The 129243-nt window shown below is 58.5% G+C and overlaps 1 protein-coding gene across 5 annotated transcripts; it reads right to left on the bottom strand.

Moving 5' to 3' along the window:
* Positions 1-1578: 1578 nt before the first annotated feature.
* Positions 1579-107354, bottom strand: DLG5 (discs large MAGUK scaffold protein 5). 5 transcript variants are annotated; one of them, XM_051823772.2, is made up of 32 exons: positions 106785-107354; positions 61934-62002; positions 52487-52649; positions 50600-50743; positions 49804-49987; positions 38720-38979; positions 37180-37492; positions 33939-34123; positions 32460-32585; positions 29000-29132; positions 28533-28660; positions 27825-28000; positions 27458-27561; positions 25119-25211; positions 22198-23217; positions 21883-22006; positions 21346-21490; positions 19159-19271; positions 18618-18707; positions 18286-18436; positions 15533-15695; positions 15311-15444; positions 14603-14749; positions 13867-14050; positions 13382-13530; positions 12571-12741; positions 11781-11977; positions 5874-6017; positions 5642-5769; positions 4630-4739; positions 3905-4014; positions 1579-2832 (listed from the first exon to the last, which is right to left on the bottom strand). In XM_051823772.2, the coding sequence occupies exons 1-32, from the start codon at positions 107086-107088 to the stop codon at positions 2729-2731; spliced, it is 5766 nt and encodes a 1921-aa protein (XP_051679732.2). In that variant the 5' UTR covers positions 107089-107354; the 3' UTR covers positions 1579-2728. The 5 variants fall into 5 exon arrangements, with proteins under 5 accessions (XP_051679732.2, XP_051679733.2, XP_069913999.1 ...); XM_051823773.2 differs by having other exon boundaries at positions 50600-50731; positions 106785-107194; XM_070057898.1 differs by having other exon boundaries at positions 28533-28642; positions 106785-107194.
* Between the last annotated feature and the right edge of the window lie 21889 nt (positions 107355-129243).

A 129243-nucleotide genomic window follows, 5' to 3' on the forward strand; every position in this document is an offset into this window, starting at 1 on the left:
GGGTGTCCGGGCAGCTCAGTCTCAGAATTGGCACCACTCGGAAAACAAGAGGGTTGAGCAGCTGTGGGCCGCCATGATGGTGCAGGGTGCGAGGAGGCCCGGCCTCCCTCCTATGTGGGGCTTGGAGTCGCTGCTGGGCTCCAGGAGGGAGGGAGGGAGGGGTCCTCTGGGGACTCTTAGGGAAAGGCTCAGGAGTCCGCCCCCCCACCCCCACCCAGCCAAACTCAGAACCCACCCTCCCTATCCCCTTCGTTCTGGACTTTCCGATGTTCCACGCCCGAACTTAGGCAGATGCCAAAGGGTACAGCCATGCACGTGCCGGACAGACACCAGGACAGACAGACAATGAGGATTACAGGGTGCAAGGAAGAAAAAGTGTACCACCCTTGGAGAAGACGCTGTGCCCACGGAACAAGGGAGGCGAGCAGCAGAGCTGCCCCTAGAAAATCCGGGAAACACAGAGAAACCACAGGCCAGGAGCGCTTAGGGTCACGGCCAAAGCTTCGGAACTCAGCTCTGGAAGAGCAGCCGCACCCCTCCCCCACCAGGCGCGGGGCTTCAAGGCTACGGCATGGGGTCTGGGCGGTCAAGGAGGGGCAGGGAGATGGAGTGGACTCCAGATTCCACGCCCCTCAGCTGCCAGAACCCCCCCCCCACACACACACAGGGGAGGCCAAGCCTGCTGGGCCAGGGGGAACCTGACCCAGCAGGAAGAGACAAGCAGGCACCGCCATCAAGTCTGCGCCCGTCGGTCCTGCCCCCACAGTGGCCGGAGGCTGTGGCACAACCATCCAGCCTCGAGCCCCTCCTCTGAGAAGGAGCAGAGCAGGGGGCTCTGCTGTGCCCCAGGCCCGGTCCAGCTCCTGGCAGGCACAAGCTGAGCCACTCGGCTCTCCCACCTCCAGGTTGCTCTGGGGGTCCCCGCGATGCTGTGTGACGTCACGATGTGAAGCCAGCCAGGGCTGTAACCACCCTGGGCCTCAGCCAGAGCCCCCTCAACAGCACCACGCTCACGTCCCACAGCTTTCCACGGCCCAGCCCCTACCTGCAGGCCTGTGTGGGAGGCCTTGAGGGCAGGCTGTATGTGTCAGATTGGCTGCTGTGCTGGACGGACGGATGGACAGATGGATGGATGGATGGATGGACGGACGGATGGACAGTCGGACAGGTGGAGCGGGAAAGGCCCTGGCAGCAGGCAGCAAGGCCTCCGATTACCAGGACGACGAGAAGGAAGCTCGGCAAAGCTGGGGGCGCAGGAGGCCGGCAGAACCCACCGAGGCTCAGTTGTTTTCAAACACAGGCATTTACAGAAATTGACCTTTATTTGTTGTACTAAAGTCTTTTTAACTTTTGATACAAAGTAACATTTTAGTACAGACACGCCCAGTCTGTCGGATCAGTACCTGTCCGGGCAGGTGCACAGTACCATCGTGGCCCACGTGGGCCCGCCCCACGGCGGGGAGGGGCCTCGGGTTTTTCTCAGTTGCCTGTACCTGTGAAACAAGCGACAGCGTCGAGGGCTGAAACTTGTCTCTTTTTTTGAACAATGGTGCAAGAAAATAGATCCCTTTTTTAAAAAAAAAAAAAAAGTCAGTAATGGCTAAACTACAATCTAGCATCTAGAATTACAAAGAATAAAATGAAATTGAGGATCTCCTGCTAGTAAAATGAAATGCTGGGAACAGTATTAAAATACAGGTCCTACCCCACCGACACACGGAGCCCAGTACAGTACCTATGTTTAATGGGATGCACAGTGCCAGCAGGAACCCCCGCCCACCTGCAGCTCAGAGTGCAAAGGAACGAAGATAGAAACAAAGAAACAAACCCTCAGCCAGCCTGGCAGAGTCCGGTAACCAAAACTACCAAAAAAAAAAAAACAAAAAAAAAACAAAAAACCACCAGACCCTGGTTTGTCTTTGTGGGTTTCAGATGCGGTGACGCTGCTGTGCAGCCCAATCCTGAAACGCGAGTGCTTCCACATCAGCGGGAGGGGCTGTGCCCGCCACGCACCAACAGGCTCCCGACCGCTCTGCAGTGCTGCACCGGGAAGGCTGCCACAGCCCACGGAGCCGGAACCGAGGACGGACTCGGCACCCACCAGGAACCGCGGGGCTCTGGCGGGCCGGGCGGATGCAGCGAGGAAACGGGAGGCCGTGGCAGGCAGCAGACACAGGCCTAGAGCAGCCCCCGGCCCCGGGCGGGCGGGGACTGAGGCCCACGAAGGCACTGGCCCTGCCCCCAGCAGCGGCCTGAGCACCTGCAGTCGTGACGTCCTTCCAGAAGAGGTGCCGCTGGGGGCAGGGGGTCCATCAGAGCTCTGGTCCTGGGGACAAGAGCCACCCACGAGGTTCCAGGGTCATTCTGCCGTAGACAGGCACAGAACCTACACCAAAGCACGGGGGCTGACGGGGGCAAGGGCTGGGCCCCGGCATCAGGGAGCCGTTCAAGTAAACATGAGCAACCCAACACTTGGAAAAGGCTTGTAAACTGGGGGTCCCAGGGCACCCATGTGCAGCACCGCGGACCAGCTGTGGCTCGAGGAAGGCGGCGGCGAGAGCCCTCCACCAAAGTCATTTGTTGTCTGCTAGCTCGTGTCTTCAAGCACGCACGTGGGCGGCTCATAGCCTGCTGGCCTGGGCCGGGTCCCGGGCGGCCACCGCCCTCTGTCCACAAAGGAGGAGCTTCTGGAGCCCTGGCGCTGGGCAGGCCAGCTGCCATCTCGGCCCTAGAGCGGGCAGGCGGGGATCCACAGGACCTTGTTCTGCTCCTCACTGACCGTGGCCAAGATCTGAGTGCAGACGCTTGACAAGGCTCCTCCCTGGACGACCCCTGCAAGAGAGCCCCCAGGAGACACACGACCCTCAGCCCAGGGGAGCCCCCAGTCCAAGGCAAGACCCACAGTGGGCTACCTGGCACTCCCGCCCCATCGTTACCCAGCTCCTCCATCAGCGGGACACTGGAGAAGAAAATGAGAAGCATTCGGCCCCCTGGGCGCTGGCCTCCCTCATACGAACTGCCCATGCCCTGGTAGAAGCACCCTGGGCTGGACTGGCCTAGGGCTGCCTGTGTGTGTGTGTGTGTGTGTGTGTCACGTGTGCGTGTGAGTGTTAGAGACAGGATGGTGTCACTTCATGTGTGCGTGTGCGTGTGTGTCTGATGAGCACTTGATAAAGCAGTGTGGGGGCCACTGGGACAGTCCTGCACAGAAACAGGCGCAGGAGAGGGGGATGCCGGCCCCGGGGTGTGCAGACTCACACACACTGCCCCTGCTGCGGCGGCAAGGTGCACCTGAAGGCACAGCGAGCTGCAAAGAACCACTCTGGAGACAGGACGGCCTCACTTCCTGTGTGTGTGTGTGTGTGTGCGTGCGCGCGCGCGCCTGCTCTAACTTTAAAATGCTGCTGTAATTTTCAAATGTCACCTATCTAGAAACTGCTGATGCATTTGGCTATCAGTCTGTGGGGGTGTGCAATACACCAACTTCCAGGGGCACAGAAGTGCTAGCCCAGACGAGGACGGTCTCCACAGGGTGAGAAAACCCATCCCCTGGGCTCTGGGCCCACAGCACTGACCCCCTACAGACAATGGACGATGGGCTGAGGACGGCCCTGGCTGCCACCACCCATGCTGCCAAGCACCAGAGGCCTCCCCGCCCGCGGCCTGCCCGGGGACACTGCAGCTTCCCCACGTGGTGCGGCCACTGCACACGGGTATCCTGGCCCAGAAGTGAGCGGGCCTAACACTGCACCCTGTGTGAATCCTGACAGGGACCTGTGGCCACAACCCGTGCACGCCGCCTGCCAGGAAGGTACACTGCACCCCGGCACCCAGGAGCTGTCTCAGGAAGGCCCGTGCATCTCACCCCGTAGTCCCCCTGCCCCCAGTGTCCCCACACACCTACCTGTGAAGTACCTGCCGTACTCCTGCTCTATCTTCTGAGCCGTCTCAAACTGCTCTTTGGAGTGCCTCTGAGTCACCTTGTCCCTCAGGTAGATGGGGTCCCTCTGCTCCCTGTGGGGACAGCCAAGGAAGCAGCTGGGCCTCGTGCCTCTCAGGCCCTCCGCCCGGCTTCCTGTGTCCGGGGCAGCAGGGGCGGGTCGTGCTGGGAAATTCTAAGTGCTCCCCTGCACACCCCTCATGCACAGCACAGCACACGCCTCGAGGCTCCCGGGAGCTCCTGGCAGAGGTGGGGAGGGAGGGCACCCCCGCCTGTGCACAACCAGCGCAGGCACCAGGGGCCTGGCAGCCCAGACAGCGAGACAGACAAGGCCTGGCCCAGCGGTCACCCAACTGGCGCGGCAAGAACAGCTCAGAGAAAGCGGAGGCCGTCCACATTGCAAGCCAGAGGGCAGCTGAGCAGGACCGGGCCCAGGCCACCCCGTTCCAGCGGGCTCGTAGCACGGGAACGGAGGGCGGAGGGCAGGAGGTGAGCATACAGACGCCACGCTCAGGGAACCCTGGCAGCACCCATACAAGGCAAAGGGCCCCGCAGGGGAAGGAGGGGCTGTGCTCAGGTCACGCCGCCTCGGTCTAAACTGGGACTGGGGCTCTAGGTAAAGGGTCATCTCCACACACGGCCCCCACCCCACCCCACCCCCCCGGGCCCCAGGAGAGCCAGGCACCCACTTGATGTGCTTGGCGCTCTTGTAGTGGATGAAGATGACAATGGGGTAGATGTGCATGTGGTGCAGCCGCTCGATGGCGTGGGGGGCGATGTCCAGGAGGCAGTGCCGGTTCTGGGGGGGGGGGAGGCACACACTGAGCCCTGGGGGGACCCTCGGAGGACTCGGCAAGGCTGCTTCCCTGCCCCAAGGGGGCCCACCTGCACCGCACCCAGCTCCAGCCAGCTCCATCTTCCTCCATGGACCATGGATGAATGGCCCTGCCCATATTAAAGGCAGCGCAGCCATTCTCAAAGGCCACACGTGAACCATGGGGAACCTGACCCAGCGGGCTCCCCTGCCCGCACACCCACGCACACACACGTGCATGCACCGACGGAGATGAGGCTCCCTCTGCACAGGGCTGGTTGCACACACAGCACTCGGGGGCCTACGCATGGGTGGGGGAGCAGTGGTGTGGCCTCTGCGTGGCTGGGACTGAAATTCATCCCGGGGTCCCCTGAGCCTCTAGCAGAGAGCGAGCCAAAGGTCCTGTGGTTTGTCTGAATCCCCAGGACCTCCACAGATGGGCCTCCTGCCAGGCTCACCCAACTCACCTGGGCAGAGCCATGGCAGCCACGGGGGGCAGCTACGCCTGTCTCATGGGAAGAGATGCCAGCCCAGCAAAGTACAGGAGCAGCCACGCCCCACGCCCTGTGGGCCACAAACCCATGGCCACCCCATGCTAGTGCTGCCCAGCAAATGGACCCTGGACACTCCAAGGCATCCAGATTCAGGGGAACAGGCACGGTGCTCGCTGGCATAGGCCCATGGAACTGTGCACCTAGGTTTGGCTCCTGCAGTCAGGGGCCCCCACTGGGGAGGTCCTGGGGAAGACCCTTCCCCAGGGTTCAGCGCTCTCATCAGAACCCCTCCGAGGGCAGCCAGCAGCCACGAGGGCGAGCCCAGGGCAGCTCTGAGGGAAGAGCACCAGGGGGCCCCCACAGGTGCCTGCCCCTGGGTTGAGTGACAGGTACCTTTTCTGTGATCTCCTTTATCGAGGCCACCGTGGTCACGTCGAAGTGGCCGCTCCTCCGCTTGTAGTCGACAAACAGGCAGTCCTTGACGCCGCGCTCGATGGCCTGCTGCGAGGCCTTCATCACCTCTGCGGGGCACACACACAGTCGGGACGCCTGGGCACGGCTGGCGAGGGGCTGGGGGCAGGGACACGGGACACACAGTCCAGCGGGCACGGAAGGGGCCCCTTACCGAGGGGGCATCTGCAGAACTTGCCGGGAGCCTCGTTCACCAGCATCTCCTTCACCACGTCCAGTAAAGGCCCCAGGATCAGGACAGGCCTCAGGGAGGTGCAGTCCACCTTCTGCACCCGCTGATAGGCCAGGCTCGTTGAGTCTGTGGGCGGGAGAGACGCTGTGTCACAGGCACAGCCTGCTCAACTCTGTCCCCCCGCCTCCCTCAGCCCAGGCACCTCCACTGCCTTCAGCCCACAAACCCAGAGCGGCACGAGGGCCTGGGGCTCCCCCAGGTTTAGCGTGTCCAGTGTGCACTGGGGCAGTCACAGAGCCCACTCTGGAAGCGGAAGCCAGACAACCTTGGCCAGCCGTCGGGGCCCCTCTCTCTGCTTCAAGTCTTCCTTGCCCATCTTCCACTGCTGCAGCTGCCCCCACCTCTGCTCAACAGGGACACAGCTACCCACACAGGTAGGCAAAGGCATGGGACCCAGCCCAGGGGATAAGAGGCAAGCCCCCACCCCCAGGGCCAGTGCTGTGGCGTAGTAGGTTAAGCCTCCGCCTGCAGCACTGGCATGCCATATGGGCACTGGTTGGAGTCCCAGCTGTTCCATTTCCGATCCAGCTCCCTGCTGATGGCCTGGGAAAGCAGTGGAAGATGGCCCAAGTGCTTGGGCCCCTGCACCCATGTAGGAGACCCGGCAGAAGCTCCCAGCTCCTGGCTTCGGATCGGCCTGGTTCCACCATTGCGGCCACTTGGGGAGTGAACCAGCAGATGGAAGACCTCTCTCTGTATCTCACCCTCTCTTTGTAACTCTGCTTCTCAGAATAAATAAATCTTCAAAAAAAAAAAAAAAAAAAGGTAAGACTCCCACTTCCTCAACCCCTGCTGTGGGCAAAGAGTGGGTGCCGACAGCTGGCACAGATGGGGACAGCCCCCAAGCCTCGATGGCAGAGGGAGCTGGCTTCTCGGGCGACCCTCGGAACAGAGCTGCCCAGCCCGAACCACCCCCGCTCAGACCTGTCCACGGCAGAAGCAGCAGCAGGTGTCAGGCCAGGCCCCTGTTAAGTCGTCTCAGTCAAAGCAGCCCATCCAGCAGCCTTCTAGACGTGCACCGGAGACCTCCCCGGCCACCCAGTGAATAAAGCCCCCGGAGGGAGTCGGCTGAAAACCAGCCAACACCTTCTCAGCCTCTCCCCGGTGTAGGTCACCGCGCAGCAGCAGCTCAGAAACAGGGAAAGCAGGACTTCAACCTTACAGAGCTCATACTCAACATGACGGCTCCAGGCAGGGGTGGGGCAAGTCCCGGGGCGGGGCGGGGAGGAGGATCCACCCCCCCCCCCCCACAGCTGTGGGCTGGGAGACACCAAGGCAGGCCTGAGCATGGCTGCAACAGAAGGACCTGAACATGCCGGTGGAGCAAGCTGTGGCTGGGAGACAGGAAAGGAGCAGCCAGGAGGCACAAGGCTGGCGAGAAAACCTCGTACCAGGTCTAGCTCCATGAAGAGCACCCAGTAGGCAGGGCCTGGCCTCTCCCCAGCACGGGTCCTACCTCGGGTGCTAACTTGAAGACCGATGATCCACGTGCTAGGTCAATGTGGGCCCCCTGCACAGCATTCCCCAGAGGCTGCTTCCCCCGCTGGAGACCCGCAGGCAGGGGCGGGGCTCGGGGGGCACCATCACGGCCTTGGCAGCCCTGTGTGTCTCCTGTTCTAAACATGAGAACCCTAGCGACAGAGCCAACACCTTCCTTGAAGGCGTGGCCCCACCAGTCTCCTTGGAGACAACCACTCTTAGAACTGGAAGTACCAGGGCCGGCGCTGTGGTGTAGCAGGAAAAGCTGTTGCCTGCAGTGCTGGCATCCCATATGGGCGCTGGTTCGAGACTTGGCTGCTCCACTTCCCATCCAGCTCTCTGCTGTGGCCTGGGAAAGCAGCAGAAGATGGCCCGGGTGCTTGGGCCTCTGCACTCGTGTGGGAGACCCAGAAGAAGCTCCCAGCTCTTGGCTTCAGATCGGCCCAGCCTGGCTGTTACAGCCATTTGGGGAGTGAACCAGTAGGTAGAAGACCTCTCTCTCTTTCTGTCTCTACCTCTCTGTAACTTTGTCTTTCAAATAAATAAAAGTAGATAAAAATAAATTTTGATCCAACAAAATTTGTTTAAAAAATCAGAAACACCAGAATATGGCCGAAAAAAGAATTGAGAGAGACGTTTCTTTTGGTGCAAAAGAACGTTTTGAAATCCATGCTTAAGTTTTTCATAATATACATTTTCCAGGAACTTTTTGAAGATCCCTTCATATATATACAATGTCAAGCTTTTTTAAAAAAAAAGTTTTATTTCTTTATTTGAAAGGCTGAGCAACAGGGAGAGAGCGCGAGATCTTCCATCCCCTGGTTCACTCCCCGAATGGCCACAAGGGCCAGGGCTGGGCCAGGCTGAAGCCAGGAGCCAGGAGCTCCATCTGGGTCTCCCACGTGGGTGACAGGGACCCAAGCACTTGGGCCCTCCTCCGCTCCCTTCCCAGGCACATCAGTGGGGAGCTGGATGAGAAGCTGGATAACAGGGACACTGGAACCTGCTCTGATAGGTGGCGCCCGCATCGCAAGCAGCTTAACCTCCTGCACAGTGCCAGCCCCCAGACTTTTTTTTTCCTTTTTTCTTTTTGCACCTCAGTAAGCTTATCCTTTAATTCCATTTCCACAAACCTTTTCAGGTTCGGGGGTGGTGGGGAACGTCTGGCCCTGCTGGGACAACTGCAGGTGGGACTTGAAATTCAGTTAGTCTATAGCAGGCTGGCTTCTAAGTTGATAACTTTTTGTGGCCCGCGAATGATGTGATAAATATCCCATGGCCCCTGGCAGATAAGAGGCTCCCCACCCCTGTTTTAAAGTGTCCTTTCATGTCCCTTCACACTTCTGCTACTCTTGTAAACTGATGTCAAGTGTTCCAAAAATACTAGAAAACGCGTATGTGTACGTGTGAGCGTTGGGGAGACTTGATGTGGGCCCGTGAGGGCCTGGGAACAGCCCACGCACGCACAGCCACCACACCGGAAGGTACTGAACGTCTTGCACTTAACGACTATTCACATCCTACACCGCAGAGTGCCAACTTAGGAGACGTCTGCTCATCACTGCACAGCCTGCTGTGTCCAGGCACTGACCCAACTCAGAGAAGAATCCTGCCCTGTTTCCTGGGTCACAACCGATCAGGGCGCGGCCAAGGTGAGGCCTTAGGGGTTGCCATCATAGACCTCACTGCAAGAACTTTCGTGGGGGCTTCATGGGGTCCCTCCAGATTCCTATGCTGATGCTGTAACTCCCAACATGCCTATACCTGCAGATGGGGTCTCTGGGAGGCAATGGTGGTTACAGGGCAGGGCGCTGAGCCCATAGGACTGTGGCCTTCTAAGGGGAGGAGACAGCAGAGAGCTCTCTCGCACGTGAGAAGGTGGCCGTCCACAACAAGGCAGGGAGTCCTCGCCCTAGCCCAGCCATGCTGACGCCCCGACATGGGACTTCCAACCTCTGAGGCTGCAACCATCAGATGGAAGACCTTTCTCTCTGCCTCTCCTTCTCTCCATGTAACTCTGACTTTCAAATAAATAAATAAATCTTTGGAAAAAAAAAAAAAAAAAAACAGAATAAGCAAGAGCAGAGACGAGGGAGTGGAAAACAAGAAAGACAGTAAGACGGTGCCGCACGTCAGGTGCCCTGCAGCGGATGAGACCAGTGAGCGAGACCGTCACAGGTGCACCCAGGCTGTGGACGCGCACTCCGCTGTCCTGTCGTGCTTGGGTAAAAATGTTAGAAAGAGGGATCGTCACAGATTTGCTTTCAAAGCCTGCGTGGTGCTCAGAAGAGACGTTTAACGCGCAAGGAGGGAAGATGAGCCGTGCCCACGCTACGTGGGAACTGGCACGGCAGGGGACACCTCGTGACGCAGACTCTCAGGGAGGCGACAGCAGGCTCAACGCACCTGCAGGAGGCAACAATTCAGCCACCGACCAACCCCGACTCTAAAACACGCAGAAGCAGAAGGTAGAACAAATGGCTTACTTTCCCAAAGACACAAACGCATCCGACGAGCATGACAAACACAGGAGCCATCGCTCGAGGGGAAAGGGGCGGGAGGAGTCAGAGCCAGGGGCAGGAGAACAGAGGAGAAACGCCAAGGGCACGGCGGAGGACCGCCTCGCCCTGCCAGACAGGTCAAAGGCGGGAAGCGCTGGCTTCAGAGCCTGGTAGTGGCCACGCGCCACCGTCCCAGAAGGCCACTGGCCGTGCTGCCCTCGCTCCTGCGTCCACCGATGACTCTGGGGAGACCCGGCGTGAGCACCTGGTCCCAAGCGAGCACCTGGGACCACCACAAGGCTGACGGTGTTTTTTTAACCTTATGTTTAAAAATGTAAAAACCTGGGGCTGGTCTTGTGACAAAGAGGGTGAGCCATCACCTGTGATGCCAGCATCCCATGCGGGCAGCTGTTTCAGTCCCAGCTGTTCCACTTCTGATACAGCTCCCCGCTAATGCACCTAGGACAGCAGTAGAGGATGGCCCAAGTGCTTGGGCCCCTGTTGCCCACATGGAAGACCTGGAAGAAGCTCCTGGCTCCCGGCCTCAGCCTGGCCCAGCCCTGGCTGTTGTAGCCACTGGGGAAGTGAACCGGCACATGGAAGATCTGTCTCCCTGTCTTCCCTGTTTCTCTCTCTCTCTCTTTCTGCAACTCTGTGTTTCAAATAAATAAAATCTTAAAAAAAAAAAAAAAAAAAAAAAGTAAAAACTCATGCTGAGGGCTGGCGCTGTGGTGTGGCGGGTAAAGCCTCCGCCTATAGTGCCGGCATCCCATATGGACACCGGTTCGAGTTCCGGCTGCTCCACTTCCCATCCAGCTCTCTGCTGTGGCCTGGGAAAGCAGTGGAAGATGGCCCAAGTGCTTGGGGCTCCGCACCCCCACGGGAGACCCAGAAGAAGCTCCTGGCTCCTGGCTCCTGATCGGCGCAGCTCCAGCAGTTGTGGCCAACTGGGGAGTGAACCATTAGATGGAAGCCCTCCCTCTCTCTCTCTCTCTCTCTCTCTGCCTCTCGTTCTCTCTGTGTGTAACTCTTTCAAATAAATAAATAATCTTTAAGAAAAAAAAAAACCCATGCGGAGCCCGTGGGCCACACAAGAACTGGCAGCAGCCCAGATACAGCCCACGTGCTGTCTCTTCTGCCCGCATCATGCGATAGAGTGAGCCACACGCTGCCAGGCCTCAGGGCAACATTAGAAGACAAGGAACAAAGGACAGGAGGAAGAAGGGAGGGGCGGCGGCCAGCTGTCCACTCCCTGCCATTCTTGGCCCTTCACAGCCTGCCCCCGGGGACCCGGCACACACTGGGGTCCTGGAAGCCACACTCAGAAGGGCCTCCTGCCAGGGGTGCCTGACACCTCCCATCCTCAACTCCAGCCCCGGCTTGGCGCCCTGTCCTCGGGGGCTCTTGTAAGCCAGTAGGAGTGAGGGCAGACGGCCAGCGGCCTGCAGAGTCGGGTGGTGCGTGGCCACCCTCAAGCTCCAAAACCCAAGCAGGAGGCAGTGCACTGAGCGGGGCTGCTCTCGCCTGCCAAGGCCAGCTCCTCACTCTGCCTTCCCAGCAGGAACTGCGTCTCTGGGGCCAGCGGCGTGGCCAGTGGCGCACCCAGCGGCAGCAGGCAGGGGCTTGCAGAGAGCCGATGAAAGAGGCACGCTCAGCTGGCACATATGTCTGCTTTGCCCCTTCCTCCCGCGTCCTGCCCGGAGCATGGATGTGATGGCTGGAGCTGCAGTGGCGGGTGGCGCTCGTGAGGACACCTGGGGGATGGAAGCCAGGTCCTGGGGCTGGGAGACCGGGAACGCAGCAGCCCTGAGCGAGGCCCTGCGGAGATGCTCCCAGGCAGCGCACTCGCCTTCAAACAGTGCAATGGAGTCGCCGGAGAAGCTGTCCAAGGCGAGGAGGTCCTTGCCGTCCCTGGAGCCGCTGCGCTTGTGCTTGTGCTTCCGGCGGAAGAAGGAGCGGCGGGCGGCTGCCGACAGCGTCCTGGCGGCGCCGCCGTCGTCTCGGACCTCCGACACGCTGAGTCTCCTGGAGAACTCCTGGTCCATCCTGCAGCCGCAGAGACCCAGGCTGTGAGCCGGCCCCCACTCGCCTCTGCGGGCCCTCCCACGCCAAGGACCCCTCGGCACCGTGCCGGCGGGCGCTGGGGCTGGCGCAAGCTCGGGGCCTAGAGGAGCCGCTGGCACAGCCGGCGCCCGGGGACACAACACGCGCTGCTTCTGCCGTGGCAGGGAGGGAAGCACTGAGAGGAGCCGGGCCCCACGGGCCACGGGGGCCCCTCCCACGCAGAGTCCAGGACGGGGAAGCAGGTGAGTGGCCGCTCAGGGCTGGGGCCGGGGCAGCTGGGGTGGCCGCAGGGCAGGGGGTGACAGCGTCATGGGTCCGGGATGGGGAAAAGGCTCCAAAACTGACTGATGGTGGCTGCACAGCCGCGGGCGCCTGAAAAGCCATGGAACCGCACACCCCGGGTGGGCTGCGGGGTGTGGGAGCTGCGCCGCCGTAAATCCGGCTCATTAAAAAGGAAAGGCCCAGCCGCCTGACTCGCCGCCGTGCTGCCGGCTCACACGCGCGCCTGCTCTCCGGACAAGCGGTCCTGACCAGAGGGACGGCCCTGAACCAGTCCGAAGGCGGGGACCACCTACACGTATCTGCTGGGAATCTGCCCACGCTGGATCTTCTGGGCGTTCTCGTCCAGCTGCCAAGCCATCCAGGACCCAAAGGCGCCCTGGGGCAGGGTGTCATCCACGTACAGGATGTCGTCTTTCTTGAAGCTCAGCTCGTGCTCCACCTCCGCCTGCCGGTCATACAGGGCCCTGCGCCCAGGGACAGAGGCAGGTGCTGAGGAGGCCGCCAGCTACCCGGCCCCCAAGGCCACCGCCCGCTCTGGGAGCGGCTTCCCAAGGAGGGCGCCCGGTGCCACTCAGTGAGAGCCAGACACCTCGCCCCTCCTCCCAAGACAGGCGGGAGAAAGCAATGGGCCTTTCCCAGTCGCCCCCCTGCCCAAAGTCGGGGCCCCGGCTTCCTACAGACGGGCCCGGGTGCGACAGGGAGCTGGCCCACCTCAGCGTCACCGCTCTCTCCGTGGGTCTCAGCTCTCAGGGAGCGTGAGGACAGCTCTGAGCCCTTCCCGGGAGATGCACCTGCCAGCCCCGTACAGGACTGGGGGCACAGGAACGCCTGGGGGGCCACCCGTACTGCGGGGTGCTCTGTGGGAGGGGTGCCCTAACCCTAGCCCAGGATAAGGGGGACCCACGGGCCCAAAACTCCCCAGAGCAAGTGCCCACCTGGCCCTTCACGCCCTTGCGGCTCATCCAGAGCGGTGTGGGCCTCGGAGGGTCCCCTCCCACCATCGCGGCCACAGCCTCGGGGACACGGAACAGTCGCACGAGGATCAGGGTCTCCAGGGGAAGCCCGGCCCTGGCCCCGAGTCCCCAGGACCCCGGCTGCCAGTACCTGATGTAGAAGCTGTCTCCCGGCAGGCCCCTGACCTTGGCGAAGTCCTCGGGGCGGAACTGCACCTTGAGGCGGACTCCATCCTTGGGCTTCAGCATCTCCACGTAGACCTCCTCCACCGTCTTGGTCCGCACGTCCATGCCGCCGTACTGCCCGGGGATGGGAGCACCATGGCCAAGAGTCAGCACCCCCCAAACCGCAACTCCGTGGCCTCCCCTCTGTGGGGCAGCTGAGTCCTCATGGTCTCCCACGCTGCCAGGGCCCCAGCCAAGGGGCTGTTCTGCCCTGGACTTGTCCCAGGCTGGACCCCAGCAACGAAGGGCTTTTCAAAATCTGGCCCTTCCTTTGGCCCCCCCTATAGAACAGGAGGGCCACTGGGAGGGCTCCGAGTGCAGCCGCTGACGAGGGCACCCAGGACTCTGGCCAGGAAGGCCCAGCTTCCCGGGGACCGCTCAGGGGAGCACTCTGGGTGGCCGTGAGCTCACCTCGAGGACCAGGTCCCCTGGCACGAGCCCGTCGGGACCCTGGGCGGGGCTGTCATCCTCCACCTCGGCCACAAACACGCCGTGCAGGTTCCCGCCACACAGGTGCACGCCAAGCTCCAGCTGTGACGTTTTGATGAAGACCACACGAGGCTCCGGGGGCTTCTTGGGGGCGTCCCCCGCAATCCTTTCGGGAAGGAAAGCACAGGCCTGAGTCGAGCTTGGGGAAGGAGGAGGTTGAGGAGTGGCCTTGTGTCTCGAGGCTTAGAACCATGGGGAGAAGAGGGGTTCTACCGACGTAGAGTACCAGGCAGGGTGCCAGGGGGCAGAGGTGAATGCACGACTCCGGGACCCAAGCCCGTTAGGGGCAGAGCCACAACCAGCGCCCCTGCTTCTGGGCCCAGCAGTCCATCTCATGCCTCAGGAGGCCACTCCCCTGCCTGGACTGCACAAGGAACGCCAGTGCCGGCCCCCTGTCCAGGGCACAGCAGCTCCCAGGCACTCTGCCGTGCCCAAACAGGCAGCGCCTTGCCGTCAAGCACCGATAACCGAGCAAGGGAAGCTGGACAGAGGAGACAAACCGAGTGAAGAGAGCGGGACAGCGACGCAGACGGAGGAAGGGGGGCTCAGGAAGAAGCCAGCCCGGGAGAAAAAAGGAAGGGAGGGCGAGGAGCGTGCGGTGCCGACAGCCCCGGTACGCAGCCCACGCCCCTCTGGCCCGCGGCGCACATGTGCTAACCTGCAGCCAGTGGTACTCTGCCGGGCTGGGGGTGTGCCAGGGCCCTCGTCCTGCTCCATCAGCGGATCGATGGCAGAGGGATGCTCTGGGGTGGTGGCCCCGCTGCCCTGGAGACTGGAGTGGGTGCCGGCAGGGTCCAGGTGGGAGCTGAGGACGGAGAACTGGAGTGAGAGGCAGCTCACGGCCACTCCCTCTCCACTGGCTGAGAACGGGAACCGGGCCACACAGCTCTTTGTAGACATCAAGTAGTTATCAGAAGCTTAGGCATGTAGTACCCGGCCCACAGGACGTGCCTACCTTCTCCGGGCCTGCATTCACACTCAGGGACCCTCTCCCAAGGTGTCCAGGCTAGGGCACATGTGAATCCATGGTCCACTGTCCCCTGGGCACCCTGTCCCCCTCCCTGAGCCTTGCAGAACCACAGTCTCCCCCTGCCCTTGTCTACCACATGAGCCACAGCACAGGGGCAGACGGAGGCAGGCGTCCAGCACCTGCTCCAGGAGTGGAGTCAACCCCTCTGGGGAGAGGCCTGTCCTCAGCTACACACACCAGCAGGGGGCCCCAGCCATCTGCCTGCACCCCCACTCCTGGAGGACGCATCCTCTCTTTACGTGCTTTTTGACACCCAGGGCTGGTCAGCTCCCCCCGACCAGCAGCAGAGCCCCCGGCTGCACCTGCCGCAGCCACGTTTCCACCTGCCGCGCGCACCTGGACCGGGAGTGGCTGCTGAGCTGGTGCATGTGTGGGTTGTACTGGGCCAGGATGGTGATGGTGTCGCACTGCTGCCCGATGATGAGCCGCGCCTGCTGCTCCGTGGCGCTCCGGAGGTTTATGCCGTTGAACTGGGGAGACACACGGGGCGCGCTCGGCGACGCGACCTCAGGCGCGCCGCTCCTCCAAAGCAGGCCCAGAAAGGCAGCGCCCCCTTACCTCAAGTAACTGGTCCCCGTACTCCAGGCCGGCCTGGTGAGCGATGCTCCCCGCGGTCACCTTGGAGACGTAGATGCCGCCCTTCTCGCCGCTCACGATGGAGATGCCCAGCGGCTCGGAGCCCTTCTGCACCCTCACGTGGCGCGGCTCCTCCACATAAGGCCTTGGGAAGGGGGCAAAGGTTTGTGGGGCTCAGACCCACAACAGAGGCTCGGGGAGACCCAGGGATGAGGCATGCAGGCAGGCTAGGCAGCCATGGCCCCCGAGCCTGGAGGCTCCTGTGGTGACTCAGCCGGACGGCGACACAAGGGACCTGTCCCTAGGAAGCAACGGACACACACTCCTGCAACCTCATGCAGTCCCACGGACACGGGAAACACTGGGAGGAACCCCGAGGTCAGCGCGGGAGGGGCGGCCTCATGAGACACCACTTAGACGCTGAGGCCTCTCTCCCAGGACAAGAGACGGCTCTGGGGTGACGTTCGCCCCAGGGGAGGAGATGAACGTGGGTTTTTATATTCCCCAGCTACGAGGGGCGATGCACGGTGATGATGGAACTAAGCTGCTGCAAACCCCAAGCCATGAGAGAGGCAGTGAACAAGGCAGTGACCATGCACTCGGGCCCCCACTCCCACGGGCAGGAGGGGCGGGGGGCCGGGAGCGAGCCTCATGTCAGGCCAACCTCAGACTCCTCAGTGAGGAGGACCTGGGCCTGGTGGCCACTGGCAGCCTCAGCAGAGATCTGTGGTGGAGGGCACGTCTGGACGGTGCGAGAGGTCAGGAAGAAGAGAAGGCACGCTCAGAGAAGACACCACAGAAGCACACAACCGACAGGGAGGACAGGACAGGAGGGACTGGCGCTTCCGGCTCCCGGGGCCTTCTTCCTCCAGGGTGTGAACCCTGGAGCTCTTCCTCTCTGGGCAAAGCCACGGCCAAAGGCTGCCGGAGGGGCCAGCCTGACCTCCACCTCTCTCGGTCCCTGCAGAGCACGTGGTGAGGGAGCGGCAGGGCAGAGGCTCCGGAGGCACCCCCAGGCCCCCCACCCCTGCCGCCAGGAGGTACGAGGTCAGCAGGCTGCAGCCTGGTCTCCGCAACCCAGGGCCCAGCCCTCTCGGAATGAGATTAAAATTCTCAAGTTCTCCTTGCTGTCTCTCACCTCCAAACCCACCCCTCCACAGTCTGTCCCCTGACCCTCTGCCCCGGCCTGCACCCACTGCCACCTCTGTGACTGACCACATGCCAGGGCGCCAGGAGGTGGTGAGTGGCAAGACCCTTCAAGCAGTCATCCCAGCACCCGCCTCCTGTCCAGCCCAGGTTGACAGAACAGAGGCACCCTCCCCAGGCCACCCCACATCTGGGGACAGAGCTGGTTTCCAGCGTGGGGACCCTCAAGCCCCATTGAACACCCTTTCCCCTGTCCCACGGCCACACAGCCCACTTGTCTCCAGAGAGCAGCCAGTAACTAGGCCACGTGAGAGGAGCCACGAGGCAGCTATGGCAACGATGTCAATCAGGATTACCCACATGGCGCACAGGGCCAGACGGAAGGCGCAGCTCCGGGCACGGTCATCTGCACACACGTGCGTACGTGTGCACAGACTCCTGCAGCCCAAACCATACGCAAACAACCTGTCTCCAGCAAGGGGGGCCAAGGCCATTGTGACTTTGTCATCTTTCAGTGACAGGCACACAGGTTTTCTCGCAAAAATAAAGCTGCTTTGTATAAGAGACTCGTAAAGTCTGCTTTTAATGTTGTAAATGGTTAACACATACTAAGAGAGATGTGATTATATATGATATAGATAAAACCCTCATATATGTACATTTGAGATTGTATGTATGATTTCACGGGATCGCATGTATGCACTTACACACATGATCTCAGATGAACAGAGCTGACTGACTGCTGGTGACCTTCTCCCCCTCCGACTTTCTACCACTCCTGGTTCCCTCTAACAAGTGCATGACGGTAAGCCTTAGCATCGAGAGGGAGGGGCTGTCTCACTGGGAGCCGCTGCGGGAGCAGGTGTCTAGCCCGGTGGGACGTGCGGCGGGGACAGGCCTGGCACCCTCCCCGGGCACAGGAGCTCCCTGTAGGGAGGCCTGACCAAGTGTGCCAAGGCCTTTCCCCCACTCTGGGCACCACTCCACGCAGGACAAGTCCCTGCTCTCCCAGCGACCAAAGCCGGGGCTGGGTAAAGCGGTAGAGCCGCCCGTCTGTGTCCCTGTGTGCGCTTCATGCCAAGAACTCACGAGCTTTTCCCTGTCAGTTGCACCGGGCTCCCCAGCAGGGCCGGGCCCTGGGGCTCAGGTGCCCTGCTGCTCCCCGTAGGGAGGTCCAGGCCCATCACCGTTGCACGTCTGCTGTCTGACGGTTCCCAGCCTGAGGCTAGACAGGAGCCCACCCCGCACACGGCCCGTCGGGGCTACACGCACAGCAGCCTGGGCTCCTGGGATTCAGGTGCGCAAGAGGAGCAGGTTTGAGCCTAGTCACACCTTGTGAGGACCCAGGAAGCAGAGAGAACCCTTTAATACAGGCAGGGCCTGCTAAGTTCCATCCAGAGGGGCAACAGCAGGGGGCTGGGCCAGTCCCTAACCATGTGACCACAGCGGACCACTCCCACTCTCTGAAGACAGCTGACACACTGCTTGGGACCCCACAAGGCTTCCATGGCCCAGCACACAAAGAGGCTGAGCCGAAGGCCCAGGAAGGAGGGACCAGCGCCCTGTCTGGAGACGCCCCGCGTGCTCACCTGTCCTTCCTGCGGTCGCCAAGGGATGCCGGGTTGACGGCGATTCTGGGCAACGTGGAGGCTGAGGCCTGGGACTGGCTGCAGGAGGACAGGGCGTCCACGCTCAGCGGGGACTGCGGAGGAGTGCTGCACTCAGAATGCGACAGCGAGCCTGCGGGGGGAGGGGCGGGGTCACGGCCCAGGTCTGACCCCCGAGCCCTGCAGCAGCCAGGACCTGGCTCCGTGCTGCCTTCTGCCCCCACATCCCCAGGCCCAGGGCAGGGCTGCACAAACAGTGGCCGGGCAGGAGACCTTCTGGGGTGGGGGGTGGGCAGCGCGGGGGCGGTGCTCACCTCTGTCGGAGCCCACGACAGAGCGCGGGTATCTTGGGGTGCATGGGATTTTGATGCGCTCTGTCTTGAACTGCAGGTTGCTGGAAGACCCTGTTGTTGCATGAGGAGACGAAACCTTAGGCCTTGTCATTTCCACCACCCTCCCACCCTCACTCCCACACGGCCACTGCATCCCCAAGGGTCCTGGGTGGGGCACAGCTTGGAGCAGCAGACCCTCGGCCCCGGTCTCTGAACGAGCCATGCTGGCACAGGCTGCACTCCCATCTCCTACCCAGGCACAGTGGCTGCTGGCCTCCTCTCCCCAGCACTGAGAGAGAGTCTTCCCTAAGTGGACACCCTGGAAAGGCCACCCCAGCTCCGGGACAGGGAGTGAGACACCCATTCACAGGAAGAGCTGCAGGCGGTGAGAGGGAGGGCCCTGGGTGTGGCACATAGGCGGCGGCCCAAGGAGGTGCCGGTGCTTGCCCAGGGCAGAGAGGAGTAGTGCATGCAGGCAGCAGGAGCCCTCCCCCGCCCCCCCCCAGCACAGGGTCTGAGTTACCAAGGCGGGCACTGGAGGGCAGCGAGTTGGACCCATGGGAGGCTCGCATCTCTGAGTAGTCGCTGCAGGCCCTGTGGCTCAGGTCCAGGCTCAGCCGCCCCTGGTGCTGGACACTGAAAACCAGAGAGAGGAAGGGCTGGGACCCCACTGAGTGGACAGGAGGGAGGCCCAGGAGCCACCTGTCTCATCAGCAGACTCCGCCCCGGCTGCTGTGCAGAGGGACAAGCAATGGGGAGGCACCCAGCATTTCAGCCATGGGGCCAGGATGGGGCTCACGGGCAGGAAGGGGTGGCTGCAGGGAAACCTGGGAGGGCTGGGGATGGGGGACTCTGGTCCTAGGAGGTGGGCAGGGAAGGGCTGCATGGGCACAGAGCCCAGTCTCACCCACATCAGGCTGGCCCCTGATCAGACCCCAACAGGCTCTTTTCCCGGCTGGGATGAGATGATGGCTCTTCCCCCCAGGGTAAGGGGTTTTGGGGGAGGGAGGGGCATTTGGCAGAGCAGTTAAAGCCACCACTTAGACACCTGCATTGTGTTTCAGAATCCCTGGGTTCGAGTCCTAGCTCTACTCCTGATCCCAGCTTCCTGCTCCTGTGCACCCTGGAAAGCAGCCAGCGATGGCTCAAGTGTCTGTAACCGACTTAGGAGATCCGGATTAAGTTCCGGACTCTCGGCTTCAGCCTGGCTCAGCCCCAGCCGTTGCAGGCTTTTGAGGGGGGAATCAAGAGATATGAGATCTCTGTCGGTCTCTTTGCCTCTGGACTCAAAATAAAACCTGAACTCCTTCCTACAGCTGCAGGTCCTACAAGGTGTCTGCCTCCTCCTGACTCACGGTCCTTGGCCAAGCTGCCCCCACACTGTCCCCAGGTGCCTGGACCTCAGCCCGGAGTCCTTACTCCTGGAGGCTCTCCTCCGGTCTTTTCACCTTCCTGGTCACGGCCACCACCCTCCCTAAGCCCTCAAGCTAACTCGCACTGTCCTCTGGTCTCAGCCTGCCTGGCCACCTCTGCACTAGGTCCAAGGCCCCTCAGCACCAGCAGCTGCTACCCTCTTGGTTCATGTTTTCCCCACCTACTCCCACACTTGAACACAGAGCCCCATGTGAACAGGAAGCTTTCTCTTTAGTTTGTGGCCCGTGGCACACGGTATAGAAGATGATCAAAACACAAAAACAAGGAATGAACTGAGTGACCCTGACCAGTGCATTCACTGCTGAACTGGAGATCACAATAGTGCACCTCTCAATGTGGATGAGAGATGAGATGACCTTGACACAGGTGTGAGCACAGAGCCTGGGACCCACACACTCAGCCGTCAGCAGCAAGCACTACCAGCTTTCTTTAAATACTACTTTGGGAGGCTGGCGCTGTGGCGTAGCGGGTAAAGCTGCTGCCTGCAGTGCCGGCATCCCATACGGGTGCCGGTTCGAGTCTCAGCTGCTCTACTTCCAGTCCAGCTCTCTGCTGTGGCCTGGGAAAGCAGTGGAAGATAGTCCAAGCGCTTGGGCCCCTGCACCCACATGGGAGATCCAGAGGAAGCTCCCATCTCCTGGCTCCTGGCTTCGGATTGGCCCAGCTCCAGCTGTTGTGGCCATTTTGGGGAGTGAACGAGTGGATGGAAGACCTCTCTCTGTCTCTCCCTCTCTCTCTCTATAACTCTGCCTTTCATTAAATAAAGTCTTTAAAAATAAATAAACAAACAAATAAATAAATACTACTTTGGTTTGGATATCCGTTTGGCCCTTGGCTCCTGAAGTCTTACGTTCACGGTACTAAGAAGGCAGAAACCTCAATTTCGGAGACTGAAGGTGGGCCTTTGAGAAAGGGTGGGTTGGATCAGGCTGCTATGTAGAGCATGTGACGGAACCACAGTGGCTTTTTAGGACAGTCACGGATGCACCAATCCCTCTGGCCACAATCAAGAGCCCAACTAAACCCCCTGGTTCCTAAGTAGCCGTGTTGGGCATCGCACTGAGTAATGCGAAACTGACCACCACAACCTCCTCTGAAACTCCACACTGGTGAATTCAGAACACCCTGCAAGTCCTCTCCCTGCTCCACCCAGCCCCTTCCCAGAGAGGCGAGGAAGCGCCTCTGCCCGGGGACCAGCCCCTCTGTGCTCTGCTGGGTCTCTGTCCAGGCGGACGTGGGCACCGGGGGTGCAGAGGGGTAGGGGGCCCTCGCATACCTGGGATGCAAGCCCTGGGGGCCGACGTCTCGGGGCACAGGCGGGGAGCTGCAGGGGCCGACCCTGTGGCTGCGCACGGTGTAGATGGGGTTCCGCAGGATGGAACTCACCGTGGTGCTGGGGGTCATGCTGCGGGGAACGGTGCCTGGAGATGGGCGGGGTGAGGACAGTCACTCGGGGTAAGCCTCCCCTGTAACCCAGGGACACAGGATTTTGGGAAAAGGACCCCGGAGACCAGAGTCTGAACCACCAGTCTGCCATGGCGCTTTGGCTACTGGCCTTTCATCACCTGTAGAAAAGGAGTAATTCTCTTTCTCATGCTTTCTACTTCCCAGGCTGCAATGGGGAGAAAGCACTCCGACAAGCTAAGGAAAGTCAGGGATGCAAGACTGTCCAACCGGACAGGGCAGCTGGTTCTGTGGGCCTCAGAGGCTCAGCCACGTGGCAGTTCCCGGAATGCCTGCCTCCTCTCTCCCCAGGGACTGGCAGCCCCAAGTCCGCACCAAGCCTCCTGCCCACCCCTGGTCCCCAGCTCACCCACAGACGGCCTGTTGGGGTACAGCGGGGGGTTGCTGTGCCTACTGGAATGTCCTGGAGAGTAAGGGGCCCAGTCCTGGAGCTCTGGGGAGAGTTCCCCACCGGCCGGCACGCACTTCTGCTCCTGCAGACCCACAGAAGGGTTTCCTCCTTGGCATCCGACTCCCACTACCAGGCACTTCCTCTCCCCTCCCCGCTGGCACCCCCCTGCCACCTGGCCTCCTCCCAAGCAAAGGAGCCCGGCCAAGCGCGAGACAGGGGACGCCGGCAGGACTGGCCCCCGCCAGCCACCGCCGGCCTGGGGCTGAACGTCACCTCCAGGAACTGGGCGGGAATCGCCACGGGAGCGAGCTTGGGCCGACAGCTGGGCGCAGACTTCGGCCGGCGGCGCTTCTGCCCCAGCTCGTCCACCTTCTGGGCGGTGAGGTCCTCGTCGCAGGACTTCTTGGCTGGCAGGCAGGAGGAGTCCCCGTCCCCTTCGGGGTAGTAGCTGGAAGCGATGCGGACCCTGGCCTTGCGTGGGGGCGAGGCATGCATGGGTTCCCCGGGACCCCCGTCGGGGGCCGGGGCGCTCGGGGGGCTGGTGGACGGGGAGCTGCCCACCAGGGTGGCCTCTGACTCGGAACTGGTTTCCAGCCTGTGCTGGAACTTGATGGAGTCGCTCCTCCTGGGCGGCTTGGGGGGCGTGAGGGGCCCCGCCCTCTTGGAGGGCTGGGGGGAGTGAGCAGGTCCGGGGCCTGGGAGCAGGTAGTCTATTTTGGGGGGTGTCTGGGGACGTTTGAAAGTGTTGGGGTCAAAGATGGACTTTCGTTGCTTTGGCTTCTTGTACACGGAGAGCTTCTCGGGCCCTGCCGTGGAGCTGAGCACAGCCTTGGGCCAGGTCCCGCCACTGTTCGAGCCCTCGGGGTCCGACTGCTCCAGGGGGGCATCTGCCGCCCCGCAGGGGCCCAGCTCGCTCTCGAAGGGCAGCAGCGGCCGCCGGCCGCGCCCGTCTGCCGGCCCGTAGCCCCGCTCCCCAGACGCATCAGAGCGGAAGGAGCTCAGGCTACGCTCCGAGGCACTGGGACAGGCCTGGGGGGAGACGGGAAAGGGTCCCCCGGGGAACGGCTTGTGCGGATAGGGGCTGCTGCCCCCGGCGGGGCCGGGCTCCTTCCTGTCTTCCAGGCGGTCGGCGCAGAACACATCCGTCTGCGTGCAGTTATTGTGCTGCATCAAGTGCCGTTTGCTAGTGGCCTGGAACTCGGGGCCGTGGGCTCGAAAGCTCAGCGTCTTATCGGAGTCCTTGATGTTCTCGAAGATGTTCTGGCCGCTCCACGAGGCGCTCTGCGGGAACACCTGGGCAGGGGGCGCAGAGCAGCGAGAGCGACAAGGTGAGATGGCACGCCGGCCTGGGACGACCATGAAGACGGCCCCAACAAGCCACACCCCCGAAACAGGCAGACACACAGAGCATGCATGCAAGGACACACATGCAGGCACCAGGGCTCCCTAAAAACATAGAATTTAAAACATGCTTCTTCTGGTACCAAAAAATCATTCTGAAATCCACGCATATAACAGGTCTACAAAAAGTTCATGAAAATACATACTATGGAAAAATGGCAGAGATTCCACAAAAATTCTGCATCAAAATAAGCATCTTTGAATTCCATTTTTCCACGAACTTTTTGAAGCCCTCTTGGGCATCTGTCCCTGACCCACGTGGGAGACCTGGAGGAAGCTCCTGGTTCCTGGCTTTGGACTGGCCCAGCTCAGGCCATTGCGGCCATTTGGAGAGTGAAGCAGCAGATAGAAGATCGATCTCTCTCTCCCTCTCTCTCTGTCCCTCATTCTCTCTGGTAACTCTGCCACTCAAATAAATAAATCAATCTTTAGGGGGAAAAAAAAAAAGACACAGAGGAACCCTCTATGCCTATCCCCGAGAGAAGCCAGGCTGGAGAGGCTCTGTACTTCACTACGTACATCCTGGAAAAGACAGGACGTGGACACTGGGAAATTATCAGTGGTTGCTGGGGCTGTTGGAGCAGGGAGGGCAGATGAGAGCTGTGCACAGAGCATTCCAAGGCCAGCAACGTCCTCCATAGGACACGGTGACAGGGGGCACGAGTCCTCCCACACCTATCCCAGGGAATGCACCAATCAGCTGTGTACCCCAGTTAACACCAGACAACACTCATACACCAATATTGCCTCCTCCCTGGTAACCAGTGTACCACACAGACACAGGGCATCACTAACAGGGGAAACTGGGGGCGCGGGGTGCCGGGGTGGGACGGGGTGGGCCAAGGAGAGCCTGAGAACTCTGCAGCAGCCCAGCTTCTCTGCACACCTAAAACCGCTCTCTCAAAATCCTATTAAATCAAAGATAACTGACTTGGAAAACAGCTATCCATTAAAGAGATGGGTCTCTTTGTCTTTTTGTCCTACTTTCTATTACTGATGTTTTCAACTACACAGAGAAGTTGGTAAGAAAATCTGAAAAGGGGGCCGCCACTGTGGCGTAGAAGGCTAAGCCGCTGCCTGCCATGCTAGCATTACATATGGGCTATATGGGCACTGGTTCAAGTCCTGGCTACTCCTCTTCCAACCCAGCTCACTGCAAATGCCCCTGGGAAAACAGCAGAAGACGGCCCAAGTGCTTGGACCCCTGCACCCACGTGGGAGACCCAGAAGAAGCTCCTGGCTTCAGCCTGGTCCAGCCCTAGCCATTGTGGCCATTTGGGGAATGAACCAGCGAATGAAAGATCTTCTCTCTCTGTATCTCTGTCTTTGAAAAAAAAAAAAAATCTTAAAGAAAAGAATGAAAGAAAAGAAAAAGAACATCTAACGAATGCCCACAAACCCCCATCTGGATCCAGTAGTGTTTTACCAAGGTCTTATGGTCCATATCTCTGTCAACAGCACCCAACACTGGAAAGTTACAACTGACGCATTTCACAGGGCCCTGGCTTTAGCAAGTACTTCCCCCAAACAAGGCCACACGCCTCCAGCACCTTCAAGCCACCCACTACAGGACCTAGGAAATACTCTGCTCAGCCTCACATGGACCCAACCATCCCAGCGTGGCCTGGATAACTGTCTAAGCCAGGACCCAGGCTTGTGCACACCCTGCACTCTGCAAACCAGGGCTCTCTCTTCCAGGATCCTGACGACACAGGAAGCAGCTGGGGTACGTGGGGCGTCTGCCTTTGTCCGGGCTCCCCACGGAGGAAGTGGAGAGAGCGCGGGGCCCGTACCTTCAGCAGGGAGAGGGTCAAGGAGTCCTGGCAGCTACGCAGCAGAGATTCACATTCGTTCAGAGACTTGTTGTCCAGTGCAATGCCATTGATCTAGGGCCAAACAGAGAGCTGGTCAGGCCCGCCGGCGGGTGGCAGAGCAGGGGTGTGGCCCAGCACAGGCCCACGTCAGACAGCTTGGCTCTCTAAGGCGCCCAACTCAGGAGCGAGGCTGAGCAGTCCAGGTAAGGAGAGTCCAAGGCAACTGGAACACAAACCCTCAACATCATGAGACGCAAAGGAGCCTGCCCAGGGGTCCGTGGAGCCCCTCGGCCTCGCCACTTCCCGCCCCGTGACACTAGGCCAGGGCTCAGAGCCTCCTGGCCTGCCTTGGCAGGTGAGATGGGAGAGAACCGCACAGAGTGGCCAGGAGACCAAGACCGGGACTGTGGCTGTGAGAGGCCCTCGGAGAGGCCGAGTGCCGAGTGCACTGTCACTGCTCGCCGGGGACTCCACGCCCCTCACACACGGGGCCAGGGATTCTTGCCCAGTGCAGACTCCCCTCACAGACCTGGCGGCCTGGTCCCAATCTGCCGCTGCTCCAGCCCCTTCTAGAAAATGCGCAGCATTTGCATGTAAGCCACAGATGTTCCCCTTCCACCTTCAATCACCTCGCAGCGACAGTGTAAGAGCTGGGAGGTGTACACACCACACAAGAGGAGAACAAACAAACGTCCGTACGTATTCAGTACAGACGCAGGGGGCTGGAACCTGGGACGTGGAACTTGTGGGTGCAGAGCGCCGGCTGTGCCGCTGGGGAGAGGTTACCGGAGGTACGTCCACCCTGCAGACCACTACTCAGCGCTGAATGGAACACACTGCTGGCAGCCCCCTGCGCAGGTACACAGGCACGATGCCGAGCGGAAAGCTCCACTCGTGAAAGGTCGCAGACGACAGGATTTCCTTTACACAACGTTCTTACGACAAGATCGAGGAGATGCTGGAAGCCTTGGTTGCCAGGGCTGATGAACGGTGGGGGCTGGGAGGTGCTGCTGTCAAAGGTGGCAGCAGAGAGAGCTTTGTGGTGATGGCAAGTGCGACTCTGGCTGTGGTTACACGGGACAGCAGGGGGTACAATCTCCAGGAACCACGCACACACGCTGTACCGATGCCAGCCGTGGCTCGCGCATTCTAGTTACACATGATGCAACCAACAGGGGAAGCCAGATGAAGCAGACACGGAATTCCCCGGAACGAATTGTTTCCAAGAATTAAAAAAAAGCATCCAGAGTGATTCTCTTAAGAGTGATGGATTCTGTTTTCCTTACAATTTTTCCACATTTAAAAACTTCTCAGGGCCAGCACTGTGGCAAAGTAGGTTAATCCTCTGTCTCTGGCGCTGGCATCCCATATTGGTGCCGGTTCTAGTCCAGGTTGCTCCACTTCTGATCCAGCTACCTTCTAAGGCGTCTGGGAAAGCAGTAGAAGACGGTCCAGGTCCTTGGGCCCCTGCACCAGCCTAGGAGACCTGGAAGAAGCTCCTGGCTTCTGGCTTTGGATCGGCCCAGCTCCAGTCATTGCAGCCATTTGGGGAGTGAACCTCTCTCTCTCTCTCCTTCTTCTCACTGTCTATAACTCTACCTCTCAAATTAGAAAATGAAACGAAACAAAACACACAAAAACACTTCTCACAAGGGTGGATGTTAGGCCTAGTGGGTCAGATGCCACTTAGGACGCCTGCAGAATGCCTAACCTCCATTCCCTACCCCTGCTAATGCAGACCAGGGACAGATCAACAGTTAGGCTGCTGCCACTGGGACTGTGTGCCCAGCTCATGGCACAGGCCTGCCTTAACCCTGGCTGCTGTGAGCATTCGGGGAGTGAACCAGTGATGGGCGCTCTCTCTCTTTTTCCCCTCTGTATGTCTCTCTGTCTCTTAAACAAATTTAAAAAAAAAAATCACAGATAATGTCAATTTATACAAGATTTTGAAAAATTCATGGGAAAAAATGGAAATCAATAGAAAAGTATATTTTGGTGCTCAAAAATTTGAAATCCAAGCAGTTGCTTTACAACACACGCTTTCCACGAATTTTCTGCAGACTCTCATACACTGAAGCACAGAGAAACACACAAAAACCACTCGCAGAGGGTGTGAGTCTTAGCTCCTTCCTAGGCTTGTTCTACATTCCCTGATTTCCCACAGTAAATAGAACTATACTGGTAATAAAAAGAAATCAGTGTTAGATGTTTGCATGATGCCATGTTCAACCACCAGGTGAGCAGAAAAACACGCACGGCTTCCGTCCAGCGCACCCGCCCAGCACACCCTGAGGACCCCAGCTCCACGCAGGACTCACCGCAACGATCCTGTCGCCCACGGCGAGGGATCCCTCTCTGGCAGCTGGGCTGCCGGGCAGCACGGCAGCCGCGTACACGCCACTCTCCAGGCTGATGCCGCTGTCTGCAACCACAGGAGGTCACCACACAGCCCCCGGCCTGGCCGCCCACCCCCTCCTTGGAGGTCAGCAGCCCCTTCTCCCCGCAGGACACTTCCAACCCGGTGAGTCAGAGGCAACCAAGACCCAGGACCCAGATATGCCCTCCTTCCAGGAAAGTGCATGGGGCTGTATTTAAGCAGCACCAGCACCGCATCTCTGGGGACCAGGTGCACTAAAATCACCCGGGGCGGGGCCCCAGTCACCTCCGGTGCCGAGCAGCCCCTACCTTTCTGCCCCCCGAGGCTGATGTGCAGCGGCGTGACCACCTTCCCACCCAGCGACTTCCTGCGCCGCACCACCATGTTGATAGCGCCCTCCCCGTTGAGGAGAGCCTTCATGGCCTGCTTCTTGTCCTTGTTGATGAGATCCACGTCGTTGATTCTCAGCAGCCAGTCGTTGACCCTGAGGAGGAGCACGGCCAGGTCAGCACCCCACACGGGCCTCGGGGTGAGGTTGGGGGGGCCAGAGTGCTCCCCACGCTGGCCACTCCCGTTCCAGAGCCTCGTGCCCATGCACAAGTGGTTAAAGCTTGCAGACGCTGGGGCTGGACAGCCTGGGCTCACACCCCGGCTCCACCACTCACTGGCCGTGTGCCCCAGCCCCGCTGAACCTCAGCACCCCCACCTGTCAAACGCGGGCGACAGCCACAGGCCTGCGAAAACAGGTTTATGCAAAGTGCGCCTCTCACGTCAGTACCGAGCAGCGACGTTGAGGGAGCCCGAGTCACTGCGCTACCCTCACTGCTTCAGGGCACGCGTGGGCAAGGCACAAGTATCGCCTGGGCCCCTTCCCACCAGAGGAGACAAGGAGAGCGCCTGCCCTCCAGGGAGAAATGAGTGGTGGACAACTGAGCCCCCCAGTGCTGGAAGACGCTCGCTTCCTTGCTGCCACGGGCTGCAGAGCCCCAGCCCGGGCCTCCTCGACGCTTGCTCACCTTAGGCGGCCGTCGGCAATGCTTCCTTTGTCCACTTTAGTGACAAATATGCCGCAGTCCCCGGGGAAGCAAGGCTCGTTCACGCCTTCTGCCATGTCAAACCCCAGCGCCTTCAAGTCGACATCCTCCTGTCAACACACGTCATAAAGCAGGGACGAGAAACCCCCGGCTCGTAGCTCCTCGCACCGCTCCCATGGTGGAAACCCGTAAGCAGCTACCACCTGGCCCCCGACCCCTTCAGCATCTGCCCCCGGCACTCTGCTCCTCCCCCAGCCTTCCAGGCGCTGCACCAGCCTCTTCCTGGGACAGGATGCAGGTGCACCCCCGGAAGGACTCAAACCTCCAGACTGGCAGCCGAGACCTGGGGGCGCCTTGTGAGACAATCATCCTCTCCCCTCTCCCATCCTAAGCCTTCAAAGCTGGGGGGGTGGGGGGGGCAGGGAGAAAAGCCACCAAAGACGGCTCACCGTCTCCCTCTCAAACTCCACAACTTCCGTCTCCCACTCCATGGAGTCGGTGTCAATGGCAGAGTCGTGGGAGCTGTGGGCCATCAGCTGCCGGAACCGGGCCTCCTTTTCCAGCTGGGATTCCATCTGCTCCCTGTGAACAGAGGCCCCTGGGCAGGCGGTGCCTCCCACCAGGTCACAGCTCTGAACCAAGGTGGGCCCTGCACTAAAGCCCAACGTGCCTCCTTCCCCATCGTCCTCCACGCCGGGCATCCAGCAAGCCTGGACGAGCGGTCACAGCTTCTTGGGTTCCAGGGGGTTTCATATGGTTTTTTAAAAAGAGACAGAAATCCTGCCCCAATTCATCTAGAGGTTTAATGCAGTCAAACCAGAATACCAGGAGGAATTTTTGCAGACACAGACAGGACTATCTCAAAACCTACACAGAAAGGAGTCGGAATAGCTCAAACCATTTACAATGAAGAATATAGTGGGAGGGGCCAGCGCTGGGGCACAGCAGGTTAAGCTACCTACCACCTGTGCTGCTGGCTTCCCGTGTGGAGCTCTGGTTCAAGTGACAGCTCCCTGCTGTCGCACATGGGAAAGCAATGGAAGACGGCCCAAGTACCTAGGGCCCTACCCTCCATGTGGGAGACCCAGGTAAAGTTCCTAGCTCCTGGCTTTGGCCTGGCCCAGCCCTGATCATTGAGGCCAATTGGAGAGTGAACCAGCAGGTGGAAGATCTCTTTCTTTCTCTCTCTCTCCCTCTCTCTCTCTACAACACTCTATCTTCCAAGTAAATAAATAAATTTTAGAAAACAAGAAGAAGAAAGGAGGAGGAATCTATTTGATTTTAAGGCTTATTATATTAACTGTAGTAACGTCTGAGGTGTATTCCAAAAGGTTGTAGAAAACGATTATTGTGAAAAACCTGTGCAAGGATTTCCATCTTTTGCACCAAAATAAACTTATCTGTTAATTCCACTTTTCCACACAAGGTCACCTCAGACGATCAGGGAGCTAGACCTTTATAAAGACCAACATAGCAGGATAAAGAACCTCGAAACCGCACACACAGCACAGATGAGGAGACTCCCTCGGCAGCAGGACGGGCTGCAACCCACGAGGCAGCCCCAGTCCACACCCAGGGCCCAAGGTCAGTCTCACCCTGACCCCTCACAGCGTGTAAACGCCTTACCCAAACCACACCCTGGATTACACATGGCATGTAAAACACTCCGAACCCTTTAGAAGGAGGAGAGAATCCTTGAGCTCCAGGGCTAGGCAAGGGGCTCTAAGACATGCTCATCCATTAAAACGACTGAAAAAGAGCAAAGCAGACTTCAACAGAACTCCCAAGTTTGAGCTCTGAGAAAGATTCAAGGAGGAGGGTGGGGAAAAGACGAGACACCTGGTGAAACCCCGGTGACTGGCACGTGACTTTTCCCCTAACCCAGCTCTCCGCTCATCCCTGCTGCCCACGGGGCCCCTGGCACGCACGGCCTGCTTTCTTCCTGATCCACTGGACAGGCGCCCAGGCTCACAGCCCCGGCCGGGTGGGCTCTCGCTGGCTCCAGGATGCTTCGCAGCCCCCTTCCTGGGAGTCCATTCCCAGCCTGCACAGCCTGAAGCGCTAAGCTGAGCGCTCACTGCACTGTGGCTTCTATAGGCTCCGAGCCACCTGGGCAGCGGCGGGGACTCCCTCGCCATCAGCCCACCACCTGGCAGAGAGGCGGTGCCAATGCAAACAGGCGCGCGGACACTTCTCAGGAGTCAGGAGTCAGGCGTCAGACCTCCTCCCAGGTTCGTCCCGGAAAGGGACCCATCCCTTCCTTGATTCCAGCACCTGCTGGGGCCCAGGTAGGGGCCTGTGCAGTCTGTCACTTTGCCTGTTAAGGCCTGAAACAGCCCAGAGCATGCCAGAGGGTCTGGGCTTGTACTTAATCAATGCAGCCGTGCATCTTGTTAGGCGACACGGGGCGGGCAGGAGGTGAAGCTGCCAGGCCCTCCTGAAAGACATCACTGCAGCACGCAGGGCGCACACATACACACACACACACACACACACACCCCACACACACACACAGGGCCTGCCTACCGCCCCCCCAGCCACAACCCCCCCACCCCCCCCACACCCACACACACCCCCCCACACACACCCACACCACACACACACACACACACCTACCCACACACACCCACACCACACACACACACACACACACACAGGGCCTGCCCACCACTCCCCCCCAGACATACACACACACACACACACACACAGGGCCTGCCCACAACCCCCCCCAGACACACACACACACACACACACAGGGCCTGCCCACCGCCCCCCCCCCACAGACAGACACACACACACAGGGCCTGCCCACCACTCCCCCCCAGACATACACACACACACACACACACATACAGGGCCTGCCCACAACCCCCCCCAGACACACACACACACATACACACACAGGGCCTGCCCACCACTCCCCCCAGCCACACACACACACAGAGACACACACACACAGGGCCTGCCCAGCGCTCCCCCCAGCCACACACACACACACACAGGGCCTGCCCAGCACTCCCCCCAGCCACACACACACACACACACACACACACATACACACACACACACGGCCTGCCCAGCACTCCCCCTAGCCACACACACACACACACACACACAGGGCCTGCCCAGCGCTCCCCCCAGACAGACACACACACACACACACACACAGGGCCTGCCCAGCGCTCCCCCTAGCCACACACACACACACACACACACACAGGGCCTGCCCAGCGCTCCCCCCAGACAGACACACACACACACAAACACACAGGGCCTGCCCAGCGCTCCCCCCAGACACACACACACACACAGGGCCTGCCCAGTGCTCCCCCAAGACAGACACACACACACACAAACACACACACACACACACAGGGCCTGCCCAGCACTCCCCCTAGCCACACACACACACACACACACACACACAGGGCCTGCCCAGCGCTCCCCCCAGACACACACACACACACACACAAACACAAACACACACACACACACACACACAGGGCCTGCCCAGCACTCCCCCTAGCCACACACACACACACACACACACAGGGCCTGCCCAGTGCTCCCCCAAGACAGACACACACACACACAAACACACACACACACAGGGCCTGCCCACTACTCCCCCCAGCCACACACACACACACACACACACAGCCAGCTCAGGAAGCGTCATGCGGATGGGGCCACTGCTTTCCCCCCGCCAAGTCCAGCTCAGCACCACGGTGGTGGATACCAGGCTCAGCCACTTCTTAGTGTGAGACCCCAGTCTCTGGGGGCCACGGGAGTTTAAATGAGAGGAGGCTGCCTGACACTCCGAGCAGCAGGGGAAGGGACAGACGGGCAGGTGTGCACACCCAGGAGTCCCGGGCTCACGCCCCTCACCCACCTCCCCAGCCCACCTACTTGAGCTCCTGGAGCTCCCGGCTGACGTCATTCTTCTGCTTGCGGGTGTCATCCAGGCTGCGCAGGGCCTCGGCCAGCTCGCTTACCGCCCGGTCCCGCTCCCGCCTCAGGTTGTCACACAGCGTCCTGGTGGGGGGCAGGCGGCAGGGTCACCTCGAGGGCTGCAGGTCAGCCGTGGATGACCTGGCAGCCCCCTCTCCCGAACACCTGCAAGCACCTGCCTCCTCTCCAGAGGCACAGGAGTGCATGGGGGCCAGGGGATGAGACCACCCAGGCCGGCCCCCATCATGGGACAGAGGACCAGGGGTGCCAGACACACGCCCACAGACACCAGGCAACACACGTCAGATCGCAAGGTCCAGTGCCTGTCCAGGTCCATCCCCAGCGTGCCTGGGGCTAAGGACCACCCTCTACAAAGACTCACCACTGCAGTGGAGCCCCCGGCCTTCCGAGCAGGCCCTCGAGCCCCAGCCCACTCCACAGCTCTGCCATCTCCTACACGCAGGGCCCCTGGGGCAGGACTCCGTCCTCACGCACCTCTGCAGCCCTGGGCTCCAGGCAGGTGCTAAGTGCAAGTTTGGCAGGGCTCTGCGCAACTGGGACCTCAGATCGCCTCAGCTGCCAGAGAGGAGGTAGAGACGAATGACCTGACAGCAGGAGCCTGTGCCCTATGCCCCCTCCAGAACTGGCTGTGCCCAGAGGGCTGGACCCCACCGCTGCCAGCCCCAGTCCTGTTCCCACCTCAATCAGAGCCCAGGTTGGGACTGTACCATGGAGAAACCTACACAACAGGTAGGAGCAGGGACAGAGGGAGCTCCAGGGGCCTGGGCACCGAGCTGCTCAGCCTTGGCAGGGCCTCCGCCACCCCCAGGGACACCGAACGGCCACAGGGTCTTTCAGAAACCCCTCCATGACCAGCTGCTTGCCACCAGCACCAGGGGTCCCGCCGGTTCTGCCCGGGCCCAGGATCACGTCCACACTCCTTGGCTTAGCTTTGGAGGCCCTCAGCACCTGTCCTCAGGAACTGTGTCAGTTCCCCTCCCCAAGCACATGACCGGCCCAGCCAGGCCCACACCCCAGCCCTGAGCACACGCTTGTGTATGTCTGTCCACACTGCCTGAAGGCCCCTACAGGCCTCACACGCTCCCAAGCCTCTCCCCAGCTCTCCTGTCCGAGGGATCTGGCATCTGGCTCACAGCAGGTGCCTAGCGAACATGCTGAAAGAATACATTCCTGATGCGCTGCTCAAAGAGAAAAGAACGGCCTGCACCAGCTCGCCGGGGTCTTGGTGCGCTCAGGATGTACAGGGTGACACAGCGCGAGGCAAACCCTAAGGCTAAGAGGCGAGGCGAGGACACCGTCTGGAGGAGAGAGGAACCCGCTGCCTCCCACCCGCCTGGACACGGAGCACACCATTCTGACCCTCCCAGCAGACCCCAGTGAGTCCCAGGGAGACGCCGGCCCACGATGGCCCTGTACCGGATGCTGTCCCGCTCGGCCACAATCTTGTCGCGCTCCTGGAAGGCCCAGTCCCGCCGGCACTTGGCCACATCCGCCTCCTGGAGGGCTTCCTTCAGCTCCTGGCACAGAGCCTTGCACTGTTTTCGAAGGATCTCGACCTCCTTGTTGGCTCTCCCAGCGTCCATTGTCACCGTGTCTTTGATCTGATGGGGCAAGGGGGAGGCAAGAGCGGCAGGTTACTGAGCCTTCTGGGCCAGAAGCACCTGCCAGTCAGGGCAGGGGTGGGGCTCCTGCACCATGCACGGTCACAGCCATGGCCACAGCCCCACGCAGTGCCTGACCCCTCCTGAGCCAGGGCCACAGCCCTGGGCAGAACGTACGGACCGCTGTGTCCGGCTCCACCCGCCTCCCACCTGGTTTACCTGGTACAGAGCCCACTGCACTGTCCAAAGTGGCCCCATGACAACACGCAGGGATGTCAGGAAGGGCCAGACATGCTCAGAATGACTCCCACCCTCCGCGTCCACAACGCCACACCTTATGACGGGCATCCCAAGTTCCAGGAGCGCGTGCACCTTGCTGCCGGGAAGCACCGCGGCTCTCTCGCGCCTGCGTCTCGATGCTTCCCTCAGAAGCACTGGCACAGGAAGCCCTCTCTCCGCCTCTGCCCCACTCCCTTAGAAACCACGGGAAAGCAATGGCCACAGGGCTGCTCCCACGAGAGGACCCCACTCCAGCGCCTGGGCTTTGCGAGTGAGCGAGCCAGGATCACTGGACGCCCCCACCCCAGAGCAGCTCAGGCCGTGCACTCCTGGCCCCAGAGGAGTCCAGGCGGCTCCACCTCCACCTCCCCTTCCCCCGTCACTGCTGGTCTCCAAAATGCATTCACGCCTGAGCCTGCTCCTTGTGAAGGACATAGAAGCAGTCGGAGCTGGTGAGAGGGCAGAGCAGGGACCCACGAGGACGCAGACGGGGACGGGGGTATGGGGCGTGCGCCCCCTGGTGCTGCACCTCCACACCACGCAACCCCCCCCCCCCCGCCTTGTCAGACCTTCCTTATTCTGCAGAAGCAACCCCAGCCTTTCCTTCTGCCTGCCCAGGGTTGGGACCTGGTACTTGGGAAGAGATGAGCCGGCTTTCAGGAGACACCTGCCCTGCCCTGCCCAGGCTGAGACCCTGTCCCTACACCCACAGGTTCCAGGGGGGGGGGAGGGTGGGCAGAGCGTGTTGCCTGTGCTCCCTGAGGAGGGGGCACCTGTCAGGCCACAGCCCCTGCCCACAAAGTGCCTGCGGTGCCCCCTGCCTCCCTGCCGTGGGCTCTCCCCAGGGCCATGCAGCCCAGCTACTCCACCGCGCGTGGGGGCAGCGGGAAGGCAGGGGCATGGAGGCTGCTGCCCGCCAGGGCCCAGAGCTGGCCCTTTGCTGGCACAGGGCTCAGCGAGCAGGGCCTGTGTGGGAAGCGAGTTAGGACCTGGGAGTTGGGCCTCTTCTGGCCCATGGGAGGGGTCTTGTGCATGGAGGGGAGCGACTGGAGAAGGAGCTGGGGTTTGCGGCTCTGGCCACTGCCAGGATGGGGCGGGGGCTTCCCTCTCCTGCCTGCTGACTGGGAACAGCGCCCGCAAGAGAGTCCTGCCTCAGCTGACGGGACACAGCCAGCACCCCTGTGGAGGCCGGGCACTGGCTCTGGCTGAAGGACACAGCAGGTGCCGGGAGCAAGGAGCGGGCCACCGGGACGCCCGGCCTCGGCAGGGACCCTGCTGCGCTGCTCGTGAGGCCTAGGGGCTTACACTCCTCTGTGCGCACCACACTGCCACCAAGAGCCTTCGCGGTGACTTCCAAACTCCACAGAGCCTGCGGAGTAGGCCGCTGTCCTGCCTCGGGCTCGCCTGTCAGGTGGCCGACGCTCCGTGCCTGGACATGGCCTGGCTGGCGTCTCCTTCGTTCCTCCCCTTGTCTGAGCTGACACAGAGACATCCTCCCCCCACAAGATGTAGGCTCAGACACCAGGACACGGAACTGAGCAACGGGTCTTCTGGGCCAACGACAGGGCCAGGAGCTCCTGGTATCGGGTCTTCTCCGAGGTGGCAGCACAGCGCCTGTGCCTCTGCACACAGCTCGGAGCCTTCGTGGGAACCCGCACCACGCAGCCCATTTCACCCAGCCCTGGCGGGCCAGCTGGACGCAGATGGGCGCCACCGTGAGCTCAGCAACACAGACTCGAGCTCCCCCTCATCCGCCGCGCTGGCCTCGTGGGCACCGCAGGCAGACAGCGTTCCTGCCGATAACTACCCTGAGAGTCATGCTGTTCTCAGCTCCGTTGTGTGGAAGAGGAAGCTGAGACGCAGACGGGGAGAGGCGAGTGGTCACACGACCCAGGTGGGCTCTGTATCACGCACAGGCCTGCGTCCCTCGCATGCCCGACGGCCCCCAGCACTGGCTGGCTGGCAGCAGGACGGCCTTGGTCGCCCCAGGCCTCATCGCCGGCATCCAGTGCACACCCTTCCTGCAACATGCCTGACCTCCAACAACAAGTTCTCCGCTTCCCAGAGACCACGTTTAAAACCCGCCTTCTAAGGAGACCAGAACAGAAAACTATTGAGAGGGAAATGACCCGGCCTAAAACGCTAACGCTATTCACGATTAAGGCTAGAAGCACTCATCAGAGCCACAACACCCAGCCCCCCACAAGGAACGGACTCTTCGCGGCAGTCCCAGCCCCGGCAGGCACCCCTGCACCCGGGGAGGACAAGCATCCATGAAGATGTGGAAGTGGTCTCACAGGGGGGACGCGCGGATCCCAGAAGGTGGCTGGCGAGGTGAGCTGGACGGCTCAACGTGGACCCTGCCCCACACCGTAACCCCTAGCCCGGAGGCACGGAGCTTTATGACGAGGGCCCTGTTTAAAGAGCTGACGGTCAGATGCACGTGGCCAGCAGGAAAAGTCCCTGAGAAACAGGTCTCTGGTTTGGGGAACTTGGCCTTGGGCTCACGTGCCGACTTCCAGCACAAGCCTGACCCGCCCACCATCACATAACCATGGCCTTGGGCACGAGAGTGTCTGTATGCACCACCAACACTGGCTGCAAGCCCCAGACGTCCAGGACTGGGGCCGCACCTGCACCTACCTCTGGGCGTCCTGCAGCCCACGCCAAAGCTGGACTCTAACAAGAGCCCAGGCGTCCCCTGGGCGCGGCCGATCACCCGGCCGGCATGGAGCTTCAGGGCTAACCCGAGCAGCTCTTCTCTCGAACCCGCTTACCTGCCGCAGCGCCTCCACCTCCTCACTGGCCGCCTTCTTCTCGGACGTGCTGCTCTTGAGCTTGGACTCGGCCAGCTCCACCTCGGTCTGCAGCTTGTCCAGCTCGGAGATGACCTGGTCGCGCTCGCTCATGATGAGCTTGTACTCGCTGTACACGGCGTCGCGCTCCTCCTTGTACTTCTCCGACTCCTTGGCCGTCTTCACCTGTGTGGTCCGCAGCTCCGTCAGCTCCGACTGCAGCAGCTCCATCTCCCACTGCAGGTCCTTGTTCTGGGCCGTGGCCTTGTTCAGCTCGTGGTGGATGGCCTCGAACCTGCAGAGGAAGGCAGCCGGGACGTGGCCGGGGCAGAGACCTGCCTGCTGCGCTGGCCACCGGGCCACTCCACGACCTCCCGCCAGCTCCACTCTGCTGGACGGCAGCCAGGCGTGGCGCCTCGGGTGAGGTCGCTCACTGCAGCCCAGTGAGGGAACAGCCCGGGGTCCTAGTGCCCTGGGCCTGGGCTTTCTCTCAGCCTATTATGAACACCAGAAGCGGAACTGAGGACGGCACGCCCTCTGCTTTACTGGAAATATCAGCACGTTTAATAATACTCAGAACGAAACAATGCCAAAACCATGGCCAGCAGAGACCAGCACGGGCTTAAGGGTCACTCAGTCTGACCAGACACGGACGGTGCAGCCTTGGGACGCAGGCAATTGGCCCAAGGTCATGAGGTTGGCTCAAGAGCACAGCTCCACCCTGCCAGGCCAGGAGGCACCTTGCACACAGGCGAGCGGCAAAGGCAAGCCTGGGTCCCACAGCAGAGGAACGCCAAACCAGCAGGGGGCACCGCTTGAGAAACAAAACGGGTCCCCGACGACCCACGCTTAGGAAGCTGTGCATCCTGGCCTCCTGCCGCAGGGCGGCACACAGGGCCTCGGGGACAGCTCTGGGAAGGCCCGCAGCAGGGCACCTGTCTGGATTCAGCCCAGCAGTCCCTGGACCTGCTGACACCAGGGGGCATCTCTCCTGGCGAACCTGCAAACTCCCGGGAACAGGTGCTGACGCAACACTGCGGGCGGTGGGAGTCCCGGCTCTCAGAGGACACTCCTTAACAGCAAACGGAACTTGAGGGGCGGTGTTCGGCACAGCACTCAATCCCCCGCTCGCCATGTCCCCGTGCCATATCAAAACGTCTTGGGTCTAAGTCCTGGCTCCACTCCTGATTCCAGCTCCCTGCTGACACACACCCCGGCAAGCAGCTGGCTGCAAATGCGTGGGTCCCTGCCCTCCATGGGAGACCCAGACTGCACTCCTCGTTCCTGGCTTCTCCCCGGCCCCGCCCTGGCTGTCACAGGCACTTGGGAAGTGAAACAGCAGATGGGTGCTTGCTCTCTTCCATTCAGATAAATTAAATAAATAAAATGATTAAAAAAAAAAAAAAACAAATAAAAGTCCAGCAGGGCGGCCAGGGCTGACTTCCCTCCTGGCAGGGCAGGCACTCTCACGGGTGACCTCAAGCCCCCAGTGCCCGCCACCCTGTCCCCGCCCGGCTCCTACCTCCTCAGGGAGAGGGCGCACTGGTGCTGCAGCTGGATGGCTGTGTCCCTCTGCTGGGTCAGCATCTCCGTCTGCTTGAGCAGGCGCTGGTTCTCCTCGCCGAGCTGCTCCAGGCGGCTCAGGTCCGAGTTGTGCATGGCGACCTTCTCGCTGTACCTCTTCCGCAGGGCGTCGTAGTCCTTCTTGACCACCTCCAGCTTGTCCATGGCCGTGTCGTACAGCTTGTTGAGAATCTCTGAGGACCCGTTGTGCTTCAACACCTGGGGGCCAAAGAGTCAAGCTGGCCAAGGGCAGGCTAGGGGGCGGGCTTGTGGGCCGCAGAGGACAGCTGCGAGGGAGGCCACAGCCCGGGGAGGCCTCACCAAGGTGACTCCCGAGTCGGGACGCGTGAAGGGTGGTGGTAAGAGCACACCTGGCTGTGGGGAGAGCAAGTGCAAAGGCCCTGAGGCAGGGACCACCAGGCATGTTCTGGAGGCAGAGAGAAGGACGGGGCAGGATAGCTGGAGCCCAGGGCACAGCTCCAACGCACATGGTGAAGACTGTGTCCGAGTGAGACGGGACACCGCGAGAGATGGTTCTACCCTGAATTACAGGCACTGAAGTTCACTCGAGGTGCAGCTCTGGAGCAAAGAAACAGCAGCGAGCCGAGCCTGCTGACTCCTGCCAAGCCCCGCAGGCGACCCGAGCCCTGGCGTGAGTCACTCCGTCTCTGCGGGCTTCAGTCTCCCTATTCCCCAAATGACAGCACAGAACCAGAAAGGCCTGCTTAGCCCCGCCGCAGCCACCCCGGGCCCTGGGCTATCAGGTCACGGCAGCACAGGGAGCCAGAACTCGAGATGATGGAATACTCCCTGTGGCGGCAGGGCCGGCCCTCGGTGACACAATCAGGACAAACAGCAGACGACGACTTAGTTCCAAATCAGACCTCCAGGGACCAGGATGCCAACTCGCTGCCCGAGACCTACGCTTCGGCTCCCAGGCTGAGACAGGAAGACCCCTCGGCCATCAGCCCACCCCAGCCCAGCCTCGATCTCGCCCCCTTTTTCTTTCTTCTTTGTTTTAATTCAGAACTCTGTTTTGCAAAGGAGATGTTACAAGGAAACCAAAATACAAGACTCATCTGAAGACCCAGTGAGCAGGCCTAACATCGCCACTGCTTCATTGCTTCATTAAAACGCTTCCCTGTTGCAGGACAGACGTGCACGCCAACATAGTCACAGAGCCACTGACCCGAGCCCCATGCTGGCATCGCACATCTTTCTTCACAACAAGGAAACATCCGGGAAAGCACCGTGAACACGGTAACAACAGTTTACACACCCACTGCTCAGCTGCAGTCTCGCTACTGCACCTCCCCAAGTGTCGTCAAGGAAACCAAACACGACAGGTGTTGCTCAAGCTTCCCCTGCAGGTTAACCAGGCCCCGAGCCTGCTGCGGCCGTCGCCGTCTCCACACACAGCCGTGCACCACCATGCGTGCACACACACGACTGATAGCCAGCCTGCACACCTGGGGTGCCTCTTCTTACTCCACGCTGCCTCTCAAACTTCTCGTTGCTGTATTTATTTACTGGAGAGGCAAGGAGGTAGAGAGATGGAGAGCTCCCATCCACAGCTCACTCCTCAAATGCCCGCAACAGCCATGGCTGGGGAGAGGCGGAAGCCAGGAGCCGTGAACGCAACCCAGGTCTCCCAGGTGGGTAACACCTGAGCCAACAGCGCTGCCTCCCGGTGCCTCCATTCGCAGGAAGCGGGACTGGAAGCAGAGCTGCGGCTTGAACCAGGAACTCTGACGGGGGGTGGGGGGGGTCAAGTAACCAGAGTGACTGTCCCTCCACATTGCTTTTCAGACACATTACGGAGGCAGGCAGTGTCTTGCAATCCGATGGCACCACACTTGCTCCTGTTTCTGATCCAGGACACTCACACGCCTCTGTGTTGGCCACCACAAGTAACACGGCCACGACCTGGCTGCACCTGTCTCCTCTCCCTGTGTGCCCAGGGCACACAGGCTTATCACTCTTGCTGTGTGATACCAGACTGCGGTCCCAAGTGGCCACAGCCCCGCCAGCTCACACACCATCAGCAGGACGCTCAGCACAGCCGCCACCTCTCACCAAGGTGTCCCGCAGGCAGCTGCTGCTTCTCTTTGCGGTAAAATACAGGAACACAATCCTTCCCGCCCGTGTTAAATAAGCGCATTCACCTGAGCGAAACGCACGTCCAGAAACCTTGCAAAAGCAACGCGCCACAGCCGCCAAGCTGCTGCCGCCCCTGACAGCCACCTGCCTGCTCTGTGTCCTGTGACTCTGACCCGCAGACGCCTCACGCAGGAAGAATCCACTCAGCGTAACGTCATCTACGTGCACCACGCTGCAGCACGGGTCCGCATCGCCTTCGTTCTTCAAAAAAGATTTATGTATCTATTTATCTGAAAGGCAGATCTTTCACCCGCCGGCTCACTCCCTAAACGGCCGTAACACCAGGCCTGGGCCAGGCTGGAACCGGGAGCCAGGAGCCGCACTCGGGTCTTCCAGAGAGAGGCAGGGGCACGAGAACGGGGGCCGGCTGCCGCTGCCTCCCGGCACAGGGCACTCCAATATGGGATGCCAGCGTTGCAAGCAGGGCTTCACCCACTGTGCCACGCCGCCAGCACCCAGAATTCCCCTCCTTTTACAACTGAGTAATAATGTTCTCTCGTACCTATGTATCACATGTTGGTCATCAATCATTTGCGATGGACACGTGGGACTGGCAATCTCAGGGACAAAAAAAAAATTGCATCACTGTTTTCTCGTCACTTATACTTCCGATCACTAAGAAGACGACGCAACCACCCGTGTGTCTACAGATGACACAGGCTTCCCTCCACTCAGCGCCCGCTCCTAGGCCTTCACTTTCTCCACTCCCCCCAGCCTCCTCCCTGTGCCCCCACCCCCATCCCTTTCTTCCCGCTGTTTTCCATTTCCCGGGGCTGTGGCTCTCACACTGGCCTGCTGCACCTTTTGTTACACTACGGTTTCACTGCTTCCTCCCGGTTGTGCTCTGGTTGTTTTATTTATGGAATTCTTTCCTTCCTACCTTGCGATCGTAAATACACTCTTCTATTGTTTTTTTTGGGGAAAAAAAGCACAAAAGCTCCACTTTCCCCATTTAGTCTTTTAAACTCTAGAGATGCACTTCCGGGCGCGGTGTGAGGAGCAGGCATGGGGAGATTCTCTGGAAGTCACCTGTCCGAGGAGCGCCGGGCAGCGCTGACAGCAGGAAGACACCACGGACGTCACATGGCCCAGTGCCCGCCACCGAGAAGTGAGGAGGCTCCCCCGGACCACACGGGCGACCACGTCGGCAGGAGGTCCAGAGGTCCAGATGGGACCGGCCCGGCTGGTGGGCAGCACCTCCAGCCTCCATGGAGAATGTCTTCATTCATCCACGTCCCGGGTCGGACGGCTCGGCCCCCAGCTCCAGCTAAAGCACACCCTGGGAGGTGGCAGGGGCTCAGGCCTGCCACCCATGCAGAAGACTTGTGTTCAGGGCTCCCATCTCTGCCCAGGTACAGTCCTGGTCACTGCGGGCATCTGGGCCGGGAATCAGCACATGGGAGATCTTTGACTCCTGTGTGCGTGCACGCACGTCTGCCTCACAAACGAACTGGAAAAACTGTAATCGCTTCAAATGTTTGACAGCCCCTAAGGAGTGGGGGAGAACCCCACTGGCTCCACTTGAAGCCGCCCTACAGCCCGACCAAGGCACTGCAGCCATCACCCGCATCTCCACAAGGGGGCAGTGCTGGGCAGACCAGACAGATGTGCTCCCAGGGCGGTCCTGCCTTCCAGCCTCACTAACCAGCCTTGAAGGTGGCCTAGAAATGATACAAACACCCAATGCAGAGCCCTGGCCTGGCAGAGAGCACCTTACAGGAGAGCCTGGAATCTGCCCAGAGGACAACCGTCCCCCAGTGCTCCAGTGCCCCAGCCTCCAGGAGCTCACAGGCCCAACAATCCAGGGGCAATCCGGGGCCCAGGATGAGCCCCAAGTTCCTGGGGAGAAGGGGCTAGCTAGGGAGAGACCCAGGGCAGACCCAGGAATCCCTTCCGATGTTCAACCCGGCTGTGACACACATGGCGGGATGCAGGGGTCAGAGAGGGCAGGGCCGGGCCCTGCACTGCTCCGGCCAGCATCCCCGTGGGGGAGGTCCACCTCCCCACAGGCTGGGGAGTCACGGGGAATCACCCGATCCGCAGAGAGGCGCCCAGGCCCCCGCACTGCTCCACTGTCTCTACTGGAGGCGGGGCGGGAGGCTCAGGGTCCTGCTGCTCCCGCTAGTCACCGGCCTCTGAGATCCGAGGGACCGAGGCACGGTCACCCGCAGAGCATTCGAGTAACAATGCGCAGATCAGTCGTCACTGGATCATGCCCGTTCCGCAGCCAGCGCCACGTGCACATGAGCACGCATGCATCACCCACACGCACGCACACGCACACGCACACTCACAGCTCCAGCCAGCTAGGCTGACAGAAGACAGGGAACACCTGGGGTATCTGGGAGGAGAGAGTGGAGTCCAAGAGGAAGAACGTGTATTTCAAGGACGGGGGAGAGGACAGGAGGAGGAAAGACTCGTGGGACTCCGGCAGTATCTCAAACAAAACGGCAGCCCGACGGAAAACACACCTTGCGCTGGTCCCAGCAACTGTATCTCCAAGGAAAGAACTTAAAAATGTATGCACAGGGGCTGGCGCTGTGGCGCTGTGGCACACAGGTTAAGCCTCCACGTGCAGTGCCAGCATCCCACACGGGTGCCGGTTCGAGTCCCGGCTGCTCCACTTCCAATCCAGCTCCCTGCTAGTGCACCTGGGAAGGCAGCAGAGGGTAGCTTAAGTGCTTGAGACCTTGACTGAGTTGCTGGCTCCTGGCTTTGGCCTGGTCCAGCGCTGGCCATTGTGTCCATCTGGGGAGTGAACCAGCTCTGTTACGTTTTGAAGAAATGTACAGGAGAGCATAAGGTCACACTTGTGTGCACTGAAAGCCTGTGGGGGAGGTGGGGGTGAGGGCTGACCGCCACGTCGCTCACTCACACCTACGGAACCGACAGAGGCGCTGACACAGTGCTGGGTGAAACACGCCTGCACGCGTGTGCGTGTGTGTGCTCCCGCGTGCAACCAGGACGCATCCCAGGAGTCAGCCATTGCTGGGGGAGGGGCTGGGGGACTTCCTCACTGCAGTTTCCTTTCTTGACTGAAGAATATGCATTTTAGGAAAGTGGGGGAAATGAAGCGAAAACACCTTCCACTCTGCCTCCCCCCTCCCAGCACCCCTGCTGCAGCCCACAGAACCCCAGAGGGAGCCATCTGACGGACAAGGGGTGTGGACACCCCAGGCTGGGCCCCCACCCCCAAACACCCGGGACCCAGCACCTGCCTGCTCCTCTCCAGCGGGAGGGGGGCCAAGGCCTGGGCCTGTGGTGCCCCCACCCCCACCCCCACCCCTTCCCCAGGGTTGCCTCATTTCCTCAGAGATCAACCATGCAGAGGGCCGGGGAGCCCATAAATCCCCAAGCAAACACGCAAGCCACACAGAACCACTCACCCTGCAAGGGCCTCTTCAAGTTTACAAGGCGTGGGAGGAACCAGGCAACAAAACCTGCCTCGTCCAGCAAGATTGACCTTTGCCCTCGGGCCGGGAGGGAGCGGGCCTGTGGCCTCCGCACTGCCCGAGGGGTCCACAAGGCACCTGCCCCAGACTCCAGGAAGGTGAGAGGAGCAGGTGGCCGAGGGGCGCTGGCCCAGCTCAACGGACCTGGGGAGCTACCCAGGGTTAGTCACCAAGGACCACACGGCAGAAGGGGAGCAGAGGATGGGCGGAGGCAAAGGGACTCCCCAGGGCGTTTGTATGGGGAAGTGGGGGTGGCAAGACCCCGAGACGTAGGAGAGTGGGGGCACAGAAGCCTCGGCTCAGGAGCGCGGGGCGGAGGCTACAGTCTCTTTGCCTCCATGTTATTTTTTTTTTTTTAAGATTTATTTTATTTTATTTATTTGACAGAGTTACAGACAGTGAGAGGGAGAGACAGAGAGAAAGGTCTTCCCTCCGCTGGTTCACCGCCCAAATGGCCACTACGGCTATTGCGCTGCGCCGATCCGAAGCCAGGAGCCAGGTGCCTCCTCCTGGTCTCCCATGAGGGTGCAGGGCCCAAGCACTTGGGCCATCCTCCACTGCACTCCCAGGCCACAGCAGAGAGCTGGACTGGAAGAGGAACAACTAGGACCAGAACCCGGGGCCCATATGGGATACCGGTGCCATAGGTGGAGGACCAGCCAAGTGAGCCACGGAGCCGGCCCCATGCCTCCATGTTATTTACACAGCACACCACTCACCCCTTTCGGTGCGGCGTTCTGGGGGACTCGCAAGGGTCTGAGTCCACACGCCGGTGCAGCCACCACTGCCGTCTAATTCCAGGACATTCCTGTCACCCCATCAGCTTCACGGTGGCCATCCTCCCATCCCTGAGCCCGAGACACCCACACACTGCTGTCACCGTGGTCACTCGAGGTCACGAGTCACAAGAGGGGGACTCTGGGAGTTACCCGCACGGTGGCGCACGCCCAGTCTTCACTCCCTTCCGGCTGAGCGAGAACGCACGGGGCCATGGATGTTCAGGCTGCACATGTCGCGCCTCCGCTCTCTGTGAGGACGCGCATTTCCGACGCGCCTGGGTGGGCGTCTGTGACTGGAGGGGCCAGGTCACCTGGCAACTGGTGTAACGTCCTGCACAACTCCGGGGCAGTTTTCACAGCGGCCATGCCGTTTTCTATCCCTCCTGGCAGTGGACGAGGGGCCCAGTGTCCCCGCGCCCCTGACGACGCAGGCCTGACGGGACTGGGCGGCACCCACAGCAGTTCACCGAGTGACTCCCACCCAGATGACCTCTCAGCCTCCACAGCAACCACGAGGGGCTGTGGGACCTCCCACGGACTAAGACCGGGCCACAGACACACCTACAACTACCAACCTCTCAAAGCAGAGCCAGCTTCAAAGTGAAGCCCGAGGCAAAGGTTAACTCAGCCACCTGGAGCAAGGTGACAGGTGCAGGCGGACACAGGGAGCGGCCCCGCCCAGCGCAGACGAGGGGTGCAAGCTCTTGGCTGGCTGGGGTGGTCCTGCCCCACAGGCAACCCCCGGGCTCCCTGAGCCACCAGAGCAGCTCCTCCTCGCTTGCCTCACACACGCATTCCTCCAAAGCGGTTCCCACTAGAGAGCTCGAAAGCCTACAGCCTTAAGATCCATTCGCTCCAGGGATCACCGCCAACAGGCAGGAGGAATCGGCGCTCAGCAGAGCTGGGATGGCTCTTCCGCCTGGCGTCTGTCTCGGGTCACCCTCAACGCGAAGCTGCGAGGGCGCCCTGTCCCCTGCCCCCGCTCTGGGGCTGTTAAAGGCAGGGGACAGCGAGGTGGGGGGTGCGCCTCCCGGGTGCTGCAGCCAGCCCGCACTCCCCTCCCTTCCGGCAACTTCTCCCAGCACCAAGACTGGGGCAAGGCCTATGGGTAAAATCCCAGCCCTGTGCCTGAAGCAAACCAACGCCCCCAGTCAGAGGGGTCGGCACCGTGACGCAGTGGGTTAGGCCACAGCCTGGGACACGGGCGGCCCATACGGGAACATCAGCTGCAGTCTTCGCTGCTCCACTTCCGATCCAGCAGTGGAAGACGCGGGAAAGCAGTGGAAGACGGCCCAAGTGCTTGGACCCCCGCACCCTCAGGGGAGACCTGGATGGAGTTCCAGGCTCCTGGCTTTAGCCTGGCCTGGCCTGGCCAAGCTAAGCCCTGGTTGTTGGGGCCATTTGGGGAGTGAACCAGCAGATAAACTATCTCTCTCTCTGGCTCTATCTCTCTCTGACCACTCTGCCTTTTAAATAAGTCCTTAAAAAAAACAAAGAAAGATTTCCGATAGCTCAAAAACACATGCATCTCGAGGTCCCCAGGCCTACCGTGAGTGACTGTCAGAGAAAGAAATCACACGAAGGCAGCAAGCTTTCCAACAGAACACGGTTTCTAATGGGAAAAGACTGAAAGTACCCGGGGTCAGTCAACAGAGGCCGGGCTAAACCTATGTAACTTAATACCCACGGCGGCTGAAAACGATGAAGCAGAGTTTGTACAAAAACAGAAAGATGCACATTATATGTTAAGCAAAAAAAAACAAAACAAAACAAAACAAAAAACCAATGTTAGCAACCAAAGGTGTTGTATGATCCCACTCTGTGCTGCAAGGGGCTCGGGCACGCACTCGACTGTTCCCTGCCGCTCACCTCTCTACAGGGAGGCTGATGTCCATTTTACAAATTTCTGTATTGTGAGACCATTTTGTTATTTCTTACAAGATATATATTAATTTTGCAATTAAAAAATAATCCAACAATGAGAAGGCTTCCTCATTGTGAACAACTTACCCTTAAAGCCGTCAGGAGAGGCAGAGCCAGGCAAGGGCTCACCGGGGTGGGGGGGTGGGCAGGGCCTGCAGAGGGGAGGGGACTGCAGGGAGGACCAGAAGGACGTCCTACAGGGGGCGTGGACCAAGTGAGCAAACAGATTAAGAATAAAAGGACCAGGTTTCCCTGTGGAAAAGCAGCTACAAAAACGAAAAGGGAGACACTGCAATGCACCTGGGGTCCTGAAAGTGCCTGAGGGCCAGGCCAGGGTGGCATCTGGTGCAGCAGCCCGGACGCCCCAGGGCCGTCCATCCCCACGGGGACTGCGGGGTGTCAGTCCCAGCCCTGCCCCTGACTCCACTTTCCTCCTACTGTGCCCACTAGGAGACAGGACTGATGGCTCAGGTAACCTCGTCCCTGCTACCCACGGCAGGGAACCCAGGTTGAGTTCTGAGCTCCCGGCTTCAGCCTGGCCCAGCCCCAGCTGTTGTAGGCAGGGCAATGAGCCAGCCAGTGGGAGCTCTGTCTCTCTCTGCCTTTCAAATAAAACTAATAAAGCTTTTATTAAAAATATTGGTTTGTGTGTGTGTGTGTGTGTGTGCGCACTGAGATATTCCTTGTTTCTGTGCACTGCAGGGGCCTGGGAGCAGTGATGCCCCAAGAACTACAGGAACACCCAGCATTCGGGTCTTGTTTCTATTTTTTTTAAAGATTTATTTTATTTATTTGAAAGACAGAGTTACAGAGGGGCACAGAGAGAGAGAGAGTCTTCCATCCGCTGGTTCACTCCCCAGTAGCCACAACAGCCGGAGCTGAGCCGATCTGAAGTCAGGAGCCAGGAGCTTCTTCTGGGTCTTCCACGCAGTGCAGGGGCCCAAGGACCGGGGCCATCCTCCACGGCTTTCCCAGGCCAAAGCAGAGAGCTAAATCAGAAGAGGAACAGCCGGGACTAGAACCGGTGTCCATATGGGATGCTGGCGCCTCAGGCCAGGGCTTTAACCCACTGCGCCACAGTGCCGGCCCCCGGTCTTGTTTCTTAAGATGTGGCCCCAGAGGGACCAGTGCTGTGGCGTAGTGGGTTAAGCCTCTGTGTTCGGTGCCAGCATCCCATACGGGTGCCAGTTCGAAACCCAGCTGCTCCTCTTCCGATCCCGCTCTATGCTATGGCCTGGGAAAGCAGTAGAAGATGGCCCAAGTGCTTGGGCCCCTGCACCTGTGTGGGAGACCTGGAAGAAACCCTGGCTCCTGGCTTCAGATTGGCCCAGTTCCATACATGGCAGCCATTTGGGGAGTGATCCAGCGGATGGAAGACCTCTCTCTGTGTCTCTCCCTCTCTGTCTGCAACTCTGCCTCTCAAATAAATAAATCTTAGACAAACCAGCCCTAGGCTCCACGAGAAGGAGCAAGGGTGCCTCAGAGGAATGGCCGATTTCTGGTGGCAGGGCCGTGCAGGACATCATCTTGTGCCAGAGAACAAGAGGTACTCAAAGAACGGGAAGGATGGGTCAAGCAGACGGAGCGGTCAGCTGCATGTGGTCACAACCTGCTGAATACAACGGGGAGCTACAAGTCCATGGAGAGAGAGGACGGCTACCCAGAGACGCCACCTTAGTCACGGGACCAGCAACAAGCAAATCAAACCACGCCCCAGTCCACAGGAGGCATGGGGTGGAATATGGGACGCTCCCGCCAAGGTGGTGGACGACGTACGGGACCGCTGGCCTGCAGCCTTCAAAGCAGTCAGCAAAGACCCCGAACGCTCCCATGAAGGTAACAGAAGACACGGGACAGCCAGAGGTAGAGGCGCTTCCTGCAGACAGGGCCTGAGCACTAGATGGTGCCCACGCGCCAACGTCAACTGCCCGGGCTGAGGGCAGCCCTCTGGCCTCCGAGAGAGCCTCCTTGCTGGTAAGAATGTGCTCACACCGCACAGCCAGGGCGGCAATGCACTCCGGTGGGGAGGAGGCCGGACTCCTCATCTCCCACTTAGCAACTTTCTAATACATTTGTAACAGTTCCCCATTTAAGAGTTTTTCAAATGCAAAGAAAGCAACAAAGACAGTCATGCTAATTAACAGGTGGGTGTAGGCTGTCTGGGAGGCAGGTCTCTCCTGACCCCAAACACCCAGACTTCAGCCGCCAGACCCCTCAGACCCCTCAGATCCCGGGACAGCCCGGACAGCCCGCTCACCTCACTCAAGCCAGCCAGCGTTTGGCCAGCCTGCCACTCATCGTGACACCCTGTCGACATGAGCCAAGAGCTGAACCGAGCAAAGAAACTAACTTGGAGGCAGAGAGCGGCGGCAGCAACGGGCCACCCTCCCCACTGCCACGCCCAGAACCCCAGCAACTGTCCACGCTTCTTTCCGGCGGTCATCGCACACGATTCAAACACAGGAAATACACAGACCCCCAAACCCAGACCAAGTCAAGCCGCTCGGTCACACCCCACAGGGCAGCCCCCGCAGAGCTCACATGGAGCTGCGATGTGCGTCACTCTGGTGCACACGTGTCGTCCTCACTGGACGGCAGCTCCCAGGGGAGCAGGTGCTGTCTGTTCACAGGCGTCCCGGTGGTCCCGGCGTCTCACGCGAGGCCAACCTCCTGGGAACGCTCTCGCTAAGTGACGGGCGGGGAGGCGGGCAGCCCCAGCGCCGGCCTACCTGCTGCTGCTGGGCGCGGAGGTCGCCGATCTCCTTCTGGTCCTCCTCGTGCAGCCGCTTCATGTCCTCCCAGGACTGGCGCAGCAGGTTCCGTTCCCGTAGCAGCTGCCCGTTCTCCCGCCGCAGCATGTCCACGTCGTCCTTCAGCTGCGTCTGGTCACTCAGGAGCCGGCTGTGCAGTGTGCTGAGCACCGCCACGCGCGCACACGCACACACACACACACACACGCAGTGTGAATGCCAGGCAGCCTCAACACTTCCCCCACCCCCCACCCGGCAACTCAGAGCGAGCAGAGACCCACCAACGGCCGAATGCTCAAAGACCTAAGCTGCCTTTTAAACACCTGACAGCAAAACAGGGCACACGGGTCTTCAAAGAAAGGAGCCAAGTCCCACTCTGTACCCTCAAACACATGCAGGTGGGCATGCAAACACCGTGGGGGGGGGCGCCAGGAGACCAAAAGGGAGCTTGACCCATCCGCCTGCCCCCCCCCCCAGCAGGCTGCAGGCTCCAAAGCCCAGCCCTGCACCTGCCTCCCGCCTCCACTGCTCCACTTCCCGTCTCCGCGGCTTCTGAAGCTGGCGGGACGACGACCAGGACTGGCTGGTAGCCTCAGTTTACAGTTAGGGAAACTGAGGCCCAAGGGCACAAATCCTCTTGTGGAAGAAAGACGGCTTGCCATGGGACCAAGGCGGGACTAGAACCAGCGGCCCTGGCTCAAGCCCAGCCCAGACACGAGGGACAAAGGCAGCCATGGCACGGGTAGGGATCCCCTGGCCGGCGGGCGGCACTCACTGGTAGAAGTCAGTCTCCTTGGCCACCTCCTCGCACCTCTTCAAGGCGTTGGTGTGCTGGTTCTGCAGGCTCTGCAGGTCCGACATGGCCCGCACACACTGGATCTTGAGCCTCTCGTAGTCGGGGTTCAGCCTATAGGACGGCCTGGCCCAGAGAACACACAGCCCCCATGAACTCAGGCCCCGCAACTCCCCCTGACCAGGAGCCATCTTCTGCAGCACCCCAGTCCAGGAGTTCCCCAGAACTGGTCTCTGCCACGCCGTGACCACCTGGCTGCCTGCTAAACTCGGGTACCCTGGCCTCACCCGGCCAGCAAACTCAGAGCCCCCAGGAGGGAGGGAGCCCGGGTGGCCCGAGCTCCCTGTGTGGGTCTATGGGACTGAAAAGGGGTCATTCTGGTCAGAAGTCCGTGTAAGAGGCCTGGGCCTCCCCACAAACCTGCGTGGAGTTTCTCCCCGCCTTGGCACACTGACTCTGCATCCTGGGCACACACTAAAGCACCAATGCCCAGGCCAGTTACGGCAGCATCCCCTGGGGACGCACCCAGACATCAGGACTTGTCTTAAATTCCCCAGGGGGTTGCAGCAAGCAGCCCAGGTTGAGGACGCTGGCATTGAGCTGTGGTCCTCAGAGTGGGGGGTCCTAGACCTGCGGCACTGGCAGCACCCAGGAGCTCACCAGCCAAGTCCTTTCTCAGGCCCAGCCCGAGAGCCCCTGAATCAGGTGCTCAGGAGGGAGGCACCAGCTCCGCGGGGGACTGGGGTGGGTGCCAGGGCCAGCAGGAGGAGGGCCACATGGGAAACTGCAGCCCCACTGCAGGCACTCACCTGGGCCCTGGTGGCACGAGAGCAGCCAGACAGTACTGACCCATGAGCAGGGCTGTGTTGTAACCAAGCTTTATGGGTAAACAGACAGCAGGCCATGCTTGGTCCGTGGAGGGCTGTGGTGTACCAACTCCTGGGCCAGCACCCGTGTCTTTGCTCCCCCTGCCCATCTGACTGAGGGGCATACCCCACGAGGATGACCTCAAAGACCAGGCAGAGACCCCAGGCATTCCAGAGGCACGCACGCTTGACGCTCTGTCTCTCCAGGAAGCCCTTTGGGATCACACAGACAGGGAACGACCCTCTCTCTGCCCCAGCCCATGGGTCACCCTTCCCTTGTATCTACCTCTAGAGCCCCACGGAGGAAGCACAGATTTTCTTCAAAACCACCAAGATGCAAGGTGCAAGGTGTCCTTCCTCAATCTACACATGTGGCAAGGAACAGCCACTGACATGCACACACATACACACACACACACGCAGGAGGTGCACCTGCACACAGACTTGGCCACGGCATGCAGCAGACAGGGAACAAAGGAGGAGGAAGACAGTCTCCCAGTCACAAGGCGGGGGCCCACAGAAGGGCAGTGACAAGCCTGAGGCCATCCCAGCCATCAGTGAGGGCACCAGAGCAGGGCCAGGCCCCTCCAGCTGCTGCCCAGATCACCGCCCCCCTCCACAGTTATCTGCAAGGCAAGGACAAAGCCTGGGAGACTGGCCAGAGGCTTCTCTGCAGTGGACACACACGAGACCACAGCTCACAGAAGTACAGTACTATCAGGAGCCTTGCCAAAGCACACCAGGGATGGCCCCCCTCCCCCACCGCATCCCCGGGGGTGGGATTCAGGCCACAGGCTCTGAGTTTGATTGGAGGACACAGAACCAGCTTGGGGGCCCCATCCCTGCATCCCAGCCTGCAGATACTGCCTCTGGGGGAGAACTTTCGAGATAGGGGACAGCCCAGCCTTGCAGCCCAGCCCGGGCCCCTGAGAGCTAAGAGTGGCATCAGGACAGCAGCCCGGGCCCCGGCCCAGGCGGGACAGCCAGCAGGCACGTCACTTACCTTTTGTCGAAGGTCGTCCCGTGAGTGGCGAAGGCCAGGCGCTTGCGCAGCTCGTTCCTCTCCCGGGTCATCAGGCGCAGCTGAATGGACAGGTTCTCCACCTTCTCGTTCACCTGCCGGTCAGCGAGCAGGGGTGGCGGGGACGGCGCCTTCCCGGTGGTGCCTGTGAGAGGCGGCAGCAGCGTGAACTTGCACCCAGGCCCTGACCACCGCCCTGTGCTCTCGCCTCCTGGCTGCAGCTCGCCGCTCCTGACAACCCCATGAGGCGGTCCCACCCGCATCCCCTTTCCCAGCGAGACGCTGTCTCGGCTTGGTGGGCTCTGAGCAGGCTGGGCAGCTTCCTCTCCCTCCTCCTCCTCCACTACACGAAGTCATTTCTGTCCAGTTCCATCACAAGCCCAGAGGCAGCGGGGGATCCTCCCTGACTCTTGACATGTGGGGCCTCCCCTGGACACGCCCACTACCCGCCCACCAGGCAGGTGCAGGGGGAAATTTTCTATGGAGGACCAATCACCCCGAGACAGCGCAGGCTGAAGAGACCAATGAGCATCCAGGAAAGGGGGCTCAGTGTTCACGGCCACGACCCACAACCCACCTACGCAACCGCAGCTGACACGGCTGTCCCAGGTAGTAATTTAGTCTCCACAACAACCCCATAGGTGGGTGCTGATAGTATCATCCCTACTTCACAGGTGAGAAACTGAGGCCCAGCAGGTTAGGTAATCAACCAAGAAAGCCATGATGAGCCAGGACAACAGCAGAGCCCAGGGAAGCCAGGGTGGGGAGCACCCACCACCTCCCAAACCACAGCTGTCAGCAGCACTGACTGCGTGCCTGGCCCGCGTGGCCGTCTCTGAAATGCATTCCATGTTATCCCGTTCAGATACTGCTGCTGTCTTCAGTGTGAAGATCAGGAAATGAAACTTTACCGAGGGGTGGGCATTTAGCATTGTGGCTGAGAAACCACATGGGAGACCAGGAGAAGCACCTGGCTCCTGCCATCGGATCAGCGCGGTGCGCCGGCCTCAGCCCACCGGCCGCGGCGGCCATTGGAGGGTGAACCAACGGCAAAGGAAGACCTTTCTCTCTGTCTCTCTCTCTCTCACTGTCCACTCTGCCTGTCAAAAAAAAAAAAAGAAGTTCTCAAGCTGACTTCTGTATGCTCCTAAAAGGACTGAGGACTCCAACGAACTTTGGTTTAAATGCGCTGTAGCTATATAATAGCATCTACCGGATTAAAAATTAAAAGCAGAGGACCGGCGCTGTGGCATAGCAGTTAAAGCCAGCATCCCATATGGGCACTGATTCAAGCTCCTGTGCTCCACTTCCAGTCTGGCTCCCCGCTAATGTGCCTGGGAAAGCAGCAGAGGATGGTCCTGCATCCTTGGGCTCCTGCAATCACATGGGAGACTCGGAGGAAGCTCCTGGCTCCTGGCTTTTCAGCCCTGCTCTGGTCGTTGTGGCCATTTGGGGAGTGAACCAGCAGATGAAGATTTCTCTCTCTCTAACTCTGCCTTTCAAGTAAATAAGTAACTCTTTTTAAAAAGTAAAACCAACAGAGAGGGGGCCAGTGTTGTGGCACTGCAGGTAAAGCCATCGCCTGCGACTCTGGCATAGCATATGGGCACCAGTTCATGTCTTGGCTGCTCCACTTCCAATCCAGTTCCCACTAATGCTCTTGGCAAAAGGCAGTGGAAGATGGCCCAAGTGCTTGAGCCCCTGCCAGCCACATAGGAGACCCAGATGAAGCTCCCAACTCCTGGCTTCCACCTGGCTCAGCCCCAGCCATTGCTGCGATCAGGGAAGTGTGAACCAGCAAATGGAAGATTGATCTCTCTCTCTCTCTCTCTCTAACTCCACCTTTCAAATAAACAAACCTTTAAAAACATAACAGAAAAAACTAACAGGATTTTAAAGTATTTATTTATTTAAAAACAACAAAATCCACTGCATAGTCTTAAGTTTTTTTTATAGAAACTAACTTTCCTTCCCCATTAGCAAACACACAAATGCAGTGAGAAGAGTCGCAGTGTCTGCGTTTTGCATCACCATTTAATGCCCGCCTCCCTAAGCTGGCTGCAGCGTCACCCAACAACGCCGCCATACGCCGGATACAGCCTCTGCAAATGGCAAGGACCAGCGTGGAGAAGGCGGTGATGTCCCGGCACCACTGTGGGAACGGTTCGGAGCTCACGGCCCTGAGAGGACCTCAGAGAGACAGGCTGCACTTGGACAACAGCTGCTCTGGGCCATAATCAGAGAAACATCAAAGGCCCAGGCTCAGGACTGGAAAGCAGGTGCCTTCGGGGAAGTAAGGAGTTCCCACCCCCATTTTGCAAATGAGGCAACATCAAGATGCACCCCTGGCTCTGGAGAAGCTGAGGAGACAGAAGCAGGGGCCATCAGAGCAGACTGTCCTAATGCACGTCCTGTCTCGGTGTCCAGGACTTGGGGGCAGCTGGCCATGCACACGATGATGCCGACGACAGCAAGGAACCGAACACCGATGTGTACTGAGCACAGCCCACGTGCTGCGTTCTGTGCTAGACACACCCATCCTCACGCCCCTCGTCCCCATGGGTCCTGCCAGGTGTGTGCCAGCGTCACCCCCAGAAAGGGACATCCAGGAAGAGCACAGGGCTGGAGAACCCCCAGCTGTGAGTCCTAGGCAAGGCCTCAACCACGAGGCGACACCACCTCCCACCACGAGCGGCATCCTCTCCCCTCCCCACACAGGAAGCACAGAAGCACGGGGCCACCTGGGCCTGAGAGCCCACCCGGGGCCGGGCTCTCAGGCCTAGAAAACACCAGGGAGGTGAAGGGCCGAGGCGCCTCGAGCCAGACCCCAAGTTGTGCTGTGCCAGGAAGTTCCCAACAGCAGCAGGTGCTGCTGAAGCCCCGTCTCACCCATCTGACCACGGAGACGGCTCAGGACTGAGAGGCATCCCGAGGACGGGCAGTCCCGCTGTCCAGCCGGGTGCCACCAGAACAGCTTCAGCGCCTGCACGGAGGGGAGCCCACGGCCGCACGGCAGTAGAACCTGCCTCTGGATGCGCCCTCCGTGGGCCATGGGGGCAAATCTAATTCCTCTTCTATAAAACACACCTGCAGGTCTGCAAGGACCCCTGCCAGGGCCCTGACGGCCGCACACACCCAGCACACCACCACCAAAGGCTGGCAAGGATGTGGCTGGGCTCATAAAACGGGGTCCTCAGACGCTGCCAGCCAGGACACAAAGTGAAGCAGCCGCGTCAGCCAACAGGGCGGCAGCCTCCTACCCAGCCGAACCGTGCCCCTGGCAGCCCCACTCCCGGGGTTTGATTTTACCCACGAGACAAGCAAGTGTACACTCCCCGTAAAGAGCAGTGTGCAGCTCTTCTTCGCAGTGGCTGGTGAAGGGTCCAGTGCGTCACACCCGCACGGCGGCAGAGGGGGTGCAACTCGGCCCCTACGCCCAACATCTCAGCTGAGTGACACAAGCCGTTCTGCAGAAGGCAACCCCACGAGAGGAGGAAAGAGCTGCGACCGTGCCAGGCCCGGGGCGGAGGGAAAGGCTGTTGACCTTCCCGCGGAGGGCGCTGCTCTACACCGTAACTGCTGATGGAATTCACACCCCAACGGACACAACTTTTAATATGTTCTTTTTTTTTTTTTTTTTTTGACAGGCAGAGTGGACAGTGAGAGAGAGAGACAGAGAGAAAGGTTTTCCTTTGCCGTTGGTTCACCCTCCAATGGCCGCCGCGGCCGGTGTGCTGCGGCCGGCGTACCACGCCCATCCGAAGGCAGGAGCCAGGTGCTTCTCCTGGTCTCCCATGGGGTGCAGGGTCCAAGCACTTGGGCCATCCTCCACTGCACTCCCTGGCCACAGCAGAGAGCTGGCCTGGAAGAGGGGCAACTGGGACAGAATCCGGCGCCCCAACCGGGACTAGAACCCGGGGTGCCGGTGCCACAAGGCAGAGGATTAGCCTAGTGAGCCGTGGCGCCGGCTTAATATGTTCTTTAAATTAAAAAAAAAAAAACCCTTTGCAGGCAGTAGCCTGAACCCAAGCCGCATCCCTGGGGTGCTGTGACAGGGGGAAGGACTGTCACCCCGCCACCCCTGTGGTGTGAAAACAAGCGAAGTGGAGACGACCACGGAGCGGGCAGTCAGCGGGACCCCAAAGGCCTCACCCTCTGCTGTGACATCTTTCACGTCCAGATGCACAGCTGCCCACTCCCCAGACCTGACTACTTCCTGCTCCACGTTCAGAACCCACCGAGAGAAGAGAAAGGCCTCCCCTTTCCCTCCGGCGTGCAGGCCAGGACTCAGGAGGGAGGGCATTCGCTGTGCGCTGCTGGGAGACAACCTGGAGGGCCGCACAGGCCTGGATGGTGGACAGCGAGCAGCACCAGCTGGGCCTGGGCACGAGGGGGGTGCCAGCAGGCAGCGGGAGCAGAGCCCCTTGCCCACCGCACCCAAGCTCGCCTACAGCTGAGGGCCCCTGAGCCCTCTGTCCTGAACTCCCTCCCCCTCAGGCTCCCGCTGACCCCAGAGGCTGCGGCCTCCATCTTATTGTCAGCTGGACCAGGCACAACTTCGCCTCAGAGCCCAGGGGGCCTGTGCTGCCTGAAACCAAGGAGAAGGCCAGCAGTGGCCAAAAGTGGCCTGGTGGCATGGAGACGCCCAGGTGACCTTCTCGGCCACCTCCAGGCCCTGGCTGGGGGGAGTGGCAGGGGAGGCAAATCAGTGGCAGGACACCAGCCTCAGAGGCATCGAGCCAGCCTCAGCCACAGTCCAGGGCCACCGGAGCCAGCCAGGGAAGACCCAGTCTCCACCCGGAACCTGGCAACACATCAGGAATGCGCACCGTCAGGTCCCACCCAGACCTCCTGAACGACGACGTCCCCGAGGGCGACTCCCAGCACTGAGTGTCCTGAGCCCTCCGGGTGAGTCTGACGCCTGCTGGACGCCTGCTCAGCGCTAGTCTGGACCCAGGGACGCTGCACCTGCTGGCCAGAGCGGCTTTTCTCTGGCTTGTGGTGCCGGCTGTCCAGCAGCCGCTGCGGGCCAGGATGCAGGGAGGACCCACGGCATCAGGGACTCGAAGTGAAAGGGGCGAGGCCCAGCACCCCAGCCAGGTAGAACACTGCCCTCGAATCCTTGACTCACGTCTGCACAGAGACAAGCAGCAGTGGCCGAGGGCTTCCCGGCAGCTCCGATCCAGGAGCACCAGTCCCAGAAAGCCCAGCTCACGTGCCACCTCCTCCAGAAAGTTTTCTCTGATTTCTCTATCAGAACCAACTGCTCCCCACCCTGAGCTATTGCTTTCTATCCGAAGAAGAGCTTACCTCTCGATTTGCCGGGCAGCACGGGGATCTAAGAAGAGGACAGGTCCCCACGTCACTGGAGATGGGGAACAGGACAGACACATCTGATGGCCCATGCACCTCACCTGAGCCCCCCAGGCCCTGGCCATCAGAAAACACACACACCCCAGGCTCTGCTTCCTGATTCCTGAATATAACCTGCCATTCTGTTCCATATTGGCTTTTCTTTTTCAAAGATTCATTTTATTTATTTGACAGAGAGACTGAGAGAGACAGAGAGAGGTCTTCCATCCGCTGGTTCACTCCCCAGATGGCCTTAAGTCCAGAACTCCATCCAAGTCTCCCGTGTGAGTGGCAAGGACTCAAGCACTTGGCCCATCTTCCGCAGCTTCCCCAGGTGCATCAGCAGGGAGCCGGATCAGAAGCGGAGCAGCAGGGACTCGAATCGGTGAACCGATACACAATGCTGGCAACGCCAGTGGCAGTTTAACCTCTGCTGTGCCACCACAACACAGGCCTCATGGTTTCTTCTTAGGGAGATACACGTGGGAAGGTCAAGATGCTAAGGGCCTCGTTCTCCTTGTCCTCAGATTCAAAAAGACCAGACAAAACAGGCAGTGCCCGACCAACTGCCAGGGCAGGGGTGTGCTTATGGAGGGCTCTGGTTCTCGCACTGGGTCCCCACCCTGGGGTACTGCTCCCAGCCCCCCAGATGTTCCAGCTGCCTTGCCAGGGATCAGGTGAGGCCGTCACATGGACACTGGACCCTCGCTCAGTTCCTGATACAGCAGGCACGAGGTGAAGGTCCAGAACCTGCATCTTAAAAAAGTGCCCAAGTGCTGCTGGGCCAGGGCCCCGGCTGTGTGGGTCCTGGGCTGGGGCACAGTCAGGCAACCTAGCTGTGGTCAATGCAGGAGGACCGTGCAGGCACACGGGGCACGGCTCCGTGGCTCACACAGAGAGGGAGCACCCCTGACGATGGAAAGGGTCCTCACTGTGACGTCCCACAGGGGCGCTGCTGAGCCACAGGCGACTTGGGAGCATTTGCAATGTGGCTGGTATGACTTAAGACACCAGAAACTTCCATTTTGCTTTGTCCATTCGACCTTAGCCTGTCTCGGACATCCCAGCACTGAGCACCATCAGGTCTGAATGGGATGGCTGGACTTGCTGCTGGACACGCCACCCGGAGTCCAGGGGAAGGCAGATGCACAGGAGGGCTGGCCCACATCCTGACACGCCCAGGCTGCCCGAAGTGCCACCTGCTGTGCGGGGTCACATGTCTCCCTACGGGGTGAGGCAGCACGAGGGGGTTCAAGGCACAGTGTCGGCCACGAGGGAGCAGCAGAGCAGGAAAAGGCACGCTGGCTTCCCACGGACTTAAGGGGGCCTGACCAGAGAGGGGGCAGGGCTTTCGGCATCAACGATGCGGGCACAGCCGGCGCAGGCTCAGCCCTCCAGGAAGCAGGTCAGGGCCCTTGTTCTCCACCTGTCTGCGACTCCCAGGGAGCACCTGGGGATGCAGGGGCCGAGCCAGCTGCCAGTGCACCCGCAGCCAACTGGCGGTCGTTCCCTGATGCTTCTCCAGGGGATACGGACCTCCAGCTGCACACAAAGTCCCTACTCAGGCCTGAAATGCTACCACTCACAGCACCGCTGGGAGTTAAGCATCTCTCCTGGGAGCCTCCTTTAAAAAAAAAAAAAAGTGTTCATTTGAGAGGCAAAGACAGACAGAGAGCACCCCCATTTGCTGGTTTATTCCCCAAATGCCTACAAGAGCCGGGGCCAGAGCCAGGAGCCAAGCACTGGTCATCCAGGAACACGGTCACTGGAGCCATCACGCTGCCTCGCGGTCTACACCAGCAGGAAGCTGCGGTCAGGAGCCAGAGGTAGCCAGCAGGCAGTCTGGTGTAGGCCCCCAGCTGCTTAACTGATAACCTGAGCCTGCTCCCTGGAGGCCCTGTTCAGAAGGCACCCGTGCCTTGCACTGTCAACGTCCACGACTTAGTAGAGCTCAGACCACGAGAAGGGAGAGGCATGAGACAAGTAAGAGGGGTACGACTGGGACTCATGAAAGCCCCCCGGGGCCCCTCCTACTGCCCTGACTGCCCCACCCCACGTGCTCCCCAAAGGACCAGCCCCGAAAACCCCATCACCCAGGGGACATGCCTCGTGGCCCCCAGAGCAGGCAGGACAAAGCATGGGCACGTCCCGCTGGGCAGCAGGGTGCACTCTGAGACGGGCACCGAGAGGTGGCTGAGCGTGCATGTTGGGTGCACTCACACGACAGGGCTACCCAGTCTCTCGGGAGCACGTCGGGCCCTCCCTCTGCCCAGCGCTGACCGAGACTGGGTAACGCACAACAAGGATGTGATGTGAGGCTGTCAGGAGCCCTGGTTCCCCACAAAGGGTCCTCCCTGAACCCCAGACAGCACGAGAGCCATGGGGCGAACTGTGTGGTCCCCAACAGATGCTGGGGACCTAATGAGGTGACGTGGAAGTGAAATATTACTTGGAATATGTAGTGCTTGGACTGAACGGAACTTAGCTCCCCTGAACTCATGCACACATTCAAACCCGGGGTTTTATGCTAAGGGTTAACAGATTCACGTGGATGGATTGCGGGGGCCAGGGGGACGCTCCATTTATGGCATCTGGGAGTGGGGGGGTTTGGGGGCAGTTCTCTGCAGCCTGCCTCCGGTGCCCTCTCTGCTCCAGGGCCCACCATGTGACCGTCCTGCTGCACAAGCCCCTCCAGCGCCGGCCCCCACCACACGCCACGCTATGGAACCACCTGAGCTCAGACCACGGACCTCCAACAGCACGCTTCCCAAGTCGCTCCTCTTGGGTAAGTTAGTTAACACAAGCAAAGGCTGACGGACGCATGGGGACAGCACAGACAATCAGGATAAGACGAGGTCACACGGAGCAGGCCCCTGACCCTCTGTGACCAGCGTCCTTCATGAAAACGGCAAACTTGGAGATAGGCATACATGCTGAGAGAACGCTCCGGGGACAGGAGGGCAGGGATCAGTGCTGTGAGCCCGGCAGGCAAGGGGCGCCGAAGGCCATCACACCCACCAGAAGCGGGAGAGGGGACTGGAACAGATCCTCCCTGGTGCCTCCAGACAGCGTGGCCCTGCCAATGCTGATCTCGGACTTCTGCCCCAGAACCTGGATGGTGAATGTCTGCTGGGCAGGCCACCCTGTCCGTGGTGCTGAGTGCCGGCAGCCCGAGCAAACTAACACCAATACCTGTCTTCCTCCTTCACTCATCACACTGACCTACGTGACTGTCCCCCTGCGGGCCCCGAGATCCACGTCTGCCCATTCACCGCTGCTCCCACACCCCCAGCAGCACACCGGAGCTGTCCAGTTCACGGGCTGACCAACGGACAGTCTGCCCCGGAGAGTGCTGGCATCCCGGGCGGGCGACTTCCCCTCCAGGAATGCCGATGTCCAGGGCCAGATCAGCTCCATGAGCCTTTTCGGTTCCAGCACTCCAGGACTCAGCACTGCAGGTGCGTTCACCCACCACAGTCAGACGGGCACATTGGAAACCACACTGAGGGTGCTCAGCGGTGGGGCCAGGGTCACGGAGGGGAGGGACGGCCGACTTCCCTGCCAGCACCGCTGTCGGTGAGCTGACAGCAGGGCCGGCCTCTGCACCCCACAGTCAGAGAGGCACCGACTGGCTACTCCTGTCCCTAATGCAACAAACTGCCCACCAGGCTGCTCCTGTCTGGAAGACAGTCCCAGAAGGGCTGGCTGCAGACGGTGACCCCTGACCTCCTACACGGCCTCTGCACAGGAGGGGGATGACAGAGCACTGGAAAGGACCCCTGCCCCAACAAAGGTGGCGAACAGCAAAACACGGACGTCCCTGGCACCTGCCTCCCTTCCAACATCACAGCCCACAGCTGTGCCTGGATGTGGTGAGTATCCCCAGGGGTGGGGTGGGGGGGCATATGAGAGGCGGTCAGGCTGCTGCAGGCACCTGTAACGCAGGCCTTGTGGACTCCAGTTGGTTCCTAGAGAGAGGGTGGTTCAACAAGAACAAGACTGGCCTCCCGTCCCCCGGCTCCCTGTCCCTCTGGCTCGCCTCCCAGCTCTGGGAGGGAGCCCCGCCACGGTACTCACCCACACTGCTGAGGGAGCTGCTGCTCTCCGAGTCTGACGGCATGATGGACAGGACGCTGTACGTGGAACCTGGGGATGGAAGGGGAGACCGTTTGTGATGGAGTCCAAAGGCGTCCCTCGTCTGCAGCCCGAGCCACTGTCACACCAGGGCCAGGGACCTGCCACCGAGAGGCCGGGCGGAAGCTGTGCAGAGGGCAGGGTCTGGACCTCGGTTTCTGCAAGCCCTGCCCCCTCGCTGTGCCCACGCCCCCTGGCTCGGGAGACAGTTGCCCGGGGGCTTGTTGGCACCCGTGGGGCACGGCTGAGCGAGGGAGCAGCATTTGCTGTGGGGCGGGGATTTCCTACAGCTCTTTACCCCACGCCGAGGGTAAGAGAACACAAATTAAACATCAACTAAAACTTCCTGTTCACTCCCCAGCCATTCCGCACTCATGTTCTAACCGCATCCTAGCTCAGTCCCCAACGATTCAATCAACATCTGCCCCCTTACTAAAAGTCACCCGTGGGGGCCGGCATTGTGGCACAGGGGGTTCAGCTGCCGCCCAAGACATGGGGATCCCGTCTGGGCACCGCTTTGAATCTCAGCTGCTCTACTTCCAATCCAGCTCCTTGCTAATGCACCTGGGAAAGCAGCAGAGGATGGTCCAAGTGCTTGGGCCCCTGCCACCCACATGGAAACCTGGATGGAGTTCCAGGCTCCTGACTTTGGCCTAGCCCAGCCCCAGCTGTTGCAACCACTTGGGGAGTGAACCAGTGGATGAAAGATCTCTCTCTCTCTCTCTCCCTTTCAATCTCTCTGTAACTCTCCTTTTCAAGTAAATAAAATAAATCTTAAAAAAAAAAAAAAAGTCACCCAGAACATTATGAGCAATTACAGTCATCAAAGCCGGGGAGTGAGTGGCACCTGTCCCCCACCCCTACCCCGCCGGCCCCTGGCCTTGGGTCTGCGCTTCCGGTTCCTTCCCGGTTGTGAACACACAGTCGTCACGGCTTGGTATGAATTCCAACATTTTCAACACCAGGTGCTACCTGCCCGGCATGGGAAAAACCTGTCTCAGAGCACCTACTTTCTGAATCTAGCCCTGCCCGCACCCCAGCGACTGGGGAAAGTTGCTTCCATTTCTCAAACTCTGGACTTTGGGTGGACGGTGAGGGCCACACAGGTAGGCGGCCTTAGAATAAAGGCAAGCAGGTGAGCAAGCAGGTGCACCCAGCGGGAAAAGGGACGGCAGGGAGAGGACACAAGCGAAAGGGAACATTGAGTGGCCGCGGGAACGGGGGCAGTGGCCAGGGAGCATGGCATTTTCTGAGGAGCCTGCAGGTGTTCAGTGGGGACTGGGGGAGGGCAGGCGTCGTGTCCTCCCATAGGACTGTCCGAGGGGCCTCAGGCAGCAGAACCGGGGACAGCAGCATGTTGCTGGAGAAAGCTGTTGCTCTGAACGGGTCAGGACAGTCAGTGCACCTGGCACGGCCGTCGTAGCAGAAACGCACACAGCACTTCGGGGAGATGCAGCCGAAACGCCACTGAGCTCAGACTTCTGTGGTCCTACTGAAAAACAATAGGCCGCGTCCCACGTCCGGTGCTCTAAGCCCGACCCGCGCTGTCCACTTTGCTGTGTGCTCAGCGTCTCTGCACCTGCGTCTCCACCAAACAGTGAGCCTCGCGGATCGCTCAAACCATCCCCTACCATCCCCTACCTGAGCACACGCTGAGTGCTGCTTCAAAACCTGAAGGATTAAGTCAGACACACTTTAGGGCAATCCACTGATAGTAGAACCAAGAACCCACCACAATGTCTGTTGAGGTACTTTCTAAACTCAGCTGTCGTTCCTTGAATCACTCATTCCTCCTTGATGGGGGCGAGGCAGGCCAGCCAGCTGGTATGTGGGTGGACTGTTTTCGAAAGACTCCTACTCAGAAAACCAGGCGCAAATAAACCCTCCCACTCCCAACTCCAGCAGTCTCTGCAGGCCGGCTCCACACTGCTTGCGACACCAGCAGCCCGCACTCCGGGCCTGACTCCTTCCTCCCCGCTGACACCGGCAGCGCCCCATCCCCCAGCTCACCGCTCCTCCTCTGCAACCGTCTCTCTCCTCCCCGTGGCGAGACTCCACTGATAATTAGAATTGGCAGGCGCCCTTCTCTCCCTCCCCCAGCCTCTCACCCTGGCCAGGGAGTCCACAGGCCGGGCGACACATTCTGCTCCTGGTCTCTGTCCCCGCAGTCCTGGCTAGGCCCCAGGCCTGACCCAGGGCGGGGTGACATCTTCATCTGCATCGCTGGGCATTGCCCCCCGCCCTGGCCCAGGTGGCTGGCAGGGCTCCTAGGAGCTGGCAGGAAACAGCAAGTGAAATTGGACAGGACCCAGTTTGTTCAGAGCCTTGGACGTCACGAAGAGGACAAAAGGGCCCCAAGATGACATTGTCGTGGTCAGGCTTTGTCTCTGCGGCTCTTGTTGTCCTGGACGCCTGCGTGGTCGGGGCTGCTGAGAAAGGAGGCTCTCTCCCCAGAGTCACACGGTGTCCCTTCCCAGCCAGTGGCCTCTGCGGGGCCTGGGGTTTCCCTAAGAGCCCTTTCTCAGGAGAACCCGTACCCCGCACAGCCCCTTGCTCCTGGCCCCCGCCCAACCTAAGGAGGGAGGGTCCTCCCCGGGATCACCGGCAGAGACGTCCATGTCCACCTTGGCAGCCCTTAAACCTCAGGCAGCTCAAAGGCGAGCGGGGCTGCCACAGCGGGGAAGCCGGTTCCCGATGCTCAGCTCAGGCGGCCAGGCTACCGAGGGCTGCATTATCAGCATGCCCCCCCACCCCAGGCACAGGGCAGCAGGCAGTGGCCAGAGAGGCCCGGGGCTGCCCGGGAGCAAGCTGTCAGCACCAGTGGCACGGTGGGGAAGTAACTCAGACAGGTGAGCTGGAGGCCAGCCTCTGCCGCCAGCTGCACCAGCGGGGCATTCTTCACTGCCGAAGCAATTCCCTGGGGCCCTGCACAGGACAGGCTCTGAGTCAGCCCATTAGGGTGGGGCCTGAGATTCTGCATCGAGAACACGCCCCTGGGGAAGGTGGCCCACAGACCACAGAGGCGCAGGGCACCGTGGATGGCTGGGGGCAGTAAGGGGGAAGCAGATGGTGAGGCAGCAGTGGCTCGGGAGGTGCAGAAGCCTGGACAGAGAGCTGGCCTGGGGACCCTCCACGCCACGCCAGGCCAGGCGCTGTCTTCATCCTTGAGAGGAGCCGGCCTCTGCTAATTCTGTTTACTCTGACTCAGCCCCACTGGGTCACCGAGACCACTTCAAAAGAGCTTCCAGTAAAGTCACCCAAGCGATAAGGGAACGCCCCAGCCCTCCCAACGCCCGCAAGGCCCAACGCCTGCAGCCCCTAACACGCCCCTCCGTCCACCTGGCACTGGACAAGGCCCCAGTGACTCATGGTCTCCTCCCATGGAACCCCATGACATCTGAACCAGCACACACAGTTCTCCATGTCCCCCAGAGGGGCCCGGGGAGCCCACCAGGAGACTGGGCTCACCGGGAGTGCAGCGCCCCCACCTCAATCATCCGGGAACAGGGAGGCAGAAGGAAAGCTGCTATTCCCTGGGGTCCCCGAGGACAGCAGGAGGGGCTGCCCTGCCTGCCGACCGCAGCACCTGCTGTGCTAGCGCAGGGAGCTCACGCAGCCCAGGGAGGCAAACCACTGGCGGCACAGCACGCTGCACGGAAACAGCAGCCAGCGGGAATGCGGCACGGCCTGCGCCAGGGCTGTGCCAAGCCCCTGACAGGCGGCGCCTCGGTTAACGCCCACAACAGCCTTGGGCTTGTCCTTAGGCCCATTCTGTAGAGGAAGAAACTAAGGGTTAGAAAAATTGAGTCATTTGCTTTGGGTCGTGAGAGAGGCAGCAAGGGGACAAACGGTGGAGAAGCCCAGGCCCGTCCAGCCCAGAGCATACGCTCCCAACCCCAGCCCACAGTTCTGTTGCTGGCTCCAAACACAGAAAAGCGGTCAGGGACGACTCCACGGAGGAAGGGGCCGGAGCTGGCCCTGGAAGAGGGTGGCCATGGCTAAGAACCTGCAAAGCCAAGCAGCTTGAGGCAGACGGGCAGAACCACCCCTGTGCAGGCGAGACGCCTCAGAGCAGGGCGGGCCTGGCAGTGGCCTTGTCCCTCACTGCCCCCTCCACCCACCGAGAGGACCCTCAAAGGGCACTGTTGAGCTGGGCACAGGAACTATGCAGGAAGGAGAGGTAGGGGAGTGTTACTGCTGATGGGCACCCGTGCTAGGTGCACAGGCAGGTCCCAGAGCGAGGCCATTCAACTCCAGGTACTGCAGAGAAGCCACTGTGCACTGGCCCCCTCCCGCAGAGCCACGCCCCCCTGCTTTGAGGACTTCCCAGGATGCCATGGGGGAGCGGGGCTCCCTGGCTGACAGGAAGCCCTCTTGCAGAACCATGTCCACTCCTTAACCTTTCAAAATCTGGCCCACGGCTGCGGACGCCGAGACCCAGCATCTCGGGGAGCTGGACAGAGACCACAGTGCTGTCAAGGGGCCTGGGAGGCAGTAGATGGCCCAAGCACCTGGGCCCCTGCCACCCTCGTGGGAGACCCACATGGAGCTCCTGGCTCCTGGCTTTGGTCTTGCTGAGACCTAGATGTTGCAGCCATTTGGGGAGTGAACCAGCAGTCAGAAGACTGGCTTGCTTGCTCTCGGTCTGTCTCTATCTCCCCTGTTCCTTTCAAATACATAAATCCTTAAAAAAGAGAGAGAGAGAGAGGGAGAGAGAAAGGAAGGAAGGAGGGAGGGAGGGAGGGAGGGAGGGAGGGAGGGAGGGGAGAAAGATGGCCAAGCCTGCCCAGTACCTACAAACAGGGAACACAGGTGAGGGAGTGGGGGGCAGGCCATGGCATCCCCTCCCTGCCCCCCACCCCTGCCCCCTACCACACCCAGACACAAGGACCCCTCCTCTGTAGGCTCCAGCCAGACAAGCCCCCCGTGGGCACATCCGCCCGGAATAAACCTCTGGTGGGCACCAGAAATCACACCAGCAGGAGGCGGCTCTCTGCAAGGTGCCAGCGGAGCCGGCTTGCTTGGGGCCCAGTCGCCACACGGCAGTAAACAAGAACAGTGGCAGCCACCGCGGCACAGCCCGCCGCCCTCCACCAGCTCAGGGTCTCGGCACCAGGCCACGCAAGCCTGAGCAAGCTGCTTCCACTTCCTGGGTCTCGCTCCGAGTGTAAGAAACAGGAGGGACAACGAGTGACGGGGCTCCGTGGGCAGAGAGGCGGACCTATGCACAGAGGCGGAGCCCGCACACAGGGGCAGGCCCCTCAGGGGAGCCCTGGACGCAGACTGCTCGCGAGGCGAGGCAGGCCACGCAGTTGCCTGCACAGCACAGAGCACGTCCTGGGCCAGAAGTTGATCGCCAGGCCGCCCCTCTGCTTCTGGAAGTCTTGCCGCCAGCAAGAGGCTCTCTGTTGAGCACCCTGTGTGTCTGCCGGTGCCACCTCCCTCGGGAGCCAGCGTCCCGCCCCACTCCCAACCACGAGCTCCGTTTTTCTTCTCTCTTAGGGTAAGGGGGCTCCTGGCGCCTTCCACCTTCCTGCCCGGCCACAGCCAATCCCAGCCCCGGGCTCCTCCACAGATCTGCCATTCTCTGACGCACACATAGGACACAGCAGAGTGCTCATCACGTCCCTGGCAGCCCAGCAGGCCCCACCCCGACGCTCCTCCAGTCCTCACTACCACCGTGCACAGTCGTCAGCAGCCCACCTCAAGAGAGAAGGAGTAAAGGCACTCCCAAGAGGACGCCCCCGCCCGCGGTGGGCACATCTGGGCCCAGGGAGCACAGAGAGTCTTGCGGGAGTGCAGTGAGCGCTGCACGCAGCAGAGAACAACATGATCAAATCCCTGCCCTGGCCGGTCTCAAGAGCTTCTTCCGGGTCTCCCACGTGGGTGCAGGGGCCCAAGCACTTGCGCCATCTTCTGCAGCTTGTTGGCACTGCAGGCGGCGGCAATTACTGCCTGATACAGTAAACACGGCCAAGAAGAGATAAACAAGTGTAAATTGTATCAGGCAGTAAAGGCAATGAAGAAAAACACAGCAGGTTAGAACAGATTGGAGGGGCTGGCGTTGGCCACCTGCAATGCTGGCATCCCGTGTGGCCCCTGGTTCGAGTCCTGGCTGCCCCATTTCCTATCCAGCTCCCTGCTAATGTGCCTGGGGAAAGTGGACCGGCTCAGCTCTAGCCATTGTGGCCATCTGGGGAATGAACCAGAAGATGGAAGGTCTCTGTGTGTGTGTGTCTTTCTGTAATTCTGCCTTTCAAGTAAATAAATAAATAATAAAAGAAGAACAGAATAGAAGGTGGAGACTGGGGTGCAATGGCCAGGGGAGGTCTCTCTCGGAAGGTCACCCTTGAGCAGAGACCTAAAAGAAGTGTGTGCTGAAGGAAGACTGTTCCACAAGGTGCAGCATCACACACAAAGGCCCTGGGGCCAGCCCAGGCAAGAAGCCCTGTGTGGTCCGGGTGCAGCGACCTGCATGAAGCAGCAGGGAGGATGTCGGCTTTCCGCCCAAGTAAGACCGGCAACCTCTGCATGGCTGGGTAGAAGAGACACACGCTGTCTCCATAGGTAGGGAGGCATGGAAGCGGGGGAAGCCGATGCAACAACCCAGGAAAGTTGAGCTGGTGGCTTGTACCAGGGTGACAAGTGACACAGGTGACAAGTGGCTGGATTTCAGGGCTGGTGCTATGTCATGGCAAGTGAAAGCACTCTGTGCAATGCTGGCGTCCCATATGGGCACCAGTTTGTGTCCCGGTTGCTCCACCTGTGACCCAGCTCCCTGCCAATGGCCTGGGACATCAGAGAAAGATGACCCAGGTGCATGGAGCTCTGCCACCCGCGTGTTAGACCCTGAAGAAGCTCCTGGATCCTGGCTTTGGCCCGGCAGAGTCCCAGCCAACGTGGCCATCTGGGTAGTGAACCAATGGGCGCAAGATCTCTCTTTCTCTCTATAAAGATTTATTTGAGAGAGAGAGAGAGAGAGAGAGAGAGAGAGAGAGGAAGACTGACCAACCAAGCTTCCATCCACTGGTTCACTCCCCACATGGCCACAACAGCCACATCTGGTCCAGGCTGAGGCCAGGAGCCAGAAACTCTATCCGGGGCTCCCACATGAGTGGCAGGGGCCCACGTACTCGGGTCATTTCTGCTGCCTTCCCAGGTGCATGAGCCAGGTCGGAAGTGGAGCAGCTGGAAAGAGAACCAGCAACCTGATATAGGATGCTGGTGTCGTGCCGGATGCTGGTGTCGTGCCGGCCCCGGGCATGTTTCTGAGGGAGAGCAGAAAGGGTCAGCTGACGCAGGGAGCGCGGACCAGTGAAGGGCGAGCAGGGGAGGCGAGGCAAGGGCCAGGACGCGGGGAGGACGGAGCTGGCCCCCGGCTGAGACGGGGCCCTGCAGAGGAAGAGGTGCAGGGAGGCGTGGGAGACATGAGCTTGTGAGACGCCTGCAGACGACCGAGCGCCGATGTCAAGCAGGCAGCTGGATGTGCAGCTCTCAAGCTGAGGGACGACATCCGGACCAGAGGAACAATCTGGGAACTGTCAGTGCGCGCTCAGTACTCACAGCAAGGAGATTTGACGGGACCACCCAAGGAGGGCGTGTGGAGAGAACGGACAGTGGAGAGGGCCGAGGACTGGACGCGAGTGTTCCAGCGCTGAGGGAGGGGAAGAGGAATCAACCAAGAAATCAGAGGGGGAGCAGGCGGTAAGGGTAAGGGTGGAGTCAACCATCAACCACCCCAGAGGGGAAACTGAGCCCAATAGCACATGGGCAGGGCTCAGAGATGGCCTGGGTTGCCTGATAGTGCAGACAGCACAGCACAGACATACAACCCTCCTGGCTCTGGGCCACCCTGCACCTGTGCCCCACCTACCACCGAATCTCCCAGGGCATCAAGAAGACGAGTCAGAGAGCATGGGTCAGAGAGAGCCTCCGGTGCATTCTGGACACTTTCCATGTTACATATCACAGTTTTCTAGAATAAACCACTGCACTCTCACTAGGAACAGCAGGTAGTGTTTAATAAGTACTTGTCCCAGGAAACATGCTATTTATATGAGTTATTTCATTTCACACTAACAACCCTATGAGACACAGACTACTGTCAACTGTTTTTCTAGACCAAGTGCAGGCCCAGACAGGCCAAGTAACTTGCCCAAGGTCACCGAGGTAATAGGTGAGCCCCAGTGCACACACAACTCCCACCCACCAACCCTATGGTACCTCCTTTGGCACACGAGAAAAATCAAAACTCACCAGTTCTTTCTCCAGTGGCCAGCAGAGGATGTGAACCATCAGCATCTGCCCAATCACCACTCAGGTGATAAGAAGCACCTGGGAGCTACACCTGATGGGTCAGGAACTCTGAGGAGCAGGTGCACCTGCTTCAGGGCCAGCATTCAGCACTGTGGCAAGGTCATTCTTTCTCAACAGAAGGAAGGAGGGGAGGCAAGCGTATGAAAGATGGGTTCCAGGGGGCTGGCACTGTGGCATAGCGCGTAAAGCCACCACCTGCAGTGCTGGCATCCCATACAGGCACCAGTTCAAGTCCTGGCTGCTCCACTTCCGATCCAGTTCTCTGCTGTGGCCTGGGAAAGCGGTAGGAGATGGCCCAAGTGCTTGGGCCTCTGCAACTGCGTGGGAGACTCAGAGGAACCTCCTGGTTCCTGGCTTCAGATCGGTCCAGTTCTAGCTGCTGCGGCCATTTGAGGAGCAAACCAGCAGACAAAAGACCTCTGCCCCTGCCTCTCTGTAACTCTGCCTTTCAAATAAATAAATAAATCTTAGGGGAAAAAAAAAAAGAAAGAAAGAAAGAGACAGGTTCCACCGCAGCTCTGCTGGTGTCATCCTTTGGTCCTGCTTCACCTTCTCTCTCCCTGTCACTCCTCCAAACAAAGGATGAGCCTCTCCTGGCCCCCGGAAGAGACCAGGGAAATCTCTGGAAGGAGCTAGAGAAGAGTCTCAACCACAGGTCTTCACAAAGCAGCAGGAAACACACTGGGGTTCCAAGAACCCACTGGTGATTCTGAGTGTGCAAGGTGTCTCTGTCCAGTGTCCCTTAAATGCCACATCAGCCCTCAAATGGCCACCTGTGTCCACTCATCTCAGATCCAGGTAAGCTGGGAACAGCCCTAGTGCAAGCTGGGAGGTGACCGTGACACCCCGGGCTGGACAGGTCAAGGTCATGACATCCACAGAGGTCGAAGGGGACAACTACAAAGGCTTTGTCCATCGGTGTCATCACCACCCTCTTCCTGCCCACCCAGGCAACTCCAACTAGAGCTCGGCAGCTGTGGAGAATCCCTCGCCCACCATTCTATGCGGGCGGAACTCACCGAGACCCCTACCGCAGGAGCGTGAGACAAATGACCGTACAGGGGAAGGGGGCCGGGGTCAGGAGCTGCCCGGACCTGGGCCCTCGCCGGTGTGGCCAACACACACACACAGTCTGAGCCTCGGTTCCCTCCAGCGTCCCCGAGGGCTCCCCAGGCTGTGGGGCCGAGAGAAGGAGGTACCGTGTGCCGAGGTGCCGTCTGACCACCAATGCCATGTTCCCAGCCCGCTCCGACTCCCCTGCGAGTCCGTCCCCGTCTCCCCTTTACGCTCAGCCCCTTCCTCCTCCTCTTCCTCCTTTCTGCCACTTCCACTCAAGACCCAAACAACCAGCGCACGCAGAACTGGGTAATGGAGGAGGAGAGAGGGCTTCACCTCCAGCCCTCTCCACGGCGCTGTCCACGCTGTGCGCCAGACCCCACCAGGCGTCACAGCCTTGGGACTTGGGCAAGCCGGGGCTTGGGGCATGGGAATAAGCCAGCAGTAAAACCCCAAGGCAAAGGTCCCACCTGGGGCTCAGCCTTGCCTTCAGCGGGAGCACGTGGCCAGGTGGTGGACAGGAAGGCTCGGGAAAGGGAGAGGGCACGGGAGGAAAGAGGACACACAGGCTGCTCCTGCCAGAGCCCCCAAGCCACAGGTCGCGGGGTGCGGAGGTGGGGAGGATGGGGCGAGGGGGCTGAGGTTCCAGCCGGCCGGGGGGCAGGAGGGTGTGGGAAGGGGACAGACAGGGAAGTGAAGAGGAAGGCCAGGATGGCCGGGACCCACCAGGTGTGAGTGCTGGGGAACCCCCGGGATGACGGGCTGCGGGAGCTCGAGAACTGGAGCTGAAACGAGCGAGGCAGTCCCAGGCTCCCCCAGGCCTCTGGGAGTCCTCCACCAAGTGTGGGCCACGCAATGGAGGGGCCCAGAGGCACAGAGTGGGTCCGTGCAGTCCTCGGGTAAGAAATAAAACAGAGGGGGGGGCACACCCAGGGCCTCCAAAGGGAGGACCCCGAGGGGATGCTGGGAAATACCATCTGCCTGTGGACAGGGAGGAGGAAGAACCTCTTCTGGAGGTGACAGAGACCATGGGGGGGGGGGGTCAAGGGGAAGCGAGAGAGCAATGCACCCTAGAAGGCTACGGGGTGCGGGCGGTACAAGGCCAGGGAGGACTCAGGAGGCAGAGAGACTTGACTGGGTTGGCAAGAGGAGCCAATTAGACTGGAAAAGGGAAGAGGTGCATCTTAGAAGAACCGCCAGGCCTGCTTCAAGCACTGTGCTAAAGGCACAGGAGCTCATACCTGCCCTCACTAGGGGACGATGTGGGATGGATTAGTGATGTCTGCCATGGGCAAGGCAAGGGAGGCAGGCGACATGGCCGGATGTAGCAGTTACCACAGCCAGGTTCTGGCGGAGGGTATCTGGCAATCATTTAGGGAGTGAACCAGCAGATAGAAGACCTTTCTCTCTGTCTCTCCCCCCCTCTCTGTCTGTAACTCTGCCTCTCAAATAAATAAATCTTTGAGAGAAAGAGAGAGATAGAGATGGGGGGTGGGGGAGACTGGGATTGAAAGTCCTGGGAGAAGAATTTAAAAAAAAAAAAAAGAATGTTTCTATCAATTCTTTCAGGGAGGCCCTGAGAAAGAGAGAATAAGAATCTGGCTGGGAGGGGCTCTGGAGATCGGGCCCAAAGCACAGGACCTTCCTCCCAACCCCAGAGGAGCCCTCGCGGCTCCTGACACAGCACGGGCACAGTGACACCATCGGGAGGGGGAGCCCTGTCCACACAGCGCTGGGTAAGTGCTTTGCAATGGTGGCCTGCCACAGGTAGCTGCAGAGTCCATTCCCAAACCGCGGGGATCTCAGAAGATGGTTTGCTCAGCAGACAGGTGCACGAGCTCACCTGTGAAGACCACGCAGGGGTGAGGGGCTGCTGCAGGAGACCTTGGGTTTCAGACTATGCAGCACCCATGTGGCTTGGGGACTCTGTACCCCAGACATCCTGAGGGGGCCCTGACTGGGTCAGGGGCCCGTGCTAGCCCCTCTGATGAGGAAGCAAAGGGATGAAGGACGTGCCCACAGGGAAGGCAAGAGTGCTTGCTGCGCAGGTAACGCAACTGCACCCCAGCCAGTGCCCAGACACCCTCCGCCAGCTCCAGGAGCCACCAGTCACTCAACACAGCTCCCGGCCCCGGGCTCCCAAAGCTGCCATTGGTCAGAATCACTCAAGCCTTTTTTTTAAAATGCCACATTTCAGGACCTGGCCCCGCTCCCAAAATCAGCACCTCCAGCAACTAGGATTTCTATGTATTCTCATTATATGGGAGGCAGAGAGGAGAGAGAGAGAGAGACGGAGACAGAGACCTCCACCTGCTGGTTCACTCGTCAAATGCCTGCAATGGCCAGGGCCGGGCCAGGGTGAAGTTGGGAGCCAGGAACTCCATCCAGGTCTGCCTTGTGGGAGGCAGAGACCCAAGGACTTGGCCCATCATTACCTGCTGCCTCCCTGGGTGCCCATCATCAGGGAGCTGTAACCAGGAGCAGAGCCGGAACTCAAATCCAGGCACGTGGCTGGGGGACGCAGGCCTCCCAGCTGGCACTTGTACCATGGGCCGAACGCCCTCCCCAGGACTTGTCAGGAGCTGCTCAGTGACTGTGATGCACGGGCAGCTCGGGAATGGCGCCAGGGCCTCTGCACAGGCACCTCAACCTTCCTGCCTGCCCTCAGCGTGTACTGCAGTACTCCTTTGGCTAATGCTCACCCAGAAACACCCGGTCCCCCAGGTGTCACTCTAGGACCCTGGAAAATCAGTAGAGTTACTGTTGCAGGCTCAACTGTATTCCCCCAAACTCACATATTGAAGCCCCAGCCCCCAGCACCTCAGAACACGACCGCCCTTGGAGACAGGGTCTTGGGAGAGGTGGCCATGCTAGGATGAGCCCAGGTGACTGGCGCCTGTGTGCGACCAGGACATGAGCACACACACGTCCAGGGATTCAGAGCACACTGTGTGCAACCTGCCCACACCTTGACCTTGGCTTGCAGCCTGCAGACCTGGAGACAAGAAACAGGTGAGCTGGTTAAGCCTCCTGGTCCATGGTACTGTGTGAAGGCAGCCCTGGCAAGAGCACGTGGCTGGGCAGTTCCCCCAGTGATGGGCCATGCAGGCATCAACCACAGACGGGGGCATCACCGAACTCGGGGCCCAGTGTGCAACGGGGAGGGAGGTGCTGCTGTTTGCTCCATTTTATGGACAAGGACCCTGAGGCTCTCCAAGGTCAGGGAAGCAGCCCTGAGGCACCCAGCCTCAAGCCCTGAGTTTTTAACAACTGCTGGACCTGGAAGTCCCACCCTCCCCCACCCCTGTCCCCACCCCTCACCTGCCTGGGTGAGCACCAGACCTTGTGACTTTTTTCCCAGCCTTAGGCACCAGCACACACTTAAAGTGAACCTGGCCTTTCTACCATGCATAGTTCTAGAATCTTTCTTTTTCCATAAGCATCATATTGCTTTGGTTAATTGGGGGGAAAATTATTAAGGAAAAGAAAACCTAACAGTTAAAGAGATTCTGTTGAAATCTTCAGCCTGTGTGCAAAGAAGGAAGTAATCCAAAAGAATGAATTTGGAAAGACTACCGAGAATAAAGGAGACACACGTGCTGCGGGCAGACATCACCTTAGCAGAGAGATAAGGGATAGAAGCCGCCGAGGGGGAGGAGGGGGAGGAGGAGGAGGAGGAGGAGGGGGAGGGGAGGGGGAGGGGGAGGGGGAGGGGGAGGGGGAGGGGGAGGGGCTGCAGTGGCCAGTCATTTCCATCTGGAAAATCCAGCTCTCTCATGGCAGACGGGGCTCAGACACCCAGCGGCCACCAGCACGCAGCCCAACAAAGTGCCAATTTTCTTGTGTCCTGGGGCTTGCTGGGCCCCCAGCTTCTCAGCTTAGATGGAAACAGGGAGGATGGTGTGCAAACACGCGCTGTCCTAGGGGCACACTTTGAGTCCACACGTGTTCTTTCATTTTCCCAGCACTTCTGCCCACAGTGACTGCATCAAAGGTGGGAAGGGCTGGGGGGAGCGCGGCAGAGCAGGGCTGGTGCAGACTGCAAGCTGAGCCCCTCAGCCAGCCCCACAGAAACGGCCTGGGCCGGCCAGGGTCCCCCCCCCCCCGCCTCCTCCAAAGACCGTACCCCACCTGCGACAGAGGACAGCAGAACTCTGGGCAGATGGTTCAACGGGGACAGACTGCAAGGGCCATGGACACTAGCAGGGCACAGCTTCAGGACACAGTTCTAGGGAATGACACCAACCCCGCTGGAACCATTTCACAGGGTAGGCCCTTCCTAGCTCTGCCATCAGTCACCGACGCCTCCTAAAACAGTCTCCAGAGCAGACAAGAACATGCCCACATCCACTCTGGGCCCATGACCACCTGGCGGAGTCCCGAGGTATGGAGAATCCATTCTTACGCACAGGAGGGGGAACCTCCAAAGGCTCGCGAGAACGTGGAATTAGGAGATACTCAGATGGGGTCGGTGCCAAGGCACAGTAGGTTAGTCCTCCGCCTGCAGTGCTGGCATCCCATATGGGCACCGGATCTAGTCCCGGCTGCTCTTCTTCCGATCCAGCTCTCTGCTATGGCCTGGGAAAGCAGTGGAAGATGGCCCAAGTGCTTGGGCCCCTGCACCCTCAAGGGAGACCCAGAAGAAGCTCCTGGCTCCTGGCTTTGGATCGGCGCAGCTCCAGCCTTTGCAGCCAACTGGGGAATGAACCATCGGATGGAAGACCTCTCTCTCTCTCTCTCTCTCTGCCTCTCCTCTCTGTGTAACTCTGACTTTCAAATAAATAAATAAATCTTAAAAAAAAAAAAAAGAAAAGAAATCTCCAAAAGTCTTGGTCTTCCTCTGCGTTTGCAAGTTGTGCAGAAAAGGTAAACACCTGGCTGGAAAGGGGTCCCAGAGGCGCAAGGCGCAAGTGCCCTGGAAACTGCTAGACAGGGCAGGCATCTGGCTGGGCACTCAAGACGCCACCTGGTGCCTGCATCCCAAACTGGAGGCCTGGGGCCGAGTGCCAACTCCACTCCCGATTCCGGCTTCCTGCTGACACACACCCTGGGAGGCAGCCGGTGACGGCTCAGGTTCTTGGGTTCCTGCCACCCACAAGGGAGACCTGGATCGAGTTCCAGAATCCCAGCTTTGGCCCCGCCCAGCCCTGGCTGCTGTAGGTGTTAGGGAGGCGAACCAGCGGATGAGAGACCCTCTATCTATGTCTCTCTTTCAAACAAATTTTAATTTTTTTAACTGAAACTAAAAACACTGGGAAACAGTCTAGAGTTGCAGCCTGAAAAGGAGGACAGTTCCTGCAGCTCTGCGTCCCCCACCAATGAGAAAAACGAGTCTGCCCTGGGCCTCCCGGCTCCAGGCTGGCTGCCCAGGGCCTGGCCACCTCGCCCTTGCTGACGGCACGCTCCGTCCACGGGCTCACCACAAAGGCCACTTGTTTCCCATGAGTGCCCATGACAGTGGCTCAACCAGTTGGCCCAGTCGGAGGCCGAGGTCCCGCTGGAAGGGTGGTGACGAGGCAGACAGTTCGAGAGGCGGTTTCGGGTTACCAAGCTCCCGGAGGTCCCCTGCCTGGTAACCGCCCTCCTGGAGCTGTCAGGAAACAAATGGGGACACGGCTGATTTGAGGAGGAGGGGCACTAGGCCCCTGTGGGTGGGGGCTAGAGAGGACTGTCCTAAATGTGCACAAGATCCAGCAGGCCACAGCACCTGCCGCAGGTGGCTCCATCCACCCCTGCAGTGCTGCATTCGGCACAAAGCCACGACACGACACCTATGCAGGCCGAGAAAATGTGAGAGAACACCATCTCCTCACGCCCGAAGGGTGCTAATAAGGAAAAGAGGAAGCCTCCAAGCAGACAGGGGCCAAATTCGAGGGGTAACACCTGGCAGGTCTACCAGACACCGGCAAGCAGCTCCCCACTGGGGGTGCTCCTGCCAGCACTGGTGGCCCACACAGGACAGCTGGTGGAACTCCTGACTGGGAGACTCCAGCAGCCACAAGGTCCACTGTCCTCCCACCACGCCCTGCCTCTCACACTCACCTCCTTCCACTGCCAACACCTCTCGCGGCTCAGCCATCTCAGCCACCTCCCAGTTCACCTGGGCTCTCAAGGGTCCCAGCTCTGCCACCTTCCTCCATGGCAAGGGACAGGGTACCGCTGTGTCCCTCTGCTTCCTCATCTTAACATCTTACGACGCAGAGCATCATAACCACAGTTCACATGGAAGGGTCACGGGGAGCTCCGGCACGGCCACTTCAAGCCCCTGTGAATGCCACCTGCACAGAGCGTGTCCCCTGTGTGTCCCCAGACCTACCTCCTGGCTGCCTTGCAGCTGCCGGTCTAGGGTCTCCACGGCAGGACTCAGTGCAGTCCCCCCAAGGCCTCTGGCCCGGCCATCGTAGCACATGCTGATGCCCGGGTGCTTTCAGCACGCTCACCACCCCTGCCGGCATCCTGGCTATCCCTCCAGGCTCTGGAGCTTCCCAGATCCCGCCTGGAAACAACCTGCTGTCATCACCCCACTGGGAGATGTGGGCCTTTCCGCAGCTTCAGCCGATGTCTACCAGGCCTGGCTTCTCCTGACGCTGGAGACCAGGGCAGCTGCACGGGCATGTGACTGCTGCAGTCCCAGGAAGCCCCACAGGTGGCTTCACGCTCTGCTGTCATCGTCTAGAAATCTTCAATAATTTATGAGCAAGGAGCCCTGTGTTTTCTCTCTGTGCCGGGTGCTCCTGCTAAAGCAATCCAGGGACAAGTCTCTGGCTTATCTCTGCATCCCACAGCAGGCAGCAGCGCGTGACACACACAGTGGGGACGCAGCAAAGGAGGTGACACGCAGTAGGGAGCAGCTGCCACCCAGGCAAGCCATTCACAGGTTGGCAAGCTCACCTGTCTGCCTGTCTCTCGCTGTCTCACACGCAATGGAAACAGTTCAGCTCACATCATTTCCAAGAGCTCCGGTCCCCTAGCCCGTGCCACACGTCACTCCCGCAGGGCAGCGCGGTAAAGATCCAAGGACCTACGCAGATGGCGTCAGCACACACGCTCCAGGAGCTCCTCCCCGAGCAGCTGGCTGTGAGCTGATGTGCTGCAAATCTCGCTCCTCTCTGTGTGGCTCCAGGACACAGCAACACCAATCTACTTGCTGGCTGCATAGCCCTGACCAAGGCTCCTAGCAGGAGGCCCAGGGACGAGGAGCTGCAGGGAGATCCCTGCCCCTCCTGCAGGCTGGGACCTGTCTCTTCCTGTGGGTGGGCTCTGTGACGTGAGCCCACGGTGACCACCCGGCCCTGTCCTCCCAGTCCACACTCCGAGGGACAGACACCCCCACGAGCGGGATGAGGCCTTAGGAAGCCAGGGATACGGCAGCAGATGGAGTCACACCGAATCCTGGCTCCGATCACAGCAGCACATCTGACACGTGCCCTCAATCCCTCTCTACCCCGTGACCCATAAGTGGCCTGCTGGCACCAGCACACGGCCACAAGCCAAGCCAACTTGTGAGAAAAACACTCCGGCCATGCAAAACAAGTGTCACTGGCCCATCAGAGAACAAGGAAGTACCTGGGAAAAGATAAACACAGAGGACACAGGTCTGTCTGGCTCAGGAGCACTTTCTACACACAGGCCCTCAGACGCCACCGGTCACCACGGACAGCCAGGAGATGTAACAGATGGCAGGGACCCTAAAGATCAGGTCATTCACTGCGCCCCTCGGACAGACGGGCAGACTGAGGCTCCAGCCGGGTCAGGCGCTGGCTGTGCTCTGGGAGCCCCAACCCCACCCCGCGTGCACGCCCTGGACACTGCACCGATGCACTGTGTTGCCACTGTTCGTGCGCCACCACCCACAGCACACTGTGCGTTCCAGAGACCAGATCTCTGCAGCCCCAGAAGCTCCCACAGGGCCAGGGAGCCAGGAGGGACTCAGTGGTGGGCGGGCCCTGGACACAGCAGTTCAGAGGCCACCTGGGACACTCAAACGCAGGCTCTGCTCCCAGTGCCAGCCTCCTGCGAATGCAGACCCTGGAAGGCTCAGGGGTTGGGCCCCTGCCACCAGCTCCTGGCTTCAGCCTGGCCCAGCCCCTGCTGCTGAGGGCATCTGGGGAGTGAACCCACCAATGGGAGATCCTTCTCCATCTCTCTCTCTCTGCCTCTCGAATTTTAAAATATTCAAAACCAAAACAGTATGTGTACAAATATAAACAATTTGTCATTTTTTAAATTAATTTCAAAATGAAAAAATAAAGGGAGTCGGCACTGTGGCACAATATGTTAGGCTGCTGCCTGCAACACTGGCATCCCAGGTGGGTGCCGGTTCACGTCCCAGCTGCTCCACTTCTGATCCAGATCCCTGCTAAAGCGCCTGGGAAAGCAGTGAAGGGTGGCCGGGTACTTGGGCCCCTGCCATCCACGCAGGAGACCCAGATGGAGTTTTGGGCTCCTGGCTTTGGCCCAGCCCAGTCCAGCAGTTGAGGCCATCTGGGAAGTGACCCAGTGGAGAGAAGATCTCTCTCTCCCTCTCTCTGTAACTCTGCCTCTCAAATAAATAGATAAATCTTAAGGGAGGGAGGAAGGGGAGAGGGAGAGGCAGCCACACACCCAAGGGCAAACAAAGCTGGCTGTGGAGCCCTGGCTTCCTCCTTTGCGCTCAGACTGAACACCGTGGGTGCTGGATTAAGTCCGGAAGGAACAAAGCTCTCGGTGCGGCAGGGCAGCGTGCTGTGCGGAGGTGGCATGCTGCTGGCTGTGACCACTTGGCCGCCTTCCCCCGAACCTGCTCCCTCCGTTCTCTGCAGCACAGACCTCACTGTGCTGCTCAGCTCAGCTCACAGACCTCCACCTGCCAGCATAGGGCGAGAAGGGGAGAGTGAGGGGGCGCTCTGTCTGCAGCCCCCAGCCAGACCCTCTTCCCCTGGCAGGTGGTGCTGTGCTCTGAGGGTGTCCAGAGCTAAGGAGGCCAGTGACCCCACACTACCAGGAGAGGGGAGGAGAAGCTTCGCTTCGGAAGGAGAGGCTCCTGGCCTTTCTCTGTTTTATGTCAAACGACCTGGAGCCCTGTGGGCAATGGGACATTTGAGCCCTGGGTACTTAAAGGAATTTAGCAAGACTGTTCAAAATGTCCAGCCTTGGAGGTGTCAGATTTCAGAGACGGAAGGGATTCAGAACACAGAAGCTTTCAACTTGGAGCCGCTGCAAGAGTCTCCGGGCTGTTGTGACCACAGAGCCTGCAGAGAGCAGAGGGGCCCTACACAGCTACCTCACAGGCACAGGCCAGTCACCGACAACCAAACCTATACCCCGTATTTTTAAAACATAAAGATGGCCACCAGGCACAACATGCTGGTCAGGAGTCTAACAGGTGCACAGGGCAGTGTGAGCAGGCCCTGTTTCTGGGTGCTGCAGGAGTTGTGTCCTGGTTCCCCACGCACCCTCTGAGAGCGCGATGCACACTTTGGGACCCAGGGAGAGGTGTCCTCGTGGCCACACCATTTTTCCCAAATGGGTCAGGAAATTTATCAACGTGGCGTCACAGGTAGAGAGAGAGAGGATAAGACAGCTGGCGCGCCGGCTGCTAGCTGCCGGTGAGTCCAGGTGAACACCGGACAAGAGCTTCCTTACGATCAACTCGTCTGCAGCTCTGAACAGTTTCCAAAGCCAACTCGGAGGAAAAAATCCCAGCACTCAAAATCTGTTTAAAACAGAAGTCTGAAGAAAATCAAATAATCTCACTACTGGGATAAATCTTTAAAAATCACTTTTACTATTTCACTATTTCACTGTTGATTTAAAAATAAGGGGCGCTGGAGCCGGTGCTGTGGCACAGCAGGTTAAGCCACCACTCGCAATGCCGGCATCCCAGCTGCTCCACTTCTGACCCAGCTCCCTGCTAATGTGCCTTGAAAAACAGCCAAAGACAGTACATAGTCTCTGGGCTACATGGGAGACCCGAGTGGAGTTCCCGGTCCTGGCTTCTTCATCCTGATCAAGCCCCAGCCGTTGTTGTCACCTGGGGAGTAAACCAGCAGATGGACGATCTCTCTCTCTCTCCCCCCCTCTCTCCCTCCTCTCCCTCTCCCTCTCTCCCTCTCTTCCTCCCTCTCTCTCTCCCTCTTTCTTTCTGTCTTTCCCTCTCTCTCTGCAACTCTACCTTTCAAATAAATACATCATTTAAAAAGGGGTTGGGGGGCCCTGTGGTGTAGCAGGTAAAGCCGCCGCTGGCAGTGCTGACACGCCATGTGGGCGCCAGTTCAAGTCCTGGATGCTCCTTTTCCAATCCAGCTCTCTGCTATGGCCTGGGAAAGCAGCAGAAGATGGCCCAATTGCTTGGGTCCCTGCACTTCGTGGGAGACCCAAAAGAAGCTCCTGGCTCCTGGCTTCGGATCAGCACAGCTCCAGCTGTTGCGACCATTTGGGGAGTGAACCAGCAGATGGAAGACCTCTCTCTCTCTCTTTCTCTTTCTCTCTGCCTCTACTCTATAATTCTGCCTTTCAAATAAATAAATAAATCTTAAAAAAGAGAGAGGGATGAAAAATAATAAAAAATAAAAATAGGTCAGTCTTGTATATGCAGCCATGTGCTAAGTACCCAAAAAGGAAACTATTCCTTCTTTTTTTTAAGATTTATTTATTTATTTATTTGAAAATCAGAGTTACACAGAAAGGAGAGAGAGAGAAAGGTCTTCCATCTGATGGTTGACTCCCCAAATGGCCGCAACAGCCGGAGCTGCGCCGATCCAAAGCCTGGAGCCAGGAGCTTCTTCTGGGTCTCCCACATGGGTGCAGGGGCCCAAGGACTTGGATCATCTTCTACTGCTATCCCAGGCCATAGCAGAGAGCTGGATCGGAAGTGGAGCAGCTGGGTCTCGAACCGGTGCCCATATGAGATGCTAGCACTTCAGGCCAGAGCATTAACCTGCTGAGCCACAGTGCAGGCCCTGGAAAATATTCCTAAAAGAATCTTCTCTCTTAGAAAATTAATGTTTAGGAAAATACATAAAGAGCAACTTTAAAAAAGAGAGAGAGAGAGAGAGAGAGAGAGAGAGAGAGAGAATCTATGGTACCGCTTCCTAATGGCAGGGTCAAACAATGAAGGTATGTGATTCCCAAAGTGAGGGTCTACACCAAGACGGAGACATGGGGAAGAAGTCTGAAAACACGTCACAGCATTTTGGGCTACCCGAGGGTGGCGGGCATTCCCACAGGGCCGCCCTCTCCGTCCCCACTGCCCAAGGCCAGCACAGCCCTGTGGGCCTCCCAGAGACCCACACACGTCCCACGCACAGTCCAGGAACGGGGGCCACCCGGGCCGACTCACGGCCAGCACTGCTGCCAGGAAGCCCTGGCCTCAGACAAACACCTTCCTCCCAGCAGTCATTGCTGGTGACGAATGACACTCGACTCACCCAGCGCCACACTCAGGCCCAGCGAGGGGGCCCTGCTCTCCGCTTCCGCATCTCCACCTCCCACCACACCTCGAGGCTGCGATTCTCTGGGACTTTGCTCTTCACGGAGCAGGCGGGAGAGAAAGGGAAGCGAAGGGAGGTTGGTGACAAGGTGAGGCGCACGGGGCGGGGCTGCCTGCCTGGGCTCCAGGGCGGGCGTGCAGCAGAGGGACAGCACGGGGGAGCAGGAGAGGCAGAGGCAGCCAGGAGCAGGGCCCAGGAGATGGCGCGCTGAGCCGCCCAGGCCTGCTTAGTAAGGCCAGCAGAGGCCTGCTGCTTCCTGCCAAGAGTTATCTTTTAATCCGACCCCCGGAGGACACCACCTGGCACCCGCGCAGGAGCAGCTCCTGAGGGCACGAGTCACGAGGCTGGGCCCCAGATCTGCGCCTTCAAGCCTGAGCTTGCCCATGCTCCAGAGGAAGTGGCCCCTGCCCCTCCAAGGCCTGGCTCCCGACAGGCCTGTGCACGTCTGGGAGGCCCAGCCGGCAGGTGGGGCAGGGGAGGAAGCGGCGGTGCGATGCGGGGCAAGGTCACGGGAAGACCCCAGGAGGAAGGGCTCTGGCTCAAGGCCAGCCCTGGCACGAGTGGGTCCTGGGATCGCCCCCTCCCCAGATGCAGCACAGAGGTGTGCAGCTCCGGGACAGCTGCTGGCTACTGAGCGGGCAGGGGAAGCCAGCAGGGGCTGCTCCTCCACACCTGCTGACGACTTCCTGGCCAAGCTGCCCCCCGTGCCCACCCGCAGGCTGATGTCTGAGGTCTCCGTGGTCCCCCAGGCCGGAGCAGCGACACTAAGACATGGTGAGGTCATTTCTGCCGCACCATGGGCTCTCACGCGTGTCCTTGCAAGCACCTGGATCTCAGGGTTGCTGGGAGGTCCGGTTGAGATGAACCACGAGGCCGGCGCCGCGGCTCACTAGGCTAATCCTCCGCCTTGCAGCACCGGCACACCAGGTTCTAGTCCCAGTCAGGGTGCCGGACTCTGTCCCGGTTGCCCCTCTTCCAGGCCAGCCCTCTACTATGGCCCGGGAGTGCAGTGGAGGATGGCCCAAGTCCTTGGGCCCTGCACCCACATGGGAGACCAGGAGAAGCACCTGGCTCCTGGCTTCAGATCAGCACAATGCGCCGGCCGCAGCAGCCATTGGAGGGTGAACCAACGGCAAAGGAAGACCTTTCTCTCTTTCTCTCTGTCTCTCTCTCACTGTCCACTCTGCCTGTCAAAAAAAAAAAAAAAAAAGAGATGAACCACGAACACTTTCCAGGCACACACAGTAAGAGCTGGATAAACGCTGGCTATGGCCACCATGATGCTGCACGACGGCCATCGTGGCCCAGCTTCCTGCCATGCATCCCACTCCCACTCAGCTAGTGCCCGGTTACCCAGGATCCCTTTGGAGCGGCTAGGCCTCACCAGACCACAGCTCAAGCCTTGGCCTCTCCCTCCAGAACCTGTGCCCAGAGCACCAGCAGTGCACAGCAGCAGCCCCGCCCCAGCAGGCTGCCTGTGATGGGCAAGACGCTTCCCCTCAGCCTGGCCTTGGCCCATGCATCCTGCCCACCACCCTACACCCCCAGAGTACCCCCACGAGACCACCACCGTCATCTTCAGGCATGACAGCAAAGGGGCATTAGCTTATCAACTCCACACGCCACAGCCTTCCGGGCTCCCTGTGGCTCAGCACGGGAAAGTCACCCGGTCCCACCCCAACATTCAAAGAAGGAGACAAGTGCTTACTGCGCATCTGACTGCACGCCCAGTTCCCTGCCACGTACTCATGTGCCTCACATCACCAACACAAACTCCTTTTCAAGCTGCCCCATTGCCTGCGTCATACGGGGGACACAGCCAAGGCTCCCGGATAGCCGGCGACCTGCGGGAGCCACGCGGCCCAGAAGCAAGGGAAACACACACGGAGGCCAGCACAGCATGGGCACTCCTTCCTCCCTCGGCTCAGCTCCTCCAACCCTTCCCAGCCAGGCCACCTTCCATTCACCCCCGTGTCCACAGCCACCCAGCAGGCCTGGCTCTTCCCGCCTCACCCATGGGCTCCTGCTCCCCCTGCCCGGAAGGCGTCTCCCTGGCACCTGACGGACTTCAACCCAGCCCTCAAAGCCCGGCTCTGAAGCTACCTCCCTCAGCAGGCTGGCCCTCAGCTCACGCTCCCTTCCTTGGATGGGCCCGGCACATCAGGGCCCAGCTCACTGCCGTGGGCTCCTCGTGTGGGCCGTTCACTCGCTGACACCGCCACAGCACGGCTGTGTGAATACGCCAAGGAGCACACCCCAGGAGACAGAGGGCAGGCAGAGCAGGCGTGAGCAGCCGTCCAGAGCAGCCCCGCGGCTTGCACCTGCCAGACAGCGCCTCCTCGGCTGCCTGCCCCTGGGCGACTCACCTGGCCTCCCCAGCCCAGTGCAAGGAAGCAGCACGCCCCACAGAGCGAGGCCTTGGCCTCCAGGACAGAGGCTGTGCAGCTACGAGCGGCAGCACCAGAGGCATCCTGGGGCGTCCTCTGCGTCCTCCCCACGTTGGCTGAGTGGCGCCCCCACACCACCTGACACCCTCAAACCTAGGCACCAGCCGAGGCACACAGACAGCTCCTCTGCCGACCTGGAGAGATGCCAGGGCCTGGGTGGGCCCGGGCCAACAGCTGGCTCCCTAGGGAGGGGCAGGACGAGGAGTTCTCTGTCCTGACCCACTTCTCCGGACGTTCGCCCCAAAGCCAGCTGTGAGGGCCGTCTCCCCTGGGGACACTGGTAAGACACATGCCAGACAGCACTCGGGCTCAGCAGAGCCACCACGAAGCCCCCACTTCCGTCTGAGGAAAGAGGCCCGCACAGCCGCATCTCCCAGCTATGGTCTCCTGGCCTGGCTGTCCCCGGACCCGGCCTCAAGTGGCGGCGCTGCCTCAGGTGCGAGGGAACAGGTGTGGCCTGTCTGCGTCCCTTCCCGGGCAGGTGCAGACACCATGTGCCACTTCCCAAAGGCCTCTGTGCAAACGACCTCCTGGGGACCCGACCCCAGAGTCGCCTTCTAGAAGCTGCCCAGGGGGTTCTGAAGGAGCCATGCGAAGAGCACACCTTGAGAAACCCGGCAGCGACTCAGGATCAGCACGGGGCAGCCGGGCAACTTGTATGCACAGCCTCAGCCACGTCCACACCTCTGATGCCCACAGCACCCCTGGCCCGGTCTCAGTGTGAAGAGACAAAGAGGTGGACAGAGACCTGTGAATGCAGGGCTGCACTGCGGTGCCCTTTGTACAGGAAGACGGGACAGCTCTGATCTCTGGTCAAGGGGAACTGGGGACATTAATCTTGACAGGGCACTCATTAAAAACAACCCCCTGGGGGCTGGCACTGTAGCACAGCAGGTTAAGCCAGGACCTACAGCACCAGCATCCCATATGGGCACTGGCTTGAGTCCCGGCTGCTCCACTTCCAATCCGACACCCTGCTAATGCACCTGGGAAAAGCAGAGGAAAATGGCACACGTGCTCGGGCCCCTGTACCCATGTGGGAGACCTGGAAGAAGCTCCTGGCTCCTGGTTTTGGCCTGGCCTAGCCGCAGTAGTTGTAGCCATTTGGGCAGTGAACCAGCAGATGGAAGATTGATCGATCGATCGATTGATCTCTCTCTCTCTCTCTGTAACTCTGCATTTCAAAAAAATAAATAAGTCTTTTTAAAAAAAAAAAAAGACCACCTTTTTACTCTCTAAATCTATTTATTTTTCTTATCTGTTGGAAAGGCAGAGACAGAGACAGACAGGGGGTAGAGAGAGATCTCATCCACGGGTTCACTGATCAGAGCTGTCCCGTCTTCCTATACAAATGCCTGCAACAGCCAGAGCTGGGCCAGGCTGAAGCCAGGAGCCAGGAGCTCAATCTCATTCTCCCATGAGTGGCCGGGACCCAAGCCTTCCACCACCACTGCTGCCTCCCGGGATGCACAGTAGCAGGAAGCTGGAATCAAGCACAGGGCAAGCACTCAAACCCAGGCAACTCCAGGATGGGATTTGGGTGTCCCACGCCGCGTCTCAGCTGCTACCCCAAAGAGCCACCTCCCTTTTCATGCTATGATCAAAAAAAGAGAGAGAGAAAGCCTCCAGTGGCTATCTCTGGTTAATAACGTTACCTACAACTGCTGCTCTGTTTTGTCCCCAGCGTTTTCTAAATGCTCTACAATAACTTGGTTAATCGCATACAGGCTGAGGGTCCCTACTCTGAAAACCCACAATCCAGTAAGGTGCAAAATCCAGAAGCTGCAGAGCCCCGACCCGACGCTCAGAGGGTCTTGGGTTTAGGAGGCTGCAGATTCTGGATTTGCAGAGCAGGGATGCTTCACGGGTAGGGTCTACACCGATGTCCCGGAATCTGGAACACTTCTGGTCTCCTGTGTTTCTTGTGAGGGACACTCACCCTATTGTAATATTTTGTTTCGTTTGCTTTGAATTGCCAGCCCCAAATCTAAAGCCCGAAGCCCAGCTCAGTTAGAGCTGCAAGGGCCGCAGGTGGCGGGGACGAGGAACTGGTGGAGGCACCCCCCGCCGCTCCACCAGCAGGAGCGCGCTGTCTCCCCGAAAGAACGCTGCTCCTGATGCCACATGGGATTTCCCCTTCCTAAAGCAAATTTTGCCTCCTGTGTCCCCGTCCTACGTGTCCCATGACCTGCAGTCCACAGCACAAGGAACTGAGCACGTGTTTTCCTAACTGACTGCCTGGAGGGGTGACCACCCAGAATTTCCACTAGGGCCAGGGTAAGACTATGCATCACTGACGCACATGCGCACTACGGGCGGGTATTTGGCCTCGCGGTTAAGGTGCCTGGGTTTGGGGCAGGCGTTCAGCCCGGCAGGCTTAGCTGCCACTTGGGATGCCCGTGTCACATGTCAGAGTGCCTGGTTCAAGTCCTGGCTACTCCACTTCCCATCCTAGGAGGCAGGAGACAATGGCTCAAGTGCTTGGGCCACATGCCAGACCCAAATAGAGTTCTTGGCTCCTGACTTCAGCTTGGCTCAACCCTAGCTATTACAGGCATCTGGGAGTGAACCAGCAGATGGAAGATTCTCTCTCTCTCTCTTGCTCGCTCTCTCGCTCTCACTCTGTCGTGCTGCCTTTAAAGTAGATAAAAATCCAGAGACATTCAGGACAATAATAAAAGAGCATTCTCGGCCTGGGGACGAGCTCTGGCTCCTAACTCCACCTCCTAATGTCCTGGGAGGCAGCAGCAGCGACAGCTCAGACAACTGGATCTTAGCCATCGCACGCGGGAGACCTGGATCGAGTTCCGAGCTCCAGGCTTCAGCCCCAGTTGTTGTGAGCATTTGGAGAGTGAACCACCAGACAGACGCTCACTCTTCCACCTGTTCATCTCTATCTCTTCCTCTGTCTGCCTCTCAAGTAAATTAAAAAAAAAAAAAAGTAAAAGTAAACTAATCGAAGGCCAGGTCACCTGTTGCTCCTGCAATCACCTAGATCATTAAAATCATCCATGTCCCTAGTGTGCCACCTGTGCCATGAACCACGCTGCCCACCCCCAGCCTTTCTCAGCCTCTGACAGCGCGGATAACCCTACTGAGGCCACGCTGAGGTTGCCAGCTCTGCCCAGACACACAGACGCCACGGTGCCAGGAGCCGAGTGACAGCCGAGGGCCCTGCCTCAAAGATAGCAGCGTGTCTTCTCCGCTCCCTCTCGTGTTTCCTTTTACTTCTCATTTCCCTTCCTGCGCCCATGGGCGCCCCTCCTCTTCTGTCTGTCTGCTCCTTTCTGCTCGTGCAACCCAGGGCACTGTTTCTGCATTCATTTACATACCAGCTCTGCCTTACCCATCTCGCCGCATTTTTTACCTTCCCCTGAGCACCGCTGGGCTTCAAGACACATCACGGTCGCACTGGCGGCCTGCCCTGCTCTCCACCCTCTACACCCCTCCTGCGGCACTGCCGTGAGCATCCTGGACCTTCCCCGCGGGCCCTGCAGAAACAGGAGCTGGTGGCTCAGGACAGCCGTGCAGCAGGGGTGGCACACCCACCTGCCACCAACAGTTTCCAGCTTCCAGTTCCCATCAGTCTAAGAGGTAGAAAGGGATCCTGCGCCTTCCTGAGTGGAAGGCCGCCTGAACCACACCTGCCAGGGGAGAGACGAGAAAAGCACCCGTCACAGGAGTGAAACGGAGACAACTGCTCATTAATAAGTCTCCATCACGGGACCTCACCGCCTGGAGTCGCCACGCACTGGCCCACAACATGCTGTCCATGCCCCCTGCTGCTGCTGGCTGAGGCTCCCCACAGGAGGCTGGCTGTCCAGAGGTGGGCAGCAGTGACGCAAGCCCCCTCCGATCTTGCCACCCTCTCGTCTGCAGTCCTGTGGTCCTGTGACCTATGCCACATGGCACTCACCGCGTGATCCGACAGCACCTGAAGCCGTGTGCTCGCTGAGTCCCAGCAAGGGTAAGCTATTCTCAAGGTTGCTAAACATTTACCCTAAGTCTCTACGCACAGCTCATCACAGACCAGGAACCGAGAGTCTGCAAACCAGCCTAGGGCTGTAGACCACACCCTGAGTGTGGGATTGTGTGGGAAACAAATGACCATGGCCCAGGAAATAAAGACCACAGCCCGTGCGCACACGGGCTCATGGTGCCAGGCCCTGCCCTGCACACTTCCCATCGGCAGCTCATTTAATCCTCGCTCGCAATACAAAGCCGTCTCACTGACTCCACTGCACGGATGAGGAAACAAACAAAGGCAGAGAATGAAAGTGACTTGTCCAGGGTCACCCTCGGGCAGAGCCATGATTTAGGCCCAGTACCTTGGCTCTGATCCGCCCCCCTAAACTGATCCCCAAGTCACCTGGCCTCCGCCCCCACCAGGTCCTCATTTTTAGATCACTACCTCTCAAGGGCTGCTGGTACGATGGAACGAGAAAACAGATCATGTGCTATGCAATGCCGATGCCTAGCATGTGCACACCTGTCACCTGCATGTGTGCCATCGACCTGCAACACACACCGACCCGGCACTGCCTGCATGCGTGTGCCGTCTACCTGCATCACGCACCTGCCTGGCACTCCAGTGACGCCTAGCGTGTGCACATGTCACTACCTACATGTGTGTGCCATCTACCTGCAACACGCACCTGCCTGGCACTCCAGTGACGCCTAGCGTGTGCACATACCACTACCTACATGTGTGTGCCGTCTACCTGCAACACGCACCTGCCTGGCACTCCAGTGACGCCTAGCGTGTGCACATGTCACTACCTACATGTGTGTGCCATCTACCTGCAGCACGCACCTGCCTGGCACTCCAATGATGCTGAGCGTGTTCACATGACACTACCTACATGTGTGTGCCATCTACCTGCAACACACTCCTGCCTGGCACTCCAATGACGCCAAGTGTGTGCACATGCCACTACCTACATGTGTGTGCCATCTACGTGTTGGCACTCCAATGACGCCTAGCGTGTGCACATGTCACTACCTACATGTGTGTGCCATCTACCTGCAGCACGCACCTGCCTGGCACTCCAGTGACGCCTAGCGTGTTCACATGCCACTGCCTACATGTGTGTGCCATCTACCTGCAACACGTGCCTGCCTGGCACTCCAATGACGCCTAGCGTGTGCACATGCCACTGCATGGTGTATGTGTGCCATCGACCTGCAACACGCGCCTGCCTGGCACTCCAGCTCCAGAAGGGAGGCGGCATCACAGATCCCGTGGAAGACAAGAGGACACCAGGCCTGGAGAGGCTAGGTGAGGTGGCCATGGGGACACCAACGGAGAGCATGGTCACCCATGACTTCACTCCTCGGCCACTCCCTGCACCCCACAGAGAAGCCCACTGCAGGGACTGCATCTCCAACTCCCCAGAGGCCTCACTCTCTCATCTCCAGCATCTCAGCTTTCGCTCTCAGACTCCCAACAGGAAAAAGCCAGCTTTGCAAACCCACCAACAACTCACACAAGCCCACCCACACCTGGGAGAGCCAGCTAGCCTGTACTCTGACCCACTCACCGCTGGCCACGGGGCCCTCTTCACATGACACAGCCCGCCCCTGAGCCCGCTCCTCCTTCCAGGCCCAGGGAGCAGGGCTGGAAGCAGCAGCCAGGCCTGCCCCGTCTTGCACGGGCGGCAGCCAGAGGCTCTCCCAGCGCCTGCTCAGCGAATGCGGGAGCAAGGCTGCCATCAAGCCTCCAGCAGCAGCCTGCCCCTCCCAGCCCTGTGCATCCCCCGCTCACCGGACATCCTCCTTCCTTGGGTGCCCCAAGTCTGGGCAGCAACATCTGTCCCGCTCCATCTACACTGCCACCATTCACAATGTAACAGACTCAGGGCGCCTTGAGTCAGCCAGGCAGAGGACCTCCCAGAATAGACGGGGCCATCGCAAAGGAAAACTTCCAGCAATCCCGACGACATGCGCCCCAGCCAAGAGAACAAACCCAGGCCAAGGGTGCAGCACTGGTCTGCAGTGTCCCCCAGGGACCACAGCACCGTTCTCATCTTTGTGTGCTCGGCACTTGTGCAGAGCCTACAGGAGCAGGGCCAAGGCAGCAAGTTGCAGGGACAGACATGGATCCAAAACCTGGGTCTGAATCTGCCCAGGGTCCACACCCAGACGCGGGCACCAGGGCCAGCCCCGCAGGGTTGAGGGAGAAGCCTCCACATGCAGGAGGCTGAGGGCAAACAGGAGGTCAGGGCAGCTGGTTGCTGGCTTGCTCCTTCTCCCGGGGCCCACAGTACTGGGGGAGCAGGGCACAGTGAGACACACACAGGGGGTTTGCAGCTCTGGCAGGAATGAGTGGAAAACACACCGGCATGCAGACACTCAGCACCCCGAGCAGTGCCGCCACGGCTCTGCGGCTTTGTCAGAAGAAGGACCCAGAACCGGCAAGTTTTGGTTTTGTTTACTTTCTTGCCCATTTCCTGGATCCAATTCCCACTGAGGTTGGCCATCAGGGTGCGTCCCAACTCAGCGCCCAGGGACCTTTATCCTCTTATCTTTATCAAAGGCTCTGTCCAGAGGCTGGGGCCTCTCCCTGCCCAAGCTCTGTCCTGTGACTAAGCACTGAGCAGGCACGGCCTCAGCACCCTGAGGTTTTGCTGCATCATAAGTGAAGGCGACACGGAGGTCCTGCCAATGGCAGACCCACTGTGACTCAGCACTAGACGTAGACGTGCCGGCCCCATCACGAGACAGGTGCCCAGAAGGAATGACTCTGTGATACAACGGCCTAGGACACCACAATCTCAGCATGGACTTTCATGGGGCGGGGTGGGGGCGGGGAGCACACGCGGTCTCTACAAGGACACCCACAAGGACCCCGAAGCTTGCCCGGCCCCGCAGAGAAGCTGCCGGGCTCCCCTTACGAGATCACGCAAGTATTAAGTGCACGGGCTCGTAACAGGTTGTGTTCGACGATCAGGAACGGGAGGGCAGTCCGTGCACAGGGAGCCCTGTTATCTGCCCACCCTCGTGGTAAAGGCTGGTGGCAGTTAAGGCAGGCCCACGTCAGGACAAACCAGCACCCACACGGAGACTCCCCAGCCAGCCGCCTCCAGTCTGGGAAGAGGCCTGGATCCCACAGGAGGCTCAGCCAGTCACCTGTGTCTCTGGACCACTGCTTCTCATTTGTAAAACATGGAGTATGGGCAAAGAGGTCTCTAAGATCCTGTCCAGCCACAGGGCTCACACACAGCAAGTAAGAAATGCAAGCCGGAAAGAAAGGTCTAGCCAGAGATGAGGGAAAGGGGGAGGGAGGGAGAGGGGGAAGGAGGGGAGGAGGAGGGAAAGGAGGGGGCAGGAGATGGAGGGGGAAGAGGGAGAGAGAGACAGGAATGGGGGAGGGGGAAGGCAGGGAAGGGGGAGAAAGGGAAGAGGAGCGGGGAGAGGGAGAGAGAAGCAGGGAGAGGGAGAGACAAGGAGAAGAAGAGGGAGAGGGGAGAGAGGGAGAAAAGAGAGAAAGAGAGAATTATTTGGAGTGAAAACAGAAGCTACCGTGACGCTAAAAAGGTCACTATTTTCTTAAAGAATTAAGGTATCCTAAGTACACTTCTTACACTGCAATACAGAAATACACACAGTTCCTTTCCCTTTGTTTCATCTTCTTACTCAACACTGGCTCAGGGGGGCAGGCACTGGGGTGCAGCAGGTTAAGCTGTGGCCTTCGATGCCAGCACGCCAGTTTGAGTCCCAGCTGCCCTGCTTCTGATCCAGCTCCCTGCTCATGTGCCAGGGAAGGCAGCAGACAATGGCCCAAGTACTTGGGTCCCTGCACCCAGGAGGAAGACGCAGATGGAGCTCCCGGCTCCTGGCTCTAGCCTGCCCCTGCTCTGGTTTTTGTAGGTAAGTGGATTCAGGGAGACTCAGGGCTGCCCGAGAGCCAGTTCACATCCATAAAATCCCTGGGCAGATAACACAGCCTGGTTGGAGACAGCCACCAGGGTTCAGTCACGGCTGACCCGACCCGGGCCACAGTGCACTGCTGCTTCCCACGCAGGAGGCGCCAGAGACCCCACAGCAGGTGTCCTATTAGGGGGCTGAATTATTTACCAATTGCAAATGGTCCTCTTATGCAGTGCAGGGTAAGGTTAAAAAAAAGAGAGAGAGAGAGAGAGTATTTTTCAGAAACAGGTACCGAGTGACGGACTAATCGGGCTTCACACCACGCCTCCCCACATCTCCATCCTGGGTAGCAGACAGGGTTTTTTTATTGGGCACGCTGTGGTCACATGTCCTTTGGAGACATGGACACCTAGCAGAAGGCAGGTGGAGACGGGGTGCCGGAGGGCACACAGGGTCCAGCCGTGCCCGGTAGCCTCGCCGACCCGGGGGTGGGGTGGGGTGGGGACGGGCTCCCCAGGAGCCTCTCTCTCCCACAGCTGCAAACAGAAGGTCCAGGCCGAGGATCTCCAGGCCGTGTTCTGCGGAACCCTGCCGAGGGGCCTCACCGGAGTCCCAGGGAAAGGGGGCCGCACTCTGGACTCCCAGTCACCACGGGACCCCTTGTGCCTCTCTTACACCGCTCATTTCACCTGCAAGTCTCTTTACCTTGAACAAGGAGCCCGCAGCCAGAACTAACAAGCCACACGGACACGGGCCCTTCACCCGCTGTTTCACAAGTGTCTGCAGGGGCCCTGTGAGGGAAACTGAGGCTGGACCCATCCAGTCCCTGCGCATGGCACACTCAGGAGGCCACCCAGCACACACCACCCCACAGGCAGGTGGCACCAAACATCGTAAGAGTTCTTCCTGCCGGCACTGCAGCTCACTAGGCTAATCCTCCGCCTTGTGGTGCCGGCACACTGGGTTCTAGTCCCGGTTGGGGCGCTGGATTCTGTCCCGGTTGCCCCTCTTCCAGGCCAGCTCTCTGCTGTGGCCAGGGAGTGCAGTGGAGGATGGCCCAAGTGCTTGGGCCCTGCACCCCATGGGAGACCAGGAGAAGTACCTGGCTCCTGCCATCGGATCAGCGCGGTGTGCCGGCCGCGGCGGCCATTGGGGGGTGAACCAACGGCAAAGGAAGACCTTTCTCTCTGTCTCTCTCTCTCTCTCACTGTCCACTCTGCCTGTCAAAAAAAAAAAAAAAAAAAAAAAAAAAGAGTTCTTTCTGAAACAACCTAGGCCAGGGGAACTGCCTGCGATTACGAAACTATCAACAAAACGCAGCCAGCAGCCCTTGTTAAATCTTGATTTGAACAAACCACCCGTGAAAGGACCTTTCTGAGACAAGGAAAACTGAACGTCAACTGGGTACTGGATTACATTAAGATATTATTGTTAATATTGCTGTTTTGTTCAGGCCTTATCTCCTAGGAACACATCCTTTAGTAAGTATGGATGAAGTGAGGCATGCGATTTGTTTTTGGTTTTTTTTTGTTTTTTTTGTTTTTTTTTTTTTTTTGACAGGCAGAGTGGACAGTGAGAGAGAGAGACAGAGAGAAAGGTCTTCCTTTGCCGTTGGTTCACCCTCCAATGGCCGCCGCGGCCGGTGTGCTGCAGCGGGCGCACTGCGCTGATCCGATGGCAGGAGACAGGTGCTTCTCCTGGTCTCCCATGGGGTGCAGGGCCCAAGCACCTGGGCCATCCTCCACTGCACTCCCTGCCCACAGCAGAGAGCTGGCCTGGAAGAGGGGCAACCGGAACAGAATCCGGCGCCCGACTGGGACTAGAACCCGGGGTGCCGGCGCCACAAGGCGGAGGATTAGCCTAGTGAGCCGTGGCACCGGCCGCGCTTTGTTTTTAAATACCACAAGGGCCAGCGCTGGGGCACAGCAGGTTAAGCTGTCACCTGCGACGCCAGCATCCCGTACTGGAGTACAGGTTCAGGGCCTAGCTGCCCTAGTCCCAATCCAGCTCCCTGCTAATGCATCTGGGAAAGCAGCAGGAGATGGCCCAAGTACTTGGATCCCTAGATAGAATCCCAGGCTCCTGACTTTGGTCTGGCCTGGCCCCAGCTGTTGGGCCATCTGGGGAGTGAACCAGCAGATGGAATATTACTTTCTCTTTGTCTCTCCTGTCACTCTGCCTTTCAAATAAATAAATATATCTTTTAAAAAAAAAAAAAAAGAAGCAGAGTTACAGAGAAGCAAAGGCAGAGGCAGAGGCAGAGAGAGAGAGAGAGAGAGAGAGGTCTTCCATCTGCTGGTTCACTCCCCAAATGGCCGCAACAGCCAGAGCTAGGCCGATCTGAAGCCAGGAGCTTCTTCCGGGTCTCCCAGGCAGGTGCAGGGGCCTAAGGACTTCGCCCATCTTCTACTGCTTTCCCAGGCCACAACAGAGAGCTGGATTGGAAGTGGAACAGCCGAGACTCAAACCAGCGCCCAATGGGATGCCAACACTGCTGGCAGCGGCTTTGCTCGCTACACTGCAGGGCCAGCCCCCAGTAAATAAACCTTAAAACATAAAATATCACAGCAAGCAAAAAGTTGTTGCAGAGGTAGGTGAAGGCTGCATGGGTGTTCCTTGCATTTTCCTGTCTCTTTATACATGTCTTTGAAAGACTGATGAGGGAAAGTTCAAAAGGAAGGAGGAGAGCGAGGAAGAGAGGTGTTTTTGTGTTTTTTTTTTTTTTTTTTTTTTAATTTTACAGGTAGAGTTATAGACAGTGAGAGACAGAGAGAAAGGTCTTCCTTCCGTTGGTTCACTCCCCAAATGACTGCCATGGCTATGCCAATCGGAAGCCAGGAGTCAGGTGCTTCCTCCTGGTCTCCCATGCGGGTGCAGGGCCCAAGCACTTAGGCCATCCTCCACCGCCTTCCCGGCTGGAAGAAGAGCAACCGGGAATAGAAGCTGGCACCCATATGGGATGCCAGCTCCGCAGGTGGAGGATTAACCAAGTGAGCCACGGCGCTGGCCCTGAGAGGTCTTTTCTTAAGAGCTCCACTCTGCCTCCCAGCCTCTCCTGTCTTTCAGCTCACGTTCAGTTCTCTGGGGTCAAAGAGAATCAGGCCTCCATTTGCCCTGTGTCTGTGTGAAAATGGGCATCTTGTAAAACCCCCAGATAAAATTTCCCCAAGGTCCTTTCTAGGCCAAACTCCTCGGAGGTCACGGGGACACCTTCCTTGAGCTGTGGACTCCAGGAGGCAGGTGCTTGGCCTGGTGGCTAAGACACCCACATCAGAGTACCTGGGTTCAAGTCCCAGCTCTGGTTCTAGTTTCCTGCTAGTGCAGGCCTGGGAGGCAGCAGGAACCAGGTCCCTGCCCACCATGTGGGAGACTTGGAATGTGTTCCCAGCAACCTTACTGGCCATTGTGGGTATCTGGGGAGTAGACCGGTGGGCAGGAGCTCTCTGCCTCTCCAACTAGAGCGACAACAATGTAGGCTTCAGGACCAAAGCAGTGCGACACAGTAGCGTGGGCCTCCTCATCCGTGGCCGCTGCAGCTCCCTCCCTCGGGCAGCTGTGGCACTATCCCCAAGTGCTGCCCGTGCCTGTGACACCGCCTGACCACACGCACAGGCTGAGGGCTGGCTCTGCACTCGGGGGCCCTGTCTTCCTGTAAGGCACCTCCATCCTCGCCACAGCCCAAGGAGGAAAAACACGGGTACGCGTCAGCCCTGCCTCCACGGATTGGGACAAGAGCGCTCAGGAGGTGATGAGACTTGCTGAAATCACCCAGTGTGGGGTGGGAGAGCCAAGATTTGAAACCCTGGTTGCAGGTGTTCCCGAGAGTGGGCTGGTGACACTCAGCTGTCTCTAGCCCCCGGGCCTTGCCCCCCTCCCCCACTCCAAGCCCATCAACTATGTGCAGGCAACCTGGGTCATTCACCCGAGTCACCCGTCCTACCAGAAGTAACACATATTCCCAGGGCAGAGACCATCCTCCCCGCTCCCCAGTCCAGGACATGCCCAGTGCTGAGCCCGTGCCGTCTCCAGACCTACAGCAGACAAACGGCCGGGGACCCCAGAAACCCAGCGCACTCAGGCCCAGAGAAAAGCATGAGAGACTGAACCACCTCCAAGGATAATGACCAGGAAACCAGGCTTCATCTCCGCCGAGTTCCATCGGGAGAGGGGAGGACTAGAGGCCGAGCAAGAACAAAGCATCTGAAAAACAACCACTCTTGGCTCCCGAGAATCACAAGCACTCTCCCGGCTGGTATCAGAACCTCAAGTTCAAGGCCTTGGTGCCACAGGGAGAGCACCCGGGGAAATGCACATAACAGTAAACAGGGCCGGGACCTCGGCTCAAGAGGCTAATCCTCCACCTAGTGGCGCTGGCACACCGGGTTCTAGTCCCGGTCGGGGCGCCGGATTCTGTCCCAGTTGCCCCTCTTCCAGGCCAGCTCTCTGCTGTGGTCCGGGAGTGCAGTGGAGGATGGCCCAAGTGCTTGGGCCCTGCACCCCATGGGAGACCAGGAGAAGTCCTGGCTCCTGCCATCGGATCAGCGCGGTGTGCCAGCCGCAGCGGCCATTAGGGGGTGAACCAATGGTAAAGGAAGGACCTTTCTCTCTGTCTCTCTCTCTCACTGTCCACTCTGCCTGTCAAAAAAATAAACAGTAAACAGTATCCACTGCCGCTCCAGGTCCCTGTGGCAGAGCCAAAGCTTCCGCAGGGGCCACTCCTCAGAACACGGATGTTGCAAGCCACTCCATGAAAAAAAAAAAAAAAAAAAAAAGATGTGTGGTCAAATCCACCAGGGAACCACTACTCTGGTGAACTCTCACAAGGCCAACAATGCAAGAGCTGCTCAGAGCAGCATGGCCCAAACCCATGTGACCGCAGGGGCCGCTTGGCAAGCAACGCCACTGACATCCCCGCAAAGCAGGGTTCAGAGGATGTGTCCCTGGGAAACGCAGACCTCGGCCTCTTACAAAGAAAAATCACCATGGCCTGGTTACCCTGCGCGCAAGTCTGAGAGACCAAACCAACCCCGCACGGGAGGAGGAGGAGGAAGAAGTGTCTACAAGGTAGAAATAACTCACATACTTCAGGGTCTTTGGGGATGAAGATATTAACACGGACAATGTGTGAACACCCCGTTAGCGGCCAGGCAGGAATGCTGCCGGGATTGCCTGGCTAACTCCTGGCCCAAAAGTCGCACAGGTGACCGCTGGAACCACACTGCTTCCTCTAAGTCCACAGGAACAAGCCTGAGACTTTCAAAAGGTATTTGGAGAGAAACACACACACACACGCACGCACGCACACACGCACACGCACTTTTTAGAAGACAAATGGAAAGAAAATGTTGGAACCAGGACTCCCAGCCAGGCCACTCATCCTAGCACAAGGTGCCACGGACAGCACGGACTTTATGAATCAAAACTCAGTCCAGCAGTTCCTCAAAAAGTTACACCCAAGAACTACTATGTGATCCAGCCATCCAATTTCTAGGTATCAACCCCAAAGAAGTGAAACCAGGAAAGACAGTCACCCAGCCATGCCCGTGGCAGCATCCCGCAGCAGCAAGATGGTGGCAGCCACGCAAGCTCCCAGCAGCAGATGAATGGGGAAATGAGACGTGGCATGTACGCAGAGCAGGGCATTACTACCTTTCAGAAACCAAACTCTGGCAACTGCTCTGAGACGCACGAACCCTAAGGACGTTATGCTAAGAGAATAAGGTAGTCACAAAAGAGAGAAATACCGTATCGACTTCCACTTACAAAAGGAGCCTAAAGAACCCACATCCCGCATCAGAGTGCCTGATTTGAACCCTGCTTCCTCCACTTCCAATCCAGCTTCCTGCTAACGCACACCCTGGGATGGCTTGGGTAACTGGGTTCCCTCTCAGGCTCGTGGCTCCAGCCCCAGTCATCACGGGAATCTGGGGAAGGAACCCACGCATGGGAGCGCTCCCTCTCTTTCTGTCTCTCTGCCTCTCAAATAAACAAATGGTTAAAATAGCAGAATTTGGGGGCTGGTGCCATGGTGCAGGTTAATCCTCCACCTGTGGCGCTGGCATCCCATGTGGGTGCCAGTTCTAGTCCTGGCTGCTCCTTTTCCGATCCAGCTCTCTGCTATGGCCTGGGAAAGCAGTAGAAGATGGCCCAAGTGCTTGGGCCCCTGCCCGCTTGGGAGACCTGGAAGAAGCTCCTGGCTCCTGGCTTCAGATCGGCGCAGCTACGGCCATTGTGGCCATCTGGGGAGTGAACCAGCAGATGGAAAACCTCTCTCTGTGTCTCTTCCTCTCACTTTCTGTAACTCTACCTCTCAAATAAATAAAAATAAAATCTTTAAAAAAAAATAGAATTTTATGCTACGTATATTTTGCCATAATTAGTGTTCACACGGTAAATGGAATATTATATACACTTTACCATGATTCTTTTAAAACAGCTAAGGGGTTACGAACTGAACATCAGGTCAAGAGTCAACCTGTAACAACTCACAAAGGATTTAAGCGGGCCGATCCCCAATCAGGGAGCATCTCTATTTAGTTCAAAATGCCTCTGTTGCACTGTGGTGGGGCCGTGTCTCGAAGGGAGCAGAGACAGGCAAGCTGCCCTGGGCGCCCAGCAAAAAGGGACCCCGTTTCCTGCAGCTCGGCCCCATTCAAAATTCCTCTCGGTGAGCACCGCTCCTGCTCTGGGACTGCTGCTTCTGCAGCTCACACCTTCCAGGATGACAGCCCCTCCCCCTCGGGCCTGCAGGACACGCACGCAGGGGGCTTGCAGTGGAGTGGGACAGAAAACTGGGACAAAATATTTTTCCTACTCCGCTTATTGTTCAGGAAATGAAAAGCCAGAGTACCAAAAACGACTCGACGCTAGTATTAAATCGGATGAGCGGTAATGGGGGTGTGAAGCCGTGAGGGGAGCCAGCAAGCTGGTCCAAGTCCATCACCGCCCTGCTCCGCACCAAATGCCACCCGGGAAGCGCTCAGAAGGCCTGCACCACCCCAGGCAGCGCCCCACCTCCGAGCAGGCTCAGCCAAGGTCAGGGTGTTGCACTGAGCAGCGGATCCCAGCCAGCGCTCTTTCGGATCCAGCGCTCTTTCGAGGACACCAAGCTGACATTCAAATTCCAAGTATGGAAAGGGAAAGACTCCAATTCTCCAAGAGGCAATACGGGCGCTCCACATGGCTGCTGGCAGCCAGCCCCACGCTGCCAGCACCTGACGGGCGACCTTGGGGACGTCAGACACCAATGTCACACCGCCTGCTCCACCACAGCCGCACTGTGGGTGGTGACGTCTGGGGGTGCGCATCTGGGGCTCCCTCGCGCCTTCTTCCTCTCTCACAGCCTCCTGCCACTGTGAAGTCACCACTCAGGAATCCAGAGGATCTGCATGGGGATGCCCCATTCACTCTACACACAGCTGACTGCTCATCCATTCAACAAAAAGCTACTCAACACCTCGCCTGAGCTACTCCGCCCAAGAGGGACATCCTCTGCTCCTGACGACCCACAGCCCCAGGAGGAGCACCCTGACACCTGCTCAGCCTGCTCTCCAGGGCGCTCTCCCAGGAGCCTGGCTCTCCCTGGAAGCTGTCTCCGGCCTCCTGCGGCCTCTGTTCTTGTGCTGTGCTGTCCCCACGGTGACGGAAGGTTCCTCCTGTCTTCTTACCACTGACTGTCAAACAGCTTCATGAAGCAGCCGGCACTGGAATTACCCTGTGCAGTAGGAGATGAGCTCAGACAGGCTAACTGTCCCGCTCCAGGGACGGGTCCCCAACCACAGCCTTCCCCTCCCCCTCCCCCACCGGGCAGCTCCGAGGAAGGGCCAGTCGTACTCCTCCAGCCCTGGCCAGACACAGGACCTGGCCAGGCCAGTCACAGCCCTTCCGGGAGGTTTTGCTGCCTTTCCTCTCTGGTGAGCAGCTGTGAACATGAAGCCCAGAGGGGCCTGAGGCCACCTTCCAGGCCCATGGGAAAAGCCCATAGCACGCAGGCGGTCACCCTCCCCTGTGCATCCCCAGGCTGGGGAACACTAAAAACCAATGGATCCCTCTCTCCTGCATAAGATGCTTTGGGCTAACTTTGCTATCACTTGCAAAAAGGTGCCCCAAACACACACACACAAACACACACAGATGAATAAAATCCCTTCACTGAGAAACCTGTCACGTTAAGCCGCTGCCTGTGACCCGACTCCCTACAGCAAGCGCCACCTGGAGCCCCGCTGCTCTGCTTCCAGCGCCCTGCTAAAGCGCCTGGGGAAGCAGCAGAGGATGGCCCAGGTACCTGAGCCCCTGCGGCCAGGCAGGAGACCCGAATGAAGTGTCAGGCTCCTGCCTTTGGCCAGGCCCAGCCAGGGCTGTTGCAGCCATTTGGGGAGTCAACCAGCAGACAAAAGATCTATCTCCTTCTATGTCACTCTGCCTTTCAAATAAATAAATCTTTCTTAAAAACAAAAAACAAACAAACAAAAAACACTTCTTCTCAACCATTACCTTCAGGTTCTTCTGCCACCTCCTGTCAACTGAAACAATTCAAACAACCCCCAGCCCCCTCCCAAACACAAAACTACCACGTCTGGGGCTTCCACTCCTGTCCCAGCCCTTGCTGCCCGGCAGGGCCGAGTGGACAGAGGCCTGGCCAGCACCTGAGGGAGCTGGCAGAGAACAAAGGGCCAGGTAACCTCTACTGAATAATAAATAGCCCACGCAGAGTCTGCAGCCTCCTGCACTGGCGCCACCGGGAAGGCCTGGCAGGGCTGTTCCTGTAAAGCTCAGAACAAGACGCCTCCCGGCTCGAACCCTTGCCAGCGCACAACGCCTCACGCCTGAGTGACGCCATGCCCCTCCCTCAGCCTCTGCGTCACCTTTGGGTTCCCTTCTCCCTTCTACCCAGGGCCCACGCTGATCCCCGGCTCAGCCTGTGCTAGTCTCACTCCTTGCTGTGCCCACTGCCCACGGTGCACCCAGGCTCCCTCGACACGGGCTCCAGGGCCAGGCGCTGTACGGAGCCTGCCTTTCTCGGCTTCTCCAGCACACCCTGCTGGGTCCATTCTCTCCAGTGAGCCGACTGCCACGTTCTGCCGTTTCTGCCTCCCCAGAGAGGCCTGCTGTGAACTGGTATGGGGAGCCCTGCCATTTACGCGGTACTGCAGGCACCGGGGGTGGATGAGAGTATCTGGGGAAGCATGCCATGGTGAGCTTTTAGCAGAGGGGAGCGCTTGCTTGCGTAGCTGTATTACTCACTGACCTGTCTCGTGATGTTGCGCTCTGAGTATCCCATTCCACAAGGCTGCAAGCTACAGGCTGCATCTCTCTGCACCTGAACCCTCCTAGGCCCGGCACAGAGGCAGGTGCGCCAATTCTCCACAAACACATCCTGCCTTCCCAGGGAACAAGGCAGGCCGTGCAGCATGCTGTACCCGGCTTGCAGGTGAAGACACTGAGGCTCACCCCAAGGGGAGAGTTTCCTTGGGCTCCTTTGTATTCTCCAAACAAGGATACAACCAAGAGAAGCACAGGAGCCAGAGAACAGCCACCCCCTCTCAGCCACGAGCTGGGCAAAAGCAGTCACTTCTTCCCTAGAGAGGCACGCATCGGGGACAAGAGAGTGCCACCACCGGCAGGAAATGTCCCGACCCTGCTGGGAAGGCCTCCTCGGGTACAGGGGACACCCCTGACACAGAACCAGGACCACTGTCCTTAGCCTCAACTCCGGCACCTTCTGTCCTGAGACTTTTTTTTTTTTTAAGATTTATTTGAGGGGCTGGCGCTGTAGCATAGCGGGTAAAAACACCATCTGCGATGCTGGCATCCCATATGGGTGCCGGTTCATGTCCTGGCTGCTCCACTTTTTTTAAAGATTTATTTATTTATTTGAAAATCAGAGTTACAGAGACAGGGGGAGAGACAGGAGATCTTCCATCTACTAGTTCACTCTCCAAATGGCAACAACAGACGAGGCTGGAGCCAAGAGCTTTTCCAGATCTCCTACACGGGTAGCAGGAGCCCAAGCACTTGGGTCATCCTCCACTGCTTTTTCTAGGCCATCAGCAGGGAGCTAGATTGGAAGTGGAGCAGCCTGGACACGAACTGGTACCCATATGGGACGCTGGTGTTGCAGGTGGTGGCTTTATCCACTGAGCCACAATGCCAGACCCTTACTTATTTTTTTAAAGGTAGAGTTACAGGGAGAAAGAGAAGCAGAGGCAGAGAGAGAAAAGTCTTCTATTCACTGGTTCACTCCCCAAATGGCCACAATGGCCAGGTCTGGGCCAGATCAAAGCCAAGAGCCAGGAGCTACATCCGGGTCTCCCAGGTGGATGCAGGGGCCCAAGCACTTGGGCCATCTTCTGTTGCTTTCCCAGACGCATTAGCAGGGAGCTGGATCAGAAGCGGAGCAGCCAATACTCCAACCAACACCCATATGGGATGCTGGGTTGCAGGCAGTGGCTTAACCTGCTGTACCGCAGCGCTGGCCCCCGTCCTGTGACTTCTTCCTTAGACCTTACAGACAGGGCCCTGGAACCCAATATAATGAACCCAAAAGACTCCATTCATCACACATTCAGCCACAGAATCAGTGAGACAGGAGAGTAAGAAACCAGAGGGCAGGCATCTGGCCTAGAGGTTAAAATGCTGGTTGGAACACCTGAATCCCGTATCAGAGTGCCTGGGTTCGAGTCCTAGCTGTGCTCCCAATTTCAGTTTCCAGTTAAAGCACACCCTGGGAAGCAGCAGATGATGAAGGCTCAAGTTCTAGGGTCCCTGCCACCCATTTGGAGGACCCAGATTGAGTTCCCAGTTCCCAACTTTGGCCTGGCCCATCCCTGGCTGTCTGGGGAGTAAATCAGCAGATGGGAGTGTGATCTCTTTCTCTCTGTGTCTCTCGAATTAACTAATGACTTAGTAAAAGAACAATAAAGAATAGAAGGTAAGTGCTGAACGGCCCTGCCAAGGGCAGAACAACCATACTGGACGCTTCTTTGTCATCCCTACAGCCCAGGCCTGATTGGAGTGGGTTATAAACGTGGGGGATCTAATTGAGCCCAACCTGCCCAGAGGGCTTGGTCAGCTCACCTGCACAGCCGCACGCAGCCACGAGTTTCCTTCCCTTCCAGCCCCACGTGGAGGGCTGGCAGCGTCTCTGTGTCCATGCCACTGCAGACTCCCAGAGGGCACAGGGGCCCAGGGGTTTGGATGGCACTTTGGACCAGACCACAGAGTGCTGAATCCACCATGAACGCCCCCAGGAGACGGCGTGGCCTCCAACGTAGAGACAGTGACAGAGCGGCCACCCCCTGACGCCAGGGTCCTAGGAGCGCCAGCACTTCCTCTCGGGCTCCATGCTGATGCCAGCCCGGGACCTGGAAGCTGCAGAAGTCGCTGAGGAGTCAAAGGAGGCAGGGCACAGCGCTGGGTCTCTCTGACAGTGGCTGCTCCCGGGTGAGGCCGGGGCCTCCAGCCCTCCGACCACAGCCGCTCTTTCGTGCACAGAGCTTTGCCCCCATGAAAAAGCCCCACGTGCCGCTGCTGACCTGCACACCACATCACTCGCTGCCCCCAGGCTCCAGAACGGCAAATGAACGTTTTTCTTCCTAACATGTTGAATCAAATGAAGTCAACTTCCCCTTGGCAATTATTTTTTTTTTTTTTTTTTGACAGGCAGAGTGGACAGTGAGAGAGAGAGAGAGACAGAGAGAAAGGTCTTCCTTTGCCGTTGGTTCACCCTCCAATGGCCGCCGCTGCAGCCGGCGCACCGCGCTGATCCGATGGCAGGAGCCAGGATCCAGGTGCTTTTCCTGGTCTCCCATGGGGTGCAGGGCCCAAGCACCTGGGCCATCCTCCACTGCACTCCCTGGCCATAGCAGAGAGCTGGCCTGGAAGAGGGGCAACCGGGACAGAATCCGGCGCCCCGACCGGGACTAGAACCTGGTGTGCTGGCGCCGCAAGGTGGAGGATTAGCCTATTGAGCCACGGCGCCGGCAATTATTTGTCTTAAGAATCTCATGACCCTCTGTGAAGCCACGGAACTCTGCAATGTGGCAAAGCTGGGGTCCGACATCACTGCCCCGAGGGATAAAATGCAAAGGGGTCGGGACTCTGCTCCCACAGCTTCAGGGGACACCGAACCCACGGCCATTCATGGGCGGGGGGGGGGGGGGGCTGAGTCTCAGGCATCCAGCAAGAACGCCTGCTCCGCACTCTCACGTCTGTGCTTCCAAGAGACTGCTGGACACGGATCTTGGATAAACTTCCTCCTTCTCAAGTGGATAGATGGAGCAATTAACAAGGGGAAAGAATGGCACTTCCCCCAAGACCCTCCCCTGTCCTCAGACCCCTGGCTACACCAAGAGCCCCTCCTTAGCAGCTTCCAAGGTACTATCCCAGGCCAGGGCGCGGTTCGCCCTCTACTCTGATGGGCCCACAGGTGGGGGGACGGAATGCAAGTTTGAGGGACAGAGATGCACGGGCCGCCGATGAAATCCACAGCTGGGTGACCAGCGTCAGGTCCCTCTGTGTGCGTCGGCTATAAAATCAGTGAGGCCGAGACGGCCATCAGACACGAGAGCTGTTACCAGGAACACCTTATAAAATCATCCCCGTAATGAGAGAAGCTTTTAACAGCCACATAAATGGGTCCTGTCAGCCCTTAGCCCACAAGCTGCTCAGGCAGCACTTCGGCCCTCCTGGCTCATTCTCTTTAACTTTAATGCGTGCGTCTTTATTTACTTTTCCTGTATACATTGGCTCATTCTTAAAACAGGCATGTGATGGCCACTTGCTCGCTCCTGGCTCTGAACATGTTAAAACCCTTGGTCAGAACTCAGAACTCCCGGTGCCCAGGTCTTTCTGAGCATGTTAACCACCCAGACACCAGCTTTCTCTCTGGCCAAGCAGGAGCAGTCACAGCTCGCGGCGTGGCAGCCACAATTAAAGGTGACAGCAGAATGCCTGGTGCCCGACAAATGACCAGTTCTCTGCCCTCCCCAACCTGGTCAGGACAAGCCTCCCCCTCCCTCAGAAGCTCACACACACACACACACCAGTCACCCCCAACACCGAGAACTCAGAAGCGCCAAAAGGTACCACCCAAGGGGACCCGTGGGCAGCTCGGCGTTCTGGGAGGAAGCTCAGCCCCGAGCCGTTTGCTAGGATTTTCCCATGGTGCAATGCAACTTCCCAACTTTTCCCGGCCCACAGTTTGCAAAGAGACCTAGGCAGGCATTGTGCACAACCAACCACAGGTCCGGGCCAGCTAAGGGGCTGAGCCGGGCAGAGGTAAGGGAGCCGGGACGGGCAGCAGCGAGATCGGGGTCCGCTGGTCAAAGGACAGCAGGGGCTCCCAAAGGGCCAGTAACCGGGGAAAAGCCTTGGGAAAGGCACCTGGGAGACGCGGCAGGACGCTGCCGCCTGGCAGTGGGAGGGCGAGGGCCCCTGGCCCGGGAGACGTTGCTCCGGGCTACCGGAGGGCCTGGGGCCCCGGGCGTGAATTCAGGGTCCACGCTGGGCCCCCTGTCCGAACGGGCTAAAGGAGGGGCGGCTCCACCCGCGGCCGCCGCCAGGTGGACCGGGGGCCCCGGCGAGATGCCCCCTCGCGCGCGCCGCAGGCAGAAGGGACGGGGGGCGGACACTCACCCGCGCCCTCGGCGGGCTGCGGCGGCCCCACGACGCCGTTCGGATACAGGATGGGCAGCAGGTGAGGCTGGGTCTTCTCCAGCGCCGCCCGCAGGTCCTGGAAGTGGTCGCGCTCCTTGGCCAGGAGCAGCTTGAGCAGCAGCTCCGCCTTGGCGCCTCCCGCCTCCTCGTCCAGCTGCCGCCGCTCGCCGGGGCTCAGCGCGCCCGCGGCCTCGAGCAGCCCGAGCACGGCTTCCACCTCCGTCATGGCCTGGGCCAGGCTCTGCTGACACTGGGCGAGCAGCTCGCGGCGCTGGGGCTCCATGGTGGCGGCGGCCGCGCCGCGCCGCCCGGCTCCGAGGCCGGCGGGCCCGCGCCTGGGCCGCAGCCCTAGCGCGCCGGGAGCCGCGCCGCGCCGGGGGCCATGGATCGGGGCCGGGCCTGCGCGGGCTGGGGGGCCCGGGGCGGCGGGCGGCGCACGGCGCTCAGCAGCGGCCGCCTCCCGGGCTCCGGAGCGCAGCCATGTTGGCTGCCGCGGCGGCGGGACTGGAAGAGGAGGAGGAGGAGGAGGAGGAGGAGGAGGAGGAGGAGGAGGAGAGGGAGGAGGAGAAGGAGGAGGCGGAGGTGGGGACGGCGGCCGGGGCGCGCCCCGAGGCCGGGCTCCAGCCGGGCATGCCCCCTCCCCCTCCGCCTCCGCCCCCGCGCGCCGCCGGCCCGCGAGAGGAGTCGCCGCCGAGTGTGCCTCGCCGCCCCCCGGGAAAAGCGGCCCGGGACCCGGGCGCTGGCCCCTCGACGACTCTGGCCCGGCTCACCGGGGCCCCGCGGCCGCCGCCCGCTCCGCCAAGGCCCGCGCCCCAGCGCGGGCCCGCCCCTCCGGTCTCCCCTCCCCCTCTCCCCGGCCGTCCCTCCGGGAGGCGGCGACGAGCTAGGGGGTGGGCGAGAGGCAGGGGTCCCGGCCCCTACCCCGGGTTGGCTGCAGCCCCCGAGCTACCGGAGACCCACCTCGTACTGATCATAGTAGAGGGAAGGGAGTGTCCCCTAAACTCAGACGTCTCCAAACTAAGACCCTGTTAATGGGGTCTTTCCCCTAACCCGCATCTGAGAGGAGCTAGTCCCCAATCTACAGATGTTGGGTGCTGGCGGGAGGAGGGGGCAAACAGAGGAGTGGCGGTGGTACCCCCAGGCGCTCTAGACGTCTGGATGGTACCCCCCAGCTGGTAGCCCGTCTCCGAAGGAGGCAAATCAATGGGCTGCCTTGCATCCCCCCCCATGACTGCAAGAGGGACCAGGTCCAGCTCCAAGAAGGCCCCCAGTCCTCAGTCAGTCCCCCATTGCCACCGACTTGAGTGTGGACAAGGCTGCGTACCTCTCTCTGGGGGACATGGCCCTGTGCAGGGCTCCCAGTGACCCCACAGCACTCCTGGGGGTCCATTCCAGAGGCCTGTGTGGGAAGGGGTGAAACTCATTCGCCCACACCCAAGGCCTGGGACTCTGTTTACTGCCACTGCTGTTTCCATCCCCACACTTGCCCCATAAGCAAAAGCTGCTTCTTTGGTCTAATGAGAACACAGTCCCCGTGTAGTGCTTAGAACACGGATTAATGCTGGATCTCCCTCTAGCTGCACAGGTGAGAACAAATCAGTTTTCCTTGCTGATCTGTTTTTTTGTCTTTAGAAGAAATACAGAGGGTTGAGGGGACTAGAGCAAGGGGTGCTTAGGCTTGGCTTCATGAACAGACATTTGGTTAGGACATCCACATCAGAGTGCCTGGGTTTCATCCCCAGATCCGGCTCCCGAGACCAACGTCCTGCCAGTACAAACCCTGGGAGGTAGCAGGTGATGGCTCAAGTGCTTAAGTTCGTCCCCAGAGCCCTGGATGGAGTCCCCAGCTCCTGGTTCAGACCCTGGCCATCGGGGGAGTGACCTTGCAGAGGGGAGCTGTCTCTGTTTCTTTGCCTCTTGAATTAAATAACACCCAAGGGAGTCAGCGAGACTTTTCAATTTATCACAGCTTTTTTGTGCGGGCATTCATGTACTTGGGCAGGATGAGAGTCCACGGCTTTGTCCGAGTTTATTAGGGCCTCCGTGATCCCAGCATGGGGGCAGTCACCTGTTCACAGGTCTCATACTTCTCTGCCCAGAGTGCCTGGGCTTTGCCGCTGAGCCCGGTGTGAGGGGAGTGGAAAGCAGACCATGTGCACCGCACCAGGGCTCTAGACAGGCTGCCAGCTCTTGCCTTCCTCTCCCTCCTCTTCCCGCCACCATTTCCTTCCCAGCAGCCACAGAGCCACGGTCATCTGCAGAGTATCCGTCTCTCTGGGCGTGCCTGGACCTTGTGCTCTCGGCTGCATTCATTTAAAATCCAGGAGATGGGAGGAAGGTGGAAGCAGGGGAGAAGGAACGAGGGAAAATTGGAGGCTGGTTTGGTTTATGGTTAGAACTGAGCATAAGCCCAGAAGCAAAAGGTACCTGGGAGGTGGTGGCCAGCAGCCCTGAGGACATGGTGCGGAGGGTGCGTGCTTCCTCCGAAGCAGTGCGGGGCCGTGTACTAGGCAGGCCTGCTGCCAGGCCCTGCGGTACTGGTGCCTCTGGGGTGTATGGAAAGCATACATTCTGAAGCAGATACTTTTTCTTTAAAAAAAAAAAAAAAAAATTTGTTTAAGGAGCCAGGAGCCCCTTCCAGGTCTCCCACATGGCTGCAGGGGCCAAAGCGCTTCCAGTACCTTCTGCTGCTTTCCCAGGTGCAGTAGCAGGGAGCTGGGTTGGAAGTGGAGCAGCTGGGACAGGAACCGGTGCCCATATGAGATGCTGGCATCACAGGTGGTGGCTTTACCTGCTGCACTACAGCGCCGGCCCTATGACTTTATATTTCTGCACAATTTTTTTTTACCCATTCTGGGACACCTTCCCACACACTGTCTCCTCTGTCCCATGTACTAGGTTGAATTATGTAAACCAGCCCCCAACAGAAGAGAGCTCAGAGCCCTAACTCCCAGTACCTGTGGATGGGACGTAACGTCACCACGTTACAACGAGGTCACAGCTCCCATCCAGCGGCTGGCGTCTGGAACATTGGGACAGAGAATGCTGTGAAGACTGGAGGTCCAGTCTCCTGGCTTTGGCCTGGCCCAGCCATCTGGGATGTGATGTGGGCGACCTCACTCTCTTTCTCTATCTCTCACTCTCTAACTCTGCCTTCATAAATATTTTTTTTAAAAATCTTTAAAAAAATTAAAAAGATGAATGTCCCCATATTAGTATCATCCTGTCACCTCTTCCACTGCCCGAGGATTCCTCTGTAAACTCAGCGACCCTTCATGCTCCTCTTGGGCTGGGAAGAAGAGGGTCCCTCCTGGTTGACAGGAGCCCTCCCAGGCTCTGGATTCAGTCCTGCACCCTCAACCTTTGCACACACATGCACACGTGTGCACACACACACAGTCTGCTTCCCCCAGGCATCCTTCCCCTGTGTCCAAAACGGGCTCCGTCTGCCCATTCCCGCGTCCCTTCCCTCTCCCACATCCTCAGGGAGGGTCCCTGCCCGACACAGGGACCCTCACAGGCATCCTGGCGGCTCACTCCTGGGTATGTGTTTGCAGTCCAACTTCTGAGCCCATGGAAACGGCCCTCTCCCTGCTAGCCTCCCTTGTCCTCAACCTCCTCCAGCGGTCAGCCCTCGTGGAAGGGGCTCCTCATCCTCCCCCCCCTCACACACAGGAAGCGCCCTGGAGGCAGATGCTGACCCCGCCTGTGTGTCCTGGGTTCCTTGCTGGACTTGCCTTTCCTCCATTCTTCATCCTGAACCTGGGAATAAGCCTCAATTTGGATGCAGTGTATAGATGAGCTCCCGATTCAGGGCCTGAGCAGGCGACTCCTGCCCCTTAGAGTACCTGGTGGAAATGCTGGCTTTGCAGCTCACTAGCTGGGGAGTGTGGCATATGCCTTGCGCCTTGCTGTGCCTCAGTCTCCTGCCGTGTAGGAAAGGGATGGTGACAACAGTGGCAGGGAAGTGCTCAACCCATGACGCGTGCCACTGTTCCTCGGGCCTTTGTCTGAGAGACTCTGCAGCCTGGAGCTGCAGGGTTTGCACAGATGGTTTGTGCTTCCTGAACGAACAGTTGTAAACTGTTCCTGAAAGACTCCCATTTAGCTTGTGCCAGACCTGTTCTCTGCTCTATTTCCCCTAGCACTGCACCAGGCAGGTGCTCAATAGATTTTTTTATTAGTAAATGTACGACTAAATTTAAATTTCATTTAAATTTTTATTTATAAATGTAAACACTAGTAAGAGACGAATGAATGAATAAACTAGAGGGATTTATATTGAGGCCGTACTTTAAAACCATATCAGCGAGGGTCAGGCATTTGGCCTACCAGTTAAGAATCTGGCTCTGACACCCACATTCCCTATCGGAGTGTCTGGGTTCAAGACCTGGCTCCAGCTCCCAATTCCAGCCTTCTGTCAATGCAAAGCCTTGGAGGCAGCAGGTGTTGGCTCAAGTACCTGAGTCTCTGCCCCCGAGTGACAGACCTGGATTCAGTTCCCAGCTCCTGGCTCCAGCCTCAGCTGTTGTGGTCATTTAGAGTAGATGGAAGAGGGGCCAGCGCCATGGCTCACTTGGTTAATCCTCTGCCTGCAGTGCCGGCATCCCATATGGGTGCCGGGTTCTAGTCCCAGTTGCTCCTCTTCCAGGCCAGCTCTCTACTGTGGTCCGGGAGGGCAGTGAAGGATGGCCCAGGTCCTTGGGCCCTGCACCCGCATGGGAGACCAGGAGGAAGCACCTGGCTCCTGGCTTCGGATCGGCACAGTGCCGGCCATAGCAGCCATTTGGAGAGTGAACCAATAGAAAGAAGACCTTTCTCTCTGTCTCTCTCTCTCTCTCACTGTCTATAACTCTATCAAAATAAATTAAAAAAAAAATAGAGTAGATGGAAGCGCGCTCTCTCTCTCCTCCCACCTCCTTGTTTCTGTCTCCTTTCTCTTTCTCCTTTTATCCTCCTTTATCCTTCTTTCTTTGCCTCTTGAATTATAAAATAATATCAGCCAAGACTGGGTTCAGTTCAGCTGCCCTTTGGGACCCTCAGCCTATAGTGAGTTGCCCGGTTCCAGTGCCAGCTCCTCTGCTTCTGAGCGAGCTTCCTGCTATTGGGCACCCTGGGAGGCAGCAGATGATGGGTCCCTGCTGCCCACGTGGGAGACCTGGATTGACCCCTGGATTCCTGGCTTCAGCCTGGTCCAGCCCCAGCTGTTGTGGGTATTCAGAGAGGGAACCCACAAATGCAAGATAGATCCCTGTCTCAAATAAGAAAAAATTAAGATTTGAAAAAAAGAACAGAGAAAGTGAGTACCTGGAAGAGGAGCAGCACCAGAGACAAAGCAAGGGACGTCCCAGATGCTCTCTGATACCCTGGGAGCGGGCCGCCGTAGGAAGCCAGGCCTGTCTTACCAACCGCCTCGCAGGAGGCTGTGGCGTGTTTGCTCCTTGCGCAGGGCAGCATCCGCCTCTACTAGCCTGTGTCAGTATCTGCCCTTCCACTTACCAGTGTCTTTGGCCATCTCTGGTGGACAGAACGCTCCCTGCTTAAGGAGACAGACACATCTACCCCGATATGAATACTGCACAATGTACACGTGTATGGGAATATCACGTGGTACCCCATACGTGTGTGCAGTTTTTATGGATCAGTCAAAACTAAAAATTTTGAAGAGGGGCCGGGGGCTGACACTGTGGCATGGTGGATTAGGCTGCCACCTTCACTGCCCAGTATCCTGTATGGTTCCGGTTTGTGTCCTGGTGGCTCCGGCCTTATCCAGCTCCCTGCCAATGCTCCTGGGAAAGCAGCAGAAGATGGCCCAGGTGCTTGGGCCCCTGCACGCATGTGGGAGACCTGCATGAGGCTCCTGGCTTCAGCCTGGCCCAGCCCTGGCCATTGTAGCCATTGGGGAAGTGAACCAGCAGATGGAAGATCTCTCTGTCTCTGTCTCTCTGTCTCTGTCTCTCTCTAACTGCCTTTCAAATAAATAAATAAATTTTTAAAGAAAAAAAAAAGATGCCAAGGGGAGTCTCCAGAGCCTGTGACCATGTCCCGTGCCCTGGCTAAGGGGACTTAGCAATGTGATTGGGTTGTGGACCTGCCATAGGGAGAGGCCCCTGGATTACCCACGGGGGCCCTGTCGTGTCCCACGAGCTCTCAGAAGCCAAGTGTCATCTCGGGCAGAGGCGGGAGAAGGGACATGAGAGAGATGCCCAGCATGAGCGGGGTCTGACCAGCCACTGCTGCTCAGGTGGGAGGACCAGAGAGGGGTTCTGGGAGCTAGGGGCGGCCCGCAGCTCAGCCAGCCAGGAAACGCAGACCTGTGTCCTACAGCTGCGAGGAACAGGACCCCGTCAGCCACCTGGATGAGCCAGGACGTGGGTTCTCGGCGCCTCCCAGCAGGACCCCAGCCGGCCACCACCTGCACCTCAGCAGATGCCTGTGCAGCCAGCCTGCACCCCCGACCCACGGCACAGCATGGCACTAAATGGGTGCCGTGTGGAGCTTTCATTATGGCCGCCACGGAGGACTAACAGACCCCAGCAACGGTGAGCTCTGCGTTGCTGTAGCCAGTGTACCCACCACGGTGCCTGGCACCTGGGCGACGTTCGGAAACGCCTGCTGCATGGATGCATGGAGCCGTGCTTTGGGGAGGTTATTCCTAGCAACTGCTGGGGGGGAGGCGTTCAAGTGCCGACATCTAGAAGCCCGGCCTTCTCTCTGGGCGCCAGCGGCCTCTGATCCTGGATTTTCTGTCCTCATGGATGAGCAACAGCTGTTCCCTGGAGAAAGCAGATCCTGGAGCTCTGCTCCGAGCGTGCAGCCCCTTGGGAAGTAGGCGAGGCTGCCTGTGAGAGTGTAAGCACACGCCCCCAAGTTCAAAGCCAGGGCTCTGCAGGCAGGAAGGGGACTGCCTCTCTGTGCCTCTGTAAGCACAGACCTGATGTGTGGGGGTGTGAACACCTGGGCGTGTGGGAGCGCAGGAGCCGGCCTTTTGTTACTGTTGTTGTTAAGATTTATTTATTTATGGGGCTGGTGCTGTGGCATAGAGGGTAACGCCACCTCCTACAGCACTAGCCTCCCATATGGACACTGGTTCAAGTCCTGGCTGCTCCACTTCTGATCCAGCTCTCTGCTGTGGCCTGGGAAAGCAGTAGAAGATGGTCCAGGTCCTTGGGCCCCTGCACCCATGTGGGAGACCCAGAAGAAGCTCCTGGCTCCTGGCTTCAGATCATCCCAGCTCTGGCTGTTGCAGCCATCTGGGGAGAGAACCAGCGGATGGAACACACACACACACTCTCTCTCTCTCTCTCTGCCTCTGCCTCTCTGTAATTCTGCCTTTCAAATAAGTCAGTAAATTTACATTGTCCTTCCAGACTGCTTTTGTTCTTATTCCGGGCATGGCCCAGAGACAGAAAACCCATGATTTAAAAAACAGCAGCTGTGGAAGTGGCCAGTACCTAGCAGGGAATCTTGCCCAGACTGCCGGCAACAAGACAGACTTCTGAGACCAGAGATTCAAAGCCTTTGAGAACCTTCAATTAAGCCTTATGGAGGATTAACTAATGGTTAACAACTAAATAAACAATTATTTATTGAGTGTCTGCTGTGTGCCAGGCACCAAGCTGGGCCCTAAGGCTACCCACCTCACTCTGCAAATGAGGAGCTGAGAAGTCGCTGGCCCCAACCCCAAGCCAATTACCGTCCATCACCCAAATCTATGGCTCTTCCTACTGGAGCCCATGCCTCCTATGGAGTCCGAAACCTCAGTTTTTCGTTCCTTCGGGCCCCTGCACAAACTTCCAGCTGCAAGCCCCAGGCCCACGCCCCAGCTCCTCACCTGTTGTCCCTCCCACCTGCTAAAACACTCCTAAGGTGTGTGTCTTTTTCAGAAGCCAGTTTGAGGTCACACTTGGACAGAATCTGATGCTGTGGGATAACATCTTCCTGGCTTCTTCTCCCAGAGGACTGGCAGTTTAACGACCACGGAGCTAGACTGACGGTCTCAGCCGCCTTGTTGGTGAACCCTTGCCAGCCAAGCTGCCCATATCGGGGCCGGCCTCACTTTCCACCATACCTCACATATTGCAAGACTCACCCCTTTGGGTCACGTCCCAGGATGTTGCCTAGCTCCCGGTGGCCTGCAGGACAAAGCGCGTCTCCTCTGACATGGGCGAGAGAGGCTAGACGATTAGGCAGGAATAGGCGAGCTGGAAGAGGCTCCTGGTCATGTCTGCCTCTTGCCCTGCACTGAAACTCCACCCCTCACCTGCCAATCCAGTACACCCACTTGCCCAGGGTGCACCTGCTCCTCATCTGGGACCAGGCAGGAGGCGATGCCACTGAGGCCACACAGAAGTCCAACTCCACGTGCAGGTGCTGTGGAGCACCCAGAGGCCTCACACACACTAAATCCCACCCAAACTGTACCCTGTGTGTACACTCGGTTAGGGCACCACCCCTACCGCATAAAGGGGACTGCTACGCATGGGAGTGGCCCTTTTTACTTTTTGGCCTCTGGGTCCTATGGCCTCCTCCCACACTCTCTGCTCATAGGCCACTCTCTGATCCACTCAGGATGGGTGTCTCTCCGTGCGGGCTGCCCACGTTCACACATGAATGTATGTTCACACTCTCAGGTGTGCACGGTCTTTGCCTCTGCTTTGAATTCTCATCTCTACGGGGGCGAGCATTCGGAATAACAATTAAGCTACTCATTCCCATAACCCTCAGATGGATACCTGAGCCGTGCTGTCTTCCCGCTTTATCTCCTGGTCCAGTGACTGGGCTGCTCTGTCCTGCAACAATATACAGGGTCCCCTTCCTGTGGAGCCCACGCCTTCTGGCTCCTCTTTGCCTGTCCAAACCCCTGTCATTCTCTAGGGATGGGGTGGAGAGCCTGTTTTGTTTTGTTTTGTTTTTTCCCTGGGCCATACCAAATTATCAACTGAAAAATTAACCTGCTGTAGATTTAGTGAATGTTGAGTCGCTGTGGCGGTTGCCTTGGCAGGGCCAGAGCAAATGACTTAGCAGGCTTCATGACATTCCCCACCCCCGCTTTAGAGCCAGGAAACCCCCCTGCTGACCCTCACCTCCCTCCCCAAAGTCCTGATGTGCTCATGCTTTGAGTCACTTTCCCCCTGTCACTATGCCCCGCCTCCCGGCCTGTGCTCTACCTCCAAGCCCACTGGAGTCAGGGACCTTGCGTCTTCATTTTCCCCACATCCCGCCACCTGCACCGGTATCCTGTATGGTTCCGGTTTGTGTCCTGGTGGCTCATGTTCATGAGACTGGAGTGTTCATGAGACTGGAGACCTGGAGCAGCTGGAAGAACCCAAGCAGAAGGGAGAGGGAAAAGCAGAAGGAAGCAAGCTCCTTGCCATCCTGTAAGCCCTCGGTTGCAATGTCATTTCCACGGAAGCCCCGCCCCCCCGCAAAAAAATGATCAAAATCAGTTCTATTGGGGGCAGATATTTGGCTTTGTGGTTGGGATGCCCGCATCCCATCTCAGAGAGCCTGGGTTCATTCTAGCTCTGCTCCTAATTCTAGCTCCCTGCTAATGCACACCCTGGGGGGCAGCAGGGGATCACTCAAGTCCTTGGTTTCCTGCCCTGAACAGGGGAACTCTGGATGGAGTTCCTGGCTCCCAACTTCAGCCTGACCCAGCCCCAGCTGTTGTGGGCATCTGAGGAGTAAACCAGCAGGTGGGAGCTCTCTTTACATCTCAAATAAGTAGATGGATAAATGAAAAAATGACACCCAGCTCCTGAGGAATGGGTCAGAAATGTAGGATGGTGCCATGCGGTCAGTGCACACATATGCTAATAAGATGCAAATAGTCCCAGGGGCCCGGTGAGGCTCCTGGAGGTGATGAGAATGCCCCGAGGGCAGGAACAGGGCTGCTTGGCAACCTTTGTGCCTCCCCCCCACCATGCAGCAGTGACAGTGCCAGGAACCTATGCCCAAGCTGCCAGTCACCCTCCAACAACGCCTCGCAGGTGTTGGTGCGGCTGCCCGGCCCAGCAAGGCTTCTTTGTGCAGAAGCAGCAGCTGGAGAAACAGCGCCAGATGCAACACCGGCCTTGTGCTTCCAGTTTTGCTGGGGGCGCTCCTTGGTGGGCAGGTGCCTCTGGAGGAGGGGGCGCCTCTTTCAGGCAAACCCAGCCACCCAGGGGCTTTTGCCCTGGGGGCGGGCAAGGCTGGGAAGGCCTCTGGAAACTGAATTTACAAATGGACAGTGGCCAGACTCTCTGTGTATAAAAACAGAACTCAGACTTGCAATCTGAGAGCCAGCCCACTACCTACAGCCAGGCGAGGAAGCCAGACCACAGCCCCAACAGAGATTGGCCCCAGCGACCAGGACTTACCATAACCGCCAGCTCCCCTCATCTGCATACCTGCTTTCAACTTCAGACCAAACACACCCTCCTCGGCCACTTGCCTCTCACACAGGGGACCCTGGCTTCTCATCAGCCCACCTACCACAGGCCGGCAACCTCCAATCAGGCACCTGACACTTCCGCTTTCCCACTATACAGCTTTCTGTAGGCGAGGGACGTGGCTGACTCCCTTGTGGGGGCAAGCCGGCACGAATAGCCTTTGCTTGTCCTCGTCTGGGCGGTCTTCGTTTACTTCCAGGCCCCCTTGCTTCCTAGTTGCTCTGTGACTCAGCTTTCTTATCTGTGAAATGGGATGCTAATCCTAGGTCTGCTTCTTCCAGATTGGGAGGGGCCACAGGATGCTTCCCACTCTGTGGGGCTGACCTCAACTCAGTGCCACGTAGCCTGCTTCCCTCTTATTGTGAGCACATCTGGGGATGGCTACCTGCACAGTTCCCTCCTTTTATTGGGGAAGGAACGTGGAGCCCAGGCAGGAAAACACTCACTCACCCAAGGTCCTCACTTCCAAGTCCCTGAGAAACCGGGTGTGGCTGTGGCACAGGCGATTCAGCTGCGTCTGCTACACCGGCCTCCCATACAATTGCCACTGAGTGAGTCCCCACTGTTTCGCTCCCTGCTGATGCCCAAGAGCTTGAGTCCCTGCCACTCACATGAGAGACTTGGATGGAGCTCCAGGCGCCTGGCTTCGTCCTGGCCCAGCCCTGGACATTACAACCATATGGGGAGTGAACCAGCGGATGGAAGACCTCTCTGGCTCTTTTCTCTCTGTCACTCTGTCTTTGAAATAAGTAAATATATCTTTAAAATAAAGGAGAAAAGGGGCCGGCGCCGCGGCTCACTAGGCTAATCCTCCACCTTGCGGCGCCGGCACACCAGGTTCTAGTCCCGGTCTGGACGCCGGATTCTTTCCCGGTTGCCCCTATTCCAGGCTAGCTCTCTGCTGTGGCCAGGGAGTGCAGTGGAGGATGGCCCAAGTGCTTGGGCCCTGCACCCCATGGGAGACCAGGAGAAGCACCTGGCTCCTGCCTTCAGATAGGCGCGGTGCGCTGGCCATTGGAGGGTGAACCAACGGCAAAGGAAGACCTTTCTCTCTCTCTCTCTCTCTCTCTCTCTCACTGTCCACTCTGCCTGTCTAAATAAATAAATAAAGGAGAAAAGGAAACCAGTTTTTTGAAATGAGAATAGCTGTCTGTTTTTTGTCTTTTTTTTTGAGATTTATTTTATTTTTTATTTTTTGACAGGCAGAGTGGACAGTGAGAGAGACAGAGAGAAAGGTCTTCCTTTGCTGTTGGTTCACCCTCCAATGGCCGCCGCGGCCGGCGCACCGCGCTGATCCAATGGCAGGAGCCAGGTGCTTCTCCTGGTCTCCCATGGGGTGCAGGGCCCAAGCACCTGGGCCATCCTCCACTGCACTCCCTGGCCACAGCAGAGAGCTGAACTGGAAGAGGGGCAACCGGGACAGAATCCAGCGCCCCAAACAGAACTAGAACCCGGTGTGCCGGCACCGCAAGGCAGAGGATTAGCCTAGTGAGCCGCGGCACCGGCCACTTTTTGAGATTTATTTAGAAACTCATTTATCAGCGCTGCGCCAGGTGAAAGCCAGGAACCAGGAGCTTCATCCAGGTCTCCCATGTGGGTGGCAGGGACCCAAGTACTTGGGCCATCCTCTTTTAGTTTCCCCAGGCCATTAGCAGGGAGCTGGATCAGTGGTAGCCAGAACATGAACCAGCGCTTATATGGGATGCTGGTGTCATTGCTGGTGGCTTTACCCGCTACACCACAGTGCCAGCCCCAAGAAACCAGTACTGGTCTTGGGTTTCCTCCCTCCTCACTGCCCAGGAGCCTTTTCAGAAAGTACTCAGGGAAAGTAAGCCCCAACCGGCCTCTCCACACCCCCTCGATATAGGGAGGCCCACTAGCTCCAGTACGGTCCCTCCTTCCCAATACCTATCCACCTGCTCCTCCCAGCACTCGAGCTCCCCCCGGGCCACCTGCTGTCCCGACAGCTGCTCTCAGTCCCCCACAGTCCTCTGCTGTCTGAACACGTCCACTGAGCACACGGGGGAACCAAGTCAGCGAGTGGTCCAGCGGTGTGCCCAACGTCACACAACCAGCAGGAAGTAGAAGAACAGGGACTCCAACCTGGGTCCAGAGATGACCTCCAGAGTGGACAGTGAGAGAGAGAGACAGAGAGAAAGGTCTTCCCTTACCATTGGTTCACCCCCAATGGCTGCTGCGGCCGGCGCGCTGCAGCCAGTGTACTGCGCTGATCCAAAGCCAGGAGCCAGGTACTTATCCTGGTCTCCCATGGGGCGCAGGGCCCAAGCACTTGGGCCATCCTCCACTGTACTCCCGGGCCACAGCACAGAGCTGGCCTGGAAGAGGGGCAACCGGGACAGAATCCGGTGCCCCGACCGGGACTAGAACCCGGTGTGCCGGCGCTGCAAGGTGGAGGATTAGCCTAGTGAGCCGCGGCGCCGGCATCGAGATGACCTCTTAACCACGGCTTGGAACCCCCTCCGCATGCTCACAGGTGAACACAGGTGCGAATCAGCGATCTCTGAGGGTGTTCTCAGTTGGGAGCAAAAGTCACCTACGCTGCCGAGGAATGCGGAGACTGCGCTCATGCACTCTTAGCTCACTTTGGTTCTACAAATGCTCGTTGACCACCAATGGTAGAACTGGAAGGCTGGTGGAAAGCTCTCTCCACCTCAGCCCACACTTCCCTGCTCTGCCAGCCCCCACCAGTCACGCAGCCCAGGGCTTCGCAGGCGGTCACCGTGGCTCCCATTCAGAAGACAGCAGGGTGTATGTGCTACTGGACAACACACGGAACACGGGCAGGGCTGGCTGGACACCCAGATTCCTGGGCTTTCGGCTCAGACCTGCAGGCAGGGCCCTCCAGCACAAAGGCCTGCGAAGTTGCATTTTTTGTAACTAGCACCCTGGGTGGATTAGTAAGTCTGGGAAAAAGTGGACCCAGGGTTGGCTTTGTGCCGAAGCAGGTTAAGCTGCCGCCTGCAAAGCCAGCATCCCCTGTCAGAGTGCTGGATGGAGTCCCGGCTGCTCCACTTCTGATCCAGCTCCCTGCTAATGTGCCTGGGAAGGCAGCAGAGGATGGCCCAAGTGTCTGGGCTTCTGCCACCCACATGGGAGATGTGGATGGAGTTCCTGGATCCTGGCTATGGCCTGGCCCAGACCCAGATGTTGTGGCCATTTGGGAGGTAAACCAGCTGATGGAAAAACCTCTCTCTCTCTCTCTCTCTCTCTCTCTCACTTGGCCTTTCAAATAAATTATATTAAAAACAAGCGGACAAACAAGACGAGTGACCCAGGACCCTGTGAAGTCCTTTCCTAGGGACGGTCAGTGAGGTTGGAGGTGCAGCTTACAGTCCAAGCTTTACAAGCTCCATGCGGACTTGCACAAGGGCCCTGAGTTACGCTGGCCACGTGTCCCACAGCTGGGCCAGGCAATGTGGAGCACAGAGCAGCAGGAAGCCCCGTCCCAGCTCTCGGGAAGTCAGGGCTGTCAGAACCCAGCCTCAGGGTGCAGGGCCGCATCAAGCCTCATGGCTGCAGCCTTGTCCATCTCCCCATCCAGACGGTGAGGCCAGGATTGTGCATCTTTGGGCGCTGGCTCCATTCTGTCGCCCTCTCCCTCCTGCTGATGCTCCGGGGACTTGCGGCAATTGTCGGCTGAATGAATAAATTAATGCAGAGGGAGACAGACGTGTTAGCAGTGAACAGTAACTGCAGCAGCGTGGAGAGTCACCGAGGCTGGCATGAAGGGAGAGCGGGAAGGCATTCGCCTCTCTCCCTCTTCTGTCAAAACAGCGGCTCAGTGCTTCCTCCCTGCCTGGCTCCCTTACATTCAGAAGAGAGCAGACGATGTGTGTGTAGAGTACCCAGGATAGTTCACAGCAAACACGCCTCTCCCACCCAGAACGCGGCAGAGCCTCGGAAGCCTGCCCCGGCCCGCTCCATGACAGCACTGCCGCCTCGGTCCTGCCCTCACCGACCTCTTCCCTCCCTCCAGGGAGAGCCATTTCCTTGCTGTTATTGTTTGACCATGAGTGTCCATGACACTAAGCAATACACAGTGTAGAACTGATCTTGTTCCATCATCCTCTGTACTTTTCCTGAGCTGCTTGAGCTCCAGCCATCACATCACAACACATCACATATATAGTCCTGCCAACAAGAAGGAAGGAAAAAGAAAAATTTACTCTTTCTCTTTGAATGCACTTTCTTTTCTTTTCAAGATTTGTTTATTTCCTTAAAAGGCAGAGTGACAGAGACAGAGAAGGAGAGAGAGAAATATATTCCCTCCGTTGATTCATTCCCCCATATGGCTATAACGGCCAGCCTGGGCCAGGCTGAAGTCAGGAGCCAGGAACTCCATCTGTATTGCCCATGTGGGTGGCAGGGACCCAAATAAACAGGCCATCTGCCACTGCTTTCCTGGGCCCATTAGCAGGGAGCTAGATCGGAAGCAGAGCAGGTGGAACTCAAAACAGAGCTCCAATATGGGATGCTGGCGTCACAGGCAGTGGCTTAACCTACTGCGCCACAATGCCAGCCCCTGAACACGCTTCCAGAAAATCACATGAGGCACTCTCTTATCCTAGGAGCCCAAGCTGAACCTTACAGACCCAACGGCGTGCAAGGGGCACTGGGAAATGCAGTCTGCTCCCAGCTGAAAACTGGGGGTCCCATCATTAAGGAAGAGGAAAGAATGGGCTTGCGGGACACTGAGCAATCTCTCCGTGGATGTTCTTGCCTAAGTGGGTTTGCCTGAAACGCTCACCGTGAGTGCACTCGCAGACAGGATGGAGCTGTGCAAGGCTCACAGGCAGCTCAGTAGGAAAAACTGCGTGTTTTCAAGTGTTTCTGCAGCAAGATAAAATTACCAAATAACTCCATTTTCTACAAAAATACAATTCCTACAACTCCGAGGGTAGGAAAGTAGCATCCATATGGAGGAGGGCCACTTTCTTTCTTTTTTATAAGATTTATATTTATTTGTTTGAAAGGCAGAGTTACAGAGAAAAAAGGGAGAGACAGACACACACACACACACACGCACACACACACACCCAGAGAGAGAGAGAGAGAGATCTTCCATTCACTGGTTCAATCCCCAAATGGCTGCAAGGGCTGGGCCAGGCAAAACTCAGGAGCCTGGAACTCCATTCGGGTCTGCCACATGGGTGGCAGGTGCCAAGCACTTGGGCCATCTTTTGCTGCTTTCCAAGGTGCATTAGCAGGGAGCTGGGTGGGAAGTGGAGCAGCCAGAACATGAATCAGCACCCACATGGGATTCACGTGATACCTTAACTGGCTATGCCACAATGCCGGCCCTATGGCCACATCTCTAAATATTACAAGGTATATTGTCTTTTCACCTAGAACCTGTGCCCAACCTGGCTTGTTTTTGTTGTTGTTTTGAGAGACACAGCAGAGAGAGGCAGAGAGACAGAGAGAGAGGGAGAGAGGGAGCTTCTATCTGCTGATTCACTCCCCAGATGCCTGCAATGGCCAGGGCTGGAGCCAGGAGCTGGGGACTGAATCCAGGTCTGCCACACGGGTGCTAGGAACTCAGTCACGTGAGCCACCACATGGTCTCCTAGGGTCTGCAGGAACAGGAAGCTGGAGCCAGGAGCCGAGGCTGGGATCGTACCCAGGTACTCCCCATGTGGGATGCAGACGTCTTAACCTCTAGGCCACGTGGCTGCGCTCATGAGTGCCTACTTTTAAAGCCCCGTTACACTTTTGTCATCCCCCTCTATTTCTGATTTTTTACGGCTGGAGATTTTCTGCTGGGTCTGTCCCCAAGGAACAGATACCTCCAGCCCCTCAGACAGCACATTGCAATCCAGACACATGACATATCCAGCCCCGGAACACATAAAACTGAGCTGTGAGCAAATCCATTCTGACATCCCTGCCCCCAAAGGGCTGGAAGAACATGACCCAGTTCTTGGCTATTCCGCACGAAGACACTTGGTTCAGCTTTATCCATATCACTGCCCAATGTGAACCACAAGAGAATGACAATGATCATAACCACACTGGGAATTACCATGAAATGAATGTAGATATTGTAGATGGGAGACCTTTGTCTCTGTCTCTCTCTGCCTTCTGAATTAAAAAAAAAAAAAAAAAAAAAAAAAAAAAAGGAGAAGAAGCTGCATTTGAATTGCATACAGGCCCTACTCCTATGGAACAGTGGCTCTGTTCTGAGCCAGCTCCCAGGACCCACCAGCCTCTGTCCTCCAGGTGAGTAGCTTCTCAGGGGTGAAGTCACCCTCCACTCAGAGTCACCAACCTGGTGCCCCCATGCAAGGCAAACAAATCCAGGAGACAGAAGCCTGTTGGCATGCAAAGTCCAAGGACCCAGACCGCTGCCAGCCCACCAGGCAAGCTTGGGGGCCAGAATGGAGACAAGTGCCCAGCCAGCTTGCCCCTCCCGTCCCCCAGACTGCTCCGTGGGGCAGAGCGGTCACATTTCAGCAGCACTCCCGGGGCCAACTTGAAAGCTGAAACAAGTGGCAGCCACTGCCTCGTGGGAACTCCTCCGGATGCCTGCAGGCTTAGGCTGGGCTGAGTCACTTCCTCACCTTAATTCTCCCCTAATACCTCCCCTCTCCGCAGCTTTCCTCCCGGCACCACTGTCTGGGTGTGGAGTGTCTGGGAGGTGTGCAGGTGGGCTGGCTGCCCAGACACCAGCCACAGGACTGGGGACGGAGGACGCAGCAGCGGTAGGAAAGCCAGGTTTGCCTGCTAGCTCTGAAACACATCGTAATCCCCTCCGCTGGTCTGATCTCTGCAAACACGGGCACGGGGCCATGCTTCTGCACAGGAGTCCCATGTGAGCGTGTGGGGAGCAGGGGCCTCAGACAGGATGGAGGAGAACAGGACAGCAGGAAACAGGTAGAGAGACTTCTATCCCATGCCACCTTCCTTGGGGAAGCTCCTGCCTTCCAACCTTGGAAGAAAAGGGTTGCACCCTGGAAGGTCAAGTTCAGGGTCATGTTACATATAAGGGTGCTGTGGTTTGAATATGGCCCTGGAGAGTTTCCTGTGTTGGAAACTTAGTCCCCACATTCATATGGCGATGGGATTCAGAGGTGGGGTCTTCGGGAGGGAATTAGGATTAGACGAGGTCGCGAGGGCAGGGCGCCCCATTCCCACCCCCGTGATGGCCTGAGTGACTTTATAAGAAGCAGGAGAGAGACCTGAGCGAGCAGCTTGCTCTGTCTCACCACGGGATGCCCTGCTCCATGTTATGACCCAGCAAGAGCCCTCACGGCATCACACTCTGCAGCTTCCCAGCTCCAGGACCGAGAGCCCGAGGAGCTTCAACTCTCTGTCAGGTACCTGGTCGCAGGTGTTCTGTCACAGCAACAGCACACAGCCCAGGGCGGGTTGCTTCTCAGGTCCGTCTAAGGAGGTCTCGCTCTCATCCCCAGCCTATTTCTGGAAGTTCTACTCCTAGCACCTTCCACAACCCAACTCTCCTCCTAGGGGTCTGGATGCCGTGTACCTCTGCAGCATTGCTTCCTGGGCTTGCCTGCCTCGGCTTGTAGGTTCTGAGAGAAAGAAATTAGGTCACTGTTGATGGTTATTATTGAAGTTATTCATTCTCTTAGCTTAAAAAGTCGAGGTATGGTACGAAGTTTCTGAAAAAGAGCCCTGTGCCGTCATCTTTCCTTGGAGAGCTCCACCCTGGACTTTTGCACTGTGATCTGTTCTCACAATGATACCATATTCACAAGTAAAATCATAGTAATACGATTCTTTGGGTTTAGGCTCTATTTATTGTCTTCCCTACTCCCAGCCACCTGCAATCCTTTCCCGGCCCCTCAATATGGTCAGATAGTAATCTGGTTAGGGCAGTAGCCAATGTGTACATTAGGACCACACCATAACCACTACCTCTGTGTGTCCTCATGTGATGGGCCATGACTACTTCTCGTTTCATGCACACGTTTTTATCTTCCCTTGCTCATTTGGCTTTCTATGTGCGCCACATCAAACTCTTCCTGTTGTTGAATGCTACCATCAGTGTGTTCAGGGAACTCTCCTAACTTTATTTTCTCAGAGAACTCTCTCCTGGAGCTGTCTGAGATGATCTGCTCTATGTTGGTTGTCCTGGAAGGCCGCTGTGTTGTTTTCACCCTTCTCTTCGCCAACATCCTGGGGGGATTTTCTTCCCCTCTCTCTGTGTTATATACCTGTTTCCTATCTTTTTCTTGGCTTACTATCATGTTTTGGTGAAACACAGACTCCAGTGTATGAGCATGTAAAAAATCTTTCTGAACCTTAAATGACCAAACATTTCTTTTCTACCTTCAAACTCCATTGATCGTTTTGCTGGGTATAAAAATTTAAGGGCCAGCTTGTCTGTATCCTGGCTGCTACACTTCCAATCCAGCTCCCTGCTCATGTGCTGGAGAAAGCAACAGAAGACGGCCCAAGTGCTTGGGTCCCTGCCACCCACATGGAGATCTGGATGGATTTCCAGTCTCCTGGCTTTGGCCTGGCGCAGATCTGGCTTTGTGGACATTTGGGGAGTGAACCAGTGGATAGATATCTCTGTCTGTAACTCTGCCTTTCAAGGTAATCTCCCTTCAGAATTTTGAGAGCATTCCTTGTCTTCCAACTTGCACTGCGTCTATGGAGACATTCCAGCCATTCTGTTTCCTGACCTGTTCTCCCTTCCCTTTGGAAACTCCTAGGATCTTTTTGTCTTCAGTGTTATGAATAATGACCTGTCTTGATGAGGGTCTTCCATGCATTTCTCAGTGGACCCTTTTAATCTGGAAATGGATGTCTTTCAGTTTCAGGAAATGTTTTTCCAGTAATTCTTGGACTATTTCCTCCAATGTGTTTTCTCTGTTCCCTTTGCACTTGCAACTCCTGTTATTCAGAGGGTGGGATTCCTGGATTACTCCTCTAATTTCCTTATCTAGTCTCTCCTATTTTCCATGTCTATGAATTATATCACTTTTTGCAAGAGTTCTTCAACTTTATATTTTAATCTCTACTGAGTTTTTGAATTTTAATTCTAAAGAGTTTGTTTTTGTTATCTAACACAAAATAATAATATAGTTAAAAATAAGAGACAAAATGACAATATTGTTAAAATACTAAAACACTAGTATCGTTGTTCTTGTCTCAAGTTTATATGTACATGTATATAATGTCTATATAAAGCCATATCCAAATATAGTAGATATGTATTTAATGGTATTTTGTTCTTGCTTCAGAGATGTATGATATTTTTAAAATCTAAGAAATATTAATGATAGGTTTATTTTATTATATTTAAAGTTATAAAGATTTATTTATTGATTTGAAAGGCAGAGTTACAGAGAGAGGGAGACAGAGAGGTCTTCTCTCCACTGGTTCACTCCCCCAGATGGCTGAAACAGTCAGGGCTGAGCCAGGCCAAAGTCAAAAGTCAGGAGCTTTATCCAAATCTTCCTGTGTGGGTGTCAGGGACCCGAGTACATGGGCCATCCTCTGCTGCTTTCCCAGGCACATTCGCAGGGAGCTGGATCAGGAGTGCATCAGCTGGGACCCAAGCTGGAATTCACATGGGATGTTGGCATTGCAGGCAGAGGCTTAACTCACTAAATCACAACGCTGGCCCCGTATATTTAAATTTTTTCCCTCTCCCTGCACTAACCATGTCCTCCAGGTTGCTTTTTCTGTTTGTTTTGCTCTCTGTCATGCTAGAGGCTTTGGCCAAATGTCTGATGGCTGCCATCTGACTGTGGGCACTGAGAGCTTCTTGCCCATGACTTCGCTGCAGCACCCTCAGGTCTTTGGTGCTGGGCTGCCTGGATTCCCCAAAGTGGAGGCTCCCATCAGCCTCCCGGAGGGGCACTCCAGCTGCCAGTGCGTGCAGGGCCCCTGGCCAGCTGAGCCTCATATCCTCTCAATGAGGAGACCCTCTGGCTTACTTTCTCTTGAGAACAAACGTGGACAGGAGAACGGGAGAGGGCACCTGGGGTGTCCAATTTCTTCTGGAGATGTAAAATCATCCTTAGCTCCACCCTTCACCCCTAGTTCCAGTGCTCCCCATTCTGGAGCCTTTTGGGGGTGCCAGAGTCATGGGAGTTGCTTGTAGCTTCTCCCTGCCATCTGGGGATCCAGCTCCTTCGGATTTGCTAAGTTAGTTGCCGCTGGTTCCTTTGGTTCCTTTGTTTTCCAGGATAGGAAGCTGCGTAGTTGGTTGCTGTCCTCGGCTCTGTTGCTAAGGCCTGGCTTTTCTGCAGGTGTGTGGGCTTTCTGGAGCCACAGCTGAAACCTCCAGTCTGCGACAAGTTCTCTCCACTCCCGCTGGAAACCTGGAGAGCCCCTGAGCACCCGGCTCAGCTGTCCAGGTGAGCGGCTGAGTTCTGCCCTGCCGGAGCCTCTGCCACAATCTTAGCCTGTTGGTTGTGGTATTTTTGGTGACACAGGGAGTAACTGTAACATTTAGAGTCATAGAAAATCCCTCCTGGATCAGCTTTCCCACAGCTTAAATGTTTATACAATACTCTACTATCCAGGGGCTGGCACTGCAGTCCAGCAGGTGTGCTGCCTGTGATACCAACATCAGAGAGCCAGTTTGAGTCCCAGCTGCTCCGCTTCTGATCCAGCTCCCTGCTAATGCACCTAGGAAAGAAGCAGAAGACGGCCCACGAGCTTGGGCCCTGGCACCCACGTGGGAGACCCAGGTCAATTCCTAGCTCCTGGCTTCAGCCTGGCCCAGCTCCAGCCATTGCAGCCATTTGGGGAGTGAACCAGCAGAAGTATGATCTCTTTCTCTGTTATTCTGCCTTTTTTTTAAAGGACTTAATTAATTTATTTGAAAGGCAGAGTTACAGAGAGAGAGAAAGCGAAATCTTCCATCCCTTGGTTCACTCCCCAGATGGCCACTCGGCTGGGGCTGGGTTGGTCCAAAGGCAGGAGCGTCTTCCAGGTCTCCCATGTGGGTGGCAAAGGCCATGTACTCAAGCCATCCTCTTCTGCTTTCCCAGGTGTGTATTAGCAGGGAGCTGGATCAAAAGTGAAGCCCCCAGGACTTAAACTGTTCCCCATATAGGATGCCGGCACTGCAGGAGGCAGCTTACCGCACTGTGCCGCATGCCGGCCCACAGGGGCTACACCTTTAACACACGGGCATTAGGAGGGACATTCAACATCCAAACCAACATCCAGACCGTGGCGAGGGCAAAGCTAGGAGGACGGTCTTGGTGACTGGAGCCCCGCACAGGCTGACGCTTCTTATCCCAGAGCTGGTTGGACACATTCTGTCCAGGATTTATAGTTGTTGACACCGGAAGTCAGGACAGGATGAATCTGACACAAACTACTCCATCATGCCTGGAGCCAAAAGATTTTTCTTTTTTGAATGCTTATGTATTTGTCTGAAAGGCAGAGTGACAGAGAGGGAGAGACAGAGAAAGGTTTTTGTTTTTGTTTATGTTTTTGACAGGCAGAGTGGACAGTGAGAGAGAGAGACAGGGAGAAGTCTTCCTTTTTCTGTTGGTTCACCCCTCAATGGCCACTGCAGCCGGTGCACCGCACTGATCCGAAGCCAGGAGCCAGGTGCTTCTCCTGGTCTTCCATGGGGTGCAGGGCCCAAGCACTTGGGCCATCCTCCACTGCACTCCCGGGCCACAGCAGAGAGCTGAACTGGAAGAGGAGCAACCAGGACAGAATCCGGCGCCCCGACCGGGACTAGAACCCGGTGTGCTGGCGCTGCAGGGAGAGGGTTAGCCTATTGAGCTGTGGTGCCGGCCAAGACATAGAAAGTTTTACCATCCGCTGGTTCACTCCCCAGAAGCCTGAAGCAATCAAGGCTGGGCCCGACCAAAGCCAGGAGTGTGGAACTCCACCTGGGTCTCCCATGGGGCTGGCAGGGACCCAAGCACTTGTGCTAGTAGGAAGCAGAGCAGCTGGGATTGAAACAGACGCTCCAATATGGGGCATGGGCGTCCCAGATGGCAGCTTAACCCGCTGTGCCACAGTGCCTGCCCCTAATGTTC

The sequence above is a fragment of the Oryctolagus cuniculus genome, chromosome 15 (genome assembly GCF_964237555.1).
Source record: "Oryctolagus cuniculus chromosome 15, mOryCun1.1, whole genome shotgun sequence".
Taxonomy (NCBI): domain Eukaryota; kingdom Metazoa; phylum Chordata; class Mammalia; order Lagomorpha; family Leporidae; genus Oryctolagus; species Oryctolagus cuniculus.

What these genes read in the sequence shown, in the direction of transcription:
- DLG5 (XM_051823772.2), bottom strand. Translation starts at nt 107,088, where the DNA reads ATGGAGCCCCAGCGCCGCGAGCTGCTCGCCCAGTGTCAGCAGAGCCTG. An exon ending in AAGGAGACTGACTTCTACCA is followed by an intron (nt 49,988 to 50,599) that starts GTGAGTGCCGCC and finishes GGCGGTGCTCAG; the next exon opens with CACACTGCACAGCCGGCTCC. An exon ending in GTTCTGCAGATGCCCCCTCG is followed by an intron (nt 5,770 to 5,873) that starts GTAAGGGGCCCC and finishes TGTGCCCCGCAG; the next exon opens with AGGTGATGAAGGCCTCGCAG.